At 46.0% G+C, this 121,896-nt stretch overlaps 4 protein-coding genes across 9 annotated transcripts; 1 reads left to right on the forward strand and 3 right to left on the reverse strand.

The window, feature by feature from the left end:
* Window positions 1-27,688: 27,688 nt before the first annotated feature.
* GP1BB (glycoprotein Ib platelet subunit beta) lies at window positions 27,689-30,388 on the reverse strand. Its single transcript, XM_058036769.1, has 2 exons — window positions 29,983-30,388; window positions 27,689-29,284 (listed from the first exon to the last, which is right to left on the reverse strand). The coding sequence occupies exon 2, from the start codon at window positions 29,120-29,122 to the stop codon at window positions 28,556-28,558; it is 567 nt and encodes a 188-aa protein (XP_057892752.1). The 5' UTR covers window positions 29,123-29,284; window positions 29,983-30,388; the 3' UTR covers window positions 27,689-28,555.
* Window positions 30,389-34,851: 4,463 nt separating this feature from the next.
* Window positions 34,852-73,722, reverse strand: SEPTIN5 (septin 5). Of its 5 annotated transcripts, none has more exons than XM_058036765.1 (11): window positions 73,699-73,722; window positions 42,212-42,308; window positions 41,620-41,706; window positions 40,932-41,055; window positions 40,693-40,827; window positions 39,894-40,011; window positions 39,476-39,577; window positions 38,510-38,606; window positions 37,122-37,257; window positions 35,490-35,592; window positions 34,852-35,180 (listed from the first exon to the last, which is right to left on the reverse strand). In XM_058036765.1, exons 2-11 carry the CDS (start codon window positions 42,219-42,221, stop codon window positions 35,124-35,126), a joined length of 969 nt encoding a protein of 322 aa, XP_057892748.1. In that variant the 5' UTR covers window positions 42,222-42,308; window positions 73,699-73,722; the 3' UTR covers window positions 34,852-35,123. The 5 variants fall into 5 exon arrangements, with proteins under 5 accessions (XP_057892748.1, XP_057892746.1, XP_057892747.1 ...); XM_058036763.1 differs by lacking the exon at window positions 73,699-73,722 and adding an exon at window positions 53,362-53,425; XM_058036764.1 differs by lacking the exon at window positions 73,699-73,722 and adding an exon at window positions 47,156-47,233.
* Window positions 73,723-76,904: 3,182 nt separating this feature from the next.
* LOC131090998 (septin-2) lies at window positions 76,905-110,683 on the reverse strand. 2 transcript variants are annotated; one of them, XM_058036766.1, is made up of 13 exons: window positions 110,604-110,683; window positions 105,796-105,847; window positions 104,611-104,710; window positions 103,110-103,196; window positions 102,405-102,528; window positions 97,893-98,027; window positions 97,303-97,420; window positions 93,879-93,980; window positions 92,917-93,062; window positions 91,814-91,897; window positions 90,834-90,891; window positions 84,282-84,375; window positions 76,905-77,688 (listed from the first exon to the last, which is right to left on the reverse strand). In XM_058036766.1, exons 2-12 carry the CDS (start codon window positions 105,820-105,822, stop codon window positions 84,307-84,309), a joined length of 1,050 nt encoding a protein of 349 aa, XP_057892749.1. In that variant the 5' UTR covers window positions 105,823-105,847; window positions 110,604-110,683; the 3' UTR covers window positions 76,905-77,688; window positions 84,282-84,306. The 2 variants fall into 2 exon arrangements, with proteins under 2 accessions (XP_057892749.1, XP_057892750.1); XM_058036767.1 differs by having other exon boundaries at window positions 76,905-77,691.
* Window positions 110,684-119,353: 8,670 nt separating this feature from the next.
* CLDN5 (claudin 5) lies at window positions 119,354-120,428 on the forward strand. Its single transcript, XM_058036768.1, has one exon. The coding sequence runs from the start codon at window positions 119,426-119,428 to the stop codon at window positions 120,074-120,076; it is 651 nt and encodes a 216-aa protein (XP_057892751.1). The 5' UTR covers window positions 119,354-119,425; the 3' UTR covers window positions 120,077-120,428.
* Window positions 120,429-121,896: the final 1,468 nt, after the last annotated feature.

A 121,896-nucleotide genomic window follows, 5' to 3' on the forward strand; every position in this document is an offset into this window, starting at 1 on the left:
AGACATTCTGGAACTTCTATGTGCTAATACAATCCAAAGGATCATCAGGTATTTTGAAAGTTTAGAAATAACCAGGATAACACAATGAACACCCAAGTGTTTGGCATTTGCCTTACATTAATAAGTCATCTGAATAAACCTGCATGTACATAAAACAGGTAAACTGATCAAAATGAGGAGCTACTTTGCATCATGTCTGGCTGCAGCTATAAATTCTTTGAAGTAAACTGGCTGAAGTATGAGAAAAGAGACTTACTTCTTCTGTGACCTCTTTAGAGCAGCATCTGCCACACAGAATTTACTGAGGGAGAAGAAACACATCCCTAGCATCCCATGTCCTGATATTTTGGATGGAAACACTAGGTGGTAGCCTGAAATTCATCAGGCCTCAGAAGGAAAAATGTGAGTTACATCAAGTTCTTTTTTAAATTACTCTTGCTGTAGAGAAGCCCATAGTGGCTGTTGAGCAATAGACAGAGGCTCTATGGAATAGCAATGGGCTCAAGGACTTGCTGTGGGTCTCTTTGGCAGTGCTGTCATCCTAGCTCAGAGCTAGCCAGCAGTGGGAGGAGGAAACAAATGAATTTTAGTGTAACAAAGAAAAGACCCTGCAGTTCTTACCATCCTGGGGCAACCCTGCAGAGTGGGCTCACTGCAGGAAAAGAACAGCACAGTGACTCCCTTTGCACCACGTACTCAAACCTCCACAGGAAATACAGACAAAGCCTTGGAAGTTTGCAGGCTCCCAGAGGCACCCTGCATGCCAAGAGGAGGGGGTTCATCTGTCCTATAGACAGGTACAATGTGCACTAGGAACAGGAGTAACAAGGAGGAAAACTTACTGAACTGAAAGCAATGAAGTCACCGAGGAATGGCTTCCTTGTCCTTGCACCAACGTGAGGATAAACAAAGTCTCTTCCTCTCTTTATTCACAAGTACCCCAGTGAGCCTGGGTTACTTATTTCATCAGAAAAAGCACAATCTATGAATCCATGAAGATAAATGAGCTACAACTGGAGGTGTTTTTCATGTTTAAAGCACAGTGGGCAGCAGTAGACACCTCAGTACTTGGTATTTCTCCTCCCTGTAAGAAAAAGGTTTCTACAACTTTATAAGAAAAGCAGAGGAATCCTCAGCATTCCAATCTCCCTGTCACTGTTCAGGGTGAATATTTGTGTAACAAATCCTGCAGACCTGGATTTCCTTACCCAGGCTGGGTGCACGCTCACACCTGGCAGCAGCTCTGTATTTGCTGCCATAAAGATTGCTTGGCAAACATCAGAGATACAGAAGCAAACCCAGCTATCATTCTAAGGAATACAATAAATTCTAATGTAAAAATTAGTTAAGTGCTCTTCCCTTCCCCATTCTGCTACTGGTTAAAAGTTGTAATGAACTTCACAGACCTCCCAGCCCTCCCCATCAAATGAAACCATTTGTCTGATGCACTGGGGATGTGGCATAACCATTTACACTGTCCTGCAGCATCAATTCAGAAAAGTGTTTCAGCAAATGATTAAGGTCCTCTGAGTACAACACCAAAGGTAAGCAAATGCCCAAGGACACTGCTGGCCTGGCTGGACCAGTGAATGCAGATTTTTAGCTGTCAGGCTTGGGGTGAGCATCTTGCTGGTGCACCCTGGTCTCAGGGCATGGGCAGCAGACAGAAAGCAGCACTAGGGCAAAGCAGTGCTGATGACCATTAAAGAATAGCATTAAAGCTAGGAAGGAAACACTTGAAGGTTCAAATCACAGGATGAAATGTAGGTAGCAAGAGACATCACAGCTAACAGGAAATGTTTTAAAGCCTCCTCAGTATCAAGACAATTGGATCAGACCCACTATGGTCCCTTCCAACCCAAATAATTCTGTGATTCTGAGAAAGTGAGAAAAGAAAGTGCTGGTGGCTTGCTCACCTTCTCTCAGGTCTGTGATCCCTGAGCTCAGAAGGAAAACTGGAGTGGAGCAGGGAACAACCAGCCCAGGCTGCTCCTAACCCTCCCTGCACACAGACAAGCTGATGTGGCACAAGGGCCCAGTGGAGCACACTTTGGAGGCAGTGTGTGTTGGACTCCTGGGGGCAGAAGATGATCACTTGTGCTGTGCTGCCAACCACTCCTGGGATCCCCTCCAGAGCTCTGCTTGCCCTGTGGAACTGAGAAACTGATGGCTCTGGGTACCCCACACAATTCTCTGTGTGTTTTGGGGTGCTTTGCCCTAGGAGGGCACACACCTGCAAATACACTCCTCCAGGAGGCAAACAGAACAGGAAAATGGATCTCCACTAGAAAGCAAAAAACCTCCTGATAATAAGCTGTGACTGAAGTGAAATTCTCTTTATGCAAAGCCATGTGATATCCAAAACCAACCCAACTGTCCTTCATTTTGATCTTTACCAGGAATTATTAGCACCCCTCCAGGAGAAAATCCACCTCCTGTATTCTGTTTCCAGCTGGCTCCAATTCACTCGTGTTCTAAATGTCCCACTGGATTCTTCTAACATTTTATAAGGTGTCAGCTTAAATTCCTGTAATTCGTGGCCCCAACTATGGCTATTAGCATACAGTATGAAAAATAATATTTGGGAACAGGAGAGCCAAACTGTGAAAGTGCAGTCTCTAAATATGGCTGCAGCTTCAGAAAGGAGTTTGCAAATGTCCAGAGATTGGGCTGCTCTCATGAAAACCAGGTCACTGAGACATCAGATCTCCTGATCTGATCACATGGGTTGGAGCTTGAAAGAAGCAGGGAGAAAGGGAATGTGTGGAGCTATAAAGCCTCCATTTGCAACAACTGCCAGTGTACATTTTATCTTGAATATGTCTCCAACAGGAGAAAATAAAAATAAATAATCCCCTGTGTCTGCTTGGCTCAGGACATAAGAAAAAGTGGCAAAATTTCTCTCTATTAATGCAGACTATTGTGTTTTTTGTCCCAAGAAAATGGAGGATTCCCTGCTATGTAAATGCTTGTTTCTGAAAGCAATTGGTCAGCTAAAAGATGGAGGACTGACTGAAGAATTATTTGTGCCTTCTTTTCTGTTGGGTGCAGCCGAGGCCCAGCTGGCTGGTAACTCTTAACAAATGGGTTTTTGAACAGCTCTAGTCCCTCTGGAAGGGGATTTTCTACAAGAACAGGCAGTGATAGAACAAGAGGGAATGGCTCTAAACTGAGAGGGCATGTGTAGATTAGATATTAGAAAGAAATTCTTCCTCAGGAGCATGATGAGGCACTGGCACAGGCTGCCCAGAAGTTGTGGCTGTCTCATCCCTGGAAATGGTCAAAGTTAAGTAGGATGGGGCTTGGAGCAACCTGGTCCAGTGAAAGGTGTCCCTGCCCATGGCAGGAGCATTAGAACCAGGTCGTCTTCCAGGCCCAGTCCAACCCAAGCCCTTCCATGACTCTGTGATAATTAATAAGAACACCTTGTCTCAATTAGTATCTCTCCAAATTGGAGGGGAGTGAGAATAGAGAGGAAGTTTAAGTCTTGGAGAAGATCCAGGTATTATACACTGAGTGTAATACAACAGAGTGAGAACTAGATAAAGCTAATAATGAAGTAATCATTAATAACAAATCTGTCGTACCCTAAACAACAACATATCATCTGCTAGCAGCCTCAGCTAAAATGCTGTATGTACAAGCCCCTTCTGCATGTCAGATTTTGATTTCTTCTTTCAGCCACATTCAAATACAGTGGTCCCTGAAACAACCTTATCCCAAAGGAAACCACAACTTTAAAGTGCAAGCTATGAATATTGCCGTGGCTACAATGATTCTCAGCAGCATTTGGCATTACAGCCAAGGTCATTTATTCACCACTAAAGGATCATTAGTGACCTACAAGAGCAAGTCTATTACAAACCTGTAGGTCTTAAATGAGCTAACAGCACATACCGTCTCCAGCCTTTTAGGGTAAGTGTGAAGATGCCTCTTAGATCAGATCCTCAAGATAGCCTGGGGATACTGATGCATTCAGGTCTGAAATTCATGCCAAAACAACCCCAAATAAAAATGCTGTGAAAAAAATCCAGTGTCAGTATGTCTAGTTGGGAAACTAGAGTGCCAAAACCAGTTATTTTGCTGGGAACACAGCTTTTAGAAACTGCAGGTCTATTTAGGGGTGTATGTGGGACACTGTACAGAAACACTCTTATTACCAAACAGTAGAGAATTACTAAATGTTTCAAGTAGGATGAACTTAAGCTTATCTCCATTTTTTGTTGTTGTTGGGAGTAACATGATTCAGTGACATTAATGGACACGTTTCCCCTGAGTGTCCTGGATTGCACCTTTGTACTCCAGTGTGTGGCTATTGATGAGCATTATTGTTTGTGCAGCTCTTCCCATCTGGGTACAAAATCTGCACTTGCTATATTTGGAAGCTGAGTAGAAAGCCAGTGGCCATCTCCCCTCCTTGCCCTCACAGGATGTCCCCTTATAGCCAAGCAATCACCAAGTACTAGGCTTTACCTTTAACCAGTCACTCATCTCGACTCAAATGTTTGTAAAGTTTGTCATTAGCCCATTTTCCTCTGTTTCCCACCACCAGTATTTGAGCTCCCAATAAACTGAACCAAGGAGACATTCAAACATGACAGATCATCTCAGGATACTTTATATTTAGAAATCAGCCTCAGGCTACAACAGTTCCTGAGATTCCTACCTCCCTTCAGACCCAAGTTTATAATGTATGCCCTATGAATCTAATTTCAAATTATCACTGCATAGTCCCCAAAAGCCACAGAGAAGAATGAGGCTTTCACTGAGCCAAAACCCCCACAAATGTCAGGAAAACATGGCCCTAACCATATGTAAAATCAGAGTTGGAAAGTCATTCTCACAAATACTTTGGTCTTCTCCCCACCCCATACATTTTATAATTAGTTGCTTGCTTTTATTTAACAAAATACTTTTCTCACACACTGCCTTCAAGGTTACCCTACTCTGGTCCAACGTGAGCTGGCAGAAGATAAACACGAGCTGCTCACAAGATAAATCTAGAGAGGAACACAGTCCATAGTAAAATCCTCCACTGCATCTGTTCCCTTCACATGAACAACTGCTGCAATCTGGTATTTGTGTTCCAAGATATTTCCGTGTTTCACCCAGCAGTGGGAAGCGATCAGGGGAGGGCGCTGCACAGGGCTCACCAGCTGAGCCTGCGTGTGTGGGACGATCAGCTGTCAGGCTGAATCCACAGCGATTCTGTTACCTGTTGCCCCTGTGCAACACAGTAATCAATATTAAGGGATTACACTCTAAGAACATGAGTGGGGTTCAGTTTTCTCTAAGTGACCCAAGCACATGCTCAACGTGTTTGTATGAGGAGATCAAGTGAAAGATCCATTAGACAATAAAGCAGCACAAGCCCACGTTCCTGTGGGCTGAAATCAAGGGCACATTTTCAAGCACTGAGTAGGCTAAAGAAACTTGATGCCATCTGAAACACCCCTCAGCCAGTGTGTGCTGGCTGGATAGAAAATTCTTATTATCTTCTTATCCTGCTTTGTTCCTTGCTAGGTTTTTGTGGTCTCAATAATAAAACAGCAAAGTAACATCCCAGTCAGAAAAACTAAAGTGCCACCCCATGTTTTCTTTATGAAGTGCTTCATGTATTTGCCTCCAGTAGCTTTTTCATAGAAGCTAAGGATATTCATGGGGAGAGGCACAGCGAAACCAATCTGTGTCTGGAAAAGTTGATATGCTCCTTACTTGTTGTAACCTGAAGCCATTGCCTTTTTTTTTCTCCCTTTTTTTTTTTTTTTTTTTTTTTTTTTAATTACTGGTACATATTTGAGACCTGAGCCAAAATGATATAAGAAGGAATCCTGCTGTGGCTTTGCTGATTACTTGAATGGGTCCTTTGATGGCAATAAACACCCGTGCTGATAGCAGAGTATAAGACAATTTCAAATCAGGCCATAAAGCAGGAAAAACAGATGACTGCTGGAAAAAAAATCCTAATGTAGGTGCATGTGGTGATCTACTACTGCTGTGTAACCCCAGGTGCTCTGGTAGCTCCTTCTTGTCAAGGAGGTTGTCAAGTGCTTTAAAAACTTTCATGAGCCAAACACTGCAACATCCCATGGAAACAGGGAGGTGTCCTTCACTCTGCAGTCTGGTAGAGAGCTGATGTCTGCTCCCACCCCTGGGGACTCTGATCCCAGCAGGACCACACAATGCTCCTCCAGGAAGCCACTGACAGCACTGGGACTTCTAACTTCTTCCCTGACCAGGAATACAGTCCTTCCTCCAAGATGAAGGAAGAAAATAGACAAAGTTAGGTTGATAGGCTAATCTGATGGCAGATGCTGTGCTGAATTTCCACATTAGACAGTGATAACAACAATAATTCTCTATTGAATGCACAAAAAGATTAATAATGCATTTCTTTTAGTAAATATTTAAAGCATAGTCACATAGTGTCATACTGAGCACTCAGTTTTATGATTTTGTCTCCAAACCCATGACATGAATATTAAGATATCACAACTTGTTGGGTCATTGTTTCTTTTAAATTTGCCCCTATTTCTGAGCCTTCAGTCTTGTTTTCCAGCTATTACTTTTTTCCTATGACAAGGAGGTTAGAAACTGCCTTGGTTTTCGAAGGCTGAGATTCCCCATTAATTAAATGCATGGCTCTAGGAAATACACCAAATATCACATAACTTGGCATTCTTACCATGCTTCATGTTCAAAGCACATAGCAAATTCAGTTAATGGGTCCTGCTAGCACTGCTGTATTTGGAGTTAGTGCAAAATGATTGCTCTGAGCAGGACTTGGGACCCTGACAAGGCTCTTTGGAGGATCAGGCCCTGAGCAAGATTTCTCAGGGTCATTGGAGAACTCATAACTGGGATTACAGTTTTGGATTCCTCCTGTCCTGAAAGCACACTTCTCTTATTTAAGATTTTAGCACTCAAACAGAGCCTCATCCACTCCTGAGCATCTGTTTATACAGTCTAGGTAATTTTTGCTTAGTTTGTTACTGACACACACCTCTAGCCAATCCCACAGTAATAAAGCAGTACACAACATCAATAAAAACAATGCACAAAAAAGGTTTTTAAATTGAAATACCACACACCTCTGTAAGATCTGGGAAGTAACAAAGCACAAAATGGCAGATTTGGTTTCCACACCTGCCTTTCTTTCCCATCCACTCACCCAAAATTTTAACAGAAGTGTTTATCTGGAGAGAGAAAAATTAGAAGCTAATAGGTAAGAGATGCACACAGGGGATTCAGAGGGTCCTGATCTAGGAACAGGGAAGGTCTCATTCTACCTGGAGAGCCCTTTTTCCTTTCACTGCTAAATCCCACTCTTGGACATCCCTTCTGGAAGGCTTTCTGAGGTTGGTGGTGTTTGCACTGCTTTGAAATGCAAGTCTCCCTGCTTTGTTTGTTTTTGAAATGGCTTGAAAGGGAGGAGCAAACGTCCTTGGCTACTAAAGCTGAGCTTTCCCAAAACACAAGCTGCTGCTCTTTGTTTGCTTCTCGTTAATTAGCTGTGTGTCTAATTAGTGACAGGTTCCCTTTGGCTTTCCTGAAACCGAAGCCGCTCCATGTCAGTAGAGGTCCATCAGGGGACTTGTCAGTGACCGAATGGTTTCCAGCTGCTCTGGGCTCTCCTCAGGAGCACGGTGCACACACACTGCCACTTACCCTGAGGGACTGCTGATAGCCCTGACAAAGGAGATACCAGTCCCTTTATCAGCACTGAACCCCTGATTTCAGGCAGGTCTAATCTGTAATATCCTAATCCACATCGCACCCTAATTCACATCACATCCTAATTCACCGTGGAGACAGTTTCACAGCAGGATAGGAAAGAGGGGCTCATTTTCTAACCCTCTGCTCTAATCCACTTTCCCTTCCCAGTGTTTTGCTCTGACACTTTGGTCAAGATTCACCTCAGTTACTGCAGTCCAATAACACTAAGTTCACCCAAGGGTGAAAACTACTTTTCAGCTGCATAGTGCATCACTCAGCTTTCAGGGCACTCACCATAGGATACTGTTATTGCAGTTTGTTTATTTAAACTGAGGTGAGCTTGGCCTATTACCAGCTTTAAATGCACCTTTTTGGGGACTCAATGAAAAATCCCTTCAGCTGTACATGCTGGTGTGAGAAAAGGGGAGGACACAGACTTGCACCATCCCAGGGGAGCGCTGAGACTGTTTCTCCCCCACAAACACACTTCCTGCTCTTCTCTGCTCACTTCCCCCCTACGGGTTTCCATCAGCAGATCCCTAAAGAGAGAGGAGTTTATTTAATTCCCCACTGATGTCAGATCCTGTTGGTGCCAGAATGATTGATGGCCAAGCACCATGACTGACGGGAAGATGCGCTTTCAATTAGCGCTGGGTGGGCCCCTTCCCTCTCCTGCTCTCTCCCCAAAGTCCCTCTGGGGCAGTGCCCCCATTGCAGGGCTTCTCTTTGTACCAGAATTCTGTATTCCCTACCCTCTCTTATATCAACAGCACCATTTTAAAAAACATGGCTTATTTTAAACTGGGCAAAGCTGAACATGAAGTTGTCTTGGGCATTAAACAACCCCCAAACCCATCAACCCCAGGACACCAGAGAAGACATTTCTCCCAAAGCCACAGAGTTCATAGCATTTTATTCAAAATCTCTCTGAAACCCAAGGTCTGTGAAATACAGCACGTGACAGCTCCAGGGAATCATGGAGCCAGGAGAAAAAGCATAAACTTTACTTGGTTTTGACTCCTATTTTGCAATAACCACTCTAAGAATGAACTACATACAAAAACTGGGATTACTTCAATGAAACACTGGCAAATGCAAGAGAGATGAGAATTCATCCTATTCACTTTCTTCTTTCTGCAGAACTTAATATCTTAGCTCTTGCTCTCATTCTTGGTTAACAAATCCAACCCCTGGCACGGCCATTTGTGCAAATACGATGGCATAAGAACATCAAAAGAGCATTTTCTTTTCACTTTTTCAGAGGTGATTTATTTGTGTTTCTTTCCAGGTTGCACAAGAAATAATACAGCTTCTTAGAAATATTTTCCTGCACCAAGATTTTCCCTGAAGAACAAACAGTACAATCTAAACACTGACTGCAGCTCAGAAGACTGAAACCATGTTCCTGTGTCAGAGTTTTAGCAATAGCCAGATGTTGATGAACAGCAGGTGCCAACAGAAAACATCAGCTCTGAGCTCACATGCTCTTCACCAGCCAAGTCCAAAGCATGCAGCAAGGTTATTATTTCACTTCTCAGAGTAAAGGTGAACTAGTCAGTAACAATGGTGTGGAGATGAGAGAAATCAGGGCACTAATGAAGAACTACAGTGTTCTTGGACAATCAACTCCAGAAACAAAAGCACCAGGCTTTTGAAGATGAAGTTGAAGAGACATGTAGAGAGACTTTGCTGGTGATGTACTGGAGATATGAACATCTCAGACCTCCTCTACTGATCAAATAAAGCTGTTCTGAGGAATTTATAGAACATTAAATCATGGCCAGATAAACTTATCTTAACCTAAATCCCCTGTAATTGGTTCTGTGTGCCCCCATCCCTCCATCTGCAAACAGGGTTTGATAATTTCCAGTAGATCTACACATTACAAAGCTCACTGCTCCCAGCTCACTGGCTCTATATATTTCCAGAAGCACTGCTGTCTTCTGGAGTTTACAAAGCATCATGAATTCAATTCTGGAAACACACATCTAGAGCTTGCCTAGAATATACAGGTAATCGACAAATTTGAGACAAACACTTCTGTACTGGCTGGTACAAAGATTCCTTACTTACACAAACTAAACAGTGTGCCAGTATCAATAGCAATTAAGTACAGTAACAAAATCATCATTTCCAGCAATGAACCAAACCTTCCTTGTTTTATACAGGCAACATAAAGTCAGTAACATTACGCTTGTACTGCTTGAGGAAAAACACTCCAAAAGACTGGAAAGAAATAGCTTCTACTAGAGATCCTTTCCCACATTTCCACATGGAAAAAGCAACCCCAAAGTATGTCTCTACTGCAGCCTTACAGCTTCTGTTGCTTTTCTAGTTCAAGTTAAAATTCCACAGTCCACAGAAATGCATGAAAAAGAAATCAAGCACCTGACACACTTTGTTTAGGATTTAAGTGACCTGTACAAGCAGATGTGTGAGACTTTCCTGTATGATTCATTGCTCATCCTTGGTCAACTACAATTAGGAAAACAACAGGGGGAATGAAAATGGGACATAAAACCATGAAGGAACAAAAAAAGCTGAGTCATCAGTCAGCCTAACCCCAACCTCAGTCACAGCATGTGAACCTGGAATAAGTCTGCTAAAATTGGTGCTATTCTTCCAGACTTACATGCAGAGATTAGGAGGTAGTTCTGACAATATCAGAAGATATGGAGTATCACCACTAGTTTGACTGCAGCTGGTGCACTGCAACACATCCTCTGGCAGGGGGATGCTATAAACAGTTGAAGCCTGACATTCAGAACTGGTTTGGACTTCAAAGGTTGAACTGCTTCCTATGGGTTGCACAGTGAGGGATGGCAGGCTTCTCTACACACTGCCTGCTAAGCAGTCTGAAATGAACAGGGAATCTGCCTTCACTCTCCACTGTTCATCTGCTGGGAAAAGAATTTCCAGGAAAAAAAGAAAATCTATTTCTTCTTCCCTTTCTATCAACTTCCCCTGCAATTACACATGGCTTAAATGTAGTGTAAAGGAGGGAGCAGGGAACAGGGAAATAGGGTTGTCTTTGGAGAAGCAACTTAACTGTGTGCAATGTGGAGCCAGATCATACATTAAAAAGGCCATACTACAAGGAGTTCAGCAAGCCATGAGGGAAAAAAGAATTTGAGTTGTAATAAAAACAAGGAAAAACGAATGTCTTTTTAGATATCCCATGCTTTCAAAACCAGGGCACAAAGCCTACAATGAATGCCATTAGTGCCAGCCACGGCAGCATGTCCAGCTTCAAAGCTGCCCCTGTGACACTACATGTGTTTTTTCATCTGTGTCAGTAGAAAAGAGCAGTAAACAGTTTTAGCAGAGCTGTGTTTTGGCCAGATTTGGGATAGAGTTAGAAAAAGCCAAGTGCAGACTAAGTAGGGAGCGCTCACAGAGCCAGTACTAACTCCTAAATAGCTTGTCTCTTGATCTAACAGAAATTCACACTGGGAAATGCTGTACCCTGATCCAGAGATGTGTTCTCTGTGAAACACCTCCAAGATCGCCTGTAACACGAAGCAAAGGCAGAAAGATCCGATCCAGCCACTGACCCTGCCAACAACATTTGTTTCAGCCGCGGCAGCAGAGATGAGCAGGGCACAGCTCTGTCTGTGTGTATGAGCCCCGTGGGCAGGAAATGGGGTTCAGAGAATCCTTCTGTAAAGCAGTCGCTTGACCCATTCCCCCAGTCTAGCCGGCTGGAATGAGGACCGAGTGGATGTTCCGGCTGGGGACATTTCTATCCAAATGTCGCAGAAATCTGCCCCAGAGCAGGACGTCCCTTTTCCTCGCCCGCGGCCCGGTGCTGGGCAGAACCAGCGCATGCCAAGAACCGTCTCCAGGGTACTGGTGCCCTCTGCCGACCAGCGGGAGGAGGAAGAGCCTGCTGGGACAGCGAGGGGGAAAAGGCCTCAAACACAACGCACAGACCACACTTTGCTGTAAGAAGCTCCTCCCCTTTCCCCAGTCTGACTGGGTACCCCACGCAGCAATACGTCTGCCAAGGGATGACACGGTCCCTGTAAATCACGTGCATGAGATGATTGGGGTTCATTCTGAACCTCAGCCCTCCAGCCAGAGAAGGTATTAAAAAAATCACCAGCATCTGCAGGAACAGCCCCCTGAGCACACACTGAAGGGCATCAGCCACTGCAGTCCTGCACCTCAATGGGGCAGGGGAAGGCAGTGTGGCCCAGGAGCCCTTTGTTTGTTCTGAGTGAAAGAGGGGATTATCTGAGCGGGGCTAGACAAGTGCCCTGAAGATTCAAGCGATGTCCAGAGACAGCTAAAAACAAGCTGTACTGCAGCCACTCTGATGGCAAAGATAAAGGGGCTGATGGCTTAAAGAAAAGGGCTCATTGCACAGGAGAAATGGAGGGTAAATTGGTCTTTTTATTTCCTGCTCATGTCAGCTGGTGATGAATTAGGAAGAGAAGAAGAACCCTGACAAAGAGCTCCCATAGGCCAATCAGCAGGCTGAGAATTTGGGAGGGTCAGGTCTGCAGGGACCCCATGGCTGCCTTGGCACACGTGCCCAGCTGTCTGTGGGCTTAGAGTTTGACTGCAGGGAGGGTGAAGAGGCCAGAGCTGCCTGGGGACTGCTGCTGTGACTGGCAGAACAGCTTCCCTCCCCAGGCTGATCCAGGGGCTGAGGAGAGAGGAAGAGGAGCTCTTTGCTGAAGTGTTCCAGCTTCTTGTGGCAGGGCCAGCCAAGCAAGAGGAGTTGCTGAAACTTTACCCCTGGCCTGTCAGGGCTTTTTATGGGACAGAACACTGCCCTCTTAGCACAGCTTCAGGAGGGGCAGCACACAGCTTTCACACCCCACCAGCTCTGAAGAACAAGCAACCCTTCAGCTCCAGCCTGTCCCTGTACCCAACAGCTCAGGAGCAGATGGAGCAGGCTCAGAGCACCTGCATTAGAGGGTTGTGCAAAGCCCCAAAGGCACTTTACTGTTTGCCACACAGAAAAGGGTGAATCAGCCCTTCCAGATTGATCTGCCACCCTCCAGCTTATGACAGATTCAGCCCTTGGCCACCCACAGCAGTTTTATATCCACTTTGTTCGTTAGGGTGTCACTGGGCTGAAGAAGCCTTTACCATGACCTGTCTTGAAGCCAGCCAACCCCAGTAGGAGCCCTGCTTCCTCACCTGCCTCAGTGCATGTAAGTGTGCATCCCACACTTAGGGTGCCAAAGTGTGCCACACTGGCCTTGGCATCTGCTCTGCTGGCCCAGGAGGTAGCACTGAAAGACACCACAGCTTTCAGGCTGTGGGAACAACCCTCTCAGGTCTCCATTAGAGAAGGTGATGACAGTTGCACTTATACAGGTGACCAGGTTTCACCCATGAGAGACAGGCAGAAGGATGCTTTAATGAAGGGCACACCAAAGAAATGAACCTTCTCTGGGATAACCACTGCCCTCCTGGTCCTTGCCACCCACAGTGAGCTAAGGGTGTTCCTTGAGGATGAGGAACCAGTTCTGGTGGCAAAAGCTGGCTCAGAGCAAGAGCCAGAACTTGGAATAAACTGTTCTTTAAAGCCTGTTTTCCCTTTGGTGGCACTGCAGCACCTCCCCTTCCCAGGTGCCCTCTCCTGGACTGGATCTCAATTAACTCACAGCCTCAGGCTATAAATCAAGTCAATAAAAGGGGCTGTAAAATAAACATGAACAGATCTTCCCCTTTCCATTCAAATGTAGTGAAGTGGCAAAGCCTTTTTCCAAGCAGAGCTTAGACACCCTCTACTTCACTGGCTTCACAAGAGGGAATCCAATGTGCTCATACATTAATAGAGGTGACCTGGTCACTGGGATGCAGGCAGTGCTAGGAAGTGCCCCATGGCTTGGAGGTCAGCCTCAGGTCGCTTATTCAGAATTTCCATGGGGTGGACAGTTCTAATTTACAGCTCACAAGAGTTGGGAAATATTTTAGAGAGGGAGGTTAAATAAGCAATGTTGTTGGGGTTTATTAAAAGGCCTGGCCTACCAGAACATAAAAGTATACATTTCATCCAGCAGACCTACCTGACACCTCAAATAAGGAAGAGAAGTAGATCTTCAGCACTGGAGCCAAAATCTGCTCCGAGGGATGCCCAGGAGGTCAGTAAAGTTGGCTGCATGACACTGTAAACACAAAGGACTAAATTCTGCTGTCAAAGCAGCAGCCATGAGAAGTGAGACCTTCTCTAATAATTTGCAAGGGAAGGGATCAGAGGGTATATAAACTATTGTTATTTGTAGTGCTCCAGTGTCTAAAGCTTCCAATTGAAAGCAGGGCCACAGCATGCCAGGTGCTGTAAGCCAAAGTGAGAGAAACACCCTGCTTGGAAGTGGTGGAGTCCCTGCAGGCATGAGGGGGCAAGAAGATAAAGCAAGGAGAACACAGCTCTGGCCTGGTTCTCCTGATCACCCAGGGCCCTGTATACCCTCCCTGGGCAATACAGCAGGATAACCCTTTCAAAGGCTGTTGGGAACAGTCTTTTAAAGTAAGATGACCCAATTTAGGGAAAGTTCTGCCTTTCAACCAACTCTCCACACTGTCCAGCAGCACAGCAGCCTCACTCATCTGGTCTACAGAAAAGAAACCAGCTTTATTACTCCAAATCATTGCCAGTTCCCTCCATGCTCCAGAGCCTACATCAAACATTTTTATAGCCTTAAAAGCCATATGGAACCTTGAAATACATTATCCACCTTCCTGGGTCAAAACCAGCAAAGTAACAGTAACTCCCCAAATCTATGCACTACCACACCCTTTGGAAATCATCCATCTCCCTTGTAGCTCATAATCCAGGCCCGGGGAGTGTCTAACTCATAACGAGGCTGTTTGCTTGGAGCTAAATGCTCTGCATATTATCGTTAAGAAATGGATGAGGCAACTGTAGCCTGTTTTCATTAGCAGAGGGTCCAAAGCCTGTTCAGAACTGAGCTGCTCCCTGCATTAGGGAGTGAGTTACCATATGTGCACACACCCAGAGTGGAATGAGAAGGGTTAAAATCCTCAGGTCTATCCTTTTGTGGCCACTCTTTCTGTTATTGTTGGTTCGAAAAGAAGTGCTCATTCAAAGAAGCAGGTGAGACATCTTTAGAGTCAGGAGATGGATCAGAGGATACAGAAAAAAAGAGTTCAAGAGAGGAAGAAAAAGCTGAAGGGGACTGAAATCTTCATTCAGGTCTTTGTCCCTCCTCTATAAATGGGCAACTATGACAATGCTCCTGTAGTTTGTCCAGTTAATTATAGAACAATACGAGGACCCGGCTGTGATGGATTGGTGATTTACAAGATAGGAGTGTGAGAGCAGAGAATGGCAATTACACGAGTGCTTCCACCCTGCCTAAATGACAGTGTTTGACTAAGGAACTGCCTGCCTTCCCCTGGTGATAAGAGCCAATGCCTCACAGGCCAGGTAAACAACAGAGTTGGGCTTCACTCAGGCTGGATGGGATGCCCTTATCCTTCCCCCCACCCATCCTGGAGAGGCACCTAGGGAGAAGGTGCAGCACTGGCAACTGCTCACCTTCCCTGCAGGGACTGGATGCCCAGGACCAAGATAAGAATCACTGAAGTAAGGCCACAGGAGGGGACAATGGCCGGGCTTGGGCCACAAAGCCATCCATCACTGGGAAACAAAGCTGTTGTCAGCAGGGGTGGCTGCATCCTCCAGGCATGTCAGCTGCCGAGTGAGGTGGATGACAGGCACGTCAAGGACTGAGGAGGCCTCCAGGGAGATGCCAGGAGGAGAAGAAAGACCATACAGGGACTGTCACTACTCTGCACCAGTGCCAGGAAAGGCCACACTGCTTCACTGATTCCTTCCAGGTGAAGAAAGCATAAATCTCTTGGTATCAGGTTTGATTTTTCTTAACTGGAGTATTTCTACAGTAGCTGAGGATGCAGCACTTTTCCTTGGCAAAAGGGAGTATGGTAACTTCACAATAAAGGCCCTTCGTATTTTCTAACCAAAACATCCAGGCTCAGAGTATTCAGGGATTTTTTCCTCTTTTTGAATGGTGTGAACCTTTCCCTACATACAAGAATCCCCACCTGCCTCCAGCTTTGATACAAGTTTGCTCCAGTTACCCCATCATAAAACAGAGGAACATTGGACAGCCCTGATGGCTGCACAGAGGGGTTGCAAGGGAAGGGAGCTGTAAGGTGGTGTACAAATCTCCTTCACACTTCACACATATCCCACACCACTACTTAGGGCTTGCCTGAGGAACAGTTTATCTGATAAACCCCTTCAATGATTACTCTTATTTCAGACTAACAAAGCAGCTCACTTTGACTTCCTAACCCACTCATGTCTAATTGCCCCATGTGGTCAAGCCCTTGCACAATAGCTTGGCACATCTGTAGTTCCACCAAATGATCCACCTTGAAGGAACAAGGAAATTTCCAGCAGGTCTGGCTTCCACATGAAAGTGATACAAGAAGAGTCTTTCCGAGTTCAGTACTGGCCAGAAGACAAGAATGAAACACATGTTTCTGATCATTTCAGAAGCTCCAAAAGAAGTCTGGTTCAGAGAATGGGCAAGAGTTTGAAGGGGAATAGGGGAAACACATGTCCTGTTTGAATTGTAAGGTCTCATTTTATTATGAAGCCATCTTAGCCACTCTTAACACATGCACGTGAAGTGTCAACCCAGGGCAATGTGCAGAGTAGTTCGTGATGCACATATTGGAAGTTAAGACATCGCAGAGTTTGGAAACTGCTGAATTCAGCAATGTGTTTGGAGCTCATTGTAAATAAAGATTAAAATGGAAATGAGAGTCTGAACCTGGACTCACAAGTACCAGGGCTTAGAGCAGGGTATATCTCGAATTATAGGCTGGTCTCTCTCCTTCCTTTCTCCCTGTTGCAGCTCCTGGGACTTGCCTTCTCTGTGTCATGTTCGGTGACTTTTTGCTTATTTTTCTGCCGTCGGGAGAGATGCCACAAACCTGGAGCTGGGCCCTTCCACCCATTAATCAAAAGCTACAAGTGCTCTGCAGGGAGACAAAACCTCTGTGTGTTTTCTCTGATATTTCTGGAGCAAGGCATGGAGGGCAGGGGGGCTGGGCCAAGGACCCCTAGTTAGATTAACATTTTATTCAGAGACCTATTAATCAAAGTCAGAAGTGGCGTGAAGCAGCACCAAGGGAGAAAAATAGCTGGACAATCAAGGCCCTTTCAAAAAAAAAAAAAACCCCAACCAACCAACCAACCAACAAAAAAAAAACCCTCAGCTTGTCCTGATTTGCTGCAACTCACTCACAGAACTAGGTGGGGAAGGGGGGATTTGCAGCCTCTATCCAAACAGGACTGGACCATGCAGGTAAATTCTGGCTTTTTTCACTTTAAGCAAACAACTCTCTGTATCCTGCCCTCAGCACCAGTCAAAAAGGTCCCTATCTTTCTTTCTCCAGAGCATAACGCGCTTTCATGCAAGCTTATACTTTTTAATTATTATTTTTGGAAGACTGCACAATTACACTCCTTTTTCTTACAAGGAAAGACAGGCACAGTTAACAGGAACAGGCCTGGCCAGCGTTCTGCAGGGCCTTTTGGGGAGGAGATAAATGACCCTAACAGCACAACGTGGACAGGAGTCAGGCCTGTATGTGCTGGGAGCCTGAACAACCCCCTGTTTGTTCCCTCTGGCACCAGCACTAACTCACCATGAGACGAAGCACAGGGACACAGGTGGTGTGAGCCTGAAAACACAGAGATGCACTGGGCACAGGGCAAAAGGGGGACTTTGTTTTAAGACAGAGATCAGCCAGGGAAGATTTCAACCCTCAACTCTACAGTTTGCCTCAAGAACACAGCCACTGAAGCTCTGCATGTCTCAGTAAGAGTCCAGTCCCTCCCTGACTTCTGTCTCCTCAGGCTGTTGGAGGATGGTACCTCAAGGACCTCTGAAATCTCAAGGCACAGAAGGGAATTGAGCCCCATGATCCCAAAGGGTGATGGCATTAAGAACATTATTCTGTAGGGGCTCAGCCAGTAGAACCACATAAATTAAATAGTCCTCAGAGGAAAACCTTGTGCTTTCCGTGCTTTCCTCGGAAAGTGGGGCAAGCCTCGTGGAAGACAGAAGGTAAGGACCAAGCTGGATGTAACATTATGACCAGTCATATCAAGCAGTTTGTGGGAAACTATAGATGCTGCCTTATACAAAGACAATTTTGCCACAAGGAAGAGGAGATGGGGAAAACTATGAATGCATTCTCTGCCCAGAAAAAAACAAGGCATCTCCAGCAGCTTTGGGTTGGTTTTCTCCCATGGCAAGTTCCTGGCAGCTGATGACAGCAAGGAAATTTAGGGAACTTGATCCCTTCTCTCTTCCTCAGGCTTCTGCCCCCTCCAATCCCAAAACACAAGTATATGGAGGAAGAAACAGATTTTTCCTGTACAGATACACAAGACGCCAGGCAAAGAGAGGCTTGTGGAATGCACAGTCCAATGGATTTAGTTTCCCAGAAAGACTGGCCTGGCCTTAGCAGAGGGTTAATTAACTCTGGCAGCTCAGGGCTGGAAAACGTCCACTTCGTGCACTGGAGGGCCTGGCCACGGGTGAAGAGAGGGCCAGGCAAACCAGAGGGGCAAAGGTCCATCTGCAGACACGAATGAAAAGCTTGGCTGGGCTTGTGCCTGGGTCCTGAGGGAGGAACACAAGAAAGATTTAGCAAATTGCTATAGCCAGTGCAGGGTCTTGTGGGTGCAAGGGGAGAACAACAAAACCACAAAAGAGCTAGAAAAACACAGCCATGCCAGGCGTAGGTGGAGATGCATTACCACAGGAGGCAGGCGTGCACCCTGCCCTCCCTCTCCAGGCATCACAAGTGTCTTTGTGCCTCAGCCTCCAGTAGAAATGGCTGAGGGCCTGCTGGGGCTTAGAGACACATTCCTCAGTGGGTGCTGGGGTTCACAAGTAGGGAAGCCAAGTGCATCACTGCGGCATAACAAAGAAATGAAGTTACTCCAAGGCCATGCAGACCTGATGAAAGCAGAATTTGGCTTCCCTTGCACACTGAAAAAGGACACTGTCCCATATCTCTGTGCACGCTTGAGTGAAGTGTGTTCAAGACAGGAGACCTCTGTTCCCATTGCCAGTTTTGCACATTGCCAGACTGCAGGATACATTTCATGGTCAACAAGAGCAAAGTCAGAGAGATCTTTTCCCAGTAGAGCAGCTCCCAGCTGCATCACACATGAAAAAAAGCCCTTGTTCTCCATTATTCCTCAAGCACCTAGGATCTGAGTACTTTGAGAAGGCTCCTGGCAGCGTTTTACAGACTTCTGTGAGGTGGCAGCAGCTGCCCATGTAAGCCCAGGGTCTGGAGACAGACACTGCTTCCCAGCCCCTGATGTCAACCAGTAACACCAACTCTTCCATCCTCTGACTTACTGAAACCTAGAGGGAGCTTGGCAGTTAGCTTACCCATGAAGAACAGGAGAGCATGGTGCCTCTTCTCCAGTGTGCCAGTTACTGAGAAGGAAGCAAGGAAGAGCTACGTGCAGAAAAAGCACCTTGGGCTGCACATCCTTCCCTCTCACTTCTGGGGAAGGTGGTGCAAAATGCAGGGGTGTTAGTCCCAGCTTTGCTGCTGTTGTGTTCTGGGAGAGCAGGCTCTCTTCCCCAGCTTCAGTTTCTCCATCTTTGCAATAGGTGCAACAACTGGTATCCACCTTGGCAAAGCCCTCCAAGATCCATTGATGAGAAGGACCTATGAGACAGCTGGTATTGTTTTACTGATTATGTTCCTCACACTTCTTAAGGTTCATCACAAGGTAGTGAAAAGGAGGAACAGTGCCTGGAACTATTTTAGTGTCCCACCATCCAAAAGATAAAAGACCAAATTCTTTATGCTGTGTTAGGATAGAACAAGAAGCAAGTTGGGAGCTTACTTTTCTGCCTGGGAAAGCCACTGTGTAGCAAAAGGAGGGTGAGAAATTAACACAGAATTTCTGTGATTCCTTGGCTCGCTACTCAAGATGAGTATCACAGCCATAAATATTTGAGGGAAATACTACACCTAAACAAAGGAAAGTAAGGTTCAAATGGAATTGTTTGCAAAGAATAGGGAAGAAAAAGAGAAGGAAAACAGGCCAGGAGGTATTGGACAAGCCAAGGAAAACATTTTGAGAACACCATGCCACTTAGTGCAGTCAAATGTATTTCAAAAGCAAGGAAATAGTTTTTCAGAAGTGACTGCACAGCCCAGCTGTAGCAGGAGGCATTCTGTTGCCCCTGCTTTGAACCAGACATATCCTCTCCTTCTTCCCAGCATTTTTCACTCAGAAATTTCAAAGCACTTGCAGATGTTCAAACTTAGCATACTTCCGAGATTAACTTTCTAGATTAAGTTTCTTGATAACTCTACTCCATAAAATAGACTTCAGCTTTTTCCTTCTGCTCACAAAGGTCCTGCAAATGCTGCTTTGCTATGAAGTATTCATGGCAGCTCCCAAGTTCTACTGTTTTCCTCTCCATTGCAAGTGCAGCAGCTCAAATATGTTTTATGTACAACTTGGCATAGACTGACTTGGGTACAGTGCATCCAACAAAAGAGCCTTCCTGTCCTGTGCTCTGCAATAGGGCTGGAGAAGCCAGAAAGGTAGGAGGGCAGGGCAAGAGGAGAGAAAGTGAGTGCCAAGGCAGGCAAGGGAGTCCTGGCATTCCTCTCTGAGCCTGTAACCAGAGCCTCCCTCCTCTGTTATTCTTGCCACTCATTTTCAATCTGTAGGAATTGCTGAGGAGACAACTAGGCCAGCTCAGTAGGCACTGATTCAGCGTTTGTAAATACTCAGTAATCAGCCCAGATCAAGCTCTTGTTGCTGGGAAACTGCCCATCAGGTCCTCTCCTTTATTCTGCTCACCCCTGGTCTTTTCTTGGTTGTGTGCACAGACTTCATCCTGAGGCTGTTTGCTGTCAGCTCTGCAGTGAGGTTCTTCCTTAGCTGAGTGAGGAAACCTTTTCCAGGCAGCTGACAGCAGCAAATGAACAGCCAGCAGGGAATGCTTCCATACACCTGCCAGGGACCTCTTCATCTTTGCAGAGCTCAGGTCAGACCTTCCTGGCTCAGGAAATCCAAGGGGACACTGCCAGGTGGAGAGCAGCCATTTCATCCCATATGAGGATCACGGGGGAATCCACTCGTGGCCCAGGCATTCTGGGGAATTGCTCTGGAGAAGACAGCACCCCATGGCATACAGCACCTCCCCTCAGCAGCAGGCCCTGAGGTCACTGGGCACTGCACTTACCCCAGACTGAGCCTCTGGCTGGGCAGATACAAAGCTGGTGGAAATCATTCTGTGAACTATTTATTTTTTAATATGAAACCCCCCTTGGCACAGCCAAGGAACAGTTGGTGTATGCATTTATTTTTAAGACACAGATTAAAAAATATATAAATCAGTGGACTTGTTTAGCTGCCTGTTTTCCAGTTAACAAATACTGAGGCTCCAATTTTTAGATTAGAGTTATTTTTCACTTAGAGAGTCAAGTGTGTTACTAGTAGGCAGGCGAGTGAGTGTGAAGATGAATGCACCAGTTGTATGCTCTGGGTTTCAGCTGAATTGCTTCCAAGATAGATTTTTTTTTTCCTCTAAGATGGGAAACATCCGAGATAATTTCCCATCCCACGTGGATTTCACAATTTCCCATCCCTGGGAACACAGAGTACCTAGTACATGGGGCCCTACAGACATCTACAGATAAAGGCAAGGCAAGGTAGGAATGCTGGAAACTCACAGACAAACGGGGATTGAAATTACATGCTAATTTTTCCACAGCTAATTAATCACTGGAACAAGTTTAGGGAATACAGTGCCCAACCTTCATCCCAATTTTCTTTCATTTTGACAGGACTCAGATGCTTTCTGTGGTTTTAGAAATACTTGCTTTACTGTACATAACTAATGTTACACTACCAAGACATGCATAATCCAGTGCTCTTGCCCCAGAGCTGGGCCTCCCTGCACTGGATCTTCTGAAAGAGATTCCTCTTGGCAGTTTGTGTGCACAGCCCTGCACATGCTCCAAAGGCTGAACCCTGAGCTTTACTGAAGTCAATGGCACAACAGAGCAGGGCCAGGATTTCACTCCTCTCCCTTCAGGTTTCACATGCTTTCAGCAGATGCATCCCCAAATTATTTTGCACATCTGGAACACATAGTAGGGCACTGGATTATTGCAACACAGAGCAACTTACCCACAGCTGACTTCTTGCAGAGAGTGAACACCACAGAGGTCTGCACTTACCGAGGAGCTTCCTTTCAGATATACACACAGGAAAATACATCTCATTATATATTTTCAAATTACTCTCTCCATCTCTACCTGATGTAAGTATATCTCTTTATTCCTCTCAACACAGGAACTGAAATCAATACAATATTCTTTTTTTCTTCTCAAATCCAGCAATGGACAGAATACAAAACACTGCCTGATGTGCTGTAGGAAACTGCATGGGAATTTGCACACTGAAATTCACACGCAGCACTTGGAGAGTTTCCCTTCATTTAGGCAGCACAGAAATGACAATGCTGCTTCTTGTGCTCTTTGAAGTCTCGGGAAAAAAAGGAAAAGAAGCAAAGGGATCATTAAAATGCCGTTCTTGATGGATAGTGGCAAGAGGGGATGACAGGAGAGGAAGTAATCAAGAACACCAAGGTCTTGCTTTCAAAGCCTCCTGCACTGGATGATCAAATTAATAAGTTTGGTGGTTTTGCTGCAGCTCGGCTATCAGAGAGCCAAACATGGGAAAGCAGCAATCTGTATTTTATGTACAGCTTGGGAAATGCTGACAGCAGTGGGAAGGGTGTGGAAGAGCAGGTACAGACAGAATAGGCAGCAGCTCCCAGCAGAGCTGAGGACAAGGCAAGAAGGACAAGAGCAATTTGGCTGGAAGTGAGCAGCCAGCCCAGGCAAGAGGATTTGGGCTGGACCTGGAGAGAAGTGTCTGAAGGCAGAACACAAAACTGCACAGGGAACTTGCCCTTCACTTCGTAAGTGTTAATGGGTACAAATCCCCTGCAGCACATGGGGATTTAAGGAATCTAAATATAAAGCCCAAGTCCCACTGACTCTCATTTTGTCTCAGTCCCCACAGAACAAAGATTCCATGATTAACGTCCCTTCTCTCTCCCTGCAGGAATCAGGGCAGCTGAGCCAATATGAAGATTCACCTGTGAGAGGTACAAAATAGCCCGGAGAAAAGCCTTCATTTCACCAGCAGGTTCATTCAGAGAGATCAGGACACAGCACATAAGGGGGCCATTGTTTCTGGAATAAAATCTCCATTTGAGCTCTCTTCTTTGGCCATGATCAATGGGAGGGAATTAAAGTCTCATCCTGGGAAAGAAACCGGATTGCTAACATTGTGTTGAAAGATCAGGTAATGGAGATACAGAGCAAGTGTGGGCACCCACATAATCCTTTGGTGAGCTTGAGAATGCTGGAGGTAAAAGCTCCCCAAACACAGGCACATCCCTTATCATACCCTATGAGACACAACCAAGTCAAGGGCTGGGAGTCCTAACAGGAGCTGTTGGTATTTCACAGTCCTTTGATCCAGATTTCAGCTCCCCACAGCTCCTGCCAGTGCAAGGGCACTTAAATTCCATGGCTGCTTACACAGCTGCCTGTTCAAACCTCTGCATTTTCTGTCCCACAGATGCACAGAGCCAACCCCAACAATTTTGAGTCCTCTGTCCTACACAGCCCTGGGGCATTCTGAGAGCACCTACCTCCCACCCATCCTCCTGACCCAATGTGAAGATTCACCTGTGAGAGGTACAAACAGCCCTGGCACCTTCCCATCTCCAACAGGCATATCAGTGAAAACCCACTGTTCTCACCACTCAGTGACCATGGCAAGAGCTTTTCCCACCATCTGCCAAAGGATGGATTGCCACCCTCCAAAACTCATCAGACTAAACACACACAGAGAACCAGCCCTATTTACATCATGGCCACAACATCATAATGACCACCTCCTCTCCCTCTCTGTTTCAGGCTGATACTTTGAAACAACAACAAGAAAAGAAGCTTTTTACTTAGTAGGTACTAAGTAAACTAAGCTACTACCCAGAAGAAAAAATAGTAGTTACTGGTTTAAGAAGCAAAGTCTGCTGCTTGGGCAGCTAAGTCTGGAGCATCCCTGTCAGCCTCTGGCTCACATCACACTTGCCCTCACCCTCTCCCAGGCCCAAATCTCAAGTGTATTCACTATTCAAAGCAAACAGGAGTTTAACAGCGATTTGCTGCCCTCTCCTGAGCGAGCCCCAGTGCCTGTCAGTGCTGCAGTGGCTCTGCAGACAGACAGACAGACAGACTTTCCTTCAGCTGCTCCCATGCAGAAGGAATGGCAGTGCTGTGAACCAAAGAGCTGTGACAGGGCAGGGTAGGAGTGATCATCAGCTGTGACAGACCAGGACAGCAGATCAGCTACACAGCCTGAACCTTTTGGTATCCACAGAGGGCATTCCTGGCATTTTGGTTTTGTAACTCTCAGGTTAATTTTTCTCTGTGGAAATACATAGAAATACCTCCCAGCATATTCTATTCTCAATAGTCACAAACAATTCAGAGCAGAAGCAGACCATGAGATATATAAAGAAATAGAAAAAAATTACTTGTAGATTTAATTTCTAGAGTAATTTGATGAAGTTTTTTTTTTTTACTAAACCCACTTAAATCTTTTATATCCTCCAGTAGTGCTCCATCCTGTCCTTCCAGGGAGCATGGAACTTTACCTAGACATACAGTATGTACACACACACAATCTCAGAATAAAACACTGTAACCTGCTGCTTTCAATGCACTTCCCCATGATAACTAATCTTTTGCAGAAACCTGTTAAATTAAATTGTGCTCTCCATTAAAGCCCTCCAAATAAGCCCTATGAACCTGATGGAGCCTTTGTTTTCATATGCAGATATAGACATAAAACAAGTAAAAGTCACTTCTAAACATTTCTCAAATCTTTGTTTTGCCATGCACCCTAGGACAGAGAAGATGTCCCATGATGTGGAATCAACACTGTTTTCTTGGAACTCTCTCTGGGCTGCCCTTCATGCTTCAATCCTGAAGGGAAATGAGAGGTTTTGAGAAGGCCAGGCAGCCTCATATTCATGAGCAAGAAAAATGCCTCTTACCATTTGTAAACAATGCAACAAATGCCAGATCAGGCTGCCACCAAGGCATCCACTGAAAGTTCTCACTCAGGCACACACCCAGCACCCAGCCCTGACTGCACGAGAGGGATGTGCCACCTCCACACTATCTCCAAGCACTGCCTAATCTGCAAGTGCTGCATGCAAGTGCCTGTCCCAGTGACCAAGCCCTGCAGAGGGTGATAACGAGCTGTTGCCTGTGTGTACAGATGTGATATTTTCACTGCACGCCTGAGGGTGCAGAACCCATGAAAGTGTAAATAAAAGAACAGGGGCAGGTTCCTAAGGGTCACATGGACCCAGGCAATCTGTAAACAAGGGCCTGCAGCAATCTTGAAGCAAAACAGAACCGCTATCACCATATGGTACAGGGACTGTGGGGTTATGGGTTAAAACTCTCTGGGCTGCAAAATCAGCTTGCTTTGTTTTCAAGCCTTCTTTTTCTCTATAAAACATGCAGAAGTCACGATAAAAATAACCAAGAAACAAGGAAGAACAAAGCAGTGTGCCTTCCTCAATATCATCTACCAACCATTTGGTCCTTCACTTAGGAAATGCTGACCTGCTTTTTAGACACCTCAGCTTTGGAGCTCTGCATCATGGAGGCTGCAAACACCTTGGTCTGGTCTCCCAGGTTTCTTTAACATGGTAACTTTCAGAGAAAGGAGCTGCTTGGAAGCATCTGAACCTTTGGCAAAGCACTAGACTGTCCAGCAGGCCTGGCAGCCCAACCCTGCGTGGCATGGGCTTGGATTGGCCTCGATACCAGAAAATTATTTGCAAAGCAGCTTAATAGCTTGCGCTTATTATGTTTGCCGTATTTCACCCCTGCTTCCCCTTCAAAGCATCTGTGCATTCTTGGACAGTGTCCCTTCAGAATGAAAGCCAGTTCTCCTTTCAACGACATCCCAGCAGATCCTCCACTGGGTAGCAGAGCAAGAAAGCATCTGTGACATGCAGATTCCTGAGCCAGGAGAAGGCAAGGTATGCAGGCTCTGGATTTATGGATTAGACATGCTGCCATGGCACACAAATCACTCTGCACTCAGTGCAATTCATTATCACAGTGCCATGGCTGGTCAAATTTTTCACAGGTGCAAATAATGCCAAAAAGGCTTTTAAACTTCCATGTGCCAAGACTTAGTGATGCAGAGTCAGGAGCGCTCCTGCCTGCTTAGGGAAGCAAACCCAAAGTCAGCAGTTGTTCTGTCTCTCTGGACACACTGAGCCATGAAGGATTTTCAGCACCCCATGGCAGTGTCAATAGACTAAGCTGTCAAGGGCTGGGACTGTGCCTGCTCCCAGTTCAGTCTCTCCCAGCAACTGAACCTGTTGAACTGCCCACATGCACCAGCAGCACCTTCTAACCCAGGCAAATTAAGCTAAAAACCTGCAGGCACCAAACGCAGCAGGTGTTGCAGTGAGAAGCCCCAGGTGCCCGGGTCGGCGGTGCCGATGGAGCTGAGGCGGGAAGATGGAGGCCTCTGGGTCCCCTCACAGGGCCTCATGGAGCACCAATCTGGAGCTCTCCAAGAAGAGGCTCCTTGGTGGACCTGTGTCCCTCCTTGGAGGTTGTGGTCATAGTGATATTGCAGGGGATACTGGTGCAAGAGGTGCAGTCTCCAGAAGAAAAAATAAATGTGAGTTGGACCCCCATTTCCTTGGGTGCCTTGCTGCCACATCCAGTCAGGCCAATGCCACAGGGATTAGTACTGGAGGGACACGGGGCACATCAAGGAAATGGCAGAAGGAGACACCCAAGGCAGAGCCCCACGTTACTCACCTCAGTCAGGCTGGCCCCGGCACACACAGCATGGGGAACGTCCTTCTGAGCCACCGACTCCACCCGCGCGCTGCCCGTGAGGGGCCCCACAGGCCTCCATCTTCCCGCCTCAGCTCCATCGCACCGCCGTCCCGAGCACCTGCGGCTTTTCACTGCAACCCCTGGCGCGTTTGGGGCTAGCGCGGCCCCCTGGGCTGAGCTGAGCCGAGGTGGAGCAGCCTGCGGCAGAGAAATCCGGCAGAACTCCCTTCTTCTCCTCAGGCGGCGCCGGAATGCCCGGACCGACTCCTTCAGCTCCTTCGCCCGTCACGGGCTCCCTCAGCGGCCTGGGGCAGCGGCCAGCGGGCCGCCAGGGGGTGCTCGGCGGCCGCGGGGCAGCGCCCCCTGGCGGTGCTCGGTCACTGCCCCGGGTCCCTCCCTGCCCCGTGTCTCCCCACTGTCCCTGTTCGGTCACTGCCCTCCCTGACCCGTGTCCTGTCACTGCTCTGTTACTGCCCTCACCTGTCCCAAGTCCCATCCCCTTCCCCCGCCTGTTCGGTCACTGCCCCAGCCTGCCCCATCCCCTGCCACCGGCTGTCCTGTCCCCACCGCTGCCAGCAGCCCCTGGGCAGAGCTGTTCTCGTGGCCGAGCTGCATTCAGTGTGAGCTGAGCGAGGAATGGACCCCCCGTGACTTGGGTTTGGGGGTGAAGGGCACAGGTCGTTCACCTGCTGGTCACCCCAGAGCCCGCTGCCCCCACAAACACCCTCCACATTCCAGCTGCATCATAAAACAGTCACAAAGTGGCTTTGGAAGAAACTCCCTGCTTCTCCTGGCCCATGGTAGAAGCCAGCAGCTGCCAAAGTTTAACTCTACGGTGCACTCCAGTAATTTCTCCACCTGCCCTCAGGATTTGTTTTGCTCGGCCCAAAGTCTGAGGGTTAGGAACAGTCTCAGGGAGCACAACAGCATGCAAGATACCCAGTGCTGAATAGAAAAATAAGCTCTTTACATCATTGTGCATAATTTTATTTAAATTTTGCTTTATTTCAAAAATAATTAAGGGACACCATAAACAGCAGTAGGCACATCAGTGGGGTTTGTAGTCTGAGCCTCTCAAGACCAGATCTCTTGTGCCAAGCACCATAAAGGCACAGTCAAACAATTCTTGTCTTCAGGATGAATTTCTCATAAAGATTCAGGGCCCCAGTTTCACTCAATTAAGTCAGTATTAAAACTAAAGTAGACTAAAAGGAATGCAGATAAGGTAAAGTGAGTGGGCTTCTAGACATGCCCTCCCTCCCCCAGAAGAACATTGAAAAAGATGCATCAAGCAAGAAGACATTTCCTTTTCCCTTTCCTTGGGAAACCAAGGCAGGAGAAGACTAAATCCCTAGTCAAAAGCTCTTAATGCTGTCTGTGGTAGCAGAAGGAAATTATTTCTCCATTTTCCTAGCTCAGTACTCAAACAGTTTGCTGTCCACCTCTGTCCTCACCTGACCCAGCACAATCAGAAGCATCCTGGGAAATATGGCTGGAATGCTGTAGGAGGGGAGAGATCGAGCACTGGAGCCCCTATGACCTGTTTGAGTCAGTTCTGCTCACTGTAGTTTATGATTTCCTTAGTCTAACAAACCAATTCCAGCTCAGACAAGCAGCCAAGATCATGCTAAAGAATTTAAAGCATTGAAAAAACACAAGATTGATCCTTTAAGAACACAGAAAATGTCTGATCAGTTCAAGTCCTGCTTCAGATTGCAGTCAGGATTAGATGCTGTACTAAATTGTCCCCTCTGGGTGTCACAAACCACAGGACTTTGGCACAGCGTCCCCCAAAGGAAGGAGGGTCTTCTGTCTCGTGATGTTAATCATTGTTGGAGGGGTTTGTTGAAGAAGATACCCAAGGGTCTCACTGGTGGCAGAGTTCTTGGGTGGTGCTCCGGACTTCAGCGGTCATTCTCCGAAATTTCCGCAGGTAGACGATGATGAGGATAACCAAGATGGTCTGGAGGATAAGGAGGATGAAGAGGGAGAGCTGAGAGAGCAGAGCCAGGCTGCAGTACCAGTGCTGGCACGTGGAGACGATCTCATCCTCGGTCAGGTAGGCGATGATGCGGCCCTGCAGGTGCTCCGGGGAGCTGCACCTCACATCCCTGTACAGGCTGCGGTTCTGCTGCCACTGCAGCCAGGAGCGCAGGTAGAGGATGTCACAGGTGCATTCCCAAGGGTTGCCCTGCAGGTAGACTGCCTGGAGGCTCCTCAGGTTGTCAAAGAGCCCGTTGGGAATAGAGGTGAGCCTGTTGGAAGCCAGGTGGATGATTTCAGCCGAGGGACGGAAGGCAGTGGGCAGGTTTTCTACAGTCAGGTTTTTCAGTGAGCAGTCAGTGATCCTGGTGGTGCACCTGCATGGCACCGGGCATGTGGGTGTCACGAGTGGGAGGAAGCCAAGGAGGGACAAGAGAATTCCACTGTTCATTTTCACCTGCAAACACTTCCCTGGTGAGATTGGATGAGGTGGAGACCAGACACCACGCACTCTAGGGCTGACACCACAGCCAAGGTCTTCTGTTGTTTTGTTCTGAGGATAAGCTTCTAAAGTTGGGTGAATTTGGTGTCCTCCACTGGAGACACGAGAGCTCTGAAAAGAACAGAGTTAAAAGAGAGCAAATTCCGGTCTCTCAGTATAGGTGAAGGAATTTTCATGGTCTTCCAACCCTGGATTTGAGGAAGGATATGAATACATGGTACTGGAAGGCTTAGCTGCAGCCATCAAATACATTTTCACTAGTCCTCAGAAGTGTAGAAGAGCTGCTTATGTTTTCACCATTACTGAAGGTGAATTTTATCAGGGTAGCCAAGAAAATTTCTATCAAGGAATCAAAAACTAGGATATGAACTTCCTCATGCCTTATCATAGCTCTGGATTACATCTGTAAGCAAAGCTTTGTTCATGCCAACTGCAAGAGGAGATTCAGAAATAAATCTACTGTTACCATGAGTAAAAAAAAATATCCTTTCCAGCCTTGAAAAGAAGTGATAAACAGTCTTTGGCTGCAGTGAAGGTGCTGACCGCTGGGGATGGAGGCCAGTGGAGTTTTTCATGCTAGACACTGCCCCAGCAGGTGAATAATCACCTGTGCTCAGAGACATGGGTCAACGAGCTTTTTATATGTTACAGTCTCATGCACTGCTGAACAGGAGCTGCTGTAACTTCTCCAGGAGAACAAGTACACATACCTGCAACAAGGCAGCATTTTTCTGTGCTTGACAAATTGTAATAGTCAATCAATTAAATAAAATTTTTAAAAAGAGTAGAAGGTAGCATTATTGACTTACCAGAGTAGTTCAATCCTTGCTTTCTTGCTGGCTTTAGAGCACCAGAGAAAGGTCTTGAGGCAGCCCAGCCAGTGCAGTGTGTGTGCAGAGCTCTGCTCCCGGATAATCCCCTTGCAGCTGGCTGGCAAGATAAGGCTCAGCCTCATCCCAGGGACACCTCCCACATGGGGCCTTCCTGCAAGCCTGCTGCATGTCACCGGAAGCTGAGGCTTCATTGAGCAAGTCTTCCAAGAAAGGGGAGCTGACACTGCTCACAAGAACACATTGCTGGGTGGTAACTGTGATTCTGGGCCTCAACAGCCCAGGAACTCAAAATGCACTTCAGACTGGAGGTGATGTTACTGCTTTGTACCAAAGTCCCTCAGCACTTTGGTTTCTCATCTCATCAGAGATGAGTGGCAGAGTGGTGACAAACTTGGCAGAGTGGTGACACCTAGAACTTTCTGGGTGCACACCCTCAGGTTTCCCTTGAAGCAGGGACACAAATCCAGTTCTTATTAGTGAAAGATCTGCTGATAGACATGGTCTGCCAGTCCATCCATCTTTCCAGAGAAAGACTCTTCAGACTCTTGCATCCTCTCATGATTGTTATAGGGGTAAAATATAACTCTTGGCATTTCACTGTCAACATCAAAATAAAACTAATTGGATTTACAGGAAGGCCAACAGACTGGGAAAGGCAGTGCTCTGAGGAGCTACTCTTCAGGCAGCCAAGTGAGCCCACAGCCCCTGACAAGTGCAGTTACTGAGAAAGACTGAGCACATGTTTTATTTAGAAGCTGCATTACACAAATACTTCAACAGGTAAGTCCAAGGACCAAAACTGCATTCAGGCAGAATCACATCTTCTCATGGCCATTGCATCTTCACAGACACTTCTCTGCCATCAGCCTGACCAGGCACACACTGCACTCCTTAGCCTAAGGCCACCAGAATCACATTATGGAACTGTTGCCCCATTGAACTGAATTCTGTTACATTGTGCTGTGGACATCCTAGAGACCAGAAATTATGAATGCCCTGAATGTCAAGAGAATTGATGGTGCAAAAAAATTGCAGAATGTGGCCCTAACAAAGGGAAATCTTTTATGCTCTGAAGAAAACAATAAAACTTTAAATTTCTACAAAATTGGAGCAGATAATACCAGTTGTTTCACTGTGGTGGGCAGGCAGAGTGGGGAAGATATCTTAGGCTAACAAACTAACCCAGTTTTTCCTGCAGAGTCTGCTTTCCACTTGGGAGCAGCTCAACTACAGCAGGGTAAGTTTGTTCAGCAAACTTACCTCACCTCATGTGTTCAGTGCTGTGTTTATTCACAGGCAGGTGTTCAGGCCAGGTGTGCCATGGAGCTGATCTGTGGCTCTGCATGCAGCATGGACTTGGCAATGCTCTTCTGGCTACTTACAAACTGGATTTCCTGGGACTGGATCTTGCCCAGCTGACCATTGATGATTTAGATACCACTCCTAGGGAAGCTTGGATATAGAAGAACCTTCAAGATCATCCTGCTAGCTTCTGCAATAAACAGGCCAGAAATCCCATGCAGGAAACCTGCCTGAAACCTGCTCTGACTGAATTAGATAAAAGGAGAAACAGGGTCAGTTTTGCTCTCTCCTGCTCATAATGTATCACCAGTGCTGCTCAAGGGGGCTGAAAATGAAACAGAAAGAGGTTGGATTTTTGAATGTATTTATTTCACTGATCAATTCAGGTAGTAAACATTAATAATAATAACAATAATCATTTAATAAAATGGATATGTTTAAAAGGTTTCATTTTCTTTGTTCACAATGACAAAATGTTCAAACAGAAATTTACAAAAAAATATATTATTATAATAACCCAACAGATGGACAGGAAACATAGAGCCTAGGAATGGAGCAGGGGGTGAGGAAGGTGCATGGCAGGAGCAAGCCAGCATTGAAGCACAGCAGAGTTTGTGAGGAAGAGCAGGGAATGCCATTGCAGAGCACGAGTGGGAGCCCCTCCTGTGAGGGGAGGCATGCAAGGAGGCAGCAAGGACTGCACAGGCAGGACCAGCACAGCAGTGGCACACAAGGAGTTCATGCCATGGATCCATCCTGTCAGGCACAGGGGCCAAGATGTACCAACAGCCCCAGCTGCAGCCTGGATAGCTGTGGGTGGGACACCATCCCTGCAGCCACTCACTCAGCAGGGCAAAGCTTGGCAGAGGCATGGGAATGTGCCAGAGGTGCAGGGATTGTATGTGAGGCTGTGGAGGTTGCATGAGGGGAGGTGTTAAATTGCTTTTCTATCCACACTCCTCACTGCCAGAGCCACATAAGCCCCCTGTGTTCAGGGGTCTCTTCTCCACTTACTGTGAGAATTGATGCCACAGTACAACATACTCCTTAAATAAACAGATTCCACCTTCTGGGCCAGAATCTGAACCCCTGATGTCCCCAAAAATCAGTCTCTAATCCCTTTCCAAGCAGTCCCTAAATTCTGGCACTCAGGCCAAGGAACATCCTACAGAGACATGATTTCAGATACCACCACCCCTCTGTGGAAGCCATCTCTGGTGCCTCACTCCTGTGTGGTTTTTCCCAAATGCAACTTGAACCATATTTGCCAGCTGGTAGCCAAAGGCTTCAGCTCTCTGTAGAGGACAGGTTTGTGACCCTTGACCTGATGTAGGAAACACTGAGCTGAGCTGATGGAGACTTCCCTAGGTGGAGGGATGGGCAGATCCAGCCTCAGCAGCCCTGCCTGTGACAGTGAGCCCTGTGCTTTCACCAGCACACAGCACCTCTGTGCACAGCCCAGCATCAAAGCTGTCAGCTGCTCCATGGCCATGCTAAAGGGAAAAGCTCTCCTTTATCTTCTAGGAATGAATCTGTTTGAAAGAGGAAAATCTCCAGGTGGACAGGGCTCATTTGCAACAGAACATCCTCCTCATCAAGATTTTGTAAGAAAGGAGGGGACAGGTTACTTCAAGATATTTTCTTTTATGTCAGCACAGACAAAGCTGAGAACTCAGCTGTCCATCTTTTTGGAAAACCTGGAGGAAGCTCCTGTTTCAGGCTACTCCAATGCCCAAGTAAGGACATCATGCAAAGAAAGGCTGTACTTCCTCTCAGGTGCCTGAGTCCTTCTTGTTACTGAAGTCAAGATGAATCCTTCTGCCCTCCTGGGATGGCACTGCCACTAATGAGCCCAAAATAAGGGAGCATGAAAAAAAAACCCTGAACATTGTTGAACCCTGCTCTTGCCCAGCTTACACAGTTCTGTGAAAGGGCTTCCATCCTTATTTTCTCCTTCCACATGGTGCCTTCCCCTGCCCCTACAGCCCATGCACTGGCTAAGCAGAGTCTCTGTACAGTGAATAACTGGAACCAGCCAACCTACTCACCACCTGGACAAACCCTGACAGGGCTCTGAAGCCCCAGGGAGGATTCAGACAAATGCAGTACCCAGTAACAGAACCTAGGGCCTGCTATTCCTGGCCAACACTGCTTCCTACCCAGGGAGATCCAGAGATGGAGGAACAGATACAAAAGGGGAAAGGGGGCAGAGGAGTCAGGCAAGGAGCAGAAGGGCCCAGCCCATGGCTGCACTCCCTGGAGTCAGAGGGAAAAGCCAAGTGTCTCTCCCTCCAACAGCCCTGACTCCTGTGAGCGTGGCAGTGTTGCTGGCAAGCCCTGCCCTGTCAGGCACATCACACTCCAGGGCTCTGCTCTGGCTGCACTCAAGTTAAAAATACTGCAGGAAGCAAGAACAGGACAGGAGCTGCTGCCCAAAGAGAGCTTTTATCTCTGCCCAGCAGACCCACCAGCCTTCCCAGCACTAGGGCAGGAAGAGCCAAGGAATAAGGAGGAGGAGAAGGGTTGAGTGCCCAGGGGAAAGGCAGGGGAGCAAGAGCCAAGCCTGCTGGGCTGTGCTCAGCCCCACTCAGTGACAGTCCTGCACCTGCCAGGCTGACCCAACACCTGCCCACACAGACTGCCTGCAGATCTCTGTACAAGCCTACAACAACTGCCCCTTCCCCCAGGAGAAGCTTGGAGCCAGCAATGTGCTCATGGGACTGCAAAGCCTGGGGGTAGGGGACAGGTCTGCATTTTGGGTTGGATTTCAGCCCTAGGGCTTCTACCCCCTCCAAAGCAGTCTTGGCAAGTGCTCTGGATGCTACAGAGCTTTTCAGAGCAGACACTGAAGACACACTGCAAGTGATGACCAGAGCTAAACCATGAAACACCCTCACCCAGCTACTGCAGGGCCTTAGGGTTCCTCTGCCAATGCCTCCAGCCTGCTGTGGGAGGAAACCATGGCAGGCAAAGTGCTCACTCCCATCACCTCCTTGCAGGCAATAGTCAACAACTCAACTTCTCTGCCAGAAAGATGTAACTGAGAACAGTTTTCTTGTAACCAGCCTTGAGGCACTCAGTCTCTTGCTGTTCAGTGCAAACAACCTGGAGTTGTCTTGATAGGAAGAACAAAACCAACCAACTAAACAAAAAATCCATAAAAACCTGGACAGGATACCAGGCAATCATCAGTACTCCTGAGCAGGTCAGTGCACAGAGGAACCCCCAGCCCCAGTTCTCTGTGCCAGCACTGTCCCCAGGCTGAGAAGCAGCACAGGTCAAACTCACAGGAGGGTATGGCTGCCTTTACAATGCTTGTGCTGGCCCCAGACAAGGGGGATAGGGACAGGGACACAGCACCTCAGTTGGGAGTAAACACCTACGTGCAGTGACACAGATACTTTAAGTTTGTACACCAGAGAAACCAGGACTTTAAATACCAGAGCATTCCCAAACAAGAGATTAGTACATAGGAAAGGGGAATTTTTTCTTTTCTTATTTTTTGGGATGCCTTAGAGACGTCCCAGGCTAGTTTCTTTAAAAAAAAAAAAAAAAGAAAAAAGGAAAAAAAAAAAAGAAACAAAACAATAATTATTAAAAAAGAAATACACATCAGTAAACTGTTAAGTGAACAGCCTCCTCCACAATCCAGCTGGTCTAAAAGCCAGCACTGCTGCTAATAAATTAGAGGGTGCGGGTGCAGCTCTTGCTCACAAGTCTCTTTACAACAGGAAACCTTTTCTAAATGTTCACAGCTCTTGCCAGGTCTCAGATGGTCGCTGGGGGATCCCCTCTGCCCTCCAGGTACCTGCCTCTCACTGATCCTGCATCTGCTGCTGCATCTTCTGCAGCATCTCTTGCATCCGCCGTAACTGCAGGAGACAGGAGAGAGAGTGAGAAAGGGAGCAGAGGATCCACACCTGGCACCCTTGGAGCTGGCAAGGGGATCCCTCAGGGAGTGTTAATTCCTGCCTGAGCACAGAGGCACCATGTCTGGGTGGAAGGGAGCTGTGTTTCCCTGACAGAGGAAGCCACAGCTTTTAACCCTGTCCTCCCCCCCAGGAGCCCACAGGGGGATGCAGGAGTGGGAGCCTCAGGACCACCTCTATGGGGCAACCCTGCAGAAACTCCTGAGCTTCCAGCTCCAGCATCCAGGAGGCACAGGCACAAATGGTACTCACCTCCTCATCCTTCATCTTAATCAGCTTCTCTGTCTCTGTGTCTGGTGTTGGGAGAGGCAGGATAGGAATGGGGCTTTCTATCCTGTTGTCCTGAGTCAGCTTGCTAGAGAGATGGAGAGAGGGGGGAAGAGCAGTCACTCATGGTCCAGGATGGCTGGCTTTGGTGTCACCACACAATGACTGTCACTCCCCAAGGCAGAGCCACCAGCCATGCAGCATCACACACCCAACCAAGTGGAGGGGCTGTAGGGCAATCCAGACCTGTGGAATGCACTTGGGTGGAGAATGAGACCTCCTGTTCAGCAGGTGGGAGACATGAGACAGGCCCAGCACAGCAGCCTTGCTCTGAGGGCTGGGGTGCTCATGACTGCAGGCAGGGGACACAGGAAGGAGAGGTTTTTCTTTCAAAAGACTGGAGCTCTCAGTACATGAGGAGGGAATGGTAGTAACCAAAGAAGCCTGGGCTGAAATTGGAACTTCACTATGTCATTTGCACGTGTTCACCACTTGGAGTCACCATTGGCTCATTGTTGATATAATTCCAGCCTTGGAGCTTAGGATCTCCTACTAAAACAGCTCCCTAGAACTGGCCCTGTGCTGGTTTGATGAAACTTGTCCACTGGCAAGGAACTAATCAGTACCAAACTGAAGCTTTCTCTAGGCATAGCAATCACTTTTTCACTGTGCTCTTCTTTTAATAGACACACAGCCTAACTAAATAGCAGCTGTGACACTGTTCACCCAGCTCTAGCATTTAACATAGTTATTTTGGGACTCCATATACTTGCTGCTGAAAAAAACAGGCTTGTCTGCTATGCAAAAGCACAGGGATACACTGTGTGTCAGGAGAATGTGCCAACCTGCACGTTGGCACACACTCAGGACTGCTCTTTGCTGAAGCACAGCCATTCTGCTCTGCAACGTGGCACACAGAGCTGCCCAGCCAGGGCTGGCAGGAAGTGAAGGGGATGGCTCACAACAGAGGAGCCAAGACAAATTTTTTCAACACAAATTTTTTCACCAGTATATCAGTTATGGAAGAGAGAAGGAAAAGTAGAGGTCTCAAATAAGAAGCCTGTGAGTGTTCTCTCTTCTGTTTTCTGATCATTCTGACTAAAACCACAGAGCATCAATGCAAAGGGAAGACAATGCTGAGAAATCTTTGAAGATGTGTTGTCTTACTAACTGCCTGGGCCCTGTTGTCTGAGAAACAGCAGCATCCCAAGGGTCATGCTATTATTTAGACATAACTACAGACCACAGAATGCATTCCTGTTCAGCAATGCACACAGCTATCCCTCACCAGAGAGATGGTTTGTCCCATTTTATTTGCCTGGATGTATTTCATCCACTGCTAGAAACAGCTCTTCAAAAGAATCTCCAGGCCTATTTCTTTATATCTGCATAAGGAATCCCCAGACAGGAATGTGAATTCTCAGAAGCATTCCTGCCTTGGGTTCAGGCTGTGGGAAACATGCTTGGATTTGCTATTTTAGTTCCCAGCGCCATTCCTGGAGGCTGCAGCCCAGCAAGTCCCCAGTAGATCCACAGCCTCCACCAATGTGCTGTTGTGAGAGCAACCCCAGCTCCACAGAGGGTGGCAGACCCCTCCCACCAGAGGTGGGGACCCACCTGGTCATTTGCTGGATGCACTGAGCTCGGTAGTTCTCGTAGTGGACATCACAGGTGACGTCCTTGAGGTCGTGCATGTGGGTCCGGATCAGCATGTTCCGCAGCTTCACGAAGTCGCAGTGAGCCTGGTTCTCCACTGGGGAACCAACAACGGGAGAGTGCTTGGACATCACATCCCACCAGGCCTCTCCAGGGAGCCCCTTCTCAGCTCCTGGACACACAGACTGCACCAAAACCCCACCCCAGGGCTCCTTCCTCATCCTCCCTCACCACTGCCCTGGCACAGGCCTCAATGGTGCCCTGCACTTCTCAACACTGAGGCCAGGCTGCTGAATGCCCCACGTTCCCAGGACCTTTTCTGTGTAAAAGGATGAATTAAGCACATACAGCAGAGCCCTGAGACAGGATCCCATGTAATGGGAGGTCACTGTTATAACCACAGTGAGCACAGCTAGTGCTGGAGGTAAATTGCTTGTCTGATCAGAATTTAGTACTTATCAAAAGGCCCCTGTAGACAAAATCAGCCCCTGAGGGGCAAAGCCAAGAGCAGGCAATGGAGAGGTGAAAGAGCTGCTGTTGCCATGGGGAGCCTGGCTCCAGACAGCACTGTGGGAAGCACTGTGCTGCTGTGATGATCTCCATTTGCCTCTCTGCAGGGCTGGGGAAAACCAGCTGTATCAGGCACAGGGGTTCACAAACATGATCCCATTGCCAAATGCCAGCATCCTAACAGGCACAGCCCACTCTGGAGCCATTGAGGGAACAGGGCCAACAGCTGAGCAGCTCAAGCAGCCAGCACCAGCCCATGAGTGCAAACACAAGCTTTTGGGATCTAAAGCTGCAACGTCTTAAAGCAACAAACCAGCAAGGGCAAATCAGCAAAAGCCATTCCAGAGTTACTCTGCCTAAGGGCTTTATGGAATTTCTCTCTTTAGAAGGAAAGAAAGTGGGAGACAAACACTGTGCATCAGCACAGCCTCCAGCCCAGCAATTCCAGCACTTACAGGAGCAGCAACAGAGGAGGGAATGCATAAGGGTTTCTGATTGTTCGGCTGAGGGCAACAGCTTCTCCCCAGAAAATAAACAGGCAATGCCCAGCCTGCCCTGCTTAATGAGAAGCCATGTCCTAGTGCACATTAAAGCTTAGGCATTCATCCATTCACACTGGAGCCTCTCTTCCTCAGTCTGCAGTGGGAGGGTTACTGATACACTCCCAGCAACACAAACCTCCTGAGCCAGTCCCAGTGCCTCTGTCTCTACCCTACCTTGTGCCAAAGGTGGCACAGACAGTCCCAGCTCTCCCCTGCCATCCCTCCCCTGCCATGCCTGTCTGTCCTTGTCCCATCCCTGCCTGTCCCTCCTCCCCGTGCTCCCAGCTCCAAGCTTACCTTCCACAATGCCCCAGGGGTAGAGCCGTCCCCGGACCCGCTGGCCCTTGGCCTCCACCACGGTGTTGCTGCCGATGACGGCGAAGGGAGCGCTCTCCTGGAACAGAGGCACCGTGAGCCCGCTCAGCCCATGGATCCCTGCTCCAGGGGCCAAGCTCAGGCACAGCACAACAGCAGGAGGAAGGTGCTGGTAGGAAAGGACATCCACATGTGCCACAGAGCAGGGTGCCACAACCCAGCTGCAGAGAAAAGCCTAAAGCACTGGGATCTACAGGCAGCCTGGTTCCCAGCCTGAGCTCAGCTGTCCTGAGGGAAGCTGTGTCTCTGCAGGTGCCTGCATCCCTTCATTAAGGGGAAGCTCTACAAGGAAGCCAGAGCAAAGAGGCTGGGACACCAAGCAAGTATGCCAAGAGCAGGAATGTACAGACTGTGCTCCTCTCTGCTCAGAAGGGAGTCAAAGCCCATTGCCTGCCTCTGACAGGAGAAACAAGGCCATACTGCATGCACACACAGGCTTGGGAGGCAGTGAGGAGTGGGCTGCTGGGGCCTCCAGATACGCCTCTATGACCAGGTTGTGCCCCCCAATGCAACTAATGTGTCACAGTGCAGTGGTGCCTAATCACTCACAAATCTCTCCTCCTTGCCGATGGCATCACCCACAAACAGGGGCTCAGAACTGCTGTACCCAGCTTTCATCTTAAACACACACGCTGGGGCAGATGGAGGAAAGACTGACACTGCCTGGAGGGAGAGCAGAAGGGCTGTGAGTTCATGCCACATTTGGCTTCATGGCACCAGCAAGGACATCAGCACCTTCTCCAGGCCATCTGCCACATGAGCCAAGGCTGTTCCCTGGGCAGCAGCAGCACAGGCCTTCAGCACAAGCAGGACAGCTCTGGCTCCTTCTGGACTGACCCACATATCCATGAGCCTGATTCCCCAGACCCTGCTGAGCTGATTCCTTACCTTCAGCTCTCTGTCTTGCTGCTTGAACTCCTCATCTTCATCAGAGTCACACTCAGGAAATTGATACACTTTAATGCCAAATTTGTCAATCTCTTCCCGGATCTATGTCCATGCAAGACAAAAGGATATAAAACTGAGCAATACAGAAATGCTGGGTTTATTCTATTTGTGCTACCATGGTTTGCTATAGCCTACAGATGGCAAAAGGATTTGATGTTTCTTCTACAGTCAGCCTCTCTGCTGAGAGCAGAGCATGGCTGCAGTTGTAAGTGCAGATACTGTGTATATGTGTGTGTATATACACACACACAAACATGCTGTACAGACACACAAATACATATATGTCTATCTGCCCTCCCTCCTCAGCTCATCCCTGCCCCTACTTCAGGTATAACCCTGGACAGAAGGAGCATCTCACCCTCTCCTTCAGCTTCCGGATCTCGGAGGGGATCAGGCAGTCAGCTTTGGCAATCAGGGGCACAATGTTCACCTTCTCATGCAGAGCCTTCATGAACTCAACATCCACAGGCCTCAGCCTGCAGCAGGGATGAGGGACACTGTTAGCAAGGACACACTGGGCAGTTCCCCCTCCAGCCTCTGTCATCCCCCAGCACAAAGGGAAAAGGACAGTGCTGTCACAGGAGCCTGCAGCAGCACTGGGACAGCCCTCAGCTAGGGCTGTACCTCCAGGAAAGCTCTCTGAGCTGCTGAGTGTCTCATACAGACACTGGCTGGGTATTTGCTCCCTTGCAGGCCAAATACTGCCCAGGTCACAGCCTGGGGTCTCCCTCCAGCTGTCCTGTACCACAGGCAGCCAACACAGCCCCTTCAGCTGCTCCAGGCTAGGCTGACACATGAGCCAGCAAGGGGCAGGGACTTAAGGCAGCTTAAAACTCCCTTTCCTACACATCAGTCCAGCTTAGCTAGATAGGAACATACAAGTCTGCATGGCATTATTTCTCCTGATTTTCAAATCAGGCTGTAAGGCCTGAGGGAGATCTGCTCTGTCTGTTCACAGGCTGTCTGTCCTGCCAGTGAGGGGAAGGGAGTGCTGTGATGCTTAGCAGAGGGAGAACATCCAGACAGCTCCTCTCCTGTGCAAACAGCCCTGGCAGTGTACAAGCTGCTACAGGGCAATCCTGGGGCACAAGGGTCTTCCCTTATGAGTCACCCTGAGATACTGAGTCACCCCCCAGGCCTGGAGTGTGGGCTCTCACCCGTGCCCAAAGGGAGAGATGAAGTAGAGGCAGCAATGCACTCGGTTGTCCTGGATGTTCTTCCTGTTCAGGCCACTCTCATCACGGAAATACTGCTCAAACTGCTGGTCAATGTAGTCAGTGATGGGCTTCCAGCTGGGAAGGGCAATTCAATCAAAACAAAATCATCAGTAGTGTCTCCTGTCTCCTAATGACTGTGAGGTCAAGGACTAAAAGGAAGGCAGCAGTGCCCTGCTCACCACTCAGTGTTGTTAACAGCATCTCCAAAGCCTGGTGTGTCCACTATGGTCAGCTTCAGCTTGACACCCTTCTCCTCAATGTCCACTGTGTGCTTGATGATCTCCACTGTCTGGTTGATCCTCTCTTTGAACAGGAGCATGTGAATTAAAGCCAGACAGTAATGCTGGGGGTCCCCACTACACCCATGACAAGCCAGCTCCTTTTTACCACTGAAAACAGGGAGTAACACAGGTTTCAAAAACCCCAGATCATGTTCTATGGAGCCCCAGGAGGGTGGTACTGCAGGGGCCAGCAGCAGGCAGACAGACTCCAAGAAGATCCACAAACCTCTGAAGTGCCTGTAGCTCAGCTGTTCTGAACATTTTGTCCAGTCATTGGGGAAGGGGAATCCCTACCATACTCCAGCATCCAAGAACAAAAGACAAATCTCAATATCTCATCCCAAACATGTCATCCCCAATAGCTCATCCCAAACAGCTGCTCTGCAGCTTCATCTTCCCTTCAAAGGGAAGGGCCCTACAGCCAAACTGTTTTTGCTCAATTCTGTGTACCTTAGCAGACACAAAAGAGAGCAGAGCCAAACAAGAGGGCTGAGATCCAGCCAAGCTTATAGTTGCTGCTGGAGCAAGGAACCAAAGTGCTAGTCCTTAGGACAGTCCCATTCACCCTGCTTTGCCCCCAACTTACCCTCTGCATTGAGGAGCTTTCTGTCTTTGTAGAGGTCTGTCAGGAACAGGCTATTCACCAGCGTGGATTTGCCCAGGCCCGACTCTCCTAATTGACAGAGCACAAAGGGGAGGAGGAATAAGCAAGCAACATGACCCACTAATTGACTTACAAATGAAACTTTGAACAGGGCTTTGAATCCTGAGCCAGAGGAAGCAAGAGAGACAAGCTGTCAGGAGCTGTTTATTGGAACTACATTTTTCCAGTAGTGGAAAGACTTTTGCTGCAAGATGTCTCAATCCATGTAAAAATGTGATCTCCCAGCTCCCTGTTCTTTCTTTCCCTCCTTCCCTGTTCAGCCCTGCCTTCACCACCCAGAGCAATCACTGCTGGAGGAAAAGCTTGCTCGAGGGGGTTATGAGGGGTCAAGAGGGGCCTGTTCCTGCTGGGGGAACTCCACAGGCTGGGGAGCAAAGCAAGGCCTGAGACAAGGACCAGAACAGAGTGAGGGGAGGATCAGGTGCTATGGGAGCACCCAAGGGAAGTGAGGAGAGCTGGTTCCCTCCACATCCCCACTGTGTGGCCCAGCCACCCCATCCACGAGCAGTCTCACCTGCAACCATCAGGGTGAAGTCAAATCCCTTCTTCACGGATTTGCGGTGCACCTGGTTGGGCAGGGTGGCAAAGCCCACGTACTGCTTCTCATGGTCCTGTGGGGCACAGGTGGATGGCAGCAGGTCAGAGTGTGCCACCCCTTCTGCTTGAGCCTCACATAGTGAAGGGAGTGGGACTCAAAAAGCCCCTGGGGCAGAGCCAAGGGCTGGAGGAGAGGCGGGTCCCTGTCCTGGCAGCAGAGCAGGGCAAGGCACACACCTCCTCTGGGCTTAGGGACTTGGCCCTTCCCACAGGTGGGCACAAAGGGACATGTCCCAGCCACAGCCCTGCTTGGCTGCTCTCCCAGCAGCTTCCCAGCACAGAGAGCACAAGGGAAAAAGCACATCACATCCCACCATTCCCAGCAGAGAGCACATCCAGGCTGCTGACAGACAGCCTTCCTAACTCTGCTTCAGCTGCACAGTCACAGGCTCCCTTCACAGCAGGGTCACCAAATGCCACCTCTCCCCAGGTCATTTCCACATCCCTCCCTCCAGAGGCACATGTGCTACATGATGGAGAGCTCTGTAATTAGCACTCTGGGGCTTGCACAGTCCTGAGCCATGTCTAGAGGAAGGTACAGTGGCTCAGCTTCTGCTTGACCTGAGAGGGGATTATTTCTTGCTGTGTCACAGCCACTCCTGGCTGAATAAGAGGAAATCCTGAGTAATCTCTTGTGTTATTTCTGAAGAGACCAAAGTTCAAGGAGCATGGGAAGTGGAAGGATGTGAAAATATTGATAATAGAACTAGGATGATTTTGGTGAGGGTATGACTTTTAGTATTACTGGAGTGTTACCTACCACCCAACCACCCCCAAGAAAGAGCCCCTTGTCACTGAGTGCTCCCTCACAGCACAAATCCACAGGCATCTCACAAGCATAGCATACTCTGTACAAGCACACTAAGCCATTCACAAATGCCTGAGCTAGATAGACTCTGCATTTCACTGAATATAATGATACCACTGGGATTCACACCACAGACACATCCACGGAGCCAGGAGTTCCTCAAAACTGGTCCTAGCTCCTATTCCATGGATGCCTTCAAGCACATGACTGCCCTCACCCATTCTCCAGGCACAGCAGGGAGCACCTCTGTTCCTAAGTTTAACTATCTCCATTCCTGAGCCACACTCTCAAAGAAATACAAAATATGATCCATATTTTGTGCTAAGCTTAGGGCAATGCTGACTTGCACCTATTTCCACACTGCAGGTGGGCAATGTCACTCCTATGCAGCTCTCTACAGCTGCCTGTCCCCCTGTGTGAGAATCCCTGGGCATCCTCAGTCTGACAGACTGCAAAGTTCCACTGGGGACACTGAGAAGGGAAGACAGAGTCTCCTCCTCCCAATTTATGGCTGCTCTGGAGCTGCCCACTGAGATGGAACAGATGTGGCTGACGGCCATGGTGGCCCAAGGACTCTGTCCTTTAGCACTGTCACTGCCTTCTGAAAATTGAGGCTTGGTTTGGATCTGAAACTTGGTCATTTTAGCCCTGAGTGATTGTGGGTTCTGATCTCCCTCACCTCCCATAGCTGAAGCAATGTTGTTTCATCACCACACAGTCCAGAAAGGCAGGAAAGGACAGAGAGAAAACTAAACTAGAGCTGTAATGGCTGATCTAAGAGGCAGTGACATCCCCAGCACTGCAGTGGGACCCCGGGTGATGAGTGATGGCAGCTCTGATAAGCTGCATGCAGCAGAGCAATGCCTGCCTGGGGGACACCACAAACTGCCACCCAGAGGGCTCAGCAAAAGGCAATGAGGTGTGCAAAGCAGAGTGAGAAACGTGATAATGGCAGGGTCACAAAAACAAGGAAGAAGATTCTGCTTCCAGCTCTGTCTCAGCACCAGAGCTGTCTCCCAGCTGCTTCACTCCCTGGTCAAACACATCCATGAGCACAGCCAAAGTGGACATGGAACAGCCAGCTCCTCCAGTAAAAGGTCCAGGGTTTCCCAGCAAGCACCACAAATATATAACATACTTCCCTTTTGTGCTTCTCCTGCCCTGATCTTTACCAGACTTTGGAAAGACAATGATCACCTGCTCTCTCCAGTGACTTGACATGTGAAATAGTACTGGTAATGTGCTGATGAAACCACGGCTGAGGCTTAGGGTGTGTTTCTCTTGTTTTGCTTGGTTTTAAACCTAGATGACTAAGGGCTGACAATGGAGACACTGGGGAGCTGCACCCTAGTGCAACTCCACTTCTGCCAGGTGTAACTGGCTGAACCTGATCTCTCATTTCTGTTCAGCCCATGGATTTGCTGTACCCCTGGTTGCCTCCTCATAGCTCTGTGGAATTATGATATTCAAAATCAGCAAATCCCAGCTGGTGCAGGGACCCTGCCCTTTACCCATGACTCATGCAGTCATTTCCCCTACTGAAGGGAAGGTCAGTGCTAAGTGCAATACCAACAGAAGAGCTTCCCTCACTATGGGAGGCAGCCAGACCTGTGAGGGGAAAAACCCTGTCCCCAGCCATGGACACACTGCAGGGCCCTGTCAAGGGTGAAGGCAAGAGACTCAAAGTGAGTTGTGAGGAGGGATCCCCTTCTTGTAACAGCCCTCCCTCAGGAACAGCAGCGTGGTCTCTGCACCAGCCTTGTGGTTCTGCAGGGTGTCCATGGCTGGTCAGATGGATGTACCTCCACCTCTGCCAGCATGGCAGCATCAATATGGCACTTAAGGAGCCCAAGTAGCCTCCTGAGCCTAGTGTCTGCCTTGCTCAAAGCTTTACACCACTCACCACCTTCAGGTACTACCTGCAGAGCAAGCCTGCATGGGGTGGAGAGGCTGGGAGGGCTACTAACAGAGACAGGGGGCTTTCTGGGTTATGAAAAGCTAAAATCCATTGATTAGATGAGAGGCTTGGACAGAGGGAGTTCCTAAATGCATCACAGCCTTGTGCTCTTGACCCTCACAAGCGAGGTCCCATCAAGCTGACAAGAGCCAGGACAGCTGGTTCCTGCACTGCGCTTCCCTTGCCAGCTCCAGCTGTCAGGAAAGGGCCTCAGCCAGCCAAGCCAGCAGCACTCTGGCACAAGGAGCCCCTCTCCCACTGCCTGCTCCATGCTGCTGCCTTTGTTCCCGCTGGCATCCCACAGCCACGTGCCGGGGAACGTGCCCCACACACCACCACAGAGGCCACGAAGAGCTGTGGCCAATCTTCGGGACCCTATCACAAACCAAAGCACTCCAGGCCAAGAAAAACACACTCATACTCTCCCTTGGCACCCGCTTGCTGATTCACCAGACATTACAGCAATGTCACATCCTCACATCCTCTAACACCCAGCTGAGGTGGCCAGGGCTCCCCTGGCAGCCAGTGCTCTCCCTGGGAGTTCAAGCCAAGCAACAAAGCCCTGCGTGGGCTCAAGCCCCGTTCATGTTGGGGGCATAGAAACACTCAGGATGTGTTGCACAGAGGAGAAGCTATCCTGGTACTGAGGTGTCCACAGGGCTGTCTGCACCTCCCAGGCAGAGTACAGCCTCCATCACTGCTGTCCTTCCCTCACCTCTCTGCTGGATGCGCTGTTTAAACCAACCCAGATCTCACGTGACTTCATTCAGCCTGGGGATAAAAGGGGCCTTGCTGGGTATATTCAAAAGGGCTAAAATTAAACAATATGGGACCACAGCAAATTTGAAGAATAATCCGTGTCAAGGTCTGGAGCAAGCCCCAAAAATGACGGAGCTGTGCTAAGACCCTGGTGCCTCTGCCTCTTCAGGGAGAAGGGGCCCTTCGGTGTCACAGCCTTCAGCACAAGCCATCCAGCTCCCTCCGAGCCAGCCCTTCCTGCAGCCTGTCCCCTCCGGCCAGGCACGGCCGCCACATCCGCGTCTGCACGGACCAGCACAGCCCAGCCCTGCAGGAGAGGCAGAACATTTGCTTCCTTTCATTGCAGAAAGCTGCATAAATTCATAACACAAACAGCCCCCGAGGCATCTGCCACGGACATCTGCTCCTCGGGCCTGGGGCTGAGCACAGGAGAATCGGCAAAACCATTCGGCCACCAGCATTTGCTGAAGAGAAGGAAAGCGGCCAGCAAAGCACAGCATTAACACTGTTAATTAACACAAATCGGAGTGCGTGTGGGCACACATAGCGCTGCTGCCCTGAGCCCCCCCCCATGCACGCACACGCCATTCAGGCAGGGAATCACTGCATCAATAACCGCACAAAAGCGCCGCGCATCTCCCCCCTGCCCTCGGTGCTGCTCCCCTCCTTTCCGTGCCCCTCGTCCCCCCCTTACCGGCGGCTTCCCGCTCCTCTGCTCCTCAGAGGTCTCATCTTGTGCTGCGCGCGTCTTCTCGGGCACCATCCTCCCCCCTCCTGTCCCCGCTGCTCCCCGGATCGCGCAGTGCTATAAATACATCCCTGTACCTTCAGCTTGCCCGGGTGGCTTCGCTGTGCCTGCGTCCGGGGAGACAGCAGCCGCTCCACTAACCGCTCCTGAATAATGATCGAATCCATAACCGCGGCTGGCAGGACGGACGGACAGCCACGGCGGGCCAAGGGAAAAAACCCCAACCCATGTGTTCCTTCCCAGCCTTCGCTAAATCCATGCGGCAGCCCCCCCCGCCTACGCGTGCACACACACGCAGGGCTGGCTCGGCTCGCCTCGGTGCCGAGGCGAGGAGGAGAGCCGAGGAGAGGCGAGGAAAGGCGAGGAGGCTCCCAGGCAGCTGCCCGGGATTTCCTGCCTCCGCCTGTGCCGCGGGAGGAGCCTGCCAGCGAGGACAGGACAAAGGCCACCGCGGCCGCAGGCCAGAGGCGACGTCTCTGCCCCGCCAGTGTCCCGCGGAGAGGCTGCGCACGTACCGGATGCTGTCCCTGCCATCAGCCTGACTCCCCGTGACAGATGGGCCTATTCAGCTGCAGGATTTCTTACATACCCTGCCTGATGCAGCCCAGACAAAGGTTTGCTGGAGGAAACCTGCTCTCAGCAAAAAACTGCTGTTTCTGGTTGTGTGGGTGAGGGCCTCAAGGGTCCACAAAGCCCCCAAAAAGCAGGGTTCAAATACAACCCCCAGATCGCAGTCCTGGTTGACGTGGCTCTGTCCCCACGTGGTGCAGGCTCATCTCTGAATCCAACTGGAATAGCAGCAGATGCATTCTGGATCTTACACAACCATTCAAGCTCTGAAGACGTTTCAGAATAAGGAAGCATCTGTGTGTTCATTAAGCAGATGAACCCAACCCAACAACAGCCCAGCACACCAAAAAGTTAATCAAATCTCACATCTGGGTTCTGAACCTTTCTGTAAAATATGCCTTCCAGCTTTTCTGTGCAACCATAGAAACTGAACAGGAATTTATATTAAACAGACAAAAGTTCCTAATTTCATATAATCACACCATTCTGGAAAGCAGGGGGTTAGTACCACAAGCTGTATAATGAAGTGACAATACCACAGCATGTATAATGAAGTGACAGAGATGACAGCACTGGTGGTGCTGGAGGAACCTGTCCCTTGCCTCACGGGTTCCTGAGCAGCTTTCTGCTCACCAGTGGGAAGGACACAGGCTGCAGCCATAATCCTGCCTTGCTCTCAGCCAGAGCTCCTGCTGCTTCTCTGGGACCTGCAGGACTCCAGCAGTGACTCCACTGAGTGCCAGACCAGCAAGGCCTGCCCTGGTCACCTTGGGCCACAATCCAGGGCCTTCACCATGTACCCCAAGTCTGGCTGACACCAGGGTCTGTTATAAGGTACTGAGTCACTATAAGGTCCAGTGGCCTGAAGTCTGGGAACAGCTGTGAGTGTGCAAATGAAAGAAGAGGGGAATCCCCCCAGTGTTTTATCTACACTACCATCCTATAAGCTGATGGAGGGTGATGTCAGAAGTCAAAGGTACAAGGTCCTAGAGGCTTACAAAAACAAATGGAGGAGAACTGGGAAACACTCCCAGAGCAGGAAAACCCCTGCCATACAGCTGTCATACCATATGCATGAAACCCTTCTCCAAACCACCCTACTCTGCCATCAGCATCCTTAATTACACCCACTGAGTTTTGTTCCCAGTTGTTTCTGTGGGTGGCAGTCAAGCAGAAGGCCTGGACTGAGATCCAGGTGTGGCAGGAATTGCCATTGCTCAGAACACTTCCCTGTTTGGCAGCTCTGCCCTCCCTCTGCTGCATTGCTCCATTCCCCAGGGAGCTGCAGCCCTGCATTGGTCTCCCTGCTCAGTGGTAGGTCAGGCCATGCTCATGACACCTCTTCTTCCTCCTAGATTCACCTAATCCACGTTTTCCAGGACTGGGGCACTGTCCCACCAGGGTCTGGAATGGGCACATGACTGAGAAGTGACAGCACCATGCTGCCTGCACTGGGCAGCTAGAGCAATGGCTTGTGGCACACCCAAGGTGCATCCAAACCTTCTTAAGATAAGAGGAGGTTTCACCACAGTCCTTCCACACCATAAACCACAATAGCTGCAAGCAAACCCTTTTCAGCTCCCATGAATTCTCATGGCTTGGAAAACTCTTGTCTGAGTACCACAGGCCACATGGCCACCAACCACAAGCATCTTCCAAAGGCACATGCAGACATGCTGTGTCCCCAGCAGCCCACTGCACCAAATCAGAACATTCTTTTGGGCTGGCATCACAGATGAAGTCGACAACGATTTGGTTGCAACAAAACCACAGTGTTGTTCATGGCCCCAGGAGCTGTGCTGACAGTGCAGGGAGGAACAAGGAACGACTGTCTCCTGAGTGCCTTGAGCTCTCACACATCACACATGCTCTCAGGACTGGCAGCCAGGGAGGAATTCCAGTCAGAAGGCCATGCCTGGCAACTCAGAGAACAGCTCAGGAAAAGAAACAGTAGAGTAGGTCTTGGCTACAGAGATCATCTTAAGACTGAGTGGCCAGTGCTATAGCTTCCAAAGTGCTGAAGGACATTCAACTGCTCTCAGCCTCTCCTGTCCCTCCTAGAGACAGGAGAGATGCTCATCTGGCATCCTCAGAGTCACCAAACCATAAATGACAGACTCCTTTGTGTCCCTCAGATGTGCTGCGTGACACACCCAAAGCTGTTGGCTCAGGCTGATCTGTGTCCAAACTTCCCAAAGACAGCCAAGCCAATCTTGTTTTGCCCCTGTCCTTTCTGATCACAATCCTTTTTCCAAACAGCCCCTAGAAATGCCCAGTGTAATTCCTGGTCTGCTCCTCCAACAAGAAATCTGATGTACACCATCCTTAAAAGAAGAAACACAGAGCACATCTTGTGAAGCATGCAACTGAGCTCAATAGGGAAAAACTTGGCATATCCAAGACCTAGAGCAAATCCAAAGTGTTTTCTTCCACTGGCACCTCTGAGCTCCTCTCCAGGCAGCAGCTCAGGAGTCAAACTGGCTGCAGGGTCCAGGTTTCTGAGTGTCAGAGCAGACAACCCCAACCTGACCGGCCCCAACCTGCCAAACAGTCAGCAAAGGCAACACAGACTTGGGGTGCACCAAGTCCTTCCCACCTCACAGACCAGTTCTTTGTGAAACTGTGACATCAAGGATGTCCTTCCTCCACCTGCAGGGGAGCTGTTTCCAGGCAGAGGCGCTGGGGCTTAGGGACTGCAGTGCTCAGGCTCCATCCTTGGAGTACGTCATGGGAGGAAAACTCTTCAGTCTGATCCAGACAGATGCTCTAGAGCAGGCAACAGGGTCCCACCAGGGATGCACCCAGCCAGTCTGGCCTGCATGGAAGAGTGGTGAAACTGCTTATCCATGGCTTGGCAGGGTCACACAGTCATGTAATAACAGCATTTATGTTTCTTCCTCTGAAACATCTAAGCTATTTTCAGTATTCCCCACAGAAGGGAAATTTTCTTTCTGGCTGTTTTCTAGGACGAAGGGAAGGGCAGTTCCAGAGAAGCTGTTTGCTCAAGCTGAACAGGAGCAGCAGCAGGCAGCAAACCCACTCCCAGCTTGGACCAGGGCAATGGAGGATGAGGAGCAGCCAATATCCTCCATGCAGGTGCATAGCTGGGAGCCTCCAGGGCTCAGTTACCACCTCCTTCTCCTGCTACCTCCTCTCCTACTATAATGAGCATCAGCGCTGACTTCAGACAGATGAATCTCACGGGTATTGCAAGGTCTGAACTCTGCTGCTTCATCACCAGCTGAGCTGCACACTCACCCTGAGGCTCCTGCTGACCTGATCCAAGGGAAAAAAGCCTTGCTGATCTAAACTCTGATGAATAATTTAACTTCAAACTTGCAAGCAAGGCTCCATCTAAGTGGCTTCTGGGAGCATCAGAGCCCTGACTCTTTAGCCAGGTTTCATGCTGTGATGATCAGGAAAAAGCAAGATACCAGATAAGAAATGCAGAAATCCCAAAGCACAGGATTAATCCTCTGCAATGTTCAGTGCCACAAGCATAATCTGCACAGCAGCCAGATCTCATGTTTTCTTTTACCTATCCCACAGGTCAAACTTTTAATTTCCGCTCAAGGTTCACTGCTGCTTTGGCACATAATCCCTCCAGAAATGTATCAAATTCTATTTCAAAGGTATTTATGCTCCCTGCTTCCTCTTGAAGTGCCTCGTGCTTCCCAAGCAGCACTGTGTGACTCATGCCATGCCTCCACTTCCAGCTCTTAGAAAGGAGCCACGACCGTAATTCGCCTCCTGCTTGTTTAAACTCGTGACTTGCTCTGGAGCGAGTTCACAGAGCTTCTCACACCCAGCTCCTCATTTGGGATAATCTGCACGATATAACAAACTGGGCAGACGCGGAGCCCTCGGTCTGTGCCCGGGTCTCTCCCCGCAGCCCCTCGGTGCTGCCCGGGTCTCTCCCCGCAGCCCCTCGGTCTGTGTCCGGGTCTCTCCCCGCAGCCCCTCGGTCCGTGCCCGGGTCTGTCCCCGCAGCCCCTCGGTCTGTGCCCGCTCCTGTCGCGGGAGGAGCCGGGGCACGCCAGGGCCGGGTCCGAGCGGGGACAGCCCCGGCGGCTTCCCTGGCCAGGGCCACACGGGAATCAACGTACAGGGCAAACCTGCCACCCTCGCTGCTTCCTCCCATTTCGAACATACTCCTTAGCACAGGACAGACGGCTCCAAATTTAGCCTGCTAAAACAGAAGGAGAAGCCGGGTGGTGCAAGAAAGTCTGTGGCAGTCTCGGTGCTACTGCTGCTCATCTCTCCTCCGATTCACCCTCCAGCTCTGCAGCACAGATCAGACTTAGATGCCCGGCCTCTCATCTCAAAGCTACAGCTGGGAAAACCAGGGAGAGGCAGAGCAGAGCCCTGCCAGCCCGGGGAAGCCAGGAACAGTGTTTGGGAGACAAGCAGGTACACATCCCTCTGGGGCACAGAAGCTGGCTGGGCTGAGAGTGGTTTGGTCAAGAGGATGGAAAAGAATGGTGATTTATCCTCTGCAATAGAAAGGCACTGCTTCTTCCAGCTCTCAGGTTCTCCATCCAAATGACAAGAACATCAGTTTTGGAAGTTCTTGGTGCATGTTAACATTCATGAATAGGAAAAGGTTGGGACAGGATGCTACAGAAGGTGCAGTTTAAGTTACAGGTAGTGGTCCCAATCCTGCGATCCTTACTCACCGAGTAGTCCCTTTGCAATAGAGACGACTGCTCACGTGAGTAAGGGATGCAGGATCAGGCCTGTCTACCAAAGAGGCTGAATCCTGAACCAGAGAGGACCATTGTGAGACACCTACACCTGGTCCAGCAGGAGCTAATCCAAGGGCATCACAGGGGAAGACAGTCCAGGCTGGGGCACCACACCTGCAAACAGCACACTCAAGCAGAAATTCTCCTGATTCATTCCCAGTTCACCCATCTCATGGATACTCCCACGTCTGCAAGGAGATCTTTCTTAACCCTGCTGTCCTCCCAGCAGGCTCCCAAAAACCTTACTGGGAGAAGGAAAGCCAACTGTCTTGGGAGAATTCCCAACCTCTATCTTCCACCTACAATTAACATAACTTTAGCAGTAGCTGATGCCCACAAGAGAGGAGAATAAGCCCACTCAGCTCGCCAAATAATTTTTAATTCCATTAATTAAGGGGGGAAAGGCAGCTCTCTATAGCAACTTTCAGTTCTGGGAGGCACCCAAGGAGACAAAAGCTGGCCTCAGACTGTGTGAGCAATAACCCCAAAAAGCTGTGCAGAACAAGGAGGTAGAGGCACCCTCTCCTTCCTAGGGGGTCTCCTGATGAAGGACTCAGAGACCCAGGCTCCAGCCACACACCCTCCCTCCCTGCTGTCTGCACACTCAGTACCATGAAGCAGAGTCCTTGTGCACCTAGAGACAGCAGAGGCACACAGGGACCTTCACCTTCCTTCCCACCCTCACCCCTGGGCTTGCAACCCCAGCCCAGTTGACAGAGATGAGCCTGCTGAGAGGGAGCCATGCACTCACCCTCCTCCCTTTGCACAGCTCTGCCTTGCTCCACCTCCATCTCCACACAACACAGCTGTACCTGGCTCCCAAGTGCTGTCCCTCAGAGCCCAGCACAGCCCAGTGTTCCTGGAGAAAGCAGCTGTGTGCCTTCCAGTCTGCCCCAGCTCTCTGGGATGTGTGCTGGGCCATCTGCTATCCCACAGGGGTCCCCCAGGAGCTGTTTCCAGCCCCACCATAAAAACAGTCTGCAAACGTCACTGCCCACATCAGCCTGCCCAGGGCTGGGCCCTGTGTCAGGACTAGCATCTGTCTTTGCAGATGGATAATTAGATTCCCTTTCCATTTCCTTTCCCCTCCTGATGGTTTCTCTGGCTGGCAGTTCCCCCACAGCCCTGCACAATCCAGCAGCATTAGTCAGAAGGAAATTTTGCTCCCTTCCTCCCCAGGATGTTGTTCTTGGTTCAATATGAACAGCAGAATGAACTGCATGATGATTTGAGTGCTTCACTGCAGTAGCATTTGTCCTTTTCAGCCTGGTAAACACAGCCTTCCCTCCCATAGCTGCACCCTGCCCCTTTTCCCCAGGTGACACAGAAATCACAGTGTGAATTCAATGAGTGTGATACTGTTGGAAGCAATTAGCTAATCAGCAGGAATATGCAATCAGCTGGGCTGGGGTTGCAGCACACTCCATTTATGAGCAGTGGTACCAAACACTCCTTTTGGGCAGGGCCTAAAGAAGCGTACCTGGTTCTCAGCCATGGTGTGAGATGCTCTCAGAAAAAGATCATAACACCCTCCTGCAGGAAACCTGAGGAAGAGATGGAGCAATGTTGAAATTGGGGTAATTTAACACAGAGCTGTATCTCAGAGCTCCCAGAGGAGGAGAGGACTGTGTGCCCAGAGGAAGCATCCAAAGAGATCCTCACTGAGCATACAAGATTGTCTGTCCTCCCCTGCCACTAAGAAGTGGCTTTCTGGGAAGCAGTACTGATACCTCAAGCCCTGATGGTTGCACAAGCATCCCCAGGACCTGCAGAGATGCACAGACACATGAGTTCCACCTGACAGAGAGAACTTAATCCTGCTGGGATCCACAGCTTTCCCAGTTTCCCCCTCACAGGAGATGTACAGACTGAAGCTTTCAGAGACAATCTGTCAATTCTGTCCTCTTGTACCCTGTGACATCCTGTGTTCTCTCTCCATGGCCAATGTCCTGAATCCATGCAGAGCATGGAGCTTACAGCCCTCCAGTGCAAACCATCAAGACTTCCAGCAGCTCCACATCACTGCCTGGGCTTGGTAGCTTCTGTTCTGCACGTGGCTGTACAAACCAAACTGCTGCCTGTTCCATGCAAGGAGCTTTGAAATGCCTTTCAGAAGATTGCAGGAGCTTGCAGCTGCCTCCCTCCCCTGTGATCCCTGCCAGCCCACTGCTGGCTGCCCCCCAAGAGCTGCATGCAGCGTTACCCAGCTGTGCCAGGCTCGCAGGGCACGAGGCTGAGGCACTGCAGGCATGGCACAGTGGGTAACTATCAGTGCCTCTTGCACCGTTTCAGCCTGGCTGGGCTTGCCAGGGCCTGGCACACACCGGTGCCCACACCGGATCATGGCAGCAGTGAGGGATGGGGTACCCAATGGGCATCACAGCCCTGGCTGCCCAAGGAGGTCCCAGCACAGCTGTGGCACCACCCAGGCAGATCCAGAGTCTGGCACTTTGCTGCATGAATGAAGAAGAAAAGGTAAGGGCAGCAAGGCAGCTGGGGACCAGGATTTGCCTGTGGTTTTGCAGCCATCCAGCATTGACATTGGCTCCTTGTACCCTGCCATCGCAGACACTGAGGCTGTGCCTGGGGGGCAGCTGTCAGAATAATCAAAAACAGAGTCAAGAAATGCTTTCCAACACCTTTCTCTCCCCTTCTCAATCACCTACTTGCTCCAGCAAACACCAAGCCTGGTTACACCTTTGCTGCACAACTCACTGCTTCCCTGTGCCCTGCAGTGTGACTGGAGAGTCACATTCTATGTGATGATGGGAGAAAACTTCAAGTCACTGAACATCTAAATCAAACTGTGCTGTCAAAGGGAATTTAAATAAGTTTTTTCCAAGCTTAAGAGTAATAGGCAGTAACTGCTGAATGTTGCTTCTCCTTATCAGGGAGATGTTGGCCAGTAGGGCAAAAACAAGACTAGTTAGTCTGAGTTTGTAGTGAAACAGAGCAAAGAATTTTAGATGAAGAATTATCTGGCTCAGAGTCTCAGCAGGAATTGTGTCAGATACTAAAGGGCTCCCCATGCCCTTCCATAACACGGGTGTGAATTGCAAGGTCTGGAGCCCACAGGCAGGATGGACCACATAGATCATTTACCAAGACTGCTGGACACTGACAGGTGCTGGTGGCTCTACAGTACCCAGATGAACACGCTGCCTGAGGCTGCTGCAGGACACAGCACAGTTTGCCAGGCTGGGGGGTCAGCTCAGCAATCTTGGTGCTCTTGTGACAGGGGGGCAGTAACAGGCACCCCAGCAGAGCCAGGAGCCCAGCACAGCAGCCTTGTGTGCTTCAGTCCAGCCCCAGAGTTCATTAGCAGTTTTGCAGCAGTGAGAGACTCCTGCTAACCACTGAGATGGAGCCATCTGTTTCCATTTATGTGCTGGCTCACAGGAGCAGCTCTACAGCAAAGGACTCCAGAGAGGGTTTGCTCTCCTGGGCACACAGGGAGTGAACAGCCAGCCAGTTGGGACAGAGGCTGAATTCACCCTCCTCAATGACCTAATACCTCCCTTCTGCAAAATGAACACCTGGGAGGCACTGCAGCCCTCCTCCTCTGATTTTGTGACCAAGCTCCATCATTAATCCACCCACAGGCCACTGCCCTGAAGGCACAGAGGACTTGCTCCCAAGTGCTCCCACACCAAATTATTGCTCTGCATGGCACCACAGCAGAGGAGGGATTGATAAAGCTGTTCCCACATCTCTTGGCCTGCCCTCTTAAAGCCAGAAGGAATCTGCCACTGATAAGCCAGGATCTCTAAATTACCAGCTACCAGGCCCTGGTTTTTTTCTGTATCAGGGTCCTGCAGAAATGTTATGCCAAGAAATCTTTACCCAGACACCTTTTCCATGCCTTCATTTTTATATACATAATGCTTGGGCAAACCATGTACCCAGGCCCACAAAAGAGCAAAATGTGCAAGTGGTGCCTGTGCAACACAAAAGCACAGAGTGGGGATGAAAATGGCAGCAGGAACCATGGGAGAGTCTAGGCAGCTTCCTAGAGAATGGGAAGACTCTATCCAGCTTCCAAAAAAGGCAGCAGGAACAAAGGGATGAAAACTGGGGACACCCTGTGTGGAGAGGGCTACAGAAGTATTAGTCCTGTCTGGCAGCTGAACTTTGGGAGGACTTTGCCACCTTGCTTTACCAGTCACACCTGCTTGGGAGGGAAAACACTCTTCTTGCTCAACAGGAGGCTTCATACTATAAATCAGATTGCTTAATTCTTGACAGTTTGTGTTCAGAAACTCCCCTTTTCCTGTGCTTGCTACTTCCTCTCTGAGCACACTTTTTTCAGAGCCAGAAGAAACATTATGCTCCTCTCAGCCTGCCCATGGGCCCTGCAATTCCCTTCAGAGATTCCTTCTGTTTGGAGGATCTGGTGCCTGTGGTGGACTCACAAAAACAGCAGAGAGCAGCAGAACATATCTTAAATTCTCCTTTCCTTCACAATAAAATCTTCCTAGTCTTGACTGGAGAGAGCAGAACTGAATGTTCCTGGAGAACATTGCTCTTAGGTGAGAAAGGATGGAATATCAGGAATATCAGGACATAGCATGAACAAAACACAGCAACACCCTGTGATACTGCAGTAGCAGCAACTGCCTGGACAAAACTGCCACAAAACCAAAATCCTGAAACATCCTACACAGCTCCATAGAGGGATCCTTCCCAACATGATCTTGTCTCACTGCCCCAATCCCATCACCAACTTCTCTGCCCCATTGTGGTTTTGATTATCTCAGCTCCAACCAAGCCCCTCTGCAGAGGGCAGTTCTGGATCACCTGGCAGACACCACCATGCTCAGTCCCACAACAATGGCACTGATGCTGCAGACAGAGGTGGGAGAGCAGCCAGACCTCAGGTCCATTCCCAATAGCTGGAAAAGAGCATTCTCTAAAGTGTATCCTCCTGTACCTCGTGTGTCTGGTCTAACAGCCCAAGCACAGGAGCTTCCCTTGCTTCTCCAATCTGCCTTTGCTTTGCTGTCACATATTGTCAAGCTGTCCCACTCAGCCCTGCTGAGATCCTCCCAGGAGACATTTCTCCTCAGAGCTCCAGATAGAGTGACACTGCCATCCTGGTCCATTACAGCCCTGTCCCAGTCACCCTGAGGCTGCTCTTGGGGATTTGATACATTGCAGAGAGCACACACAGCTCCAGGCCACAGAGCCCAGGGGAGCCCTGCCTCCTGCAGCTCCCAGCCCACCGGGCAGAGCAGTGCTCAGGCAAGCAGGATCTGCTGCCAAGACCTCCCCCAGTGAAGGAAGAGCCAATGACCCTGCCCTGCATCAGGGGAGGCCCTGAGCAGCACAGCAGGGCCGGGCACAGAGCCCTGAGTTACCATCCCACCTCCAGAGCTGACAAACCTCCCAGCAGAGCAGTGCCTGGTACAAAACCTCTTCTGTTCCTGGCACACGAGCCCGCTCCAGGCTGCTGCCAGGACACATCTTTATTGTGCCCTCCTGACTTCAACAGCAGGCAAGGCTTGGGGATAATGGTGCCTTTCTGAGATGCTGCTGGGGCTCACACACAGAGGCTGCAGATGCAGGGGGCTGCCAAGGTCCTGAGGCCTGCAGGCAGCCAGCACTGGCACCGTGTCACCACTGACAGCAGCACAAACCTCTCCTGGGGCTCCTCGGACCCAAACTCCTCCTCAAAGACATGGCAGAGCTCCTCTGTAACCCAGCCAGCACCAGTCACCTTCAGTGTCATGGGCACAGCTGTGGGATGCTGGGCAGAGAAGAAAAAAGGGGCATTTTTAACACAAAATACCTGTTTGTCTATGCACTTTGGGACTGTTTCATCACATACAGGCATGGAGACAATGCTGGGGCAGGAAGGAGGAAAGTCTGCAAACTTTTGTCCCCACTGTGACATGGTCACAACAGGATTCATTTTCAGTCTCTGCTCCCAGTGCAACAGGGAAGAGGGGCACGAAGGCTGGGGAAACTCTCTTGCTAGATCCCATGAATGGTTAAACTCTCCCTATTTAGCAGTGGTGGGAGGGAAATTTATCTCCAAGCAAGAGTCTTGATGCCACCTGGGACAAGGCCAAGAGAAAAGCAAATTCTTCCAGTCAATTTATTTCCTTTCAATACTGCCTACCCAGCTACAGGGAGTTTCTGCAGCCACACAGCCACAGAGACATGAGAAAAGACTGCTTTTATTTTCCCAGCCATAGCCTACCACAGCCCAGCTTCTCTTCAGCTTGAGCTGGAGCCAGAAGACAACTGAGCTCAAGGGGAAGTGGCTGGACACCCCCACACAGCCTGTGAGACAGCACTTGGAAGCTGTCCTTACTGAAAAACATGGACATTTATGAAGTCCAGAGCTGCACCTGGCAGACCAGCTCCTGCATCCAGAACAGAGCTGGGTTTGGGGGACTCCAGCAGAGTCCAAGGACTCCAGGCTCCAGCTGTGCAACAGAAAATCTTGGCCACCTCAAAACAGCAGACACCAAGTCAGTAGGAAGGGCCTTTTTCCATGTCAGGAAGAATTATCTGGTAGTTTCTGCAAGTAGCATCTATGGTCTCATGTGCTCCTCATCACTATCTGGACCAGCAGCTGGTACCCCAGCTGGCTCCCACCCCATGCTCCAGATCCTCAAATCTCCCAGATTTCTCACTGTCATCTTGGGTCCTAAAAAGCAAAACCTCCAGGAGGGCTCTCATCTCCATTTCTGCTGATCCACAGGGGCCTCAAATTCAAAGAACCCAGCAGGGACTCTTCCATCCATGCACCTTTCCCCACAGCAGTGTGTTTTCCAGCTGGGCCCAGCTCAGCACCCTGCAGGACAGGGCTGGACTCTCACCAGGAACTAACTGCTCTGATATGTGACATGTCCAGCTGTGTCTTTCAGACTCTGCTTCTCCTTCCTACTTCCCCCCACTCTAGCATGGAGAAACATGAGAACAGAAAGATAAAAATCCCCACAGCCATCACAGTTACCACCCCCTCACACAGCTGCACAGCACTGGGCAGGAGGCACAGGGCTCTCCTGGAGCCTCAGCTCCTTGCCTGCATCTTTCAAACCATAAGCTCTGGCTGGGCCTCCAAACACTGCTCCAGCTCAGAGCTGGAGACAGATGAGGTCACCTCCAGTCTGAAATCACTTCCGTTCTCAAACTGCTCCCAGGACTGTGCCACAGATTAAAAAGAGTGGGATGGGTGGGGAGGGAAACTCAAACCAATGGAGCATGTTCCCCATTAAGAGCTCAACACTTAATTTATCTCTGCCTCCCAGTCGACTGCCACCCGAAACCTCCACCCTCCCTCCTTCCCCTGCAAGAACAAATCTGGCAGAAGCTGCTTTGAATTAACAGCAGGGCATGGCACAAGCTGCACAGGACTACACTCAACCCCCAAATCCCCAAATCCAAACCCAAGCAGAGCAGTGGGGAAGAATCACAGCTTGGTGTTGTCAGATGAGCCCAGCCACACTGCTCTGCCTTGTGCCAGCTCCAACTGCAGCAGCCCAACTCCATCTCCCCACACACAGGGCTGGAAATGGTTTGTACTGGCAATGCAGCACTGAGCACCAGTCCCACAACCCTGTGGTTTCTCCAGCACAGCCCCATTCTTCACTGTACAAGTGGCCACACTGGCCAAGGTGGGAGCAGGATTCTCCCACCTGGATCAGACAGCACAAATGCCTAAGGAAGCAGACTGAGAAAGGAAAATGAAAATTAAGCTCACCAGCATGGGGGAGTCATAAGGAAAAGAGCCCTGCAGTGGTCACACTTGGCCAGGAGAAAGCAGACTGACAGTTCAGTGGCATTCCTTTAAAAACACATTGACCACAGATGAATCAGAGTGTCATTGCTGGAAGCTCTAACCTGACTGCAGCACCCAGCAGTGCCTCAGGCAGTAACAGCCACCACACATCACTGTCATATACACAGTCAGGGGTTTTTCCTCTCACCCCAGACTTTGCTCACCACAGGAAGGCACCCAGGTTTTGTGGGTCTCTTCCAGAACTCCCAGTCTCATTGCAATGGCAGCCATTGGATGGGGCCATTTTGTCAGCAAATACAGCTGCTGTGATCCATACCCTGTTTGGAATCCAATGCAGGTCACACATGCACATGGCCTTGGCCTCACTGGTGACACAGCAGCCCCTGGCACAACCCCACAGGGTGGGAAGAGCTATTGAAATGCAGTGGGTAGAGGAACAAGGGGCAGAACATGCTTGAGTGCAGCTATCCATCACATGCTGCGGCATTTTAGACCTCCTTCAAGCAGATGGAAGATGGGTTGTGTGTGCTGCCAATCTTGTGAGAGTTTCTTTGGATCACACAACAACCTTGGGGCTGAACAGCAGGAGAAGTACAGCATGACTGCATCTCCCAAGGAGCACTTGCTTCCTCAGCCTCTTTCCACAGGCAAACAACCAGCCAAAACTGCAATGAAAGTGAGACCTTCTTTCCTTGTGGGCTTCAGACCTCCTAGAAGGAGTGGACATCTGAGAAAGGAATCTCTCTCAACCCCTGGCACAGACCTGGGCTGTTCAGGTAGCTCCTCTTCAGCATAGACCAGGAATAAATACACTGCAGGACAAAAAGGTCTCAGCAGAGGAAGCAGCAGGCTGTTCCCACCTGGCTGCACTCCCACCAGCTTCTTTCTGCCAGTTCTGGCTTCCCACCTGTAACTCGGTAAGATGCCAGCAGAAGCCATCAACACAGGGAAGTGACTGTCCAACAGACAGGCTGCCTTGGTGGGGAGGTGAGGAACCCCAGAGCTTCCACACAGCAGCGCCTGGGAGTTCCCAGTGGGAGAGCTCCAACAGCAATGAGTGGAGCAGGGAGTGCTTCACACCCTGAGAAACACCAACCACGACATGGAAGGAACAGGTCTGAAGTTGAACATTTGGGCAAAGGGGAATCCTGAGGTTCAAGTGCCTCTGGGAAGCTTTAGTTGTGGTGTGATTGACTCACAGGGGAGCAGAGCCACTCCTTCATCAAAGTATGCTGTGTCTCCCTAAAAATCATGGCCTCCAGACAGAAATGCCTCTAGACAGAGCTGTTATTTCCTGGGTTCAGTTCCATCACCTCTGAGCATAGAGAATTTCACTACAAACACCCACACCTGCCCTGCTGTCTGCTGAGCCCTTAAGGATCCAGTGCTGGTGAGCACCAAAGAAGAGTCATGCTCTTCACCCTGCACCCCGACACCCTGGAGAGCTCCAAACCATGTTCCTGTCGCCTGCAAAGATACCAACACTGCAAAAGATAAGAAAAGATCTGCAAGAGCAAAGCCTGTGTGAGTTTTTCCATGCTGTGAGAAGTCTGGGTAAAGCAGAGACAGGCACATGGGAGCACAAGGCCTCAGGGCAGTGCAGTGCCTGGCTCCTCAGCCCTGCATTTGTCACCCAGAGAGCAGAGTGCAGCCAGCTCCACACTCCCAGGGAGCACATCCCTGTCAGGGTGCAGAGCTGGAGCACAGGGGCCATCCCAGCCACACAGGGCCCGTGCTCAGCACACAAAACAACTGCCAGGCACACAGAGCAGTCAGGAAGCAGCACAGCCACTGAGATAAACAGTGGCTGTCCACTAGCCAGCTCCTGCCAGGGAGACACAGGAGGGGTTTAGGGAGAAGTCTGAAGGAAAATAAAGAGGACAACTTTCAAAAGAAGGTGGGATGAGCTTAAGAGATTAATCTGCAATGGAACATCTCTGCTGAACAGATCCCTAAAATAGAAGCAGCATTGTAAAAGTTTCAGTTCCAATACAGAAACCAAAATGTTAAATGGGTCTGTCACTCCTGAGCACAGCCACGATCCTTTCACAGAGCTACAACTCTCACTGATTTTTTTGAGGCAAAGATGAAAGGGCCATTCAGAGCAGCCTGGAACATACCTCTTGCAGTAGTTTCCTTCAGCAAGCCCTTTCCTGGACCTAATCCATGGACCACAGCACATGAAAGGCAGCTGGAAGCCTGGCACCAGGTGTGTAAATGCCGAGGCAGCAGCAGCCTCCTCATGGGAGATGGTGAGAGCTCTTGCTACACAGCAGCTTAGATCAGAGAGGGATGGAGGGGGAACAGCAGTGACAAGGCTGCTCACCAGAGCCAAATTTATAAAAATCCAGGAGGTATCTAGCTCCTCAGTTTCAAAGGAGTTAGGCACTTTCATCTGTGTTAAAAGAAGGCTGTCCCTTGGTTCCTATTATTGCAAATTGCCTAAAAAATTTGCCTTTTAAACAACTGCATTGTACAATGGCCTTTGTGGGAATGCTCATGTTTCAGCCCATTGCCTTTCATCTCCACACCACCGACCCAGACCAGAGGAATGTGTCAGCTCCTTGGTTAATCCAGAATGTGCCAACAATTTCAGAGGCACTGCAAGCAGGATCACTTCATTTGTGGCAGGAACAGCTCACATTCCTGGACTGGCACAGTGGGAAACTGCAAGGCTGTGGCCCAGGAGAGGCACCACAGACACCATTGCCATGCAAACACTCACTAACTGCCATCTTGCCACAAGGCCCCATTGAGCTTCATACTGGAACAAGAAGATCAGAGCTGCTGTGATCTTACCAAAAAAGGCACTGGGTTTATAACCTAACTCTGCAATTTTGCCAAATCTCACCACTGATAATTCAGTATAAAATACTGCAGCCAGACCAGGCAACCCAATTTGACCAGGACAGAAGTGGAATACGAGTATAGTCCTGACAAGGTCTCAGGGATGGTATTTTCTACTGAATTTAAGACTGCCATTTTGCCCCTCTCCTCACAAAAAATTATAGCCTTAGGAACAAACCTTATCACCCAGCTGGACTGCAAGAGACAGACACTAAAGTCATACATCTTGCAGAGGATTATTAAAAGACAGACATTCAAAAGTGCATTCTCTACACCACCTAAAATCCTTTCGACCTTAAGATAACAATTTATTCCCTTAAAAACTGAGAGAGAAAGCAATCACAAAAGGTTAGTGTCCCATGCTGAATAACTACTGTCCTTGCATCAGGACCACAGCCCAACCACTGAACAAACAGAGTTCTCCATAACATCTGTTCTTTGCTGATAACATCCCTGTGACACTGGCCTTTGCTGCTATTTCAGTCTTGATTTCCACTGTATCCAGTCAGAGTCATCAATGTACTCTCTACTTGCCCTGTAGAAAAACCATTATCAGCAGCTCAATAATAGAGTCCTGATTGTAAGGAACAGATAATGGTGGAATCCTCCCTCCTGAGAATTTTTCTGTAGAATTGCTGATTTCATGAGTCTCTTTCTGGGCTCATCTGAAAATAACAAAAATGGTGAAGTACATGAGATGTAAGATGAGAGACGCTAACATAGCAGACACTGGAATAGCAGAGTTCATGAAGATGTCACCTTTGAGATGATTACATTGGATTTCTAGAAGTCAGAATGAAACCAGATTAAAAAGATATTAGAGAAGACAGAAAGTCATTTGACTGCAAAAGCTGTGGCTGTGGGACACACAAGGGGCAGCAACACACAGTGTTAGAAAGAACTTGGAAGCAATGGAGTGGAAAAAATTGCATTTGCTGGGCTGTGTTTTCCTACAAGGCAACCCAAAGGAAATGGAAACAGCCATGTAGGTAAGGCAGAGCAGCAAGGCAGGGTGGGGAATGCTCTGCTCAGTCCATGGGTTAGCAGAGAGCCAGCACCCCCTGCAATGTCAGCTCAAGTGACAGCCACAACAGGCCAAGAGTAATTTGTCACTCGCAGCCCTTTGACGAGAACTGGGTGCAAAATCAAATTAGACACCCACGAATGGCTCTTAGGACGTGCAGCACAGCGTGAAGTCAAACCTTTATGGGTTTCAGGAATCCAAGGATAACTATCTTCAAGCAAAGCTAGAACCACCATCACATGCAAAGTGAGGAGGGGTTCTCCTGGGCTTCTAGCCTGGGCTCTGACTTGCCAGGCCAAACAATGATCTCTCGGGATGCATTTTCTGGGATTTATTTTCTCAGATTTATTCTCTGTGTGGGTTCTCATCCCACTGCCCCTTGCAGGCTTTCCAGGCTCATTTATAAACCATTGCCTTGAAAATACAAAGCAAGACCTGCTTCCTTTTCTGAAGAAAACACATGCTGGCCTATTACTGCAGGATGCCAGCCAAGAGGTGGGTGGATACCCTAATTATTTTATTTTTTGAAAAATAATGAAGAAAAATAGTTATTTCTCATGAAGGAAAATCCCTAATCAGCTAAGGGACAAACTCTAGGTACCCAGCACACATGGATTCACTGGAGCCACAAGGAAGCTCAGCCCTCGAGCACACACAGGGTATCTGAGGAAAGGAGAGCAGTGGTCTCATCCAGACATTTCCTGGATGTCCACTGCCATTAATGTCATGATAAATGGGACCTGAGTCCTCCACAATGCCCAATATGTGCTGTGAGCTCTAACTTGCAGCACCAAACACACCCAAGTGCAAGATGCAGCACAGGAACAGCTGATGGGAAGGAGCATCCACACACTTTGCAGGGAAACAGAAGATGGCTCACTAAGCTTTCAAACTAACAAGCCCCATGACATCCCTCATTAGCAACCCCATGCACACACTGCACTGCTGCCACATGAGGGGCAGCTCCAATTACACCATCACTTGTTTACTAAGAGAACAATTCTGCTATTGCCTGACACCTGCCCATGACAGTGCCACCAGGGAGGAGCAGGGAGATGTTCAGAGGACACTGGGCATTCAAAGGAGGCAGCAAAACGCCTGGCACTGGCTGGAACGTGTGAGCAGCTGCTGAGGAGCAGCCCCAGCACCTCAAACAGAAAGGCTTTCACTGACATTAATGAGAGATGGTGCAAATAATGCCATCATGCAAGTGCATTTGGCGACTGGCAGCTGAACAGAGCCAGCACTGAGGAACAGGAACACTGGGCTCCATCCAGTTGCTTCTGGTTTACTCAAATTGCTCTGAGATCCAGTGCTGTGAACCTGGTGTGAGCCAAGCAGGGTGGGGCAGGGCAGATGAGGCTTATCCAGGTGACAGGAGGACACACTCCTGCTGCACAGTGATGGTGATCAGGGTCCCAAGCAGGTCCATGTGGCACTGATGTGGGGTATGCAGCAAACAGGCCTCTAACTCACTGACCTCCCTGGGCCTGCCCTGAGCCTCTGAAGTGTCAGCCCCAGGGCTGTTGGCAAACCAGGGCTGATCCAGAGGGTCCCAGCTGCTCAGTGACCCTGGAGTGCTCCCCAAGCATGTGCCTGGATTAACTGCTCAGTAAAAGTACAGACTTCTGCTAAATTACTGTCCTCCCCAATACCCACTTCCCTCATAAATACATGTGCTGCCAAGGCCTCCTTTCAAGGGGAGGGGAGCTCTTTAAAACAGCTGAACAGCCCAGGTATAAACCTTGGGATGGGACACAAGCAGTTTCTCTTCTGCTTGCTACAGCTCCAGTGCATTGCTCCAGCTGCATCACAGAAACCATCTCTGAGAGTCAGGACTGCAAGGACAATGGCCAGGAGACAAGAGATCAGCCCTGACAGCATCTCTCACTGTCCCAATGACACATTCCTGCTCATCTTGGCCCTGTGCAATCATGGCAAGGCTTTGCTGCAGACCAGCTGCATCTCTTGAATGAACTCCTGCTGCCTTGATTCAGCCCACTGCCTACAAAACAGGGCAAATATCAGCTTCTGATGCTTGTTCCATTACTGTCTGACCCCAGCTGGCACCAAACTCCCTAAGCAGCAGGAACCCCTGAGAATCTATAGAATCTTAAAGGCCATAAATCTCCCTGACATTTTTTACAGCAGGCCTTGAGCAGAGGGAAATTACTGTTGGTTCAGATGGGCATTTCCAGGACTTCATATCACTGGCAGAGACTCAGGAGAACTTCAAACCAAAGAGAAAGCACAGCCAAGGGGATTGTACACAGGGCAGGTAGATGCCTTTGTGACTCAATTTCACCTGAATATATAATTAATGTAGTATGTAATTTATTTGAAAATAAAAGTGGATGTAAGACTGCAGGATCTAAAGAGACTACTTGTGTGTACATATCACAGCGAGAATGAGCTCAGTGCATCAGGAAGGATTAAAATAGTTCCCACGCTGAGGAAACAGTGAGGAGACATTACAAAAAGCTGAAAGCAAAGTGACTTGCCTGGGAAGTAACCTTAAAAATAATTGCAATACAAACTATAGCAAGTAAAAGGCCTGGCTTGTGCTCTCATGTGTGTTCACACAGCTTCATGCACCAGAGGTCTGCAAGAAAAAATGAAACGTAATCACTGGAGCCACATCTGCACTGCCACAGGCTTTGCCTACAGAAAGCAGAGGGAAGATGTTAAACCCTTGGAGCCTCTTTTCCCACAAGCTGAGTGGATCTCTTTCCCCTCCCTGCTTCTGCACTGACAACGTCCAGAGGTCAGTGGGACGGGCTCTCTCCTCATGGCCTCTCTCCAGGAGCTAGCACTCATGATCCCGGGGTTTATTTGCTCAGCCTGCACTCTCAGCTCCAGTTTCCCTGCCAGGAGTCATTCTGAGAGAATGGCACCAAGTGCCTCGGGTGGGGTCAGGCAGAGATGGGCCATCCCAGCCCCATACACACCCGGACACGTTGGATAACGAGCTGAAGACAAACAGGCACTCCCCAAGATCCCCGGAAGAGCAAAGGGCTGAGCCTCACAAAGTCCAGGTCTCCTCTCCTTGGCACCGAGGGCTCTCACAGCACAGGCAGGGCCAGGCAGGCGCTGCCCCTCCCTCCCCAGCAGGAGTCAGGGCAGGGTGAGCACGGCTGTTCTGCCATCAGCCCAGAAACAGCCCGGACTGAAGAGCTGAGTGAACAACTCGAGTTAACTCTGGTAAGGGCTTCCCACCTCTGACTGACTTAAAACCACACTGGCTCACACCCCACAGAGCCCCAGGCTTGCATGAACCACAGCCCAAGATTCCCCAGTGTTACATTTCCAAGCATTAACTCTGAGCCTCCCTCAGCCCTGGCTGCCATGGCACAGCACCAGGCTGGGGCAGGCCAAGGGCTCCACAGCTGTATCCAGAGAGGTCTCTGCCACCCTGAGCATCCCTGCACTGTCCTGCCCAGCACAGCTACACCCCTCTTCCAGAACTCAACTTCTCTTATTTCTTCTGATTTCAGGACTGGACAGTTGTACTTAAGCCAGAAACTAAACAATTCTCCTCCCCCTCTTGGCGTTACACCCTTGCAGATGCTTGTGCAGGGTTTCACTTCCTCTTCAGCTCTTGGCCAACACTTAGCCAAGCTTTGCTCATTAGCAAAACAGTCCCTGCATCTTCTCAGCACACTGCCTTCCAGCCACCCCCAGCACTTGGCTGCTGTGTTGCTGCTGGGTACCAGCCTTGCAGCAGGGAGTGAGGACTGAGGGAAGGGAGAGCAGTCTAGAGCTGAATGTTAGCAGGTCATAACAGATTTCAATTAATGCACTGGAAATACAAAAGAGAAGGAATGAAGAATATCACCCTATTCAGTCCTAAAACAAAGACAGCTCTTACTTAAGTCAGAAGCAGCAGATCTGTTCCCCTTCCTGCAGCCCAGCCCCTGTGGTCAGCACTGTACATCCCAGTCTTCCCTCTCAGCGTGCAGTGCTGCCTTCCCCTGTTCATGCTGAAGAGTGTTTCTGGAAAGCCAAGTCATGGATGAACAGCAGCACACATACATACTGATGAGGAGCATATGTTCTGGCATCTGATCCCACCACCACACACAAATCCAGCTCCTGAACACTTTTGTGGGAACAAGATGACTGCAAACCTCTTCACAGCTCCAGGGACAAATCTCTGGGAGAAAGGAATGTGTAACAGCAGACAAGCATTTTTTCCTGTGCTTCAAGGCTAACCACACTGTAGACATGCACACACACACACAAAATCCAGCCCTTATGGGAATTATTCCAGTATGGTATGAAACTTCTTGCATACACTTCACAAACTTATGAAGTCACACAAGTATTAGAGGTGCCCCACATTTCTCTTATGAGTAGAGCATTTCACTGTGTGGTTTCACTGTAACAGGGAAGCCTGTGCCTTGGGCAAGAAGGGGACAAACACTTAGTGTTGGTCAGGAAAGAAAACTCTACAGGTAAGCAAAGAATGTACCCTCCAGTTCATGCTCTGTTATCCAAGAAAAAAGGCAACACAGAGGCCACTTGAACTGGAAGAGGAACAAGAATAGGAGGGGAATTCTCTCAGCTTAGCCAAGAGGTATCTCAGCAAGAGGTACCTGAAGTACTAAGGATGGAGCTGAGCTCCCCAGGCTTGGTTCCAGCACACATGAGCAGTAACTGCAGCATGGTTACAGGAGCCACCACTGTGGGGTGTCCCAAAACAGCTGGAGAAACCCCTTGGACTGAACATTTAAAACTAATTTGGCAAAGCTCTTGAGATACACAGCAGGCACCCAGCCTGGCCTGGCACAGCAACCAACCAGCTGGCTGAGATGGAATCTCCTCTGCATTTCCAAGATGTCCATTTCTCTGGGTATTTAATGAACAGCACCTTAGACTGAAACTGGGCAATATGGGTTCTAGAAGACACTGAACTCCACCAGTTGTTTCCCTCTCTTGACTTGCGATTCCTCAACTTTTCCAGGTCACAACACAAGCCCCTTACATTCACTGCTAGAACCATCAAATGAAGAACAGCATGACTATTAAGCCAGTAACATTTTTTGAGAGCATAACTGGTTGTAAGAGATTCCTTGACTTTGGAGACTAAAAGCATCCAGGGACTGTGCTTCTCCTTTGTTCAAATGGCAGCAACATTTCCCCCTCTGCAATTGCAAGCTTTTGAAAGCCTCAGCAGTCTGGAACCCAGCAGCTGAACAAGTGTCACCAGCATCTCTTGGGGTTAAATGGAGGTTGTTCCTACTCCCTCAATATCAGCAAGGACCAAGCCCTAACTCTGTTGAACTTACACATTTGGTTAATGTGCCTGGAGCACTGGAACAGCCCTGCACAACTTTCACAAGTGCAGCAGAATTTTGGAGTTGAGCACAAGTAACTGAGCGGGGAAATTGAAGTGACAAAAATCCTGTGCAGGAAGCATTTACTTCTCCTTTCCATAAACTGCAGATTGGTACTTGCTGATCCTCTCCCCAGCCCTGCACTCACAACTGTTTCATCCATTTGGAGCATAAATAATTGAAGAGAGACAGCAGCAGGAGACAGAATCTGTGCCCAGCTCTCCAGCGGTTCTGTTTCACCACAAAGTCCATGCACTCACCTCTTTTTACAGCCCTTTTCCAAGTAGCCAAGCCAGACAAAGAATGGGAAAAAAAAAGTCCAAGTGCCCAGGATGAACTTCCCTTCCCAGCCCAGCCCAGCCCATCTGTGACACAGGGCCTCCTGCAGCCAGGCTGTTTGGACAGATGCACAGCAGAAGGACAGACAGGGCTGAACCTCCTGACCTGCTGCAGTCCCACCCGCTCCCAGCACTGTTCTAAGCCCTGAGACTCTGCCCAGCTCTGAGGGCAAGGCACCAATACTGTCTTTTGAAATGGGCCAAAATAAATGAATGAAACACACAAGGCTTTTCACAGAGAAGTAAAAGCTTCCACTCCTATGTTGCGTCTGGCCAAGATACACTGGGACATCAGAAAAACAAGCAGGGATGTGCTGCTTTAAGAGTGTTTCTAGTATTTACCTCCAGATTCTGTGACTAATTTGCTACTCCCTTTCTGGCAGGCGCATCTTGGTAGCCAGGATGCATGACCAGGGTTGGAAAACACAGAGGTTGGAAGAGACATTAATGTGGGGAGTCAAAGAGAAACAGCCTCACCCAGGCAAGCTATGACACAGTGAGAGACTATCCAGCTGTGGTGAAATATCCTATTAGACAGCTGCAAACATAATTTTGCTTTCTCCGAGGGGAAAAAAAAAAGCCACCTCACCACAACCACCCTGAATTGACACAGAGCAGGAACACAGATCCATACTGCTGCTCCCAATGACTCAAAGAATCACAATTATAAAATAATTGGTTTAATTCTGAGAAAATTAAAGAGTCAGTGGTAGTCTGTTCTCCTTCCAGATTCCATATTTTCTGCACAAGCAACAACGCTCCTCTAGCCACAAGATACAAGAACTGTTATTGTAAGAAAAACATTTGGGTGAAAGATGGAAATGCTACAAAGGAACAGTGCAGGTACAAGTCCTCCAAGCTACTCCAGCAGAGACTTTGGGGAGATTCTGTAAAGACTTAGCTCTTATGTTTTTTGTTGTTTATGTAGCTTATGGTTTTTGTTTGTTGTTTATGTAGCTTATGTTTTTGTAGCTTATGGTTTTTGTTGTACAGTTCCTGTACAAGAGAACCTACCACTCTGATGATACTTCTCATCACATGTTTCACCAAACTCAGTTAATCAATTCTCCCCCATAGATATCTACATAGAAACTGAGGTCACATTAGGTCATATTCAACCAGCTCAAGGCAAGCATAAGGAATCACCACTTTTCCCTCCTCTTAATCTGTTCTTGGTCACCAGCAGCTGCCTGCACTGAGTTGTCCTGAGTTGATGGGCAGTATCTACAACTACCCCGAGTGTCTCAGCTCTACACAGAGTTCAGTCCTTCAGGAGAAACACTTACCTGTAGCCCATCTGGGCCTATTTCTCCATAAGCTCAGTAGAGGAAAGGAGAAGGCAGTTCAGTATAAATTAGCAGGGAACTGGGGGATTTCCACCAGCCAGTCTTGTCTGGTAGGCAAGGCTGGGGTTGAAAGTTGACCTTAAAAATGATGCTCTGTGTTGGCACAGTTGCTATTTTAGATAGAAGACATCTCTGCTGTTGCAATATCTGCTGTTACAGGAATGATAGAAATCTCTGCTCCATTTTTATAAGAAAAAACCAAAGGAGTCTGAATGTAAATTTTTAACATATAAACCCCAGATTCTCAAAAACTGAAACATAAGAGCAATGAATTCAGTTTTCAATGACTCAAACTGAAACCACTCCTCCAATCAAAGTACTTTTTGCACAGCATCTTCTCCATACACAGACCCCCATATATATGTTACTGACAAGCAGACCACTTAAAAATAAGTTCAAGTAAAAAAAAAAAAAAAAGATTAAACTGAATGCAAAAGGCACAGCCCTGTAATTTCAAACCCACTGAAAGAACTGGATCCACCAGATAGTCTCTGCTCCCACACCCAAACAACTTTGCAAGTTGATGGGGTGGGGAGAGATCAACTTGGGAAGGAGAGGTTCCCATCCTCCTGATTTAAAAAGAAACAATGACTTCAAAGAACATGAGAGACATGAACCTGAATGGGCAGGAGCCAGCTTCAGAGACACAGCAAGGTAACACCCCAAACACACACACAGAGCCATCAACACGAGCTAGGGGGCATGTTCTGCACGAGTGTGCCAGGAGACTCCAGTTTAACCAGGTACTCCCAAGGTTTCACCTTTACTCCTCCCACAGCAACACCTCTGGCTTTGGCAGAGCACCCATCTGCTGTACTTGCCCTGTCAAACTCTTGACAAATTGCTGGGTTTCCCTACATGGGGCCTACTCCTCTGCACATGTGACATTAGTCATTTCTTCATTTCCTACCCATCTTCACCATGAGAAATTCTCTTCGTGATCCAGTGGTAAATAAATTACTAGGAAAGAAACCATCCCTCTCCAAGAGGTGCTGAACTGAGGTATAATAAAACTGAGGAGCTTGGTGTCACCAGGCAACCTGCCATAGATCTCCACACCAGCCCAAGCTCTTAAACCACAAGCCTTCCCCTGGGAAGGCTGGATGCTCTGCACACAGAGACCAGGATGCAACCTCCACCGACTTCAGTAATTAAGAGGTCATTCCTTGGAAATCAGAGAGCTGGAGAATCTCCCGTTATTTTTTCCTGATGAATGGCAGTAATTAGGAGCCCAGAGTACCCTGCAAATCAGAGTACCCTGAACGCAGACAATGCATCAGCCCTGACCATGCTGTGAGGGAGGATGAACACACGTTCTCTGACAGCACATTGTTCCATTCCATGGACTTTGTAAGTCATGAATATTATTAAGACTTTACCAAAGGCAACCCTACTTATATACAATCTATTGTACTGCCCTCTAAGAAGCTCCCTTTATTTCCCAAATATTCATTAAAAACCAGCTTTTATAATAATTTTTTTAAAAATCAATTCAGACAAGAACTACAGCCTTAGTAAATCCTTTCAATTGTTATCTGCTGTCAGATGCAAAAAGATTGAGAGCAGGCAGAAGAATCCTGCTCTTAAAAATGCTAAATAAAAATCATTTGTACTTTTGTGTATTCAGTCTAATTTTAACAGATTGCTTTGTGTTCACAGCTTGGTTTCCCCTTTCCATCCACAAGTAACAGGCCTGGCCCAAACCCATAATGAACTGTGCTCTGTCATGCAGGAGCCACTCTACACTCAGCATAAGACACGCGGTTACACACACACACACACACACACTCCTCCACACTGCAGGAAAGCTCTCCTCTGCCCAGCTGGAACTGCACTGGCCTGCACACACGGGCTCTTTGGGGTACAGACTCCAGCCCACTTCTGCCTATGCAGTGTGACAAGAGCCTTCAGGAGTTATGATAATATCTACAACAGACTCCTCTGATCTCTACCTTGCTTCTTGCCCTAGGGAATGCACAGAAAGGAACCTTGTACAGAACCCGCTTCCCTCTTCATTTAAAAACATGAACTGTAGAACAGCAGGGTTTGGGGGGGATGTCACAAAGCTTCTCCCCACTTCACAGCTTACACTAGATATTCCACGGTGTCAGAACACATTCTGGATTGCTTTCATCCAGAAATATAACAAGAATTAATTGCAATATTCACAAATAACTACAAAATACTAGCAAAATTTAAACTACCTTGGGAAAAATGCTTCTGGTAATCCCATTATCCTATTACTTGTAGATTTACTTTGTTCTTCTCATCACTGCAGTTAGCAGCTCACAAAATGCACAGTGCCAAGTCTGCATTATATAGGGAAACACCATTTCTTGCCATGGCCAGGTAAATATCCAAGCTGCTACAAAGCTAGTTTGCTTTTTTTGTGGCCCAAAAAGGTTGTGCAGTACTAGGGTCTTAGCAGGCAAGGTGTTTGCTTCATACAGAATTGGAGCCTCAGAGAAAGACTGGACCCAAAGGCAACTGTAAACCAGGCTGGGAGTGGGTGAGACTCTTCCCATGCACTGCTCTGCTGTGTTAACCATCATCTCCATCCCCACCCTTGTGAGACAGAAAGGCTCTTTCCTTTACAGCAGACTTCCCTATACCGTGATGATGGGTACTGAGGAACACACAGGACCCTGATAACCCCTCACCTAAGCATTCAAGCTCTGCAGAGGAAGATTCCTCTTCTTTTCAAACATCCTAAATCTTTCCAAATGCCAAATAGACAACAAAAAAACCTGTCGATGTCATCTGATTGCATCACCCCTCCTCTCTCTCCAGGACTCAAAGGCATGTCTCCAAATAGCTATTAGCTTTGCAAAGCAAAACAGATGTTTCCTAACACCCAAATCCTGGCCGCCTGCGAGGTGCCGATCGGCTGCAGCACCAAGGAGCGGCAGGAGCGGGGCTGTGTCTGCGCATCTGTGCTGCGGAGGGGAGAGGGATGCGAGACGTGCTCCCAATACCCAAACGCCTCTGCCAGCCCCGCGCCGCCTTTTTCCATCCGAACCCGCTCGACACACCCAAAGGCAGCGACAAAAAAGAAAGCCAAGCCAAAACCCGGGGGGATGCGGCAGGCAAAGCGCCTATTTCCCGGATGAATGCGGCCAAGCGGCCGCCGTGCCCAGGTAGCAGCCGCATCCCCGCGGAGAGCCGAGCTCACCTACCTGCTTCTCCTCTGCGGGGCGGCGCGGCCAGGGCGGGATGCCCGCGGGGGGAACCGGCAGCGGGGAGAGAAAAGGAGACACAGTGAGGCGAGGGGGACGCGCCGGGCCGCGGGGCGGAGCGGCCGCGCGTCCCCGCCGCCTCACCTGGGTTCACCAGCTTGCTCTTGTACCGCATGGCCGTGCTCATGGTGCCTGCCCGGAGCGACAGCCGTGCCCGTGTGTGCGAGCCTGGCTGGGGGACTGAGCGAGTGCGAGCGCCGGGGCCGCCCCGCGCCGCCGCTGAGGGGCCGGGGCCGCCCGGGGCCGCCAATCCCGGGAGCCGAGCCCGCCCCGGGCCCGCCCCCGCCGGTGACAGCCGGGCTGGGGGCTGCCGGAGCCGGGCAGGGCAGGGGACCCGCCGGTGACAGCCGGGCCGGGGGCTGCCGGAGCCGGGCAGGGCAGGGGACCCGCCGGTGACAGCCGGGCCGGGGGCTGCCGGAACCGGGCAGGGCAGGGGACCCGCCCGCCGCAGCACCGGAGCGATGCCCCCCTCCAGCCCCACCCCGAGCCAGCGGCTGGCGAACACAGCCCCGGGCCCGGCTGATGGGCAGGAATAACCCCGGCAGCCACCCTACACACCCCTGAAGGTTTAAACACTATAAAAGGCAGCACTTCCTGCTCTCGAACAGAAACACAGCACCGAGAAGGACGAATACAGTATTAAAAAAAAAACAAAACCCAAACACAAATGGAGTAAATAGGAAATGTGTTTCCAGATTTAGCATCTCAAAATACAGTGGGAAGTCCTGAATCATACTGCAACCATGCTGTGTGAAGTAGGAATGTGTGCTCTGTTTCCATTAAAATTTTTAAAGAGGTTATATGAAAAGTTATTTTAGGTAAAAGCTGTCAGCATAACTCTTTAAGACAAGGCAAGAGAGAACTTAAATGAAAAGCAGCAGTTGCACATGACATGAGAACAAGTCATAGAAAACTCAACAGCAGAGAAGAAAGGAGAATGGGATGTGAAGACTAAGGACACCCAGATCCTTCCCCTGACTTCCATGGCTGCAGGGAGGGGTCATGTCTTCACCATTTCAAGGACAGGCAAATGATCAGACCTGAAACTCTTCAGAATACAGGACAGGATAAGCTTGGCAGAGTGATGGCTGCATAACTGAAGGGCACTGCCCTGCCTGGGAACAAATGTGACACTGATGCCACAATACCAACTGTTCAAATCCTTGTAGTCATCACAGCATTTATCTTGGCATTTCTTCCACCTTCTCATTCAAAACATCCCTCATAACAAAACAAGGAGACACTTCCAAGGCCTGGCAATCTGAGGCGCATACATTTTAAACCCACATTAGCTCACCCTGAGCTCACTTTTAGCCATTGATTCAAAGCATCAGAAAAAAAAGAATCAGGTAATTGTCAGCAAATTTCCTTGTTTTTATATGCTAGAAAGCCTGACACCATCAGAGACTCTGCACCACAATTAAAGGCACCAACAAGCCAATCAGCCTTTCTTGAGTTGTTTTATAGTCTGCCACAGTGTTTTAAAACTAATGAAGACTGAAAGAACTGCAGTGAAATGCTCTTTGATCCTGCTGAACAGTCATTTAAAAATTTACATGTGGGCACTTTGTCCCAGTGCTGGAAAATGTCGGTCTGGAGAAGGCCAGGATGAAATTCAGAGCAAGGGACTTGTCCTGCAAGGTCCTGGGACTGCCAACACCTATGGGAGCTGAAATGCAAAGTCAGAAAGCTCCAGCCAGTGTCCTCTGTCCAGAGAGCTCCACAGTACAAAGACTTGGCTTAACAACTGTATATTCCCCCAGTAAGCTGTTAAGTATTTTAACAAAACCAAGTTCAAATGTAACTGAAAACTAACATCAGTCAAGATCAAAGAAGTGGTAGAAAGCATAAAAAAATAAAACTACATTGAAAGGAAAATACTCACATATGGAATCAGCAGCTCTACAAGCCCTTCTTGGACAATTATTAAAATAGATCTCAAACTTTGAGCCAAAATGCTCCATCTGGAATGCACAAACCCAAAGAAAGTACAGACTATCAATCAGCACTCAGTATCACCAAGTAAAAACCTTTTCACTGAGGCTTCCTACACAAGACCTGTGACGGTGACTTTAGGTGCCTTGCTTTAAAGAGAGAAAAAACTCCTCTGTTTTTAATAAAATTAAAGACTAGATGCTCTTGAGAGTCTACTTCCCCATTGTCCTAGGTGGCTTTGAAAGGCAAAGCTTTCATGCCACCTTTGCTCAGAGAGCTAATCTAGCTTGTACCTAAGGTCTCCAACTGAAGTCTGGGTTTCTCAGGAGGGGTGTGGCTGTCCTGACTCTCACAAGCACAAACAGACAGCACATAATTAAGAGGGTTGCAAAATATGATGCAAAATCCTGGAAGAAAAACAAGAAATGTGCAAATAACAGCAAACAAATTATGAGAAAAAGTTTGCCATTAAATCTCTCACCTTGGCCCTCTGGACAGACAGGGTTAAATTCAAATCTTCATAAAAATGGCAGAAAATTTGTGTGAATGCAAATCTGTCAGTACATTTCTTCTTTCAACTTCGTTACAGCAGCCACTGAAGTAACAAGGTAATGTCCATTTTATGCAGTTCAACTCCAAGCAAGCCAAATATGCATCCCAGTAATGCCAATCATTTGTGAATGCTATCCTGATTAAATTGCTAGACAGCAAAATTAGGGGTAATCATTACATGAAAGACACCCCAATTTAGTACAGAAGACAAAGTGTCTCAATGCCATATTTGGAAAGTAGTTTACACTTGTGCATATATAAAACACACAAGACTACAAAAGCATGCAGAATAGAGCTATAACTCAGCAATGACATAAAAGAAATAACAACATTCATGAACTTATAAAGCAAGGTGTGTGATCAGATTTTCCAAGATATTCATCCACCCAAAGACATCAGTAGGTGCTTAATGGACTTTGGAAAAAAATAGATGTGAAGCTTTGCTACCTAACTTATAGGTAAAACACTTTTAAAGTTGTTTTGAAATGAAATCAATGCAGTTTGCAGGTATACAAACTTTAGAAAACACCTTCATATCCCAGGGTAAACATCACAACACCTTTGAATATGCACTGTGCACAATACCATTACAGCATTTCATACATTAGCTTGAAAAGGCAAAATAAAACAAGAAAAACCACCCCAAAAAGAAAATCAACGTTTTCCACATTCATACAATTTATTACAAAACTTCAAAGTAGTGCTATGGTATATATAAAAAAATCAGGACATGCCATTGCTCAGCTGACAGATAGAAATGCCTGTGACAAATTTTTGCCATCAATTCTTGAGACCTGAAGCCAAACCTCAGAGGCATCCACACAAGGTGTTGGTGTGTGGAGTGTTTAGGTGTGTTAAGGCACGGCGTTTAGAAAAGTCAGCTTTTTCCAACCACTGGTGACTCATCAGCGTTTCTGACATTTTCTCATACATCACACAAATGCAAATCACCAGAGATGAAGCTTCAAAAGCAACGAAAGCACAGAGGAAGTTCTGAAAAACCGATACGATACATAATAACCTAAAATGGCAGGTGAAAGTTATAATACTGTGCAAACACAGGTACAGTTACTGTAAACAGGCCACAAAGTCTTAGTATTAACCACAAAACTGTTCAGAACAACCTAGCAGATAAATGATTAATTCTTTAAACCCACCACAATGACTAGTCCAAACAGTGTACTCTTGGCAGTTTCTGAATAAAAAGGTACAGGAAGGATAATAAAACCACATTGGTAAGTATGAAGACAGTGTTATGAAAGGAATCAAAAAAGATACACTATAAGTTGAATAACAATGATTATATAAAACAAGCAGGTTTACAACACGATCTTCAGACTTTGTGTTTTAATGCAGGTCTTGGTCTGTGGCATCCAGCTTTAGCATTTGAGCGTTACCACGGGCAAAGAAAAGAGAGCACCCATCCACTTAGAGAACCGTATGCTGCTGGGAACAAAAGTGGAAAACAGAGCATTAGAAAGGACAAACTCTCAGCACTGTCAGAGCACTGGGGGCTGTCAGACCCCTCTGAGCAAAGCAGCATAATCCAGGGAATGGGGAGTTGCAGTTCCTGCAGCACAGGCACCTACATTGCAACCAGATCAGCTGAGCAGTTTGGTCCCAAATATTTATCACAAATGTCCAATAAGAGCTTCTAAATGAGAACTTATTTTTAGCTACATAACTTCTTAGGCACCCACACCCCCCCTCAGCCTGCAAGAACACAAGGAGAGCGTCACAGCTCCTCTCAACAGTCCTGCACACAGCACATCAACCTTGGCCTGCTCTCTGAAGCATTATTGCTGCTGAGGGAAACAAACCACTCAGCTAAACAGGGCAGGCAGCAAGCTCAACATCATGCACCAACACTGCTGAAGTAAAGCAGGAAAGCTGATATTTCTTTCAAGCATTCATATAGCAGTGTCCCCGAGGCCCAAAAAAAAAAAAGGGATACTGGTCTGTAATTTCAAAAATAACTATCAGTTTTGGATAGTTCTCCAGTTACTTGCCAATCAAAAAGGCTGCTACAAAGAAAGGTGAATCCCAGCCTTCTCTGAAAGTTGGATCCTGCTTAAAAAGTTGTGTCAGATTTGGAACTCAGGGGATACACCTCAAATTCTCCAGTCCCAAAAATATACTCTTTCCTGACAGAAGAAGTTAGATTAAACTAAGTGCTCATCTGGATGGAGAAAACAGAAATATCCTATTGTGTTTCTTTGCCAATTTACTTGTGAAATACACTGTAACACCCATCCAGATGACAGTGGGGATACAGAGCCATGTGCTTTGCTCTTTGCCCTTCCCACTGTGGGAGTTCTGTTCAATACACAATTCCTTCTCATTTTAAGGAGCCCATCACTTCTAATAACAACTAAACAAGCAAGGTAGCAATAAAGCTTTAAAGCCAGACTCCATAAATTGCTGAGCAAATTCAATACTCAAATTCAAACTCAACCTGTTGTGCTACACTGCTACTTGAGTTTGAAAGAGAAACTTGGTTTCTGCCACTGCCTGCCCAACTCTAATCTGTTACAGAACATACCTCAAGAAGAAACTGTAACTCATGTTTCAGACTCACAAAAAGACTGGAATTTCCAATAAACACAGAGCTTTGGGTTCTAAGCACAGCTGTGCATTGATGTTAGCAGCATTAGCTACACAATACCTACATTTTACAAGCTCCTAGAACACACTTGGGCAAAGTATGCTTGTAATTTTAACATGGATTCATTTCACTGCTCTTTCTTCCTCATCTCCTTGTAAGGCAATATTTTATGATACAATTAGGTTGATACTATTCTTGACAAGCTTGACCTCCAGCTTTACTAGACCAACCTTACAGCCTCCCATGCTCATTTCACCAACATCCAGAGTTAACAAATAACAAATGCCTCCATCTGCAACGTGAGTTCACACCACCATTGAACAAAGAGAATATTTCTCCAGTGGGCCATTAAAACAAAACTCTCTCAGTAAGCAGCATAACTAGCATGTACTACATACACAGGCACCCTGATCCAGTGGTCACACAGCTCAGAGTCCTGTGTTTATGAAAATTTTGAACACCTTTTAAAGGAAATGGGTTTGTCCCCTCAGCTCTTCCAAGACCACCACTACAACACAGGGTGACTTGGCACCTCTGTGCTCACTTCTGAACTCCAAATGAGAGAAATTTGCTTGATAAGCAGCTATATTTTCTCACTCACTTCAATTGTTTTTCTTCAAATATCACCCATTTTATGATAACTACTGCCCTTTGAGTGTCCCATCATCAGCAAGAACTTTGAGAAATGGCATCTTTCCAAAAGGCAGAGGAGGACTGGATGACACCAGTGCTCTGCTGTAGGTTTTGACTCATTTTGTCACCACACCCCAAACATTTTGGTTTTCTGGTGTTTCAGTCACCCTCTGTTGACTTCACTGCTTCAAGTTTGTTCCCTTTCCTTTGCTACTCTGTAGCAAGACCTCAGACTTCCCCACAGGAAACATCATCAGCCAAGTTAACAGTAAATTACAAAATTGGCCTTTAAACTGATTACCAGTGCTCATCAGTGTAATATGTCAGTAGGGGTGATAACCACAGAGTCACATCTAAGTATCCAAGCTTCAAAACTATCAGAAATGTTCCTCTGTTTCTTTAGGGAAAAGTGGCACTGACACATTTTCAGGTTCCTCATGTTACCATACAATTTCCAACAGAAGTCTATTCTCTAGAGGTGAAAAACCTTGTGCCAGCCCATCAATGCCGGGCTTGCTGACTTCTGCACAGTCAGAGGAGCTGAGGAGCTGGACACTGACAGCACTCTCCTGCTCTAGTTTCTAGCCAGAGAAACATCCACTGGCAGTGCCAGGCAGTTGTTACAAATACTACAAATTTGCCCAAGCTTCACATTCTCTGGGCTCTCAATTTCAGCTGCCAAAAAAACTACAACATCATCTCTACTTCCTCAAATGACATTTCTCATCAGATCAATTCAGCATTCAGCAGCACCATTTTAGAAGGCTGGTTGCTATGACAGTGCTTTTGTGTTCTTCTGTTAAATGATGTCAATTCATTGGGAGAAAGAAGGAGCTGTTTGGTGTCTTTAGCACTGTTCTTATCAAGAACCAGAACAGTGTTAATGTGCTCAGGAGGCTTTAAAATGCTTGTGGAAATCACAAGCTATACTAATAGAATTTTCAACATCCTACAGATATTTTAAGTGCAAGATGCTTGGGTTTCTTTTTTGTCTGAACATATTTTCCTAACTATAACTACATTTCCAGATGGCTGTATTAGCATTCCACAGCCTGGCTTCTGTTACTGATTTGTCCCAGTATGATCTTGAAACTGAGTGAAGACAGACAAATCAGATTTGTAAGAATAACAAGAGGAAAACAGATTGCAAAGAGATACACTTTGAGAAGCAGAGGAGGAAAGGGAAGAAACATCCACCAATAACCATTACACTTGGTATAATTATTCCTGCTTTTCATAATAATTGCTCATCTGAGATGGACAAGTTCAGAAACTTGTAAATATGCTATGGGAGTTACTGCAGGCATATTCCAAAAGCATTTCATATTTGAGCACCCAAATAAAACTAAATGTGTTTTAGGTTTTGCTACCTTATTTCACCTTCCATCTTTCTCTTCAATCCTTCATGTGAACTGTCAAATATAAGAACCAATGAGCTCCTACACTTTATAGCAGTGTCTTGTGTTTTGCAAGAAAAAACAAATCTGAGAAAGATCAGCAAGGGCAGAATATCAAAAGTCAGGGTAAAAAAATTGTTACTGCTTATTCTAAGAATATTCTGGTGTCTAGCTGTGCTCTTATTGAATGCTCCACCTGCAGTAGTTGCACACAGAAGTTATTAAATGTTGAAAGGAAAGAGACAAAAGTGTAGGTCAACACACAGACCTTTGTCAGGGCTACACTCAAAAGATCCTCATCACCACAATCTGTTCTCACAGGCTTTTGTCAGAAACTGCAGTTGGAAACAGGAATGACAAGTGTGCCAAAATCATCTTCCTTTCCTACCTCTAACCCAGTCTCCACTCATCTTCATTCCCTTTCAGGATTCTACTTCTCCACAGCAAGAAATCTGTCTGCCCTCTTTGGAAACTTTGAATGCATTCCCTGCATCTAAATTTTGCCTTTGTCACTCCCTTTATTCTCTTATTCCAGCCTTGAAAGTAAAGGAAACTGTTTGAAGTGAATTCTCCCTTTGCTTTTTCCATAAAACCTTTAAAGATGGCCCTACTCAAAAGGGATCAGGCAAACCAGATCTTCCAGTCATCCCATCTGTGTAGCACTTTCTGGTAACACAGACTTCCCAGTCTTTTTGGCAACAATTTGGGTTTAGCACTTTTTTAATCATTATGCAATGCTCCTCCTAGAAAACCCCAAAGCAGTCAGCAATCTCCTCCCCACTCCAAAATACACCTGAAATCAGAAGTGGGCATTTTTGATATTAACACATTTCATTACCCTATTGTTTATTCTCCAGCACTTACCTATAAAGGTCTTCATACCATACCACACCCCACTTTTCCCAAAATACCCCTTTATGTAGGGGAAAGTATTTTAAGAGACTTTTGAGGAAAACACAAAAATTAGGTATGTATCCAAAATAAAAAGAATGAAAAATTTAAATTTTTACATAAACTCTCTGTTTATAAAGTCACATATTTTTCTCAGCACAAAGTAAGGGTGCAAAAGAGCAATGGGAGGAGAGACTGTGCTTTCAGTAGGACAGGTGATCCTTTAAAGTTCCTGGAAAACTAGAACCTGAGAGATGTTCAAGATAAACTTTGATAGAACAAAAATATTAATACCAACTGCATTTAAATTTGTGGGCAGTTTGGCTCTGTTAACCACTGTGTTAATTACAAGTTTCCTGGTTTCTCTAGAAATAGTGATTTCAATAAAAACCAGCAAATAAATCTGATGGGAATGGTGGAGGTTGAACTCATCACACCTCCTAAGTTGCAAAGTCAGTTCACATGCATGAGAGAAACTCCCCCAAGGCTAAGCTCTGGATGAGGATTCCCTTCCACATGCAGCCAGGATCACACAGCAACACCCTGCTTTAGGGGGACTGCCTCTCCAGTGCTGACTGCACACTGGCCAAAAAATTACTCTAAAAAAAAAAAAAATCAATCTATCACTCTCTCTCTCAAGGGTAACAAAACCAGAAGTTCCAAAGTCTTCCCTAAAAGCAATTTGTCAAACAATGATTTCCACAGCAGCTGCAGAAATGTAGCTTAGCAAATTCCAAAGTAGCAGCAGGACCTCCATGTAGGAGGATCTCATTCAAATCCTTCTCAGAATCATCCATACTCAAGTATTTCAGCCCAATTAACTTCACCTCAAGATTTAGTTCAAATCACAACAAGATCATGGGAACACTTAAATCTGCAAAGTCTGCTTAACAGAGTGGTGAAAGCTGCACTCCAGATTAGCAGAGTGAGATATCTACAGGAGAACATTTCCCTAGGACAGACATGAGCATGCTCAGAACTCTGTTTACTTAAGTAGCCATGGCTGCAGATTCAGCCTGGGACAAACCATGCTCCAGTTCCTTTTTATAAAGGCCATTTCCAGTATTGCCAGAAGCAGTGAAACACAGGGGATCTGGGGCCATTTCTGGCTAACCATTAATGGCAATACTACATCCCATCAGCCCTCAGATCCTGATTGCACAGCAAAGGCAGCATCTAGGAGCTGAGCAAAGAACTCTGAATATATTTGTACCCCTTGCCATCCTTTGCCCTGCCAACAGCAGCTGTGGACAAGGGTAGATTTATGGTGAGTTTTTCTTATTGAGTATGAGTTTGAAGGTGCCGTGTGATTAAACATGATTTCTAAATCCTACAAGGAACTGAGTTCCTTAGCAAAAAACAGTAACAATAATTTACACTAAAAAGCTTTCCTACACTAAATAACCATTTCTACAAGTGGTAAGAATTTGGCCACATGGCAAGAAAGTCAAAGTGAAAACTTTGAACCTTCAATTCAGTCTATAGTATTTAACACTATTGAACAGGCTGCAAAATGACCAGCTCCTGGCTGGACAATGAGAGCTTTCTGTCAGACACTGCTTTCATGTACACCATGTGGTCAGCCACAGAATTATCCTCAGTGTTTAGATTTCCAGCTCTGGGAAAACATATCTTAGTATGGAAGTTGGAAGACATGATGTGAAGACTCCTCCATCGGCAACATTTGGAGCTGTGACTGTAAGAAACCTGAGACTGAATTACTAAATTCCCCTTAAGTACTTCACTCAGAGATATCAGTGCCCATACCAGTAAAACCATCAACTTAACTGAGAATCCAGGGAATAAGTTTATTTCTTAATGATTTTTTTCTTTTTTTTTTTATGTAAACAGGAAGACTGAAGGTTCAAATAAAGGCAACAAAAAAATCTCCTTATTTTAGGCTTGGAATGTTGGCAGCTGACACAAGGTCATAAGGGATAATATAATCCATTTTATTCAAGCTTTACATTCCACAAGACCAGCAATCACAACTAGAGTATTAAACTGAAGTATTAAGCAACAAGGCTTCTCATATCCTTCCATTTTTTGTTCTTGCATTTAAAAGAAAAATTCTACCAGAAGAAAGAATGAGTATGTGCTACAGGAATTTTTTTCTTCACTCACTCTGATCTCTCCTAATACATCAGACATATCAAGGGAGTCTGTATTCAGTACACCTGACCAAAATTCTGTCTGAATCTTTGAGAAAACTGTTAAAAACTCAGCAGCCTACATACCCCAAAACACTCTATCTTTTGTTTACATATCAAACTAACTTTCTGACCAGCTTGTGCTAACAGAAGCAAAGCCTGATGATCCAAAAGTAAGGCACTGAAGAGAAGGATTTACAGGTCTTACAAACAGCTGGAAGATAACACTGGCAAATATATTTTCTAGTCTACTCATGACATCACTTTTTCCTATTAAGTACAGTAAATGCAAGGACAAATTAACAATAATCATTGCCAAAATCTTATGTGAGAGGTGAAAAGAAGTCAGAAAAGCAATACCTGATACATCCAGATGTTAAGCACCTTAGTCATCACCAGGCTTCATCCTCATCTGGGCTTGCATCTGGGCAATCATCTCCTGCATGCGGCGCAGCTGGAAGAGAAACACACCCAAGTGTTCACAACAATTGCATGGGAAGAAAATCCAAGAATCCAAAAATCCAAGAAACCTTAAAACTTTTTTTCCATGATAGAACACAGATCCTATTTTTTTCTTCACAAACTGGAAATGTTCAATAATTCACATAACTGAATATTTTGGTTTTCTCCGTCTCTTATTCTAGAGTTCAGCACATGTAACTTTCACAACAGATTTATAAGAATATTTATAAGGAAAATAAAGCAATAGAATCCAGATTTTGGAAGCCAGCTATGCTTGCAGACTGTGAATCAACATTTAACCCACAATAAGGAAAACATGTCCTTTAGGTGTGCACAGAGCTACACCTGAGTGCAGCAGCTTTGTTCTGATACAGGTGCTCAAAGTGTAAGATCATAGGGAACACTTATCCTGTGACTACCAGAGAACTCTGTTAATTTTTAGCAGCAGTACCAGCCAAACATGAAAACAAGATTTAAAAACTATTTCAAAAGAGAAATAGAAAGTTGTTTATAAAATTTGGAACACCAGACTAAACATATTAAGCAGCAATATTTTTTACATCTAAACAATTATTTTTCCTGGAAAAAACTGTTTGCTTAAGGCATTTTCTTATAACACTTAAAAGTTAGCTTCCATTTCATAAAAGGCCACTTATATATAATGCTTTGCTGGTTGTTTTTTCAAAAAAAGAAAAAATATTAATCAAAACAAATGTTCCTAAGACAGAAGAAAGAACACTAATATGGATTTTCAAAGTACATATGCAAATGCCTCTAATTTGCTTTACAAATGACTGGGTACTTCCTTCCAAATGCAGGTGGGGAAGCTCCACATACAGAACTACAAGAGCCCCATTTTACAAGGTGGGAAGGAAATGGGCTACTATTTCCATGCACATTGTATAACCCATGAGTCCACCTCAAACCAGAGATCATGTAAAAATCTGAGGCTTGTATAGCAATTTCTCTTTTTTTTTCATTTATGTAGAGATGTGCTTTCATTTATTTTCAGGGGGAAAACTGACTGAAAAACCACTCTGTCTAAACAATTATACTCTGTTTTCATGCAGTCTACCACATTAACCTTTGTGATACTTGTTACTCCACCAGGTTCAATGCAAAAGAACCTGAGACAAATGCTTGAATACATGCATGTGGTGTTGAGCTGTTGTTTTGTTTTGTTTAAAAAATCCAACAAACTGAAAGAAACATCACAGAACAAGAAAAACTAACCGCAAGTGCCTATATCACTTTTTCTGGCGTGCTCTCAGATACAGATTTAGGAAAAAGTAAGAAACAGAAGATTAACTAAAGAGTAAAAAAGATTGCAGCACAGCCAGCAGTACCAGAGCTGCCTAAAACTCACTGGCTTGTGGACTTATCCTCTTGCTGCAGCAGCACGGGGCTCAGAGAGGCTAATTCACGTTCCTGTGACTGCTGCAGAGATGCCCTCTGACAAAAGGAGATTCACACAGGAACAGCATGAAATGCAGCTAAGTCTGTGAGGATTATTATAAACCCATCTACATCTTTCTGCTAAGTACTTGAAACAAAAAACTTCTGATCAAGAAGATGGCAAAACGTTGCAGGAAGGAGGAAGAAAAAGCACAAAGTTCCCAAAATCAGTGCTGGATTGATTTCATGATACAAGAAAAAAGAAACGCTTCAAAGATCAACTTGTAAATATGTAAGACACCTGGTCTTTTGAACTGCCTCCCTGCAGATTTACCATCAGAATAAAACTAGCTTTTTGTAAGCTCTCCTACTTGAGCTTTCCCAAGAACACTCCAAGCTGAGCCATGAAACATTCCCAAAATAGAAACCATTCAGTAATCACAGGGGGAGATACTGCTGCACACATATTATGGTGATTGCTCAAATGCAGAATTCTGCTAATAGCCAACGTTATATTTTAAGACTTAAATATAGCATTGAGAATTGCATTTTCTTAACTTTAACTGATAAAAAAATGCCCATAGCACAGAATAAAGCAGATGCTGCATATGACACAAATATAAGGTAGCACAGAAGCCCCAGGAAACCTACTCTGCTCTAACATTAAAAGATTTTCCTTTTCTATCCTCATGTGGTGTTTTTGAGACCTACTGGTGAAGTCTCAGTCTTTTCCACTAGGCAAGGAATGGCAAGTTTCTGAAGTTATTTTAGAATAATCCAGTAGAAAACCTTTCAGGCACAAGGCCTGTGAAAAAAACGAGGCACATTGTTGTCAAATTAAGAAAAGGGAACCAAGCTCTATTGTACTCAAGGAGCAACCATGCCAGCCTCTTCAGCAATTCCTCTTTGAGTAGAGGACAGGACACAAGAGCTGTTCCTCCATGTTACAGTACAAACAAAACCAGCTCATGTTCACCTTTCTGGACCTACTGAATAGATAGAAAAACCTCTGCTCTTAATAAAGGAGAATATAAAAGAATCACACCAAAGACTGAAATTGATGTCATGTCAACATCTTCATTCCCTTTGCTGTTGGGGACTGCAAGCATCAAGGGCAGAAAATGACTTTGATCTTGCTCAGCAGAGTCCTCTCACTTGCAAGGGCAGCATTGATATATTTGTGCTCATCCCCTAAAGAACAGATGCTAAAACATGACAGCACAGGGCCAATGCACATCATAAGTGGAAGGAAGCTAGGAAACAATGTTTGGAAATCTGTTAAAACAAATAATTCCTGTAAATTCTCAGATAACAAAAGGGAAAAGAATAAACATAACCTTGGTATAAATGCCCCTTAGTTTACTTATGTCAGGTCTACAATTTAGTTCAAACAATCATGTAACTACTGCAGCAAACCAGAAAGGAAACAAACATTTAAAATGAGAGCTAAGGTTACAGAGTTAAAAGTGAACCATACATCTGGTTAATAGAATCAACGCCCCAAACAGAAACCACAGACACAGCTCTGCTGTACCTACAGAATTGCATCTCAATACAGACACTACTCCTGTTGAAACAACATGAACAACTTCTCAACAAACATGCAGGTATCACAGGAGCAGAAATATTAAGAAATTAACAGTATTTACTTCCCACTAATATGTTTCCCCTCTACCAAGTCTGATTATTTCTGCCCATGCCTTTCTTATGTAAGGCATAAGTGAAGAAGATGCTGCAAGAACAGGGAAGATGGAAAACTGCACAGTGGATTTTCTAGTGAATGTTCCTGTAAGAGTTCTTTTGATTAAAAATACTTCCAATACCAAAGAACACAAGTAATTTTGTTAACTGAAGACAGGAAAAAATATTCCTGAAAATTTGGAAATGGGGTTACCATGAAGATAAATGTCTTCCATAGGACACGTTCACAAAGAGCAGAAATCACTCACAGCCATTGAGCTGTGCATGCACTGCTCCTTCAAAAAACAGCTAAAAACAACCAAAAAAGCAATTGCTCAAAGAAGAAGAAAAAACCCCAAGGTTTTGCACTCTAATTCCTCAGAGATTCCCATTGCAAATTGGAGTTTTCTTCTGAGGAAGTTCTCCAGGACTAAAACTGCACACTTCACAGGGCAAGGCTGAAGCATTCTGCCCCCTGCACTGGGCAGTAACATCCCACAAAATAAATTAAACTTTAGACCTGTTTTAATTTCCCACAGGTCTGCAGGTCTTCATCAGCAGTCATGCTGTCTCTTCCCATGGAAGTTTGTCCCTTAGCTCTCCAGACAATGCTTTCCCCAAGCCCAGCAGGGGCAGGCAGGTACCTGCACACACCTGTCCCATCCTCATCCCCACAGGGTCACTGCTGCCCCCCAGCCTGGCAGCCCCACTGCTGTTCCCCCTCCTGACTCCCACACTGACCCAGGGCTCTTTATCTCATTTGCCAAAGGGTTACACACATTCAAAAAGTGGAAAAACAGAGAGAAAAACAAGTTCAACATTGTGTTCATTCTACCATACAGAGCCCACTGCTGACCAACTCTACTGAAAACAGAAGTGTGGAAAGATTTGCCCAAAGTCTCAGGGTAGCTCACTGGAGAAACCCAGAGGAGTTTAGTCCTTGCTGTTTTCATGTAATCACAGCCCTGACATTTTTCTGCAAGTACTACCTGTCAAAAACTTCAAAGATTTTTATTAACAAGATGTCTACAGAGTAGGAAAAATATGGCACAAAACTACAAACTAAGTTTGTGCCCACTTACACTATAACATCAAAATAATCTGTTCTGCATCATATTTACTGTAAGGAACAAGAATATCTTTATGCCTATTTTCATTTTCCAGCTCTAAAAAAACAGGTCATCACTTGCAAATGAGCAAAAGCACAACCAGACTAAGCAATAAATCCAAAATGACAGATTAGCAATCAGAAATTGGCTGAACTGGGGACCACATCCTTTGGCATAATAAAAGACCATTTAGCAAAAGTGATGCCTTGATAAAGATGATCCTGGCACTAGTTCAAGCATTCATTCCTTCCAAGGTTATATAAACCTCACCAAACTGTAAATAGAACATCAAGCACCGTTACTGATGGGAATGCAGAACAGGAGGGGAAATGGATATTTGTTTTCTCTGTGAAGGCCATGGAATGCAAACCCATTTCCTCTGTGCCTCTTTCCTCCACAGATTTTTCCCAGTCTGAACCTTAGGGATGATTTGGAGATGAAGGGACTTCATACCAGCTTATCTACAGAAGATTCAGCAAAGCCTCTTGATCTCTTTGGAACAATAGAATGCAGAAGTTAAAAATGTATTTGTTTTTTCAAGTTCTAACCTAATCCCCTGCAACTCCAGCAGCAATTATTCAGAGATGATTAGCCCCAGAGGAAACTTACAAAGACTGCCCCCTGAGAAATTCGAAATTTCATCCCTTTAAGCCATGTTATATAAAAGACACATTACATATTTATATACTGGTCTATTTTGACCACTCTGTGTCAATGCATAAATAGAAAAAAAAAGTCTATTTTATATATATATATATATATAGTGCCTGCCATATCAACAGTTTCCAGGGAAAATATTTATAGGAGACTTTCTTCAGACACAGGTCTTAAAACAAATAGTTCTACAAGGATACCCAAAATTCTACTTAACTACTAGGCATGGGCAATTTACACAGTTCAAATAACAGGAGAAACAGTTATGACTTAAATTCTTTATGTCTACTTGTCTGCTTGGAATCATTAAGGGAAAATAGAAAAACAATCTTTTCAAAAAATGCTCTTGACTTTTTGAAGCATTCAGTGCTGCTGGCTATCAGCTGATGGGCTCCTGCTGCTTTGCACATGCCCCAGGAAATGGAGGCAGTTAATTTGTGTACAGAACACTTGCAGAAGTTCCACTCTTGTATGTGCACAGTCATCAAGTGTGCTTGTGCAGCTGAAATGCAGTTATATAGTGATAAATATGCAGCTCACTCAATTTCCAGTAATTCATATTATTAACTACTAATTATGGTGATAATCAGCTGCTTCTGTATTTCCTTATAGGAAAATTTTTTCCTATTTATAGCAGCATGCCAGGGTTAGCCAATAGCTAACCAGGGTCAGCTATTTTTAAATATGGATGCTATAAGGGAAAAAGGAAATGCATAGACCAAATTAAATTTCAAAAATTTCCATGTATGGAAACCAATTTTCCACCTCAGAAACACACAAAACTGTTTGTAGTTTTTTATTTTTTATTCCAAATCGCTGCACATGTGCAATGATCTTTCCTGCAGTTATGAATGTGAATCCAAGCTGAATTGGATAAAAGAAGGATAAAGAGAAAAAACCCCACTATCTTGCAATTGGCAGTAAGCTTTCACACTGCAAGCAGTATAAGCACTGGCAGCATACTGCTAGAATTTAAATACCAGCCTAAAAATTTCTGAGTCTCTACAACTTCAGCATTAAGATACTAAGCTAAAAGGCCTAGCAATAACTTGGAAACAGAGTGAGAAATCAGAGTTTGAAAACACTGATTTCATAAACTGACAGGCACAACAAAAATACTATGATGTAAGTCAAGGTTAAGATGAAAAAGCACATGTATTAATTATATTATGGGATTTTTTTAATCTCAAGAGCCTACTTCTACTCCATAGCCACAAGACATAAGAACAAATTTACTGATAATGTGCTTGCAGTAAGCACCTGCACATCTGAAATGACATGAGACTGTCAGTCTATCCCACCACAGCACCCAGCATGCGTAGCTGACAAATATAAATTGATTTCAATACTTAAAAGAGCAAATATCCTTATGGAAAATCAGCAGCCAAACAGGAAATGATAAACATTCTGTCTACAACCAGGAGTGCACACACTCCCTCCCATCCACAGTGCAAGTGACTACAAACAAAACACTGCAAGGGCCACTTGTATGGTCAGGTTCTGCCTGTCATTTTACACAACTCCAATCCTACCTGCCACAGGCAGCAGCTGATGCAGAAATTGGAACCTAGCATGGCTTTTTAAAGAACCAGTTTTAGAAAGCTCCTCTTACCTCAGCCTCTTTCTGCTGGAGGATTCTATCCTTGTCCACCACTTCCTCTTCAACAGGCCTATTGAAGAAAAGAATGCATTGACAGCATAAAATACAGAAGTAAAAATCTCCAAGAACAGATTCAAGACTCATATTTCAATTAATATAACATCAAAGTCTACATTCTTCCATGTAGAAGAAGGGCAAATTAGGACATTTTAAAAATCATGCTACCCTTTTGTAAAAGGCCATCTTTACCTCTCCTGCTATTCACTCCCCATTTCTTAAATTTTCTTTACTGCTATATGGATTTTTTTTTTTTTTGCAATTTACTTTAATGAAGAGATTTCCTTCACTATCCATCCATGGTACAAAAATCAATCACTAAAAAGCTGTGTAGGCTATTTCATTTCTTCTTTAACATCAAAATGCTTTGCTGGATACTTGAAGAACAAGTGAAATGTGGACAAAAGTAAGTTACTATCCAAAAAGATGCAGCAGAGGCAGTTGTGGACTTTTTGCATTAAGTTGCCAAGGATAGCCTTGCCAAGAATTAAAAAAGATATAAGAAACTCCATAAAACACACAAATTATCAGAAAACATTGTTTGGTCTAAACTTCTCTCTTTAGCTACACATGAAGGAGCAAGAGATGCAATACATCCCTAAGCAGACAGACTGGGGCCTATTTAAATTTGCCCACTAGCATTCATTCTCTTCAAGCAGACATCATTACATAAAACCTATCTTGCTTGCAGGCACCTTCTTCCTGCACATTCCAATTAAAAGCATAGAGCAAAAGGGATTTAAGCTGCTTATAAGCACAGCACTTTGCTATATATTATTCCTCTTCAAGAAGAGCATTTCATACAAATTTCAGAATTCCACAGACTGAAATCTCATCAGAAATAATTGTTTACAGGTGGGACTGGTTAGGAGGAAGAGCAGATTCCCTGTCAGTGGGCAGTGAGAGCAGCAGAACCCAGGGCAGCCCACACTTACTTGCCAGTGCGTTTTAGCCTCTCGGAACGGAAATTCTCATAGTGCAAGTCTTGGGTCACCTCCTGCAGGTCCTGCATGTGAGTCCTAGAACATGCAAAGGGCTGTTGAACACTCAGCAAAGCAAAGAAAAACACTCTTTTATCTTCTGCTTCTGTTTTATCTAACTAATGTATTTACCAGAAAATTAAATCCTTACAGACCAAGCCAGCCAGAACTCTGCTTCCAAGTTAATTGATCTTTAACTCATTCCTAAGTGCCCCACCAATATCATTCAAAGACCCGACCCAAAAGATGCTGTCCTCCTCTTGGTCATTAATTATTTCAGATGAGTTGTTTATACCAGTTTTTGCAGTGTTAAGAACTTGCAAAGACAGTAATTCAGAAAGATACTTTAATTCCAAAAGTATTTTATTACTCTTAAGTGCTGTCAAATATCATTTGTAACCGGGAACTAGGTGGAGCTGCTTGGCTCATACAGCTGCTGAGATTGCTTAACAATTTCCAATTGCCAAGACAAAAAAAACGAAAACCCACTTGCTCCCAGTGCCCAGCAGAGGGCAATCCCTGCCCAGTGCAGACACAATTTGGAATGACACAAAGGAATTCATTTCCAACAATAGCAAAACATCGTTTTTTAAAAAAATCACTTCAAACCATTTACGCAGGCAGAATATCCGTATCGGCTAAAATCATAACGGGGTGGGGTGTCATACTTAACAAAGGATTTACCCTACTGCCAAGAAAATTGCACTTTGCTTTTGGAATATTCTACACTTTGAAGAGTATTTTAAAAGCCTCTCTGCCCCACCAACTGCACTATAACAAAATTTCAGTTGGTATGTTCAGCCATCAGATAAGTTTACATAAGGCATAAAATCATCACATATATCTGGAAACATAAAATATAGAAAATACTTTCTGAATTGAGAGATCAGAGGGTACAGCAGAAAAACAAGCTGCAGGGGACTAGAATGTAACTCTAGTTACATTCTAGTCCTGGCATCAGGGCTAGTTTTAAATGAAGGAATGAACATTGCCATAGGTTTGTGGCCATTGTGCAGTGACGTCAGCACAGGAGATGGGATCACTTCACCATTACTCACACCAGCATTGTGCGCAGCTTGAGGAAATCGTTGTGCTCTGGATTTTCAACCTCAACAACTCCCCAGGGGTACAGGCGGCCTCGGATTTTTTTCCCCTTCACCTCAATAAGTTGATTGGATCCAATAACAGCGAAGGGAATGCTAGCCTAGTTAAGACAGAAAAAACAAGTTACTGTTTTGATTTTTGGCTGGTTAGTTGTTGTATTTTGCTTCGTCTTTCTTTTAAAGAAAACACAATGATTCAAGTAACAGACAAGAGAGGGGGAAAAGAAATGCTGACAAACACTCTCTACTAAAACCCTCTCACTTTAAAAAACCAACAAATCCCATTTTAGGCAATGAAACCTCTCCTTAGGAGCACCTGTAGCTGTGTTAGGACTGATTTGTTTTAACAGAGGCCCAGAAGGAAATGACGCCTCACTTTAGGAACACTCAACTGTTGTTCAAGTACAGTTTGGGCATAATGTGTCATCTGACATAACATCATGCATGGAGAACAGCCAACAGAAACATACTTCAGATGCAGAGTGAAGTAGCTAGAAAGAGAATTTCAGACACATTCTTCAAACACCTTTGCAAGCACAAAGAGGAAATTACTTCAGTAAAACCTTGATTATCTGCTTTAACACAAGGCAAGTTGTTAATTAGTACAGCAACTATAACACCCACAATCTCTCTCCCTGCTCACATGTTAAAACGTTTGAGTCAGAAAACAGACTGCAAATACTAGTTCAAGGTGAACAGTGGTTTACACTTAAAAGAGGAAAGAAGAGAAAGTCATGACACACTACACTTGGAATTCTGATGAAGCAGAGACTGGAATAAAAGGGATTATAATTCAGAGTCAACACACAAAGAAAACTGAGATTTTCAACACATTGTGAAAGGAATAAAGTACCTTTAGGCATGTTGTAGATTGAAGAACTACAGCAGCAAAATGATAAACTAGGAGTGAAACTTGCCTTTAAAACTCTAGTTTGTTCTTTAAACTCCTCATCTTCATCAGAATCTGCATCAGGGAGCTGATAAATCCGAATGCCATGTTCAGAAATCTCATCCAGAACCTGAAAGTTTGCAAAAAAGAAAGAATAATACTCTTAATTAATGGAAGAGGTATTCAAATATTGAATAGAGTTTAAAATATATGAACTTGATTAACTAGTCTATCACAAATATTCACCTGAGTCAGTGTTTAAATGGCAAAATAGCATAGGCTTGAAGATTTTTTAAAAGGCACAAAAGATAAATGTGTTTTTGGAAAACACAGCAAGTAAATAATTTAAAAATGCCAGAAGTTTTACAAGGCAAATACAGAAACAAATTGAGGTTAATATGAAAAAAAGTGAAGTAACAAGAAGGAATTCATTAGTGACAGAATCAAAACCATTCACCCTGTGTCAAAGTATATTTTTGTGCATTTCATACATTCAAAAACTGTAGAGGACAGTGCCTAGTGCCTCTTGAATCAGAAAAGATAAAAGTGATTATCCACTTAAACTGGACAAAGTCATTAAAAATCCACTAAGAAAAAGATCCTGTTCTTAAACAGTTTTCTTTGTCACTAATGTGTGAGGGTAACATAAAAAATACAGTATCTGTATTCCTGGGCACATTCTTTTCCTAATGAAATCACTGCAGGGGTGAGCAGCCAGCATTAGCTCCAGGCCTTTGGCAGTTTCAAAAGGTGGCACAAGTCAATTCCTGTTTCAAAACCGAAGAGAATGTTTCTGCTGCCACACTACTGAATATACTTAAATCAGCTCTTGTCACTGCAGCAAATGCACTGACAAGTTACTCTCAGTAAAGGAAATGTGGTGGTATAAGGAGAGCATGAAGAATGCTGAGATTCCACAACGACTCCCTCCAAAGGGATCCTGGATGTTTCAGCAGAATAGGGGAACTGTGCAAACTTCCTAGAGCAGTGACTGTATCCCCACAAACATCACCTGGACCAAGCAGCTGCCCTGCTCAATGAACTCTCAGCACAGACAAAGTGTGGGCAAATTCAGGGAGAGTTTTGAAGTAATGGTAAAAATATTCAGAAGAGCCTCTGTAAGGACTTGTGATGCCATTAGTGTGTATACAACTGGAAATTAACTTGGTAGCATGGAAACAAGCAGACTTTAAATAGAGAGGTCTTAATGAGCCTTCTCTGAGTATTGCTGGGTTCCTCCATCCTCTGTCATGATGGCAACTGACAGCTACAGTATAAATGAAAATTGTCCAACCAGAACTTGGTTATTTAACAGGTGTTTAAAAGAAAACAATTCTCCAGACCATTGGCAGAGGAAAGTCCATGTATGAGCCACAGCTGTTCCCTGACATTGTTTTCCTGCCAGGTATATAAACATCCCCCACACTCACACACGTGCACGCACTGAGTACCATGAGCCCCCACCCACACAGAGAGCAACATTTTATAGAGAGAAAAGAAATTTGGGAGTAAGTGTTGCCAAAAAGTAAATAAGACATTCACAAAGTGACATTTAAATAAATGGATTTTGTTGCTATTTTGCAAAATGAAAGAGACCTGAACTGACACCAAATGCCAGTAAAAGATGCACAGCTGGGATGGGTGGGGCAGCACTGCAGTTTGATGCCTTTAAGTAGTTGCATAAAACAAGAAAGCACATTTAACCTGGCTGAGATCTTTTGAGATAAAATGCGAGTGGAACAATAACGGGAAAGCCAACAGCAAGGGGTGCTAGAATAATATATTACAGCTGTTAAACCTAGTGTTTTCCTGAAAGGAAAAAGAATTGCAATAAAAACAAACTGTATTTTATGCTCCTAACAATGAAACAGCATTTTGCTTCTTCAAATCTGAATTTTATTGGCCTCAGAGGATTCTGTGTTCCTAAAGATTAGCCTTCCCATGGGAAATTAAAAAAAAAGTCAAAATATTAGTTCCCCTCTCATGAAGTCATTCTTTTGAGCATGTTTCCTTAGCACCCTTGCATGGCACAGCTTGTGAAACTGTCGTGCATTTCTTCCCACTCAAAAGTTTGAAAAAATAACTTTGAATTCCAGAAAGCCCAAACAGGAATTACTCCAAGCTGGGTTTCCTTTGCAAGCACCACAAGCTAATCTTGCTGCTTAATCCACAGCGGCAAAACAAAAACATTTTACTTCAGATTGATGGCCAAATGGCAGAAACATCTAAAAAAAGTAAGACTTCAAGCTGCGTCAGCAAAGCAGGACTTTGATTCCTACTCTTGATTAGAGACTCTGTTGGCCAAGATGCTTTGAGTTAGAACAATATACAGTAGCTTTGATTTTCAAAGCTTTGGAAGCACATTATACATTTGACTTAATATAAACTCAGTTTGCAGAGTGACCTTTGCCAGCAGTATAAAAATAATGAAACTTGTTTACCTGCTCCCTAACCACTCCCTTAGACTACAGATGCCCTTCTTCTTGTTGTACTTAGCAGTGCATAAATGTGGTGTCCATATGTCTAAGTCCAGACTGTTTTAAAGATCAGTTAGTTAAAAGTTAGTTAAATTCCCAGTGAATTGTATTTTTAAATAATTATTGTTCCATTCAAATGCCTCCTTCAAATCTTTCAACATCATTCTGCTCCCAAATGCTGAACGAAAAAGTAAGCAACTGTGAATACTGAGCCTGAAGTACACTGCTGAAAGGGTGAATTATGGGAGCTTTACAAAAAGTGGCAGCTCCACAAACAGTGTGAGATAAAAATCATTTACAAAGTCAGTACAGTAACAGAAAAGGAAAAGCAATAAAACCTGCACAATCAGCCACATTTTTGCTTTATGATTTCCCTATGAGTTCCTTCAATTTGAAAGCAGTGCACCTGTCATTACCGTATAGTATTTGTGGAGGAACAAAATTAAAGTTCAAGAGCTGGGACAGAATTTCTCCCAGCAAGATCCAAAGGTACTTCTTGTCACAATGAACAGACTTTCTAAAATTTCCTTCCTCCTTTCACCAGGTTCACCATAAAGCTGCTCATTTCTGTACAAGTATCTCCTTCTCTTTTCAGTGGATCTTTGCCTGCATTGCAGACAAGGTTCATACAGTCACACTGTCCTCACTTTTAACCTTCTCAAGAACTAAGGGGCTCTCTGGCCACTGCTCTCAGACATCTCCACTTCTTTCAGGATTGTCTGAACCCTTGTTACAAACAGTGTTGCTACTGGGTGCACAGCTTTGCTAAGATACATGAAGCCAAGAACAGCCACATTCTTAGCAAATGTAACTGGTAAAGCACATCAGCCTTCAGTGAAGCCTTCCCACCTCACACTTCCCCAAGATTAGGTCCTTGGCCAATATCATTTACCCCTCTTCAATTAGAAATTACTTTATATTTGGCTTTAATATTGTATGGGTTGCTCTGTTCTCATGATCAAGTGTTAGACCTACCCTTCTCTTCAGCCTCTCCCTCTCCTTCAGTGTCAGGGTGTCAGCCTTGGCAATCACAGGGACAATGTTGACCTTTCCATGAAGAGCCTTCATGAACTCCACATCTAATGGCTTCAGTCTGCCAACAAGCAGGGAAAAAAAAAAAGATTTAAAATAGGCATGGAGTTTTGTGTTGTTTGCTTTATAACAGACCAAATGTATTTAAAATTATTTATTTCAAGTGTCCATATAAACAGTATTTTCATAATAAATTAAGCCATTGAACTTAATGTCTTTGCTTATCAACTTGATTGTGCAAAGTTTAAGTTGTAATTAAAACTGTCTCTATATAATGAATGTTATGGATGTTAAAAGCATTTATGTTTCTGAGTGATAAACAATGCAGTACTGACTGCCTTGAAACAATATTAAATGCAAAAGGGGACACAGTAAAGGAGAGCACTAATCTCCATGGACTGTTTTAATTGCACTGACAGGTTGGGGACTCAATTAACATTACTGCTAAGTTACCAGCTCAAGTAATGAACAGACTTATGATCTGCTATGGAGGTACAACACCCTAAAGTACAAAAGCTCAAGGTTTTCCTTACCCATGGCCAAAAGGAGAGATGAAGTAGAAGCAGCAGTGGACTCTGTTGTCGATGATGTGGCGCCTGTTCAGCCCACTCTCATCATGGAGGTACCGCTCAAACTGGTTGTCAATGTAGTGGATAATTGTTTTGAAGCTGTGGTATGGGAGGGAGAAGAAAGACAGGCATCTTACATCAGCTTTAAATAATAAGGAAAGAATCAAAACACTACTGTTACAGAAAATTCAACTTCCTAGCATTTTATCCAGTAAAAATATTTTTTACTGAGGAAAAATATTTTGATAATGCAAAAGGGTGTTTTCATAACAACCACCAAGTGTCAACTTACGCCTAGAGCCAATTTCAAGTGTTACTCTGTTCACTGGATAAAAAGTTCCAGTGCCAGTTCAGTAAAAAGCACTTGGTGCTGAGACAACACAGGAACAGAAGACTGAGGATTTTTCTGCTTTTTTTTCTGGGGGTAGGGGCTGAAGATTTGTTTTTAAACTGGTTGATGAATGACATATCCCGGATATCCTCTTGATTTACAACCCTGACCCTAGAGCCAGGTTTCTATAGTTACCTCTGAAAATTCTGGTATTCTGTTAGAATTAAGTACAAATACATTTGCAAGTCATGCACACAAGCATCACATGATTTATTAAGTTATTTTTGTTACCTTACAGAATTCTTTTCTATTGGCAAAGGAAAAAACTACGAAGTTCAAGGCAATTTAAAATATTCCCTACAAAGAAGTAAATGAGCACAAAATCTGATCACAGATTAATCAGAGAGCAGTGACCAGAGAGGAAAGAAAACAACACATAACTAAGAAGATCATTTTAAGCTATTCCAGAGCATGCAGACACCTGCAAACACCATTCATAAAAAAGGACACTTTATATCAGGTACTGCAGGGGAAGGGAAGGAAACAGCTGACGTAGATAAGGTGAGGCAGATGATTGTGTATCATGAATATGTCTTAAACTACTTGAGAACAAACTAAGCAGAAAGCTTGAGAAATAGGAACACCCATATTTCTGTTGCTGAGAAAACACAAACTTGATGAGATACATTTAAGGAGGAAACAGAACAGATAAAAGAAAATTAATAATTTGGAAAATGAACACAGAATGCTGGCAAACACTGCAATAGGCAGCAACATTTTACCCAGGGCTGCATGGCTGCAAAGGAGATAATAAAAGAAAGTAAAAAGAATGATGGAAGAGATCCTGGAGGGAATTTGATTCTCCAAAGCTAAGTAAGCTTTTGAATTGAGAAGGAATAAATCCACAGTAGAATATATACACACACATTTACATCATTGCAAGATTTAGCTATTCTAAGTCATATTACAGAAGACAAGAAAGCAAAAGATGGAATTCATTGGGTTTTGACCTTCGTGTCACTCATTAGGAAACAGCATCTTAAAACCTAAATGTGCTGAAACACATCAATATGGCTTTTGTTCCTGTTAATCTTCAATACCTCTCTTAGCTGGTAAAAGGTAACGAGACTGAAGACATACAAATATCAGGACAGAAACCAAACACTAACAATGGGAGAGAACCATCACACATTTCCCTGGCAATGCCATTAGTTGACGTGCAGTTTTCTAGGTCTAATTTTCCCTGTAAATACGGTGTCAGTGTCCTGTAGCTCCTGACTTCCGGGAAACACCTGGCTCACACCACACTGTGTCATTACATGGGAGCTAGCACATCCTGTATTCTAACAGCAAACAGCACAAACGCTGCATCTAAACCCACTGGGGAAAATGAACAATATTATCAAGCTGCCAAAACCTATAAAATATAGCCTTAGTCAGTTAAAAAAAAAAAAAAAGCAAAATAAGAAAGAAAAAAATTTAGCAGCAGCCAAAGAGCTGAGAGCAGCTATCAAAGAATGACCTGTGACACTGCAAGCAAGATGAAATAGAGTGTGATCAGCAACATCTAACAAGTTCACTTGTAGTCTGTTTTTGTCAACCACTTTTTTGAGGCCAGATATCAAAGTAAATCTAAGCCTCAAGCAATTTTTTTCCTCTCTTGATTAGATCCCCTCTGTTCTGATGGAAGATGTTATTTTAAGGACATGCTTCTCTCATGATCCCAATGTACTTATGCATGGAAAGACTTTGAATGTGTCAAACCTCACACCACAGAGAATTTTGCTGTTCTCCAAACACACTCCTAAAGTGATGCCATGAGCAATCCTAACTGTGGGTCTGATTCTAGAGCACAGAACTCCAGCCTGCACTAAAGCTTCACACAGAGTCTTTAAAAAATCATCATGGTTAACTGTGCTTCACCTCCAACTTACCTTTCATACTGTTTTAAGTACAGTAGCATCCAGAAAACAAGAATTACACTACTTCAGAAAGTGTGTTGTACTAAATCTATAACAAAGCATTTCCCAATTCAACACTGTTGTTTTTCCAATCCTATCCAATAGACCTCCTGGACACACTCCTACTAGCACAGAATCCTAATCAGTACTTCTACTTTGACATAAAATACATAAAAATTTACCTCAGCTCCCATCCCCGAAAGTCAAACTCTAAAATTTAGCCCTTTAATCAATGCACAGAGACTAAAAGCCATTAGGGAACCTACTCAGGAGAAAGATATTTGAAACTCTCCCAGCAATTGCTACCTCCTAGAGACACCATGCCACTTTATCTGTGTTCAAAAACAGCCTTAGTAAAATCTGTCACCTCGAAAAACAAGTAGTCTGCACAAATTACAGCCTTCCCAAAAAAAGAGCTTTATAAATCTTGGATCGTGATCAGCACTATCTGCTGGTGAACCATGATTGCAGTAAATGCTCCTGAACACAAACATAAGTTCAAGAACATGAACTTGCTCCTTCCTCTGAACTAGCAAGGAAGGAAGGTGGTTGCTCTGGGTTAGTCTTCACTACAGCTCAAAACAAAGAGTCTGCCCATCCAACTCCCCAAGACATCCTGTAAAGATTAAGAGACTTTGTCAAAATGACACTTGCTGTGGCTGAAAGGCTTTTCATGTGACACAAGTGGACTAAAGAGATACAAAATAAAAAGATGCAGTTAATGGTAAGATGTAAGTACTATTTGTTCCTGTAGTGTAGTTGATGTTTCAGGTTTGTCACATAAAATTACGTCTAACCTGTTCTACTCAGCTCTGAATCACCACAGAATGATTCTATTCAGAAAACCTCCAAAAAGAAAGGGGAAAATCTGAACACGTAGGTCTCTAAGAAACATCTGAGCAGAATAAACAAAGGGCATTAGAACACAATCAACAGGAAGAGCTCTCTCTAACACAATGCACAGGCTGCAGAGCCTCAGCTCCAGCGGAAGGAAGCTCTAGTCAACAGAGCACAAAATAAGCAAGAGCATGATGCAGCCCAGAAAGATGCCTTTGTGTTATACCAAAAGTTCAATTTTTTTTCAACTTACTAGAGTAGGAAAAGTGGGAGGAAAATAAAAATCTCACTAGAGCTTCACTTTCAGACTTTCATTTAGTGCATTACAGAACTTCACTGCCTTCACTTTTGCTGTGTTCCTACATCCACACCATAGAAAGAAGAGAAAAACCATCTGATAATAAGAACACTGCAGATACATCATTCTGTCACTGAAAGATTGCAAAACATTCTATTAGCATTATATATGTTTATTTATCTATTCCCTGGTCTTTAAGTGAAGGATCCAAATCAGCCTGTTTTAGCTTTATGCTGCATTTCTCTGCTCAGTGATCCTTGTTTGCCTTGGGATTACCACCACCACAAATAAAGGGTCAACAGAATTAACAACTAAATAAAATAAATATTGTTGGCACTTGTTAAAAGACAACCATGTGAAAATTCAAAGTTTTAATCCACTGAAACTAGAAGCATCCCAGTAAGAATATCTAATCCTTATTTGAAAAAATTCATCAGCTTTCCACAGTTAAAGAGAATTGCCTGAATGTGATTATTTGGAAATTACATTTAAGAATTTAGTTTGTCACAAATTGCCCCATTCCTCTCTAGCTGCTTTACAGATTTCTTTCTTCATAATCATTATGCTAAAGCAATTATGTATATTTTCCAGTGTATCTACTGACAATTATTTCATTCATTAAAGATTGTTGTTGATATTTAGGCCAGAGAGAGCCAAGTGGCAATTTCATCATAAAAAACAACCAGTTCTACCCAAGTTGCTGGTAGTACATATAGAGCACAGGGAACGAAAAGAACTGTCTTAAAAACATGGAAACTGGATGGGCCAGAGACACAGAAAGTAAAAGACAAAAAGTTTCCCCCCACTAGAATTTTGTTTGATTGGAATGGCCATAGAGACAAAAAGCTGACTGCAGTGCTCAGAGAAACTTTTTGAAGGAGAGGCTCTTAACTTTGAGGCAGAATTATAGATACACCCTACAAAACTTTTAAAAACATCAGAAATGGTTAGAAAATTGAAATTGGAAGTTGTAGAAAGTACCAGACACTCTAGAATAGTGTTTGTGTAAGACACACACTTTATTAACAAAGCAGGATTTCCACACATACCAGTCCTGGCTGTTAATGGCATCTCCATATCCTGGTGTGTCAACTACAGTTAAACGCAGCTTCACCCCTCGCTCCTCTATCTCTACTGTGGAAGCTTCGATTTGAACTGTCCTCTCTATTTTCTCTAAAATAAAGGAACATTTGGATTGTTATTTGCCTATCAATTCCTGCAGAGACCCCCACAGGAGGAACTGCAAGCTCAAGTGTGTTGTAACCTGCATGACACAAAATATTTTATCAAAATAGACAAAGCAGTAAGCAGAATTTAACACCACGTTTTTGTAAGTAAACAATAAACTAAAACATGGGTTTACTTATGACAATGTGAAAAAATAAAATAATAATACTCAGAAGCTCAATAGATTCTTTGCCAAAAGGTTATTTACACCTCTAACCAGGATTTAAGGCACTACAGACAAAAAGCAGTGAGAAGAAATGGAGATTAGAATAAAACCACACTTAGGTATATTGATACCTAAAAGGTTTGGGAGGTGTTCTTTTTAATAGTGGCTGATAAAGAAACAAAAGCTGTCTTTGAAAGGAAATCTAAATAAGAAAATGACAGCTCAACAAAACATAATTTAGAAAATTTAAATACAGCGTGACAAAGTGATGTAATGGGTAAAGAATGAAGCAATATTAACTGAAAGAACAAGAAATATTATAGGGTGGAGTGTGCTGGAGGAACTGCAAAACCACATTTACCTGCAGCTCCAGGAATGTAACGTTCTGGATAAAGATCAGTCAGGAACAGACTGTTAATTAAAGTGGATTTTCCTAAGCCAGACTCACCTACAAACAAAATAATTCAGGTTATTAAGCATATACACTTTTAACTCCAAGATTTTTAAAGCACCTTGTCTTTCTCCAAGCCCACATTATGGAGGAAAACTAATTTGTTCATCAGGATCCACCCTAGCTTTTGATATAAAAACATCAAAGGTTCAGCTAAGCACTTTGAAAACACCGGAAAAACAAGCCTCCAGTGTTTTCATAAATGTAACATGAAAATTTTAAGTTTACTGTAACAGATGTCACAATAAAGCTGAAAGGTCATACAGCACTTGGACTATAGATCTAGAGATAGCTCAGTTACTTGAGAGAAATTACAGCTTTTTTCATTTAAACTTACAAAATCAGAGCTGTAACTCTCCTGCTGAAAATTTCTGAGAGGTTGAAGGTTTTCCTAAGCTACAAATTGAACCTGGAACACTGCTGGGAAGACAAATGAGTAAAGCAATTCCAAACTAATCGTCAAGTTTTGCACCCTTACACTTAGGCACATATAGGTTCCATTAAACTGAAAATCATCAAGCAAATTATTCAAAATTCAGCTGAGAAGTTTCATAATTCTGTAACTTCAAATGATACAAATTTTGTCCTACATCTAAGTAACAAAGTTAAATGTGTAAATTTAACTACTAAATCTGAGTTGCAAAAAAGTGCTTGTTTCCTAACTCATGGAATCAAAGGAGCCATCATTTAGACCAACTGGCCATATTATTTGAGATGAAAAAATTATTTGTATTTCTCATCACAAACTACATGACACAAGAACTCTACAATTATCACAAATTACCTGTTTATCTCACAAACACTGCTGAATGCTGTCACCAGGTAATCCCAAATGGTACTACAGAGCACATTTTCATTTTTCACTGACTGCTACAAAAGGGTAACTGTGGACTCCTTTTGCACATGCAAACCATTAAACTGATTTAATGTAAACATAATTCAACATCACTAGGAAGAGCTTTGTGCCTACAGGACTCTCCATCAAAGGGACTCAGAGGTGCTCATTGACAGAAAGGTAAATTACAGGTTTATCTCTGACACCAGAGTGAGTCAGTACACAACAGCAGAAAGCACAACAGCAGCATCACCATTTCAACAGCAAGACACTCACTGGTTGCATTCATGCCTTCAGTGGGGAAACAAGAGAAAGATTAAACAACCACCCCTGTCATCTGACAATGAATCAGGAATGCCAAAATGTCCTGTTGGCTCCAAGTCATCATCTTCAATCACTATAAATACTCCCTCCTACTAAACATGACAAAACAGTAACAGATGCAATTAGAAAGTGTATAGAGGTTCAAAGCTTTTTCTACTGCTAACAGTCAATTGCTAAGCAGGAAGATGTACACATCTATGTGAAAGAAATGTTGTTGTATAACAGTCAAAAATACTTAAAGAGCTCACTTACCAACTACCATGAGTGTGAATTCAAAGCCCTTCTTCACAGATTTCCTGTGAACCTGGTTGGGCAGATTAGCAAATCCCACATAGCCTGCCGAGTCGGAAAACTGACAAGAAAACAAAAGTTGAATACAAATGAGATCCCCTTCCCCCTAAAAAGCTGAAAAAGAGTTTACTTCATTCTACACAATAAAGTGCAGGGGTATATAAAGCACAAGGAGAATAGAGAATGCAACCATTTTTGCTGCAATAGCAAAGCAGACCTTAAAAAGGCTCATTTACCAAACAGGCTGATATAAATAGAAATCAGATAAATACCTTGAGCTACACAAACAAAGCCTCTCCTTGGATAAAATAAAAATCTGCAAGCTTGCAGGATACACTATTATTAATCTTAAGAAATAAATACAGCTCAAAATAAAAAATACTGGTCAAATTTGGTGTCTGCTGCTACTAGCTTCTATAAAAATAATCCATATGCTTACAGGTAAAAAACAAGAACATTGTACTAATGGGGGATTACTGAGATACAATCACACAGAGATGTATCTTTTATTGCTTAAGTTGTTCACCTATCTTCACAATCTTTGACTTCTAACACAAAAGCAGGAAAAAGAAACATGCCTGAAAAACTTATCAAAGAGATTTGGGCTATGAACAGGGCAGTCTGCTGCAACATCTGTTACCCATTGACTGAAAACCTCATAGGAGCCTAAATAAGAGCTGCAGCCACCTGATTTAGGGCCCTGTGGGCTATCTGGAACCAAATGTCTTCTTCACAGATGAGTTTATGATGAGAACAGGTTTTCTACAATGCCATACACTTCCAGTGGTGTGGGGGGAGACAAGGAAAATCACTTAAAAGGTAATTACTTATTTGCTACCAATCCTTTTAAAGCCCATCCAGGTGGGTAAAAACATTAGGAATGAAGGTTTGTCACATGAAATTTCCTTAGGTGAAGGTACCATTTTAACTTTGTAAGCACAGACTGAATGTCTGGTGAACACCAGAAAGTCCATCACTACGATCTCATACAATCTCTGTTTCAACTAAGCAGCTCCTTCTAAAAAACACATCTGAAGCAATAAGGTATAATTTATTCACAATTTTAGCACTCCAGTAAAACTACAAATGTTTTCAGAAGTTCAATAGATTCTAGATAAAATATTAGCTATGCAGCCATCTCTTTACCTTTACTTTTTCACCGGACTGAGACATGTTTCTTCACTTCAAGTTTCACTCACTGGAAGAAAAAAAAGCCATAGTGCATGTTAGCTGACTTGAAGATTACATTACTTTTAATTTTTAACTGATCACATTTTATTCTAGTAAAATGACATGTCACATACTCAAGGATTACCAGAACAAACAAACCATAATCAAAATGTCTTCCTTCTGAAATAAGTCACAGGAGTACTTAATTTAAATACTTAAAAATTTCAAAACAGAAAAATTCCTTTAAAATACAAAATATTACTATTTAGTATCATAACAAACTTTCACCCATCCTGTCTTTGTAGAAGGATGGTTCACAGATAGGCGAATGTAATGCAAATGTTGTCCAAACATTACATTTGAGAATTATTACCACATCCAAAAATTCTCATGAGAACAGGACACCTACATGATTCCCAGGTAAGGGTCAGAACACAACATTATTTTCAGTGACATCAAAGTGCTGTTGCTGAACAGGACACTACACTTGGCTAACCCATGCTGGACTCAAAACTTCATGCCAGGGTGAAGGACTATCAAAAGAGATTTGTTCCTTAGTTTCAGACACCCAGAACAGCTGGACTTTGGCAAGCCCTTATCTCTTCACTCAAGGATGTTAGCTGTGCTATAGATTAGTTATCAGGGCAAGAGCAAAGCCCTTTCATTTCGAGCAGCCCCAGAGCAGGGACAGGAAACGCAGAAGCGGCAGGAGCACTTCACAGCTTGCTTTGTTGACAATGCAGCTCTTGGCCTGGAAAAGTAGGGAAGTGACCTATGCAGGCACCTGTGTGTTCAGACCTTCCTGTTGGGTAGCAGGAGTCATTTCAGCAGGATACAGTCCAGTTTCTGACACTGGCACTTTGACAGTCAAATCCTGGCACAGTCCAAGCTCTGGACTGAAGGAAAAGTTGAAGTTAGCACAATTGCTGCTTGGAGTTCTAAAGAAAACAGATCTTCAGCTCCCATGGTACTTCATTTGCCCTGCAGCAGGCATTTCAAATCCTGGCAGATGTGCAGGTACCACCTACCCTGTAAGCAAGGAAAGTTGGTTTTTTTTCCTCCTCCAACTTTTCCCCCATATCCAGCTCATTTGCTTTTACTAATGAAAGCTCAATGCATTCATAGCCTGGAAAATAGGGAGGTTCTCATTCTAATCACCTGTCAGCCTCTAATTGTGTATTCCTTCAAAACATTCTGGAAAGCATCCACTAAGAATGGTTTTGAAAACCAGAACTTCTTTTCCTTTGACCAGTAGGCAAAGGCTCATTCCAGCCTCCAGCCAACCATTGTCACATATCCTTAAAGACACTCACAGTCCCACTGACAGAAGTAACTCTGTTGACATCTTGTTTCTAAGTTTGGAAACCTCTGTTGTCACCTTGTCAATAAAATTAGTAACATAGTTCCAGAGTTTAGAAAAGCTCCTAGTGACTGAGTGCCAATGCAGATATACCTGACCCATTTCTCACAGTAATGCCAGAGGAGAATCACCCAGGCCCAGTGCCCATAGATAAAGGAGACAGGGGCATGATTCAGGTTTCAATATGTATGGCAAATTCCCTACTTCTGATTTAAGCTGACAGTAGAGTCCCATCCATTGCAGCATTACTCAAGTTACTTGATTAAAAAGCAGAAGAGTCAAAATTGCCATCAACTGATTATGACACGCTCAGCCTCAAAGTTAGTCTGTTATCTCATAAAGAACATTTTTTCATAAAATCATCTGTTCCACAAGTACAGCTTACAAAACCTGTTTCTTACAAGGCAAACCACATTACCTCGTGTCTTACTCTGACTGAAAGTTGCTGTAGGCAAAGCAGCAGCCCAGCTGCTCTGATCACATCATGGCTGCAGCTCACACTTCCAGGTAGTAACTTCCCAATGTCTTTGGTTAGAACAGAAATGTGCTAGCCAAAAGTTACCTCAACAACAACAAAAAAAACCCACAGAAACACCTGCTGGCTGTTCCACAACACCTAAGGTGTCAGGGTTCCTTTGGGAGCTCAGTTGCTCAGCCTTGACATTTTGCAATTCCTAATACTGCCCTCATGAGGTTTCCTCGAAAATCATTCCACCAAACCTCCCTGGTGACCATGTGCTGCCTTCCCAAAGCTCTACCATTCAGTACAAATCAAAAGCTCAGAATGAACAAAATGCCACATGTTAAATCCTCTTTCAGCACCAAACAAGCACAGCACTCCCAGCACTGCTCACCAGTGAGAGCTTGGCACTGCACCAGTCCCTGCTGTGCATCAGTGAGCACAGAAACCCACAGCTCTGTCTGCACACAGCTGACTCAAACACCAAAACAAGGTGAAGCTGAGTCTCTGGCAACACTTTGGGGAGTTCACACACCTGAAAATTGTAGCATCTAATTTCTTATCAATTGTCCAGAACAAAATGCATAAAAAACTCCACAACTGAGGCAAACCAGAGCAAGAACTGTATCTGCTCCACTTTCTTTAGATTTTCAAAGTACTCTTTCAATCAGTATGAGATAAGCAAAACAGCACATTAAAAACAGTTCAAGGAGAAAGGAATAGATAAGATACATTTGCAACAAATTACAAAAAGCAGTGAAACTTTATCTGTAAATAATGCTGGGCTCTACTTAGCAGGCCTAGCAGTAAAAAAGGGACACTGTGCTACAGCACAGGAATGTCCAAATCTGGTTTTGAACAGTGGGTAACACAACAAAGTTTCATTTTGGACTCCAACAAATTCCTATCCTGAACAATTTGATGCTGGCAATGCAAAGGAGCAAAGTGCCACTGAGTTGAGCTGCAGCTGGACGTGCCATCCCACTGTCCCTGCTAAGAGCAGCATTCCGGGGAGAGGGAAAGAGAGGGGAAGGAAAATGGGTCATTTCCTTTGTTCCTGTCAGGATGCAAGAAGTAAACTGTGAGGAACAGGCAGACTGGGAGCTTCTCAATAGGAGCCAGCACAAAGAAAGCACTACAAACATGTACAAAGGCATGGCCATATAAGGATATCAGACAACATTTTCAAATAATCACTTCTGAGTGACCTCACAGCCATCTCAACCAGCAGAACAGCCCTCCTGATTTCTCAAATGAAGCTTCTTTCTTCCATCAGAGATTATATAACTCAGATACTTTTTTGGCAGTATTTAATAGCCACAGACAGGAGTAAAGACTTAAACAGGTTTCCCAGTGCTGGAAATGATCTCAACAGCATCAGCATTCTGAAGTCACTTTTCAGATTTAAAGCAGACAGAAACACCAAGATATGTCAGTAAAACAGCAGTATTTATGGTTTCTCACTAAAACAACTACAAAACCCAAGGAAGATATGTCAGATCTGAGTCACATCAATAATAATAGCAAAAATGGCATGATTGTGTGAATCACTGAGTTCTAACAAATGTATCCAGCACAGCCTGTTCTGTGTGCCATGTTTGTTCCTGGCACGTCCTCACCTCCACTGTGGGAAACCTCCTCCAGATGAACAATCCCAGATGGTTCCACTTTCCCTCATTAGAAATAGGTATTATCAATTGAAGGAATGCTCTTTTACACACTAACAATTCTGCTTTACTCTTAGTCAGGAAAATGACTGCATCACTTCCACCAAACATGGAATTTACAGAAAATGCAACAACCCAGCTGTGACTTTTCCAGACAGACCACGCTATGGCTTGGAACTGATGTTCAGAGCTCATAAGTTCTGCAGACTTCCTTCTGGTATTGTGTTTAAACCAAGGAAACTGTAAAGGGATTACTACTGGGAATGCATCAAAATCTGGAACATGCCTGTGACTCAACAGCATGCACAGCACATATGCACAGCAAAAGGAGCAAGGACTAAACAGGAGTTCAACCACCTGCATAAGCACTATTCTTAAAAGGTGAAGAAAAAGCAACACACGAACCTAAAGCTCTAATCTTAAATATTTTATTTAAAGCTCCATTTCAACGCTAACACATGACTCTAAACAACCTCCTTGCACACTGTTTTATCAATGAAAACAGATGCTTGAAATGCACAAAGGAGGCAGTGATACCGTTCTTGTGAATGATCAGTTTTAGGGATGATGTTGTTTCTATGCAAGCAGCGTTTGACAGTATTTTTGCCGAGTTACTGTGTCAAAAAGCACTGTTAAACTGTGAGAAACAGGGCCTTTTTAAATTAAAAAGATAAACATATTAGCCACGATCACTCATCAGGAAATAGGCAGCTCTGCCTCACACCCACAGAGCTGAAGTATAATTGTGTACATACTGCCAACGCACAGCAAACTGACAAATTTGTATTTAAATCATTTCCAAGTCATGCTTAAGCCTCACGATACCATGAAGTCTCTGACCTGCAGGTGAACAATAATTAAAGACAAACAGAATTACAGCACGGGTTGGGTTTGTTGCCAAAGCAGGCACGGGTCGCTCTGTGCATCCCCCGGCTCCGGGCAGCCCTCGGTGGGCGCCGCAAGTTTAAAAGCATCCGAGGAATGCCTGAGCGGAGACAGCACTTCCTGCCCCATCCTCTCCTCGCATCTCGGCTCCCCCAGCCCCGCGGCCCTGTCCGCATCTCACATTAATCCCTCCTTGCTTTAAAAACAAATCAAGGTGTGCGCGGAACGGCCCCACCGCGGCGTCCCGGGGCTCCTGCCCCGGATACACTTCTCCCGTCCCACACACCGGCTGCACAACCCCCGCAAACGGCGGCGGGAGCAGGGTCAGGGCTGTGCCTGCACGGGGAGCCCCTGCAGCGCTGAGGGGGCGGAGGCGCCGCCGCCGGGGCCGGGGCCCCTTCCCGCCGCTCACCTGAGGCCGCGGCCGCTCCCGCCGCCAGGCCGCGATCCGCCGCTCCGCCCCGCAGCCCGCCCGCATCCCAGCAGCCACCGCGGCGGAGCGCCCGCCTACCCCGCGCCGCTCTATGGTGCGCGCCCGGCCGGAGCCGGCAGCGAGAGGCGGCTCCGGGAGCAGCGAGAGGAGGGACAGAGCGGCCCCCGCCCGCCCCGCCGGGCGCGGCCATGGCAGCCCGCGGGCCGGGGCCGCCGCCGAGCCGTGTTCCGAAGGGAACATCTACAAGGAATGGTTTGGTTTCTGTTTTCCACCCAAACATCGTTGAGTTTTGGGATTGCTCCACTTACAGCGGGTTTAGCGATGCTCCTCAATGGTAAACATGGCTGGTGTGATAAGCGGGGGAAATCGAGCTTAAACTTTGTGCTATTTGACTGTAATGCAGCATGTAACACCAGTCTGGTTGGTTTGCAGGTGCTAATTCACACATGAAGCAAATTCCTCTCTCGAACATTCTACAAAAAATCCTGATATTTGTGTTACTTACACTGTTCTCTCCCTCACGGCTTTCCCTCTGGTCCTGTGAGAGCCCCGGTCGCTGTCACCGCTGAAGGGCCCAGTGGGATCCTCTGCAAGTTCTCGGAGCTGCCAGGGACTCCAGCAGGCAAACCTGGAGTGCAAATGACGCCTACAGTTAGGTTACAGACACACATCTCATGGGGAAACAGTGTTACATAGCCCAAACTCCAAATGCAACACTGTCAAAACTAAAACACGTATTAGCAGAAGTACCGGAAAGGCTTTTTCCAACCTTCCAGCTACAAGAACTGTGATCAGGAAAGCTCCTGGACATCTATCCACACATTTTGAGAGGGCAGCTTGTGTTTGTGACCTAGCAGCAAATCTTTTGACTTAGAATTCTGAATACTAAGAAACACATTTCTGTTATGTCTGTATTCCCACCATTAAGCAAATAAGGCTGCAGCTCACAACAGGAGAATGTGGGAGTGAAACACATGCTGCTGAAGGCAGATTGGCATTATCTGCAACTCACATTGTGCTCCTATTATCAACTGAGCATTGATGGGATCTGAGTAAGAACAAGGTAAAAGCCAGTGAAAGCACAAGCAAGTTCAATTTCCTAGAACAAAATGTAATGTTATAACTGAAAGTTCTGATTCACACTTCCTTCCTGGAAGAGTTAAAAGATGGCATTTCAGTCTTCCTTAGAAATTAAGGTTTTATTTTAAATTATTCCATGGATTTCCATATAGGTGTTTTGTACAATCACCAGAGGAGCAACTGTGACAGTTTTTCTTTCACTAAATTAGAACACTGTGGTGGACACAAGATTTTGCACCAATGCACTGCTATCACAAACAACTGCTTAGTACTTGAAGAAATTATAAGATGTTGGCACAGACAATGCCAAACTACAGACTGCCATGAACACAGGGACAGGTGGGAGTTAGTGCTCCCATGACTGTCACTCCTCTCCTTTGGCAGGATTTAGTGGAAGGGGTGAAAGAGTCTCCAGAATTTTCAAAATCTTTGCTATTGAGGCAATAATTTTCCCAAGTCATGGCTGAATCAGATCACTGATCAATTGTCACACAAAGGGTTCAGGGAAGCCACAACCCTTCCAAAGAAGTCCCATTCAGCCAGAAAGGGATGTAAGGAAGGGCACTTGGGGTAAGGGCAGAGGCCAGTCCTGGCAGTGCCCTGCCTCTGCAGTGCCCAGGAGCAGATGCTTAGGAAAAGATAACAGCAGCACTGTGCCTGTGCATCCTCCCAGATTCCTGCAATCTGCAGCTCAGCTGCTTCCTGAGCCAGAAGTTTTATCTTGATGGTTCTCTCTTCCATGAATTTTTCTTCTTGCTTTTTGAACCCATCCCAGCTTCTGGCATTAAAGAGCATCCTGTGACAATGAGTGTTACAGTGCATTAGTCACTTGATGAAAATGTACTTTTGTTACCTTTGAAACCTGTTATGAGACTCGTTATGAAAGTGCAGTTCCCAGGAATGCCAGGCAACAGAACTGGAATTGTTTGGGGTGTGTGACTGAGAAATGCTGCACTGCAGACCCTATAGCAAATGCAGCCCCCCAAACACATGCTGCATGTTTTTAATTTCTCACACCAATATCAGCAGAGGTGCAAACAGAAGAAGTGCTTGTACTGTGGTTAAATAGTCTAGAAATGTTCATGCTGTGAACAGCACTCTGTGAATCACTCATTCCCAGAATTATTATTTTTGAAAGAATTTTGTTTCGTTTTTCCCTTGGAAGTTCCAATGCTTTTGCTTAAAGTTCCTGATACATCAGGGTTTACATTATCAAAAGGACAAAAGTGCTTCCTTGAATTCAAATCTTAACTTTGTGTAGAGTCACATCTTAGTAAGTCAGAAATACTTCATACATTCAGCAAAAGACATTATGTGTCTTTTGTTGCTGTTCTTACCAGAGAAAATGGTGATACTGATTATAATAAAATAATATTTTATTAAATATTAAATAAATACAGCCATAAACTGAAACCTAAATAGAGTTTTAATAGATAAACCAATTCCACATTCCTTGACATTACTTTCCTTAAGATATGCTGCATAAAACAGTTTTTATTTTTCAGTTGTGAGATCCATTTAAATATTGATTCAAAGTATTTGTGTATGCTTTGCTAAGTTACAGTACATGGCTCCAGATCCAAACCTTTTAGAAATAAATCCACTGCACACTGTGGGTGACATCCTCTTTTAAAGAATTAGGAAAGAAAAAAATACTTTGAATGTAGCTAGTGGGAATGTCAGATGAAGTAATTTAGATATTCCCTGGGTTTATTTGTAAGATTTGGGTGTGCTGAAAGACAGAAATTTAAGGGTGAAGTTCCCATTGATTTGATCAAAATACTCTTTTGTGTAGGGCTTTATGTATGGAGCCACCAATGGGAAGAACCACTCCAACATCTCAAATTTCCTCATTTTTGCAGACGTGCTGCATCAGGAATCAGAGATGTCAGGTCCATGGAAAGCTGGTGTCACTGATGAGCCCTTCTGAGACCCACAGCTCAGAGCTGGAGCCTGGGCAGGGTAGGAACAGGAAGCCACTATCTGTGCATGCACCAGGATTTACAGACACAAGCTGCTTTACAAGAAAATCTGCAACAGATAAGTATTTTCCCTAGCTGCAAAAAACACCCAAGCCTCATTTTCAGTGACATACTACAGGAAATGAAGATTATATTTGATTTATAATAGTCTCAGAGGAACAGAAGTGTTTCTTTTGCATTTACCAGCACATACAAGCCCTCCATTTCAAGATACTACTTATGGCAATGAAGAAACAATAAGAAAAGCCTTCAAATATTCTCCAGTATAAGAGACATTTTGCATCTTTCTACCAATATCAATCATCTTTTCCTCTTACTGGAACAAAGTTCCCTTTTAAGAAGGAAGTCAGGACTGTCCAAGCAGATGTGTGTTATTCCTGAAAGCAGAGCTTGGCTGAGATGTGCAGCAGCTGCACTGCTAAGGAGAGGTCCCAAACTTCCCACATCTTCTCAGCACTGCACATTTCTTGAGACATGAGATAAATGTAGTATATTTCCCATCACTAACCCTGAATAGTTTTCAGTAATTCATGGTCATGTGTTTACTAATTACTTTCAACATCTGCAATGTATATTTAAAACAATGGCATTTGTCCTGGCTGACGCTGCTCTTTACAAACTGACATCTCATCTGATTTCCCAAGAATTACATGGGAAAGAGATCTGCCAGGATCCTGGTACACCACAATCTGTGGAAGGAGGCTGACTCTGGAAAAGGACAAAATTAAACTGTAGTTGTCCTGAAGGAAACATGATGTAGAATGGACCATTAGGCATGAAACAATGTGTATTTCCTATAGCTTCCCCCCATCCTGCCTATCCAAGCTTTAATATGTTCTCAAGATCTGTCCATAGCATTAAAGAGAAGTATTTAAAGTGACACAGCCTAAGCACATATTCAGTGTGATCTTCTGATGAGTGGGATGATCAAACTCATTTACTGACATTCTAAACTTTGGGAAAGGGCCTTCATTGCTCATATTTACTGCTCTGGAACACAATTAACACGGGGTTATGGCTGTCTAGTGACACCACAGTGCTCTCTGCAGAGCTAAATCCAGAAAACAAGGTGCTGAAGGGTTGGGTGCACAGGGGCTCACCAGTGCAGCCCAGCTGGTCCTGACTGTGGTGACTGGAAATGTTCTCTGCAGGGCATGTTTAACAAAGAGACATGAAGATCAATTCCAACACTGGGAAGATTCAAATGCTGCTCCAGAAGTTTATGTGCAAAGAAATTCAAGAGGGGGATGTTGAATTTAGTTGTAATGATGATTTACCACTATTGTTTTCCTCATTCAGTGAGGAAAGCACCTGTAACACTGTCTCAGCATTCCCACCATGTGTAGTCCTGGCTGCAGCCAGGCAGAGTGTGTGTGTAAAGAGAAGAGACTGACACAGGGCTAGGGCCACTGTGTCTGGAAAGGGATCTGCAGCAGCAAATATATGAAGGCTGGAAGCATATTTATAACTTCTTTCAGTGTTATTCCAGCTACATATATCCATTTCCTTCCTTTCTTTTACATGACTCTAGTCACATCACCACTGAGAGGGAGCCGTCCATTTCTCAATCCTGAGGGGCAGCAGCAACACTTGAACGAAAAAAAGTGTTGGATTCTACATCATTAGCAGCAGTTACTGAGAACACTACCTGTTCTTGCAAAATTCTGGTTTGGTTCTCTTTTTGCTCAAAAGAGGATCTAAGAGAAGAAGTAAGAATTTTGTGTTAACCACTTCAGCTTGTTTCCAAAAGAAATTAAACAAATCCAGTGGTGAAATTGAGCACCTTCATTTTGTAATAACTTGCTCATTTGACAAGAACTCATTTCCTACGTGCCAGTCTTCTGATGTGTCACACTGAAGACACATTGGCACTGCTGACACACAAGAACTTCCTGGAATCCTATCCTAGTATGGAATCTCTTCTATTGGGAAAAGAATTGCATTTTAAAGGAAAATTCAGAAAGAAATAATCTCTGAGAAACCTCAGGCTTTCTAAATAAAGAACAACCTTTGCCTAACCCCTCTGCGTTTGTAAATCTCCCTGCCTTTATTTCAGCACTAATTAGAATACAAAATATGGCACAAAATCTATCTCTAATAGGATTCCTAATTCTTCACCTTTGCTTATGTCTGATCCAAAAGTTATGGTAAGCTGTCTCAAGATCATTGAGCTTTTAATTAATCTTTTGACTCATACTCCATCTTATTCACACAAACAATACAAGGTTTGTGCATAAGATTGATCCCAAGTGTCATTTTCCCCTGTCTTCCAAATCCCTAATATTTTAGGGATTAGAAAGAGCACTTAGGTAAGGGACACTCCACAAATTATAAACCAAGTGTGCTCTGCACGCTACATTTCAGGTCCCCCAGGGCAAATCTATCCAAACATTGCTGGTGGGAGGCCTTGGGGCTGAGCAGAGCCCTGGCAAGGCTGGAGGGCTGGGCACAGCATGTCTGTGCCATGGACAGGGCTCATGCACCAGGACAAGCAGTGCTGGTGAGAGCCTGGACCCCCATTAGCTGCCCTCCCATAACTCTGTGCCTGGTGTTTGTCCTGATTGTCAGGAAAGGAGCAAAAACACAATCACCTCTAATCCCAGAGCCCCTCTTGCTATAGTATGGCTCCTGTGCAATTGTTCTCAGCTTGAATACCACTTCCTCCCATTTTCACAGGCTGTAAAGCCCCCCTATGTATCCCCTTAGAATCATTTCATTCATACAGAGCTGAAGCAGAAATAGATATAATGACAAGAATGATCATTTGTTAAAGAGCTGCTTTGCTGTGAGAACATCATGCCTTGGAGTTTAAAGGAATCCAGACTTTTCCAGCAAGGGTTTAACTTACAAAGAGGGATTTTCTTTACTTAACACCCCAAATAAAACATCATGCTGATTTGTACTTCCTTTTAAGAAAGTAGAAGCTTTTCGTTTCTGGGAGTTTAATTTCCAGTGTTTTGACATTACCACCATCATAAACCACAACATGCTGAATTGATGGTGTCCTCAGGGCCCCCAGCAGCTGTGTCAGTCAGGGTAGCAGTAAGTTCAAGTAAGCAAACCTGAGAGCACCTTGCACCAGTGATCTCATTAGAGGCAGTGTGTGCAACAAACTTTTAGGATCAAGGAATAAAGTAATTAAAAATGGAGGTTGTTGCCAGTAACCAGGATAAAAGTTAATATCTGGGGTAATGAAAAGAAACAGAGAAAAGTGAAATACCAGGAATGGAAATGCCTCTAAGCAGAAAGGTTCTGTTGCCCTGTGATTATGAAGCATGTATTTCCCCAGAGAAATAATTGCCTTGGATTAAGTGATTTGTAGGAATCTGTTGCTGGGTTACAGGTAGCAAAAGAAGGTGGGGTGAGGCTTGCAGAGGTAAAACAAGCCATGGGCTGGTTTCCCTTCTCAGCCCAAAGACCCAGGCAGCTGCACTGGCCCCATGAGTGCCTCCCAGCCAGCACAGGAGCACACACAGCCCATGTATCGAAGGAAACTCAGAGTTCCGTGCTCCCGGGCAAGTGGCAAGGGTGGGGCTTTCCTGTGCTTATGGGCTAAGATAACTGGCATTTCTCCCCCCTTTCTTAATTGTTCTTCTGTGCTGTTTTCTATATAATCATTATTATCATAAATACAGATGTTATTCAGTTTCAGCCTGTGATCTGGATTTCTTCCTGTTCACCTCTGAGACATCTCTGTTTCTGTGGACGGGTTTTTTGCGCATTCTCCTCCTCCTGACACCAGGGACTCTTCTGAGTGATTGTAAGCAGCCCCAGTTTGACAAACTGCACAGCCCCAGTCACACATTCCTCCAGAACTTGCACACTGGAATTTGCAGTTTTGAATAATTGAAGTAAACTGTATGTATTTTATATACAACTGGAAGAGGAGATAAATCCTCTGAGCTCTGTTTACCAGGCAGTCTTTGTTAGGAAGACATTTTCCATGCTAGAATTGTTTACAGCTCCTCAGGCAGAGATAATCAAAAGGCTGCAGCCATCATGTGTCAGCATGTCCAACTCCATGATGGTCCACAAGATCCTGATATTTTTGTATCTTGTGGCTATTTGCGTATTTTGTGGCTAAACTTCATCTTCTGGTTATGAAAAAAAGGAAGTGAAAGGCCTTATTCAGTGTGCTGTGACCTTGTTGTCATCCTCCTGCTACTGCACTGGGGTCCTCTGCTGAAGTCACCTGTCAGGATGTGTGTAGGACATTGCTGCTTCTTACTTCAGCAGTCACATCCTCAGCTGTCAATCCATGTGATTCCTTTAACCTTTGCTTAATCTTTCTTCTGCTGCTGCTTCCTCACATGTGCACTTTTCCATTCATGCTGCATTCACATCAGTCTTGAGATTTGGATCACAAACATCTGCATGCCACAAGACGCGCTGTGCATTTTTGTACAACAGAGAAAACTGCTTATCCAGGGGCAGGAAATGTGTTCTTTTCAACTCTGTGGTCTCCTCTGCACTGGAAGGACACTTTGGGCTAACTGAGAGTAAATCTAGTCAAACCAATTCAAAAATCACTGTGAATATAACTTTCAATTTTGTCTAAAACATTTAAATCTATTGCAATCAAAAAGCCTTTCTCAAGACACCCAGTGCAAAGCCACTGAGGCACAGCTCCTTGTGAGTTCTGTGAGGCAGCTGATGAGTTCTGTTCTCCTTCTCCAGCTGCTGTAACAGCAGCATTCACACCACAATCACTCCCTGCATCTGCCAGCCTTGGGGGGCTGAGACCTGCTGCTACTGAGACCTGCAGGGGCTGAACCAAGGCTACTGAACAATCCAGGACACCAGTGGTCCATGAAGAGACTGTAGCAATTACATTGCCCAGCCTGATGATAAAACCTCTTGCAAATACAGTGGTTTAGACACGGGTATTTAACTCCTTAACCTACCATAAAGATTAAAATGTTCTGGAACAATTAAAACAATAAAGTCCAGTTTGAAATCTTTGTGAAAGCATGTTTAAATTGTATACCTTACTCTTGGCTCCAGAATCAGAGCAAACAGTTTCATGCCTGGTGTGAGCTGAGAGCAGTTATTTTTCCTGGACCTATCTAAAAATCTGTCTACTGGTACTGACAGGTGACATGCAGATCCCATATCCAAGGCTCTTTTATTTTCTGGGAGGTTTCTAAGCGATTGACGCTGGTATTTTTTAACATTTTCCGGACCCAGTGTGCAGGAGAGAGCTGTGCCTGTCCATCAGTGCTTAGTCTTCCGAAAAATGATCAATTAGACTCCGATAACAGGACTTTCACACTGCTGGGTGCCTGTATTGGCAAGACCTCTCTGAAGGTCTGGCTGCGGACTTTATCAGTAAATAGGAAATTCACAGATAACGGCACTAAAAGGAATTTGAGCAGCCGAAATCCGAGACGAGATGCCTCCCGCCCCACGCCTAACTGGGACCGGGCAGCGTCCCTGCGAGCTCCTCCCGGAGCAGGGAGCCGGGGAGAGCAGAGCCAAGTTTCCCGGCTCCGGTGGGGACCCCCGAGCGGGAGGGAGGGCCGGACACCCGCCCCCGGCCCGCGGCGGGCGGTGCTGCTGCCGGGCAGGGCCGGGCCGGGCCGGGCGGGCCGGGGGCGGAGGGCGGGCGTCCCGCGGCTCCTCAAATAGCCCTGCCCGCGGCCGCGGCGCTCAGAGCCGGCTCGGAGCCGCCCGGGGCAGCGGAGCAGACCCGCCGCGCCTTCCTTCCTGCGGAGCCCGTGGGACAGCGCCGGCAGCAGCATGACTTCGGCGGCGGTGGAAATTTTGGGGCTGGGACTGGGCATCCTGGGCTGGGTGGGGGTGATCGTGGCCTGCGGGTTGCCCATGTGGCAGGTGTCGGCCTTCATCGGCGGGAACATCGTGGTGGCGCAGACCATCTGGGAAGGGCTGTGGATGAGCTGCGCGGTGCAGAGCACGGGGCAGATGCAGTGCAAGGTGTACGATTCCATCCTGGCGCTGCCGCCCGAGGTGCAGGCGGGCCGGGCGCTCACCGTCATCGTGGCGCTGCTGGGGCTGGTGGCGCTGCTGGTGACCGTGGTGGGCGCGCAGTGCACCAACTGCATCCGACCCGGCAAGATGAAGTCCCGCATCGTGATCGCCGGCGGGGCCGTCTACATCCTCTGCGGGGTCCTGGTCCTCATCCCGCTCTGCTGGTTCGCCAACATCGTCATCAGCGATTTCTACGACCCCAGCGTGCCGTCGTCCAAGAAGCGGGAGATGGGGGCCGCGCTCTACATCGGCTGGGCGGCCACGGCCCTGCTGCTCTTCGGGGGCTGCCTCATCTGCTGCTGCTCCTGCTCCCAGCGCGACGAGACCTCCTTCCCCGTCAAGTACTCGGCGCCGCGGCGGCCCACGTCCAACGGCGAGTACGACAAGAAGAATTACGTCTGAGCGGGGCTGGCCCGCTCCGCGGCCCCGCGGGGCACGGACAGACGGCTGCGGCCCGGGAGCGTCTGCGGGGAGCTCCAGCGCTCCCCTGCCTGGAGGCTTTTCTTAGCGGGGACCCCCGTGAAGCGGCGGCCCTAGGCAGGGCAGCGCCCCGCTGCCCTCCAGCCCGGCTCCCCGGCGGGTCCGGCCGCTCCGCTGCGGGCAGCGCCGCGCTCGGCGCCGCCGGCTCCCGGTACTGACCGACCGCGCTGCCGGCCGAGCAAAGCCCTCCGCGAACCAGCGTCGGGAACCGAGGAGCCCCGGCGAGTCACGGCGGCGTTTGCCGGGACGCTCCGTCCGGGCTTCGCCGCCGCCGCCTGCCCGCCGGCTGCCGCCGCCGGTCCCGGCCGTTCCCCGGTGTTACCGGGACACTTGTGAGTACTCTGCCCCCGTTGTGGCTGCCGGTGCCTCGGGGCACCGCCTGCTGCCGGGACCGGGCGTCGGGTGCGCGCCAGAGCCGAGGAGCAGCTTCGCATCTCCGTCATCTCTCTCCAAAGGCTGCGTCCGGCAGGTCCTGCTCGGACTGATATCGGGGGGTTTGATCTATTCGGGCAATTAAAATAGGGATCCTGTCCAAAGCCTGACACTAACCTCGGTCCTTAATCCCACAGGCAGTAACTCTCTGGAGAAAGTTATTTAACTTTCTTCAGTTGTTTCAGTCCTTCAGTGAAGCGTATTGGTCTGTGTGTATTTGAAACCTCGAAAGAGATTTCAGGTAGTTGCTGTCCTTTAGTGGAGTACAAATCAGATTGTAGGTTGTCTCTTGAGGTTCTTCATCTCTTCTTCAGCTTATGCTCTGTTTTTACTTGAAAATGAACTCATTGCCAGAATTATTCAAGGACTAGACTAAGAAGTCTAGGAGATCACTGTATGTCCTGGCTCCAACAGGGCCTCTGCTCGTCTCATCTGCACTACAGGAGATTTGAAACATAAAAATCACCCCAGATACTGATGGTTGGGGGGAATGATGTCTTTGTGGCCTTCCTGCCAAGCTCTGCTTGCTGCCAGTTTTGAAATGTGTGTTCAGTTGGATGTGATCTTGGTTGGCTCCCCACCATGGTTTTGTTAACACGTGCTTTCCTTCATTTACCAAATCAAGCAAAAAATTGCTGGAAGAATTTTACCAAAAATATCTCGAGTGAGACTTTACACCAGGTGATCAGTTGTGAAGTCATGACTCTCACAGCTCTCAGCTCCTCTGCATTGCCCTAGTAAAACTCTGCAGACTGGAAGGAAGATGGTTTGGGCAACATAACTAATTTTCCTGAGGTCAACACCTCCTGAACTTCATCACAGTCTGAAATATTAGTTTACACTTTTTCATTTTACACTGCAGAGACAAACTTTGTTAAGGGAGGGGCTTAAGGGGATGGTTTGATACTCCTCCAATCTAATTAATTGTAAATCCACACAGGATTATGCTACTGACTGTGGCAGCATCTACATTGCCATAAGGAGATTTCTGCCAAGAGTTAGGGAGGAAATGTGCTGTTTATACTCCTCAGAGATCAACCCTACAACCTCATAGGTCCTCACAATCATGTAGCAATACAGTGCACAGCTGACCTGAGCATTAACTCTTACAGCTTTCTGGTAACACCAAACTCATTGACAAACCATAACTGTGGGTCTGACAGATTCACATTGACCCTGTTCTTGCCTTGCTTAGCAAACTTAAAATCCTTGAGGTATCAGCAATTCATAAACTGGAATGAGAGACTAAAGTCTTGCTCCTGCAAATTTTGATGTTGAATATTGAGCACCTTTTTGAAGATAAGTCCTTT

This window comes from Melospiza georgiana, chromosome 18 (genome assembly GCF_028018845.1).
Source record: "Melospiza georgiana isolate bMelGeo1 chromosome 18, bMelGeo1.pri, whole genome shotgun sequence".
Lineage (NCBI taxonomy): Eukaryota > Metazoa > Chordata > Aves > Passeriformes > Passerellidae > Melospiza > Melospiza georgiana.

Bases quoted from the DNA above. Each gene is read 5' to 3' on its own strand.
- SEPTIN5 (XM_058036761.1), bottom strand. From the start codon at position 46,733: ATGGATTCGATCATTATTCAGGAGCGGTTAGTGGAGCGGCTGCTGTCT. The intron at 41,707-42,211 runs GTGAGACTGCTC...TCTGTCAATTAG, and splicing joins CTTCACCCTGATGGTTGCAG to GAGAGTCGGGCCTGGGCAAA. The intron at 35,181-35,489 runs GTGAGTACCATT...TGTCTCCTGCAG, and splicing joins TTAAGATGAAGGATGAGGAG to TTACGGCGGATGCAAGAGAT.
- GP1BB (XM_058036769.1), bottom strand. From the start codon at position 29,122: ATGAACAGTGGAATTCTCTTGTCCCTCCTTGGCTTCCTCCCACTCGTG.
- CLDN5 (XM_058036768.1), top strand. From the start codon at position 119,426: ATGACTTCGGCGGCGGTGGAAATTTTGGGGCTGGGACTGGGCATCCTG.
- LOC131090998 (XM_058036766.1), bottom strand. From the start codon at position 105,822: ATGTCTCAGTCCGGTGAAAAAGTAAAG. The intron at 103,197-104,610 runs GTAAGTGAGCTC...TTTTGTTTGTAG, and splicing joins ATTCACACTCATGGTAGTTG to GTGAGTCTGGCTTAGGAAAA. The intron at 93,981-97,302 runs GTAGGTCTAACA...GCAAACTTTCAG, and splicing joins GGGAGAGGCTGAAGAGAAGG to GTTCTGGATGAGATTTCTGA.